This window comes from Malania oleifera, chromosome 8 (assembly GCF_029873635.1).
Source record: "Malania oleifera isolate guangnan ecotype guangnan chromosome 8, ASM2987363v1, whole genome shotgun sequence".
NCBI lineage: Eukaryota > Viridiplantae > Streptophyta > Magnoliopsida > Santalales > Ximeniaceae > Malania > Malania oleifera.
Window position 1 is genome coordinate 6,541,289 of NC_080424.1, and position 144,179 is coordinate 6,685,467.

At 36.0% G+C, this 144,179-nt stretch overlaps 1 protein-coding gene across 6 annotated transcripts; it reads left to right on the plus strand.

The window, feature by feature from the left end:
* The first annotated feature begins 28,490 nt into the window (after window positions 1–28,490).
* On the plus strand, window positions 28,491–90,388 carry LOC131161665 (uncharacterized). Of its 6 annotated transcripts, XR_009138593.1 has the most exons (7): window positions 28,501–28,853; window positions 33,695–33,833; window positions 34,304–34,335; window positions 38,250–38,336; window positions 49,401–49,538; window positions 81,456–81,524; window positions 90,143–90,388. XR_009138593.1 is itself a non-coding variant. In XM_058117584.1 (6 exons), exons 1-5 carry the CDS (start codon window positions 28,611–28,613, stop codon window positions 49,533–49,535), a joined length of 636 nt encoding a protein of 211 aa, XP_057973567.1. In that variant the 5' UTR covers window positions 28,491–28,610; the 3' UTR covers window positions 49,536–49,538; window positions 55,565–56,034. The 6 variants fall into 6 exon arrangements, 5 of the variants coding, with proteins under 5 accessions (XP_057973567.1, XP_057973565.1, XP_057973563.1 ...); XM_058117584.1 differs by lacking the exons at window positions 81,456–81,524; window positions 90,143–90,388 and adding an exon at window positions 55,565–56,034 and having other exon boundaries at window positions 28,491–28,853; XM_058117580.1 differs by lacking the exon at window positions 81,456–81,524 and having other exon boundaries at window positions 28,507–28,853.
* Window positions 90,389–144,179: the final 53,791 nt, after the last annotated feature.

A 144,179-nucleotide genomic window follows, 5' to 3' on the forward strand; every position in this document is an offset into this window, starting at 1 on the left:
TGTCGTGTTTGTGATTGTGCGCATTTGGGTACAAATCTGCTTTACGTGAAAGCACTTTTATATTGTACCATTTGATTGTATATCTGAGTGATTCCTGGCGTGGCCTGAGGGGGCGGTAATCTAGCCCGGTTAGGATTGGTGTAAAGGTTGAGGTCAGCCCTATGCTAATTGACCTGGTTTGTATAGGTGCCGCTCCACCCATTTAAGTGAGCAAGTTATTATGGTAATCCTTGTGCTAGTTAGCCAAGGCGGGGACGTAGGCAGTTGGCCGAACCTCGATAACATATCTGTGTGTCACCCTCTCTTTACTGCTTTCTGGTGCTTGCGTGATTGATTAAACTGCTTTATTTAATTTCTGATATATTTATATTACTTGTACTAGATTGACCATAGGGTTGTGAACATACTACTGTTATGAGGAATACCTAGGGATTAAATTTTAAAAATACCTATTCACCCCCCCCCCCCTCTTGGGATCACGGTAAAGCTAACAGTTGCTTAACGTATTAGGGCAGAGAGAAGCTACTTGTATGGGCGGGTAATCTTCCCTATTCTTGGGAACTTCTGCTAATAAACCTTTGTGTGAATATGTGTGTATACAAGGTAAACTATCCATTTGAGGGATTACTGAGTAAGATAAGTGCCCTGATATGCTTTAGTTGTAGCTATAGGTTGCATAAGGTATCAGAGCAGAGGGGTGCTACTTGTATAGGCGGGTAATCACCCCGAACCTTAGGAACTCTCATTAGTAAAATATGCTGCATGTGTGTGAGTAGGGACAATGAATGTTTTCATAACTGTGATAAATTTATAAATGATGATTATATTTTGTACACTTAACCTCATGATACACACAGGAACTAATCTATTCCGACTTACTGAAATATGTCTCACCCAATATGAAATTTTATCTTTTTCAGGATCTCCGTGTAATCGAACTCAGTGAGCTCGGTGCTGGTGTAGCATTTTTTAGAGAGAGAAGGTATAGACTTTTGATGTATAATTTTTGGGTTTGTTTAAGTTTTATGATATGTATATATATATATATATATATATATATATATATATATATATGTTTTTGAATACTGGTTGTTTAGATAATACCTTTTGAGATTATATAGGTATAGATACTCTGGTATAATATGGAGGAATTGTTATTATTTCCACTGCATAATTGATGTTAGAATATCATATGCAAGTAAATGGAACACGTGGCACCCAGACTCCACTTGGCGGGTTCGGGGCTTCACAAGGTGGTATCAGAGACATATTTCAAATAACACTCCGGACCATAGTTTCGGGTTCAAGGCATTATAGTCGCCATTCGTCGCAGCCCCTCGCCCCTCGTTGTTCACAGACCGTCGCAGCCCCTTGCCCTTCGAAATGCAGATCCGACGGCACAAAACCCATCGCCACCCCGCGAAGCTCTTAATCCCCCAAAATCTCCCAAACTCCCTCACCTCCACGAGAAGCTCCGACGCCTTCGACACCACCTATGACAACCTCAACCATTCATCCACCACCGCAGCCTCCATTTGCATCGAAACCTCTCTCTCCACCCTCCGCAACTCCTTGCCCCAACTGCCCCTCATCTTCGATTTAGATTTGCTCTGCCACCAACAACTTGCCAAGTAAGTTTGTTTTGATCTTGAAATAACATTCATGTGTTTATATATATATATACCTCAGCTTTGATTAATCTTCTTGGGTCCAAAATGCTCCTTGGGATCATGAGTGATGCTTTGATATATATATATATACAACTTTTAATGTGTGGCTCCATGGGTTTCAATAATAAATGCAGTTTTGTTTAAATTATTTTTTTAGTACAAAAAATCATCTAAAATTTGAAATATGCTTCTCTCTATGTTTGAGACTTTAATTTTTTTATTGGACAACATCTAATACGAAAATTTATTAGAAAGAAGGAAATTTAAAGAACAATAGTCCACCCTTTTTTCTTAAGATTGTCCTAATTAAAGAAAATAATTCACCTTTGATGGGGTTGGAGATGGCCAATAGTTTAGTGAGGAACTTCTTTTCAATTTGTAAGTCCGATTATTTTTTGTTTCAGTATCATTGTATTGAATTTTCACTACGAAAATTATAGAAGAAGAATGTGGCCAATTAATATCGTCAAACTCACACTCTTTCGGGCAGTATAAGTGAAGAATTTCAATTAAAATAATTGCCACATGGCATTCTATGCCCTAGGATTTTTTGGATAAGGAGAGGTTCCAATTTGATTGAGGGATTCACCTGCATAAGTCGTGCATTTCTTTAACTGCAAATAAGTTGAAAAATACATTGGAAAAGTGCTTCAAGAGTTGTATTTGCTACCCGAACATCTTTTTAAAACAACACAATGGAGCCTTCCCCAATCATAATATGTCTTTGATAGAAAAGGATGCCTTTCCCACCGAAATTTTTTTTTGAAACAAAAGATAATTATGGAGCTTTTTTTGAATATGTAAAAATGAAATAACAAAAAGTTATGTCCTTAATAGCCCCCACCCAAAAAAAAAAGAGTAAAAGTAACTGTATAATTTCAACAAGTGAAATAATTATGGAGCTTTTTTTTAATGGAATCAGATGGATAAGATTTATGGCTAACCTTTTTCTCTTTGCTTTAAAAACTATATAATTGTACAAGTTTACCAAAACTTCAAAAATTTTGTAGAAATTTCGATAGTAGACAAGTATGAAATGAAGGTAGCCAAATACTGTAAATATTCAAATATGAAGAAGAGACATAATAGAATTTAAAATCATCAAAGAAGTGGCATTAGAAAACAAAAGACAGTAATATTGAGAAAGATATATTACAAAATAGTGTAACTCAAAATTTGATTGACTATAAAATTGAAACCTTAAAATTTTTTCAGCAATTCTTTACAACCAAACAAAGAATTCCAAGAGAAAATACAAACAAGATCAACGAAATAAGAAAGAAACCCACAATTGGAAGCTATGGATGCCAATCCATTTGCGGAGCACACACACACTTTTAATTAAACTAATTAAAAACAAAGTCAAGAAGTCAAGAATTGTCAATCCATATAAGGTTAGAATGTAACGACCCAACCCTTTATACAGACCCAGGTGTCACTCACTCATACATAATACCTGTACCTGTTCCAAATACATAGACAACACGCCCTAAACAGGGACATACAGGTGTAACTCATACATAATAATAATGTAAATGTTGCGAAAAAACATAAACATTCATTGGGATTTCTACTAGACTTATACTAAAGCTTACTAATGCATCCACAATTTACATAAATTCGGACTTAGAATAAATCTTATTATTACAACCCTCCAAAAAGGAACTTCATCTAAGTTTAATACAAGATTCAAATGCTTACGTAAGCTAAACCAAAAATAACCTCCTCAATCCCTTTAGCTACTAGGACCGACATACTGATGGACTTGAAAACAAAGGTTGTATAATAGGGTGAGACACCTCTCAGTAAGGAAGAAAGTGTTACAACAGTGTGTGACTGCATATATGCACATTTTCATACCAACTTATACATTTGAAACACTTGTTTATAATACTGTATCATATAACATATATCTGCACATCAAGTACTTAAATCATGCATATGATTATTAAAACACCTCCAGCTTGGTATGACAAGTTGCATGTTTACCCCGTGGCACGGGTTGTGCACTGATTGCCTCTGACAGTGTCATGTTCGTGCAGACAAAGCCAAGCATCTTTATAGTCCGACTGCCCCCTGGTTTATTTTTACCAGTAGCTTACTAACTCCTCGCAGGTCGACCATCTAATATACTCATACTGATTTTAAACATGTATGGTTGCACTGCCAGCATCGGTACCTATCCCTAGGAGTTTATTTCAACCCTCGAACTGGAGTATCTTTCAACTCCTTTTTCTGAAGTTTCTTTCAACTTCTTTTTCTGAAGTTTCTTTCAAATTCTTTTGGTCACAAGTTGTGGTTTCAGTATCATATATACAATTTATAACAAAATATAGTAATCTGTGCAATTCCAGTATTTTCACAAGTTCAGATAATCACATTGGGTTCAAACTGGTGCTTTTCCACTCAGTTTACCCCTTTTTCGTTTACTGATATAGCTCGGTGTATCACCGGCCTCTATTTTCCACATACTCAATATAAAAAAATTGGAACTCTATTCCCATAATCAACATCAATAGTATAGAAATTCATACATTTCCATTTCAACATATATCACACGAGTTTAGTCCAAAAATCCGCCAAATGATAAAATTCAATAAACATCATTTAAATGAAAAAGTAAAGGATTTAAGCATCTCCTAATACAATATAAGTGCAAATAAAGGATTTTCGTAAAATTTGGAGATCATACGCCAAAATCCTCGTTTCCACGAAGAATCGTAAACTCGTAAAACCGGCATTTCTTCTTGGTAGAATTTAACAAATAAGTAGTTAAATCATACATATAAATATAAACTAGCTATTTAGCAGTTTAGTTTTCCAAAAATGTTGTTGTAATTAATTTCCCCTTACCTTAAACTCAAAACGAAACTTCGTACGAATACGGTCCAAATCGACAACCCGGGATCCTCAAAACCTAAAAACCACAGAATATAATCTTACTATATTTTCTACTACTATCCAAATATCCAATCAAAACAAAAATCCAATCCTTACCTCAATTTTTTGGGAAAACCCAAAAATCTTTGAAACTATGATCCGATCCACTAAAATTGTAGAGTTTCCTCTTCTGAACCACGCAATACCCTCCGTTTTTGGAAACGGATGACGAACAATGAAGAATCTTAGAGAGAGAGAGAGAGAGAGAGAGAGAGAGGAATTTCGTTGGTAGAGAGAGAGAGAGAGAGAGAGAGAGAGAGAGAGAGAGAGTTTGGAAGCAAACTTAGCTTCTAAACAACTAAAATGGATATTTATAGGGCCTTTGACCAAGTCCAACTCGTCAACGAGGCGACTTCTTCGTCGACGAATCCACCACATAACTCGTCGACGAGGCCATCCCTTCGTCACCGAGTTCAAGTTCCGGATATTTCTCTAATCCGCTCGGTATTTGCTCGTCAACGAGGCTCTGAAATTTCGTCGACGAGGATCTAAAGAACTTCGTCGACAAACGTGACCCTTCGTCGACGAACCCAGCTTATACATGTTTGGGTCTCTACATAGAAGACTTTATGAGGCAATTGCAATTGTAACAATATAATGTAAAAAGTTTAGACAAATGAAAAAAAAAATACAGCTTTGTAGTTTTTAGTTTGATTAGCAAACATTGAAAACAGAAACACATATTTTATGCCTTTTATTTTTGTTTAGTAATAGAGAGATTGGATGCTTTATAATTAATTCAAAGTCTTTTCGCTATATTATCAAATCTAGTCAGAAACACAAAACAACGCACTATTACAAAATAATAATAATATAAATATATATAAAAAATAAAAGATCAAGAAGAATTAAAAACAAATATCTATGCCCATCTAACCCACTCCTTTAAGCTTGGTCAAACTCCCAGTCAGAGCCACAACAAAAGCACTTTAAGAAGTAAGATGTGCTAAACTAATAAAACAAACATCTATGTCCATCTAAACAATGCAAATGTAGGCAAGGATCCTCTCTGCTAGCTTGGCACTTGAAGGATGAGAGAAACCTTGGTTGAAATTAATAGCTAGGTTAAAATATGTTCTAAAATCTAAATGAAACCAAAGAAAAATGAATGTACTCCATACAAAATTTGTTGATCAACAAATTTTGTGAATTGCAATCTTTTGTGACTTGCAGGTTTGGGAAATGTTTTATTTACAGACAGCATGTTACTGAAAATTTTTTAAATTCCAACACTTCCTTAACCTCCTCCCAATCACACAACATGGAAACCTATCCAACCAACCAACAAAGCAACCTAAAATTAGGCAAAGAAAAATTTTGAAGACCATACCCCCAAATAAATCTTCCAAACACTATAACCTAGAAGTAATACAGGAGCCCCTCAACTCCTTAACTAAAAAACTAACAACATTAAACTCTCAACTTAAGACCCAATTAGGGAAACGAAGATCAAAAGCATACATTAAATCTAGTCAAAATAAAGATCTAAATCCATAATAAGTAGGTCCATTGATTTAGAAGAAAACCACCACGCACATTTGCTGTCAAGACACCAAGCAAATAGAAAGACTCAAAAACTTAGAGAGATTTTCCACCCTATTGTAAAGTGGCACATTTAGTATTTCAATCCACAATTTGAGCCCGAGGTTAACACTAGGCACTCTTAATCTTTGAAATGTATATCCCAAATGCTTCCCAAAAAGAAACCTATAAGTTTTATTTCCATTCACAAAATTACATGATGAGAAACTCAAAATAAGCTCGCAAACTGTCCTAAATTTGTATGTATATGTATAAATTACAAGGGAAATTTTGCACCAGGTGCCGGAGGGTAAAAGTGGGCAGGATATTTTTGTTTGGAAGCCTACCCCTGACGGTAATTTTTCTACAAAAACGGCTTGAGAGGCAGTGAGGAGCAGAAGTGACAATTTTGTGTGGAATGACTGATTTTAGCATTCTTTATTACCCAGAAGAATCTCAATGTGTTTATGGAGAGCCTGATTTAGATGCTTGGCTATAGATGATAGAATTCAGGCAAAAGAATATCGATGGCTTCGGCTTGTGATTGCTGCATTCAAAGAAGTCAGGAAAACATTGATCATATTCTTTCTTTAGGTGAGGTGACTTCAGAGGTTTGGCGTCGGGCTAGTGTGGCATTGGGGGTTCCTTTCCAAAGATCCCTTCCTTAAAAAAACAAAATGGCAAATTGGTTCCACTATGCTCAAAAATTGTTTATTAAAGGTATTTTAATCGGGCTGATTCCGTGTTTGATTACGTGGTAGCTTTGGAATCGAAGATGTAAAGTGAGAATGGAAGGAGTTTATCAAAGTGCAGGTCAGATGTGGAGAAGTGTTCGATTCTGGGTTAGTTTTATTGCTAAAAGTAGCAATCCTTTTCAAAAATTAAAGAAGTCGGACATTAAGATTTTGAATGAGTTTCAAATTAAGCATCAGAGAGTTTGCGACAGGCCTAAAAAAATTGTTTCGTGGGCTAAACCTCCAATAGGGTGGATAAAACTTAATTGTGATGGTAGTTATAGTGTAATAACCCAAAAAAAAAAATGTAGAATTATAATATAATGGTCATTTAGTTAGTATCAAAACAAAAGTGTTTCTTTGTTAGGATCCTTGATTTCATGTTTGATGCCTAAGAAATACCTTGTCTAAGTGAGTGCTCAGAGACCATTGCGGCTCAGTCGCTCCCTGGAGGTCGGCCTGATCAAAATAGAATTTCATAGGATAAAATAGGGTAGACACTATTTGTATACATAAATAAGTACATAAAATAATGTTTTGACTAATATAATTTTTAGAAATATATGATACAATAATACTAATATAGGTATCCTATGCGGGGCCCACATGAGTCTCGAAGCCTTGTGGGGGTCCACATGAGTCTCGAAGCCTTGTGGGGGTCCACATGAGTCTCGAAGTTGTGTCGGCTTAATAAAACCGTGTGAGGACTATTGGAGTTACGTAGGACCTACTTAGGTCTCGAAGTTATGTGGGGCTCACATGAGTTTTTGAAATTCGAATTTAATCCTTTAAAAAAAATACTAAAACATGGCTTAAAAATAAAAATAATAATAATAATAATAATAATTTTTAAAAATAATTAAAAAATAATTAATTAAGTAATTAATTAAATAGGAGTGGTGGCAAACACTCCCACATGACCTCCATCCTCATCCCATACTCAACTCATACCTAGCCCATCCCTTACCCATTTTTTAATTTTAAAAAAATTATAATTTCACCCATCTCCCCACACTTTTACAAATTTCATTTCTTCTCCAAAATTTTCCTATAAATAGGAAGCTCTCAACCTTCATTTTTCACAAAAATTTTCAAAGGAAGAGAATGATTAGTGAGTGAAAGAATTAGTGGTGGAGAAATAATTTTTGAGTAAGTTCTCACTCACACACTCTTTCCGATCTCATTTCTGAGAGATAGTCATTGTGTTCGTAGCGCAAGGTAAAAGAAGAGGTAAGTAAATTAGATTATGTTAGATTTTCATTTAAAATTTATACCCGAGTTTATTTGTAAGTAAATTTCGTTTATGTTACTTAGTTTCATAAAATTTCCCTGAGTTTATTTTTACGCATATTTAATTATACCAGTTTTAATTTTAATATTCTTACATTTATTTTTGGGTTAAGAAATATTTTAATCCACTCGGGTAATTTTCAGCATTTCTTTCTATTAAAAAATAAATAAATAAATATTTTTAACACAAAAATTGTGTGGCATGAGTTTATTTCTACGTTGCATGTATTTATGAAAATATGAATAAAGATGAGATTTTCACGCTATTATTTTAAATTGTCTAAATTATAATAAGATGATTTTAAAATCTCTTATGGCAATAAAAGTTCAAAGTTACAGATGTTCGGTACCGCAGCTTAAAGTTTAAATGAATCAGAGTGCACCCATATTATTTACAGAGTGGTTATTTATGTTAGTGGATTTCTCCTGAGTGCACACCTGGTTCCGGATAAGGACTTAATAAGAAAAATCTTACTTAATGTTCACGTACGTTGATTTAGTTTGGTCGGCCAGCCAGTTAAGTCCAGTCTTCGGACCGCACAACCCACTTATGGCGGTAAACATGACTTACGGCTAATAAGTCTAAGGGTGGTTTTTATAATATATGTTTATACATATTTAATTACGTGCATAGAGTTATTGATGATTTGAAGGAAAAATATATGTTTATGAGAAAATGGTCATTCTTGTACCTAAATGACGATCTAAAGGAAACGTATATGGAAATATATATATATATATATATATATATGTAAATAATTATATATTTTTACAGTTTTAAAGTTAAAAGTTTAATTTAACAGTTATAATATATGATTATAAAATTTTATTATTATAGTTGATGAAAAAAGTTTTATGCAAAAAATTTTAAATTTACATTTATTTTAAAAATAGTTTTGAAATTATAGTATTAAATATTGTTTTACAAAATTTTAAAAGCTCATTTTGGTCACACACTAATAATAATCTTATTTACTTACTAAGTGTCATCTCACCCCAATCATATTTTTACATTTCATATAACTCTGAAGGACATATCGGAAATTAGACATAGCAAGCATGCATGTGGGAATAGAATAAAAAAATAAAGCTTGATTAGAAATATTAGTATGATGTCAGATATTTATACTTATGTAATTTTTCTTCTTTTGAAATAAATGATTGTAATATGGATAATTAGCACTCTGATTTAATAATAATTGAGTTTATTTACTTCCGTTGTAAATCAATGGTAAAAAGTAAATATCTCAGACCCTTCAGGGTTTGAGTATTACATTTGGTATCAGAACAATAGGTTATAGGTTCTGTAGACTTTAAGAAATAATTTTACCAAAGCATAGGATATAGGTTCTGCATACATATATAGATTTTACCAAAACTTAGGCATAAAACATGATTTGGGTAGGATTGGATAGTTTAGAATCTTTACTTTAGTTTGTTATATTATTATACGTTAATAATAGATTTATGATTTCTTTACTTTAGTTTGTTATATTATTATACGTTAATAATAGATTTATGATTTTAAAATAACATTTGATCATTGTTTAAGAATGGATCCTAAAGATAGTAGCATTGGAGGAAATGAGATTAACGTGAAGACTCTCAAGGACAGGTAATAATCATAAATTCTCTAAGAAAAATGGTAGTATTATTGAAGACACGTTAATTAATTTAAATATATTATTTATGTTTGTAGAAACACGTACCCATATTGATGATTCATAATTAATTGTCAGATGCATTAATAATTTAAAATTTATATATATATATAAATATAATAATATAATAATATCTGAGATTTATTTATTTTCACTGTTATTATTTTCACTAAATATAACACATTAGATCCTATTGAGTTTAGAAATGCTACATATACAAATAGATATGAACAAACGGTCTATTATGAAATCTAAATTTACCCAAAATTTCTTTGCATGTATAAGTTGGATATGAATATATATTTTTACGGTACATATTCAATTATCAACAAAACATTCAAGCTTAATTTAGGAATATATATTTTGACAAAATATTTAATTTTAATTTTGTATTAGTTTCTAAGGAATTAAATATAATTTAAATATTACTTATTATATTTAAATTCAAAAAATATATATATATCCCTTAGCATGTGCAAGTTAAATATGCATATGTATTTTTTTTTTCCATTGCATATTCAATTTCCATCAATTATCCAAGTTTGATTTAGGGGTACAAATTTTGACGAAATCTTTAATTTTGTATAAATTTATAAAAGTTAATACAACATAAATTTTTCTAGATTAAAAAAAAACTTTATATAGTAAAAATTTCATTAATGAAAGCAATATAAAAATTAACTAATTTCCTTCAAATAACTAACCAATGTCAAATCATCAATCAGCCAAACATGCCCAACATATATTTGATCTAATATAATAATAATAATAATAATAATAATAATAATGGAATATATATATATATATATATATATATATATAAGAGGGTACTCTTGCAGTTAAAAAAAAAAAAAGCCTCATGGATGGAAATCATCGGTTATAGCTCACTTACCCCAAGAGCAAGACCAGAGCATGAGACCACTTGGGCATAGTAGGGACTCGAACCCGCGATCACATGAATGCATGACTGGTTCCTTACCACTAGGCCACACACCCAAGTGGTGACCTAAGGATGAAATTTATTATAGTTAAAGTATTAATAAAGATGTAGAAATATAAAAAGAACCTTGAGTCCCCAAATTTTGCAATACGTGTCGCTCACTCAATTTCTACGACATATATCACTCTCCCTCGATTTTTGAAAAATGCGTCACTCAAGGCACACGTCGCTCTTTCTCGATTTTTGCGACACACATCGTTCTCCCTCGATTTGTGCAAAACATGTGCTCGATATCTGTGACATGCGTCACTCTCTCTCGATTCTCGTGACACACGTCGTTCTCCCTCTATTTGTGCAAAACGCGTTGCTCGATATCTATGACACGCGTCGCTCTCCCTCGATTCTTGCAGCACACGTCACTCTCTCTCGATTTCCACAACACGCTGTCATTCCCTTATAAAAAGGGTCTGCCCTTCTCGAACTCTAAGCATCACAACTTTCTATCATCTTGAATAATCACATTTTGATTTACAGTGATTAGCTCTTCCCAACTTGTCTCTTAGTTGTCTCATTACTCGAAAATGTTATCAAATCACCCAACTCCCCAAGTTGCCGAGAGCAGCACTAGATCGATGATCCAAAGATGGAAATCTAGTAAGGCATAGTTGGAGATTTCAGAGGAGGCCTTCCACAACAGTCAAGGAGAACTCCCTTCTGTGGAGCGGACTATCTTGCTTGCAGCACAACTCCGACGATATGGTCCAATCGAACCGAGAAATATACACTTTTGGTTTGAGAGCCATAGGCATAGACGGGGATCAGTTGGAGAAGCCACTATCTCAGCTAATGCCTCATCAATTCTCCATCTTACCTCCTTTGCCACTACCGCCCCGAGCAGTGCCCCTGCCATTCTTCCAACCACTTGTATCCTCATCCCTATCGACAATATTCCGCCTATGAAACTTACAACTAATATCACACCAATGAGTCATACTCCTTACAATGGCAATATCGCAGTCACCACACTAAGGGTTTCGGATAATGTTGGCCTACTCCACCATTGCAAAGAGATCCAATACGCATTGAGACTCATATACGGGCCACTAATGACTCGTTATGATCATCCCCACCAAATGCCACAAAGGGAAGAGGGTAGCTCTTCCTCTCTCGCCAAAAAAACGAGCGTTCTTTCCCTTTTTCCGACCCAAGCCGACGACATTACAAGAGGTTAATTCTGCTAAGAAAGAACCCAGGTAGTTAGCAGTGACACCGCTAGCACTTCAATAGATGTTGACGTTGATCTAAGGCTCTAAAGGCCAGATTTTGTTTCATTTTTATACATATATTTTTAATTTATAGGACATCTATAATATATATATATATATATATATATATATGTCGCGACGTCCCAGGAAGCGCGTGTGCCCCGGGCGGTGAAATAAAAAATGTGTTTTAATTTTCAAGAAAAATAAGGAATGTCGGAGTCGCCACTAACCTTTAGTACGGTTAGAACACAAGATTACTACCCCGTTAGGGGTAGAATCGGTCTACATTACCAGAGTTGGGGACGGGAGTTCGGTTACGCGAGGGGAAGGTACGAGCACCCCCTACGCGCCCGTTCTTACGATAATTAATTTGAAATTATCCCTAAGTTAATCTAATAAGTCTCTAAATTAATCCTTTTTGTGAATTTATAAATACCTATGAAAAATAAATAAATAAATAAATATATACATATATTCCCTCAGAGCTTAGGGTACATGAGGCCCAAAGGCTCATACCCCCTGCAATAAAATCATAGGGATAAAATCGAAAATAATTTACAAAATACACTTCCAAATTTTGAAAATTTTCTAGGGTTTTTCTAAGTATTAAAATACTAGTTGGAAGGTTTTTGGAACTAAAAAAATATTTTTAAGTTTCAAAGTATTTTCCTTACCTTCTTCTATTTTTCTGATTTTTTTTTATTTTTTTTCATATTTTTACTGTATTTTGAAATAATAAATCAAAAATATTTTTTAGAATTTTCTCCTAATTTTCTATTTTTTATTATTTTCTGTATTTTACAAAAATTTCAAATAGCTAATAACAAAAAATAATATACTACTTAAAATATAAATCATAACACGTAAATATTATATATCATAATAGTCAAATTTTTAATGATAAAACCCCAAGTATTAATAATCAAACCCTAATGATATACTCTAGAATGGAAATAATCAAACCATAAAAATTATGTACTTTTTATAAACATGTAAGGAGATAGAATGAGATTATGGACAATAATTCACATCATGAATCTATAAAATATGCACAAACTCTAAAATATTAATATACCTTAATATGGAAATGTTGTACATAAATATGGAAAATAAATCAAATTCTCCCAAACCATATAAAAGCCAAAGAAGTAATATACATTTTATGGAAACCCTTAAGATCAATATTCAATGGTATGGAATTCTTAAAATTAGTACACAATAACAGTACAGGGACAGATTAAATAAAACACTACTCAAAACCCTAATAACGTAAAATAGTCAAAACCCTAAACTAAAACAATAATCAAAACCTTAAAAGATAATATCATGAAAATAATGTAAATAATCAAGAATCATGAACATGCCTAAATGTTACAATCCTAAACAATAATACACAAAATCCCTAAATATCCTATAAACAATAAATATGATAAATATCCTAAATATATCAAAAGCCTAAATAATGTCTACACAATAAAACAAACACCCCAAATAATATGTAACAATAAAAATAAGTATATTACAATGAAAACAACGATAATACAAGTACTTTAAACAAATATACAACAATAGCTATGAAAAAAATAAATAAATAAATAAAATAAAAATTAAATGATATAATCCAAAACCTACGACAATAATATTGAGTAATATACACAATAAAGGCAATGAAACTTTAAACCTAAATTTTAAATATTACAACACTACCAATAACAACCAAAATAATAACATTAGATATGTGTATGTAAAACCCGAATAAAAATTCTTACACAAGGGAAGAAAATCCTGAAAAAATTGATGTCAGATATACCTACATAAATATTATCATAAAAAGAAGAAAAGCCCCACAATAAAAGAATAGACTCAATTAGCATTTTCCATGCATAAACAAAAATAATTAAAATTTGAATATGAACAAAAATCCTACAATAAGAAGAATAAGATTAATTAGTATTTTCCATGCATAAACAAAAATAATTAAATTTTGAATGTGAAAAAAAATCCTGCCATAAGAAGAATAAAATTAATTAGTATTTACCATTTAAAAATTAAAACAATATTACTATATTAATTATCTAACAGGTATAGTTTTAACAAATAAAACAAAATAAACACATAATAAGAAAACTTAAATAAATAAAAGTATACACAGCATGTAAAAAAAAAAATAATAATAATAATAATAAAAAAACTAAAAGACTTAAACTTTATGTCATAAATTGCAAAACTGAATCCATATATATATATATTCACGAGTGTGTGTGTGCAGTTACAGCAGAGGGGGCAGGAAACTGGGTAAGGGATTTGCAGAGATGCTCACCGGAGGGTTGCTGGTGTTGTAGCAGTGGAGTTGCCGATGCTGGGGGTCTTGCCGGGAGCAAGGGTGGCCGGCGTTGCAGCGGTGGCCGGAGGCTGCGAGGATGATGGCTGGAGGTGCGGGTGAGTTGTGGAGCTGAGGATGATGGTTCTTTTGGTGTGGGGGCTGGCCGTGGCTGCTGGAGAGGCCGGAGACAGCCTCGGCTGGAGCTGGAGCTGGAGCTGGTGCTGGTGACCGCCGCCACTGGCAGCGTGAAGAGAGTCTGCTGTATTCTCGGGACAGAGGCGTGCTGCTGGAGACGTCTCAGGTGGCTGTGAGATGGCCGGAGACAGCCGTGGCTGCAAGGGCTGTGGAGTGGTGGCCGGAGGTGCTTGGCTGGTTCAGTGAGGAACAAGGGGAGAGTGGAGAGGATGGATCGCCGGGGGCTGGGTGTGCGAGAGAGAGTAATGAAAGATGAAGGAGATGGTGGCGAGGGAGATGAGAGGCGAGAGTTTCTTTTTTTCTTAGTTTTTGGCTCCGACCGTCTCTTCTGGCTGTGTGTGCGCTGCCCCCTTATATAAAAACTTTTAGCAACCCTAACCCATCTCTTTTCCTTTTTTGGTTTTTTGTATTTTATGGTATTTTTTCTTTTTGGAAACAATATATATGAGTATAACTACTTATTATGGTAATAAGGAAATAATAATAATAATAATAATAATAATAATAATAAGGTAAAAATAATAATAATAATAATAATAATAATAAGGTAAAAATAATAATAATAATAATAATAATAATAGTAATAATAATAATAAAGTGAATATAGAAATAAAAAAAATAGCAAAGATAATAAAAATAATAATAATAATAGTAATATAATAATAATAACAATAGCAAGATAATAAAGCGATAATAATAATATTTAAAAATAATAATAACAATAATAATAAAAATAATAGCAAAATAATAATAATATTAAAAAATATTAATAATAATAATATTGGGCCTCGATAAAAAATGGGGTGTCTACAATATATATATATAATTATCCTTTTCCACATCTTCTAAATTTCTTTTCCATTTCAACCCCTATTAGACTGACGATTCACACTTCAATTCCCAAAATAAATACTTTGCCAAATTAACCCTCAATCTATTCTAAGACTTAGTCAAATCGTTAATCAATTTACTCTTTCAAATAGTGCAACCAATTGTATAGTACTCATTATAATTTTAATAAATTTCGAGGACGAAATTTTTATAAGGAGAGGATGATGTAATAACTTAGAAAAAAAAATGTAGAATTATAATAATGGTCTTTAGTTAGTATCAAAACAAAAGTTTTTCTTTGTTAGGATCCTTGATTCCATGTTTGCTACCTAAGAAAGACCTTGTCTAAGCAAGTGCTCAGAGACCATTGCGACTCAGTCGCTCCCTGGAGGTCGGTCTAGTCAAAATGGAATCTCATAGGATAAAACAGGGTAGACACTGTTTGTATACATAAATAAGTACATAAAATAATGTTTTGACTGATATAATTTGTATAAATATGTGATAAAATAATAATAATAATAATAATAATAATAATAATAATAATATAGGTATCATATGCGGGGCCCACATGAGTCTCGAAGCCGTGTGGGGGTCCATATGAGTCTCGAAGTTGTGTCGGCTTAATAAAACCGTGTGAGGACTGTTGGAGTTACGTAGGACCCACTTAGGTCTCGAAGTTGTGTAGGGCCCACATGAGTTTTCTAAATTCGAATTTAATCCTTTAAAAAAAATACTAAAACATGGCTTAATAATAATAATAATAATAATAATAATAATAATAATAATAATAATAATAATAATTTTTAAAAATAATTAAAAAATAATTAATTAATTAATTAATTAAAAATTAATTAAATGAGAGTGGTGGCAAATACTTCCACATGGCCTCCATCCTCATCCCATACTCAACCCATACCTAACCCATTCCTTACCCATTTTTTAATTTTAAAAAAATTATAATTTCACCTATCTCCCCATACTTTTATAAATTTCATTTCTTCTCCAAAATTTTCCTATAAATAGAAAACTCTCAACCTTCATTTTTCACAAAAATTTTCAAAGGAAGAGAATGATTAGTGAGTGAAAGAATTAGTGGTGGAGAAAGAATATTTGAGTAAGTTCTCACTTACACACTCTTTTCGATCTCATTTCTGAGAGATAGTCATTATGTTCGTAGCGTAAAGTAAAAGAAGAGGTAAGTAAATTAGATTATGTTAGATTTTCATTTAAAATTTATACCCAAATTTATTTGTAAGTAAATTTCGTTTGTGTTACTTAGTTTCGTAAAATTCTCCTGAATTTATTTTTACGCATATTTAATTATACCAGTTTTAATTTTACTATTCTTGCATTTATTTTTGAGTTAAGAAATATTCTAATCCACTCGGGTAATTTTCAGCATTTCTTTCTATTCAAAAACAAATAAATAAATATTTTTAACACAAAAATTGTGTGGCATGAGTTTATTTTTACGTTACGTGTATTTATGAAAATATGAATAAAGATGAGATTTTCACGCTATTATTTTAAATTGTATAAATTATAATAAGATGATTTTAAAATCTCTTATGGCAACGAAAGTTCAAAGTTACAGATGTTCGGTACCACAGCTTAAAGTTTAAATGAATCAGAGTGCACCCATATTATTTACAGAGTGGTTATTTATGTTAGTGGATTTCTCCTGAGTGCACACCTGGTTCCGGATAAGGACTTAATAAGAAAAATCTTACTTAATGTTTACGTACGTTGATTTAGTCTGGTCGGCCAGCCAGTTAAGTCCAATTTTCGGACCGCACAACCCAGTTATGGGGGTAAACATGACTTACGACTAATAGGCCTAAGGGTGGTTTTTACAATATATGTTTATACATATTTAATTATGTGTATAGAGTTATTGATGATTTGAAGGAAAAGTATATGTTTATGAGAAAATGGTCATTCTTGTGCCTAAATGACGATCTAAAGGAAACGTATAAGGAAAAGTATATATATGTAAATAATTAAATATTTTTATAGTTTTAAAGTTAAAAACTTAATTTATCAGTTATAATATATGATTATAAAATTTTACTGTAATAGTTGATGACAAAAGTTTTATGCAAAAATTTTTAAATTTACATTTATTTTAGAAGTAGTTTTGAAATTATAGTATTAAATATTGTTTTACAAAATTTTAAAAACTCATTTTGGTCACACACTAATAATAATCTTATTTACTAACTGAGTGTTGTCTCACCCCAATCATATTTTTATATTTCAGATAATTCTGAAGGACATATCGGAAATCAGGCATAGCAAGCATGTGGGTGGGAATAGAATAGAAAAATAAAGCTTGATTAGAAATATTAATATGATGCCAGATATTTATACTTATGTAATTTTTCTTCTTTTGAAATAAATGATTGTAATATGGATAATTAGCGCTCTGGTTTAATAATAATTGAGTTTATTTACTTCCGCTGTAAATCAATGGTAAAAAGTAAATATCCCAAACCCTTCGGGGTTGGGGTATTACATGTAGGGGCAATCCTGGTACTTCAAGAGGTGGAAGAATTATTCGAGATTGACATGACATGGTAAAAGCAATTTTTTCAAGTTATTTTGGCAATGGTACAAATAATAGTGTGGAATTAAAAGCAATCAGAGAAGGAATTCGTTTGTGCAAACGTTTGCATTATTTTAATGTGATTATTGAAAGTGATTCGCGAATTGTAATTGATTGGTTTCGGAAAGGTAAATGTTCTTTGTGGTATCTTTGGAAATTTTGGGAGGAGCTTATGGTGGAGCTAAAAGGAGTGAACGTCATGATGAGACATCAATATAGGGAAGACAATAGTGCGGCTGATTTTCTTGCTAAAGAAGGAAAAATGAGAAATAATGTAATTTACGAAGAACAACACATTCTACCATGTTATCTGAAAGGTATTCTTAGGATGGATAGGTGGGGTATCGTTTCTGTTTGTCATTAATTCAACTCTAAAGTTTCGTTTGGTATATTTTGTTTTGAGTTTGGTTGTGTTTATGTTTTTTATCTTCTTTGCTAGTTTTGTTTAGTTTTTTTGTCCTAGTTTGGTTGGTTGCCGGTGTTGGTTTTTCTGTAATTTCGCTTTTATTTTATGTTGTAACCACGGTGTTCCTCCACCAAAAGTGAGGGTATATTAATAAATAAATGGAGGTGCCACCCTCTTTAAAAAAAAAAAAAATGCATGTGTATGTATGTGTATATATATTTGTGTTTATGTATGTATGTATGTATGTGTGTGTGTGTGTATATATTTAAAAAGATCATAGTGTTTCAAAGCTTACTTTTTTTTTTTTCGTACCACTTATAAGATGTAGTCATAAATTGAATTAATTAATTAAGCCTTTCGTTGGGCTGCCTAGTCCCTTCACTAAAAATGGTTAAAAAAAATCAGGTTTGGAGCATATCTTTATGAAAAGTGTCCTTTTACAGACACAATGCTGCCAAAGTTTTTATAAACTTCTATAATTTTGGAAAACATAATCTTATGGACTTTCATGCATATCATTGTCTTTATTTTTGAGTCCTAAGGTTGTTTTGAGCACATTGAACATCTATATGATGCAAAAATCTTTTGAATTGCATGCTTTATGACGTACAAGTTTGGGTAATGTTCTATTTATAGACGGCATGCTGCCGAAAATTTGTTAAATTTTTTCCAAAATAATCAAAGTCATCTACCATATTTTTGAAAATGACTATAGTGTGCTGAATATTAAAACATTTTTGAAAGGATAAGTGAAATTTAAATGAATTTTGAACTTCATTTTTAAATTTACTTTTGCATATTCTAAGTGAATATTCTATCAATCATGGACTCATTTGTATTATATGATTATTATAGTTGTTTTTGAGTCCTAAAGAAGCCATGTAAACCATGAACATCACATTCTATTTATACATAAAATTATATTCTGATATAAATTGTTTGTGGGATGCATGCAATTTTTACATTATTTAATGCTTATTATATGAAACTCTTGTGCACTCATAAAATTCATTACTGGTTGGATTATTGTGAACAGTTTAGTGTAAACACCTAGGTTTGGAACATATCTCTATGAAAAATATCTTATTTACAGGTGAAATGCTGCCAAAATTTTTCTAAACTAATAAAACTTAGCTATTTAAAATTGTATCATTTTTTAAACTCTGTTCGAATGTCCAATTATTTTGCTATTAAATCATTGATACTTTTAGTATGTATACATATATGGTCAAAAATCGTATACTAATTTTTTTTTTTTTTTTTTATAATTCTTAATTTGTAGGGTTTGCGGCTGGCACAACATCAACATGATGTCATGCACTACAGTCGGATGCAACTTTTGAGTTTTTTGTATTTTTTTTTGTTATCTGAACATATGGGATTTGTGTATTTCAATTTGAATTTGTATAATGTATTTGTATTTGTATTTGAATTAGAAATTTGAATAATTTATTAATCTTTTTAATAATTATGGTTTAATGTTATGTATGCGAAAATGTAGTTATAGATTTTTACAGGAATTAATTATTAAAAAAATATTAATTTTAAATTATTAGTAACAGTTTTAAAATCGTCACTAATAATTGTCTGTAAGTATTAGTGAAGGATCAAAACTATTACTAATACTATACTATTAGTGACGAATATCAAAATTCGTCACTAATACTACACTATTAGTGACGACTTTCATCCTTCACTAAAGCTCAAGTATTAATGACAATTTTAAATTTATCACTAATGCTCTACTATTAGTAATGGTTTTGATCCTTCACTAAAGCCCAAATATTAGTGACGGTTTTAAATTCATCACTAATACTCTACTACTAGTAACAATTTTGAAAATTCGTCACTAATACTATACTATTAGTGACAGTTTTGAAATTCGTCACTGATACCCTACTATTAATGACATTTTTAAGCCCAGCCAATGTAAAATTTATAGTGATGGTATTAGAGGTTTAGTGACGGCTAAAATTCGTCACTAATATTATATTATTAGTGACGCTTTTAAAATTCGTCAGTAATAATTATTAGTAACCGCAGTTATGACGACTAATTCAAAACCGTCATTAATACTTATAAAACGGTCACTAATACTATTAGTGACGGTTTTCTGATTATTAGTACCGGTTTTGATCCTTCATTAATAACCTTATTTTTGGTAGTGACGGTGCTCTATTGAACCGCGATACTAATTATGTTTGTGGTGTTCTGTTGAGCCGCGATATTGATTATGTTTATGGCACTCTGTTGAGCCGCGATACTGATTATGTTTATGGTACTCTGTTGAGCCGCAATATTGATTATGTTTATGGTGCTCTGTTGAGCTGCAATACTAAATATGTTTATGGTGCTCTGTTGAGCCGCAATACTGAATATGTTCATGGTGCTCTGTTGAGCCAGGAAAATGTGTGCTCTTGATTGTACAGGAATGAGTTACAGATTGTAAATGCTTATGCTCAATATAGAAAACACTTATATGTAGATTTATGTAAACAGAGGAATTCAGTAAACCAAAGCATGATTTGAGAAGGAAATATGAGTTGAAAATATAAAGGTGTGAGTACAGTTTTACATGATTTGTCAGATAAAGTTAATTATTTAATGAATGTGCTTAGGATACACTAAAAACTCATCTACTACACACTGATAATAATTTATTCCGTCTTACTGAAAAGTGTCTCACCCCATCATGATCTAATATTTTTCAGATGCTATAAAGAGTATAACAGAAATCAGAGTGCGCAGTGGAAGCGTGGGTGTGATAGAAGGTTTTATTTAGAGTTGTTATCAATTTAATTGTGTTGTAATGAGTTTAGAATTTTAAGGATGTTAATTGTGTCATATGAGAATATTGTTTTTATAAGATGATAGTTAGTACTCTGATAATTTTGCAATTGAGGTCTTCCGCTGTTTATATCAGTGAATATTATAATATGAAGTAATTATGTTATTACAGGTGATATTAGAGAAATTGAACGAAATTTTACGGGTCGTTACAGTTGGTATCAAAGATTTATTTAGAATAATACTTTGGACCCTACTTTCGGGTTCGGGGCATTACAATGATCCCAATTCCTTGAAATAAAATAATAATAAAAGTTTAGGAGACCCAATATATATAAAATACTTTTTTTTTCTATGCTATTTAAGTTTAAGTAAAATATACCCCTTGAAATTCAATAAAAGAAATATAAACTTATTTAAGTTTAAAAATTTGCATAAACCTCTTCTGAGGTTTGACAAAAGTGCGAAAAATTTCTCCAATATATGGCGAAAAATAAATTAAAAAATATATATAATTTTTTTTAAAAGAAAAAATTAAACATTGTATAAAGGTTGTGAGACTTTTAAAATTTTGTAAGAAATTTGCACTTTATGAAAAATTAAAAAGTAAAAAAAAATATTTACAAGTAATCAGGCCTTGAAACTCTAGAAAAGTTTGGTATCATTTTGTAGTAAAGATGTCTTAAACCCTTTCAGTCTTGAACCCTTATGGGAGGCATATGCCAAACATGATGATTCGCCGTTATTTAAGAAGCTTGTTAGAAGTAAGGCTGAAGATCTGATGACGCAATGGGACAAGGGTGAATAGTTCCAATGCTTAGAAGCTTATAATTTTTGGAGAGACCAAGGGGTGAGTTCCTTGGCACAAGATGATTTGGAAGTATGAGTGTGCTCCCAAGCACTCATTTGTACTTTGGCTTGCTGCTAAAGGGAAACTGCTAACTATTGATAAAATCAGCAGGAATGGGATTGACAAAACCTGTGTGGTTTGTGGTTTGTGGTTTGTGGTTTGTAGACGAAAACTCTTGATCATCTGTTTTTCAAAGGCAGATTATCTTGCACATTCTGGAACTCTATTAGAAATTGGCTGGGCTTGACTAGAGCCATGTCTACGGTGAAAGCTAGTTTGAAATGGTTGAGTAAGGAAGCCAAAGGCACATGTGTACAGGCAGTTGCTAACTTGTGTGGCCATTACAGTATATAGCTTGTGGCATTTTCGTAACAAAAGGAGATTTGAAGGATGTGTCACTCTTCCGAAAGCTATTGTAAAAGTGATCCAACCCATACTTTTAGAATAGTTTATGACAAATTCCCTTTCTTATGCATTTGAGTTGTAGTTAATTGTGACTACTAGACCCTGGGAATGCTTAGGTTTTGATGCATTTGGGAGTCTTTATTGATGGCCTATGTTGCCTTTTAGTTGTATATGCCCTTATCCGGTTGTGTGTAAGCTTCGAGTTCCTCTCCTGGGTATGCTCAGAGTGTTTGTACATATCCAAGTAATCTATGTAATTATAATTTTTAGATCAAAAAAGAAAAGCCTTAAAATTGGAGTTTTTTTTCCTATTTTAATATTATTTTATAATAAAATATTAAATAATACTTCATTTGGGAAAAATTTTTCCATTTTGAGGCTTATGTAATCTTGCAGCTTAGTCTAGCGAGATTTGTTTAGTTATGAGATTTGCAAGGAAAATGAACCATGAGCTGACGCGTGGCAAGCTGGGAAGCAAATCTCGTAGGACCAAGTTGCGAGATTTGTAGGGGAAATAAACCGTGAGTTGAAAGATTAAAAAATAAAATAATATTTATATAACTTTTTTTAAAAATTAATATGAAAAAATGAAAAAAATAAATTTATAATTCTATAATTATAAATATTTTTCATAATTACCTTCTTCCATATGTAAAGTAAGGGCCAAAAATCTAAAATATTTTTTTTTAAAAAAGGACGTTTTCCAACTTTTCTATATTTTGAATAATTTTAAAACAATGTGACATTTTTGTAAATATTTGAAAATTTAAAAATAAAAAATAAAACTATTTTTACAAGTGAATAGTGATACTTCTTTTTTAAAACTGTAGTTCAGTTTTTTTAAATAAAAAATTAGCTACATTTTGTCACGCTATAGAATATTTGTCACTCTAGCAAATAAAAAGTGAATATATCTATCCAATTCTATTAGCTATTTTAAAAATTTATGAGTTTTTGTTTCAGTTTCAAGGCAAGTCTTGATTATTGGATTTTAATATGCTCCATTTTTAAAGTTATTTACTAACTCGACATTTTGCAAGTCGTGTGCTTTGATATATTTTTCGAAGTAATGTTTCTCAATTTTAAAACAAGTGAAGTGATAATTCATTGTAAATTTTATGTTTACCATTTAATTTGTTTTTAATACTATTCTAAAAAAAATAGAAGTGAATGTTTGATTTTAAGGTTTTCCTCAGTTTATATATTTTTTTATTAGAGTAGAATTGCATGTATGATAGGAGGATTAAAATAGTGACAATAATTTTTTGAGATATTGCATCATGATGACTATTTCTTTGATAATGAATAGATTTCAAATACATTGTTGCATGAATTCGGGTTGTGAAATACGAGATCAAATAGCTGAAGCGACAATCTATGAACTCATAAAGTACTGTATCATTGAAGTCTCGCATAGGGTATCTTGCGGTCACCCGCAATACATATTGATTTGGATCAATATGCAAATATTTATATATCTCCGTATACAATTTATTTAATTTAGTCTTATGATCAATTCGAATTGGTCAAACCAACTTAGTGCTATAACTAACATCTTCTACTCTCGTGATAATTCCCCCCCCCCCCCTCACCCCTACACAACAACACTGTCACCGAAATACTACTTGAGCTTCCTGCCATTTAAATTGACCCTCAGGAAATAATAAAGACCTACAAAAAACAAAATTGCATATATAAGCGCATGTCATAACACCTATTTTCATTCATGCTAAGTTAATCAACTATAATCATGACTCCATTCATTATACAGCAATCTTTTAAAATAAAGTTCAGCATGCGACATTCGTTAATCATTCGACACATGGTTTATACACTTTGATTATTTTGGAAAAAATCTTATAAAAAATTTGGCAACATGCTGTCTATAAATAGAACATTTTTCCATCCTGCATATCACAAACCATGCACCAGATATCTTAAGAGTTTCTACAGCATGCAATTCACAAGTCACTACATCAGCCATGCAGGTGGCATTCAGTTCAATCAGCATGCACTCCTAATCAACTACCAGCATGCATTTCACAATACTACATCAGTCATACAGTTGGTGTTCCAAATTAATCATGCAAAAATAGTATATTCAAAAACATTTAAGAAGTCAAACTACTGTGTGCATGAACATGCTCATCAATAAATAAATTGTGTTACTATTTAGGGAATTAACATATTTGTTTTGACAAAATTATTGTAACGTAAAACAAATTTAGTTTAAAAATTAGTTGAATCATATAAGCAAATCACCAAACTGCCCCTTTTCCGCATTCCCTAAAAAAATGTTTTTGAGTACATGTAAATATGCTTTTAACAATATTTAGTTTTTATCCATGCTTGCACTGAGTAGCACTTAGAAAGTTCTATGATGTTAGCTTTGGTGTATTCCCAAGAAGGGGGGGGGGGTGAATTGGGTATTTAAAATACTTCTTCCTAAGTTAAACCAGATTAGCAGTATTGTGTAACTTAGGATCTATCTATGCAATTAAAAACCCAATCATTCACAATAAAACATACACGTGCAATAAATAAATTGCGAAAATATAAAGAACACACACGATATGTTATTAGGATTTGGCCAATACTGCCCACGTCCCCGCCTTGGCTCACCAGCACAAGGATTCCACTATGGCTCACTTAACGGGTGGAGCGGCACTGGTTACAACCAGGTCAATTAGTGGGGCTGACCTCAACCTATAATCACACCTTACTAGGATGGTGAACCTAACTTTCCTAACTAGGTTTAAGCCAATCCGGGGCTATTCCATAGGGCTAGTCTCCCTCTTCAAGCCCACGCCTGGAATACAACAATCAATATAATTTGGCGTACAAATAAATGTTTTTTAACTAAGCAGACTATGTACCGATTCAACATAGTATAATCAATGCACACCAATCATGTAAGATTTATAAGCTCAGTGATGTATGTGTGCTATCAACACTTAGTAAGATGTACACTTAGTAAGATGTATAATCTCAAATATGCGAAGAGTGTTCTAACAAGATGATCTTTTAAAGCAAAGTATATCAAATCTCAATATCAGATTAGTGTTTCAAAGATGCTAGTAATAATATTCAAACGAACCCAAAAATATTTTCTCAAATGTATCTATCACAAGAGTTGTTTGAAATCAAGCTTTGTAAAATATTTGCACATAAAAATATAAGTTTAATGAATCTTGCAATCCAAATGTAAAGACTCACTTAGCTGTAGGAATTTTTCCCAACCAAAGATTTATTGACAAAATCAAGGGGAAACATTTTTTGCTCAACCCTCCAATAAAAATCACAATCACAAATGCAAGTGAGGATATCTAACAATTTAGGATGATGAATTAAACACTTACAATGTAATTTTTCTCAAAGGAATGAAGGTATTTGAGTGTTATGGACTTAGTACAAGAGAATAAGATTTGGAAATTTTCAGAGGATTTCTCCTAATCACTTTGCTAATTCTCTGTTAATCCTTGCAAATGAGTGTGTATATATAGACAAGGGCAAATTATGACCGTTGGGGAACACATAGGGTATTCTTAAATTTGTTTAAAAATTTTTAGAAAAATTAACCCTATTTAAACCTTCTTAACCACAGTGAAAAATAAAATAACCCGAGAGTTTCAGGGGCCCGATCCAAGGTTCGGTCGCCCGAATAGAGACAATGAAAAAAGTTACTTTTGAAGGTTTGGGTGCCAAAGTCAACCTTCGGTTGGTTGAATGAGGTGATTCCTCAAAAAGTATGCATTTCGGGTGCCCCGTCTGAAGTTTGGTTAACCAAACTCACAAGTTGGGTCGCCCAAGGCTATTTTGAACACTAAGGTTCGAGCACCCGGGTTAGTGGAAACTGACCTGAAACACGTTCGGTCAAGCATGGAAGATGTGAACATTTTGGTTCAGTTTGCCGAACATAAGTCAACTTGTTGACCTGTCCATGGTTCGATCACCTAAGGTGTTTTGAACACCAAGGGTTCGGTTGCCCGATCACTCACAAATTTTCCTATTAATTCCATTTACACTTCAATTTATTCCTACTAAGGTCTATGAGGACGCCGAAAAAATCTGGCGTTGGTCGACGGGTGATCCCTAACGCCAATCTACGGTCTTGAACTTATAAGATCCTATCATGCATGATATACAGATTATTATACACCATTTCCTATATTACTATTACAGACTCGAATTAAGCATAATATAAATTACAATGAATAACTATTCTAGGTCTTTGTTTTCTTTAAGTCTTTATGTGTCATTAACTGATTTCATCAACATGAACCTACACACAAACTTGGCAAACATTAAATACCAAAAGTATTTGTCATTATCAAAATCAGGTATGACCTATAAGGTCAACATATGAAATGGATATATTGCTTGAAAAAGTTCTCATCAAGTGTTAGTCAATATTCTCTTATTAACTGTATATTAGTTATTAATTTTTGTTAATGATATTTTATTTAAATTAGGTGTTTTAATTATTATTTTCTACTTAATATAATTCACATTATTACTTTCTAATTAACAACAATACATATCATATAGTATTAACATATGATTGTGAATTTTTTTAGTAATATTTCAGCAGTTTTAATTATTATTTTTATAGTTAATATAATTCATATTGTTATTTTTTAATTAAAAAATATATATTATGATGCATATGTTTTAAATTTGTGTTAATATTGGTACTATTATTTATATTAAATCCCAAAATTATTAAATGGTATTTTTATTTAAATTAGGTTTTTTAATTATTATTTTCTACTTAATATAATTCACATGATTACTTTCTAATTAACAATAATACATATCATATAGTAAATTAACATATGATTGTGATTTTTTTTAATAATATTTTAGCAGTTTTAATTATTATTTTTATAGTTAATATAATTCATATTGTTATTTTTTATTTAAAAATAATATATTATGATGCATATATTTTAAATTTGTATTAATATTGGTACTATTATTTATATTAAATCCCAAAATGATTAAATGGTAGTATTGTCAAAGAATTTCAACATATATACTGCGAAAAAAAAAAAAAAACAAATCTAAGCTACACATTAACATGCCCAAATAACAAGCTAAAATTTTGACAAGCTGAATAATAATTAGACATTTTATACTTATTGAACAAGTATGGGTTCGTTTTAAGAAATTAGAATGTAAATTAAAAGCATGAAGATAGAATGCAAAATCAGAAAAAATGGACAACAATAATATATACAAATAAATACAAACTCCAAACTCACAATGTCAATCCAAACTATAATTCATTTTAAATTAAAATCCAATCAATAATTTTTTTTTTCAAATACCAAATTTAAAACACTAGATTACAACATACTTATTAATTAAATTACACATAACACATATAACAAATGAAAGGAAGTAAAATACTAACCAAATAACCCTAACCTCAAATTTGGGCGTTTCCAAACAATGCATTCAATCAGCAAATTGAAGATGCTACATACTAATTTATGAGCCACACTAACCATTTTATTAATCAATCTAACAATTGATTCAATAAAAAATATAAATTTGAATTAAAAAACAAATGAGTTTAGGGTTTCAAAATGAAGTACCCCATCTCTCCCTTTTATATCTTCCTCCTCAACGTTTACGAGCAACGAAAAGCAACGGTCACCTGCCAATCGTTCGACCTTTGCCCTCTGCCCTCTGCTCTGCAACAGTCTCCTTTTCTTTGGTCTCTCTACTCTCTGTTTGTGCAAAAAATTTAAGGAGAAAGGACATTTGAAGGGCTGACGCAAATATCGTAGGACCAAGCTGCGAGATTTGCCACGTATCAACTCATAGTTTATTTTCCCTGCAAATTTCGCAGTTTGGTCTTGCACAAATCTAGCAGTTTGGTTGTGCAAGATTTACTTGCCAACTTGTTACGCATTAGCTCACGGTTTATTTCTCCTATAAATCTTACTGGACCAAGCTGCGAGATTACGTAAGTCTCACCGAACGAAGTATTATTTAATATTTTATCCGTATTTATTTAATATTTTATTATAAAATAATATTAAAATAGGAAAAAACTACTTGAAATTGACTTGTTTGCGACTTCATCCGCAAGTGATGTAGTTGATCAGAATAGTTTCAAGTTTGAAGTTGAGAGTTGATAGGCAATTGAACGGAAGGGGCGAGGAGGAAAACGAAGATGAAATTAACGTGGAAGAACACAAACAAAAAGCGGTCTTTGGCTTCCATTTCTCAATTCCCAAATCTCCCTTTCGAGCAACACGCTGATCGCATTGCACAAGGTGATGCCGTTACAGGGGAGCTCAAGGTGGATGAACCGATTGCCCACCACTCCAAAACCCTAGCTTCTGATGCGCCTTTGGAGCCCCTTGACGCCCAACTGGCCGAAACCTTTCGAGCAGAGGGCGAAAAGCTAGCTGAGGTACTCGAAAATCTCCAATTCTTTTTCTTTTTCATTTTTTTTTTCAAAGAATAATGTTTTGTTTTTCGGTTTTAACGGCAGCTGTTTTGCTCTATGCCTGTCTTGTGTTAAACGTATGATATGAGAATGTTCTGAAGTGGGTGTGTATGAAATCCTACTGTTATTACCGCCCAAATCAAATCAATTCGAATTTTTTGTTAAATCCATGTTGTGTGGGATTCTTAGATCCTGTGTATTTGTCTGTCTATTTATGCGTGTGTTAATGGAATTTTGGATGAATTTTGTTAATAGGATTTTGTATTGAAGAAAATTCATGGAACATGAATGCTCGAAGTTGGAGATCATGTATTTAGGGGTGAAGAAGCATCACTTTGGAATGTTGTCTCTTATCAATCTTCTGTTGGAAAAATTTAGCTTTGATTTATCTTGTCACATGATAATAATAAAATTACCATAATGAGAATATATATAAATTAAAAGAAGACTCTAGCGAGCCTATGAGCCATGATAGGGTCGCTGTGCTAAAGTCAGTTTACCTTCATTCAGGTTTTGATGGCTTGCTCAAGGTTATCGTCATGCTGAGAGGGAACCGGCCGAGTAGCACAATAGCCCAATGAATGTTGCCATATATAGGGAACTACATAAATTATTAAGAAGAATTTAAGATATATACAATCTTATGTATCACTACTCTTAGGAGAAAATATCTCATTGATTTTCAACTATGGCTATATAGACACCAAATATTAAGAAGTTGCACGAATATTAAATTACATAATTAACACAATAACAAATATTAAATTACAATGGCAACAAATATTAGGAAGTTGCACAAATATTAAGTTATACAGGAAATAAACTAATTATTATTTTTGGAACCATCCCATAAAGTTGTGATTTGATTTTTGTAACTGCAAACAATAATAATTGAGTTAATAATTTTTTTAGCGATTAATAATAAATAAATGAATTAATTTATCGAATAATAAATCTGAAATAATAAATGAATTTATTTGTTAAATAATAATTATTGAAATATTTTTTTTATTAAAATATTCAACATCTTCTATGGTAATACTTAGGGAAGTGTTTTATTGCTTTTCCAAGAGATATATTGGGTGAAAATTATTGGAAACTAGAAGGTTTTGGTGGCGTGGCTGAAGTTCACAGTGGAAATTTTTACCGATCTGTCTTAAATTAATTAATTTTACAAATAATAAATCTGAAATAATGAATGAATTTATCTATTGAATAATAATTATTGAAATATTTTTAGTTAAAATATTCAACATTTTCTCTGGTTAAGACTTAGGGAAGTGTTTTATTGCTTTTCCCAGAGATATATTGGGTGAAAATTATTAGAAAAATAAATGGTTTTGGTGGTGTGACTAAAGTTCACAGTGGAAATTCTTGCTCCAATATGTCTTTTATAAGGACTTGGCAAATAATGGAATGAATAATTTTCTGCCCGGAAGGATTTGGGCTCCATGAAGTCGGTACATGGTTGCTCTTCTTGTTTAGATGGAAGCTTTAAATATATGCCTGTTGCAAGCTGTGAATTTTTATTAGTGGAAATTGCAGTCTTCCAATGAGGTCCAATATTTGCAAGAAGCAGTGGAGTAGGCGGATCATCTCCCATTCACAATGTAAAGTAGCAAGCAGAGTATGGCCTCATGCTTTTGTTATTAGCTGGGTATTGCCTTGGGCAATGAGACATTTTGTAGAGATAGAGCTAGGTATAAGCATAGGAGGAGCATTGATATGATTTTGTGATTATTTTTTGTTTTTTATTTGTTGGTGTGATCGGAAGGAAAATAATGGAAGCATCATGATCCAGCTCATGTATCTCAATTCATGGGTCAATTGCATCCCAGATCAATGAGGGTTGGGATCCAAGTTGCCAAAGTGGTGACCCAGATTTGTTATCCGTTCAAATAAAAAAAATCATATTAATATATTTAAAAATTTGAGAAAATCAAACTGTAAAAAAAAAAAAATCATAGATGAAGAATATGTTAAGAAACCAGCATAATTTGCTGTAAAGCTTTTGTAAGAATTCATCATAACATTTTTGCAGAAAAGAGAGAGTATAGCAGATCAACTGCATGAATAGTTGCACCAAATCTGCACTAGCATCTTTGAAGGTACTTGAATGGTAGAGAGACAAGTTATTCAAAGGTGCTCAAATGGTGATTGAGGTCTGCTATGACCTATGCAAGATGAACTGCATCTAAATATAGAGGAAGGCTTCTGGCTGTGATGATGGACTGTGAGGAGAGAGAGATTTGCATGATTCTGACTTCAACAAAACGTTTTTTTTGTTTTGTTTTGTTTTGTTTTTTAAACCAGCAGTAGAAGGAAAGCTAACAGTCCTACCTGAGTGCAGGAGAGCTATAGACAGTTCTATTGAGTTCAACGAAAAGTTTTAATTTTTTTTACTGATAAAAATATTTGTTTTTGAAAATTATACAATATTGCATTGTAGCTGGTAATTATGATCCAATTTCGGCAATACTGTTTTGTTTATTACAAAGCTCAACAAATTTGTTTACTTAAGAGCTTGTTATTTTCATTAAAAATTAGTTCATTAATTTGCATTAAAAGAAATAAATTGATTTAGAAGTTAATTTTTTATTCATTTACAATTTATATATTTTATTTGATTAAGGATAATAGTGATGTAGTTATGTTGCTGTTTCTCTTGTTTGAAAAAATTGTAAAATGTAAATGTTAGCTGTAAGCAATCTGATGGTGTATTGACTGAGCAACCCAAATAGTTGCTTCAGTTGTACCACGATCTGTGTACAAATAAGCATCCCCCCCCCCCCCCCCGGGGCGCGGGTGGGCGCAACTGCATACTCTTAACTGGCATATCCCATTCACGTATCTGTACCACGACCTGAAAGACACCAGGTTCCAGGTTACTGTGATTGCAATCGTGGTCAATAAAATCAATAGCCAGCTTGCACATTTACAATATGCCAACCATTCATCCAAAAAATGCATAGTTTTTAGCTAGCAGTCTACATCTTTGCTAGCTGCCAATTTTTTATTAGTATAGTATTGTATTAAATTACAAAGAGATCCCAATGGTCAGTCTCTCATGTACATAAAAAAAGAAAAAAAAAATAAGTAAAAGGAACTAGAAATTTTCTCAAAATGAATCCAGATTTTTGCAAATATCTCACACTCATTTCACTATAAGTGCATGGTGGCAATCCAAAAAGATATGATGTTCTGCAAAGAGTTTTCTTTTCCATCAAAGGCCCTCGCATTTCTGCCCTTCCAAACCAATCCAAAAGCCAAAGGGGGATCAGGGATGATGTTCCAAAGATCCCTGTTCTTTCTTCTACAAACTGAGCTTTGCCAAGCTTTTATTTCTTTGTCGACATCTTCAGCAACTACCTAATGGAATCCTTCCATAACAAGGCTGATGAGTTTCTGGTCATTGATGTATTTAGCTGCACTTTTCTGTGCGATGAGTGCAATGAAGGCTGCATTAATATTGGTTTCAAATTTTCTGGTGGCATGGAATTCCTGAAACCTGATAAACCTCCCATCATGTTTCCTTCCTCGGGGGCTTCCTGCTTCTTCTACCTGAGCTGAAATCTGACCTTCAGAAGAAATTGCAAGGATTGTGAAGTAAAACAGTGCACACATCTGATGAGCCTCCTTTAGGATGGTGGGGTTAAAGGCAGAGGAGAAGTCAGAGCAGTATGGAATATGGATTCATACAGAAACAAGGGAATTCACGGTTAAATTCTATTATTCCTTCCTTCACAAAAATGAGAGGTAGAAGGAAAAACTGGGTTTGCTTGGAAAGCCCTTTAGAGTTTAAAGCCCTGATTCAAAGTTTCCTTTTCTTGTCTGGAAACAGTTTGGGAGAGAATACTCGTCCCAGAATAATTTAGAAACGAGAGGGCTGTATGTGGTGAATGGATGTTTCAAAAACAGATGGTCCAGGAGTGTTCCAGTAAGTGCGTCTGATCGGCTAAGGCCGTTGACAGCTTAGCCAACAAGTCCTCTTCACCAACATTCTTTCCCTCCTCAGACCTGTCCTCTTCATTCCAGTGGATCCTGTTGTTGTTGTTGTTATTCTCTTTCCTTAGGTTTTTTTTTTTTAAAGGCTGAGGCCGTTGATAGTTTAGCCAAGAAGTCCTCTTCACCAACATTCTTTCCCTCCTCAGGCCTGTCATCTTCATTCCAGTGGATCCTGTTGTTGTTGTTGTTATTCTCTTTCCTTAGGGTTTTTATTTATTTTTTAAAAAAAAACTCCTTGAACTTATTATCTTATTTCCCTTTTTTACTCCTCGTAAGCAGATGGTTTTCTTGCTTGTTTTTTTCTCTTTTCCATTAAATCATCATTTATGAAAAAAAAAAAAAAAAAGGTTTTATTAAGCTTTAGTTGTTTAGATAGTTGAATTGCTGCTGGAAAACTTAGTCTGTAATTCTTTTTTAATATTTCTGTTATTAAGGTGGTGACACCTATATGAATTGGATATCCTGCTGCAGGAAAGTGCTGTGTTGTTGCATGCACCACCATCATTTTGTCAGAGATATAAGCATAGATTGAACAGCACGACCACTACCTTAATTACATTATGTTGTGTGTTTGTCTTATAGGAGCCTGTATAATTGCTTTACAATCTGAATAACCAAATCCTCAGCTAAATCTTTGATGGCACTGTATAACATGCTTAAAAAATTTAAAGTTCCTGAATTTGAAGTTGCTGTAGTGAGCATTTTTCATTACGTGTGTTAGTTCAACTAATCTGTTGGAGTTAACCACCTCAATCTCCCCGATTTGGTTTTTATCTCATAGAGCGATTGTGTTTTTGTAGGGTGGAAAGTACCGCGAAGCACTTGCGAAATGGGAAGCTGCTCTTAATTTGATGCCTGAAAAGGCAGTCTTACATGAACAAAAGGCTCAAGTTTTACTTGAAATTGGAGATGCATGGAATGCTTTGAAGGCAGCAACTCGTGTGCCCCAGTTCTTACCTACTTCTCTAATTTTGGATCTCTTTGTTTAATCATGTTCCTAATTTTCATAGAATAATGAACTGCATTGTTTATTACTCTTTCATTGAACTAGCTTCTTGTAATGAATGTTTTCTTGCATGAGACCTCCGAACTTGTTATCCCTTCTTTTTTGTACTTTGCTTCTGGCTTCATTTCTCTAAAGCACCCATGTTTTTGCATACTAAGAATTTAATCATGTTTGATTTTCTTATAAATAACAGTCCTGATTGTCAGTTTTGCTTTCATGCCTTTGAAATTTTTTTCTCTTATTTTGCTTCCACTCTCATTTCTCAAAAGCATCCATATTTTTGTATTTAAAAAAGATTTTTTTTTTCCTTGTTCTGTAATTTTTTTTTAAAAGGTTTCATATTATCCTGCAAAGTTCAAGTTTAGTGGTTAATTATATTCCTAGTTCTTTTTTCCCTTTTCAGGAGCTACTGAATTGGAACCATCATGGGCTGAGGTTTGTTCATACACTCTTTGACAGTGTTTCTAACTTGAAGCTACAATTTATCATTACGATATGTTGAGTAGATCATTTGTACCCCTATCATTTACCCACGTTTTCAAATAGTTTGCTAACTTTGGCCATTTAAAAATGTTAGCTCAGATGAATCAAGCTTATAATGACCCGATTGATTCCATGCCGTGAAGTGCATGTTTAGAAAACTGGCTTCATGTGTTACTGTTCTCCGACCTCGGTACTTGAATGCTTAAAGCAATACAAATTTATTTGTCTATAAAAAGAAAAAAATGTTGAAGAATGGAAAGGAGTCTGGTAAGCATATCACAGTAAGATAAGCAATTCAGCGGTTTTAGTTATATATATATATATATATATATATATATATATATATATATATAATTTTAGTGATTTTAGGAATTCTAGTTATTTTGTGTGTGTTTGATATTTTGGTAATTTTGAGGGTATTTAAGTCAGTTAGTGTTTAGTGTTTCTCATTTGCCTTTAAGTATAGGTTTATGCATGCATTGAAAGTTTTGGATTTAATTATTAAGAATTTGCATTCAATCTCTATCATCTCTCCTCTCCCGCTCTTGTTCTCTAATGTAGTAAGTTGAGATCTCTCCTTTCTTCCTCCTCTCTCTGCCCTACTATGCCCTTATTCTTTCTCCCTTCTTCCCTTCTCTTTTTCTCCATTGCGCTACAATAAGAGAAACCCAAGCGCAACAGAGAGGAGGATTTTTTTTTTTTTTTTTCCATAAAAAGAATGAAGGCAAGTTACAGAATAACAAAAAAAATGTTATGGGAATAGCACAAGCAAAACATTTGGCATCAAGGATGAACAAAAGTAGAAAGGAAAGCAGGCTGCGGGAATATGACTTCCATTTAGCTTAGAAGTTACATATCTAAATATGTTAACAGCATAAATCAAGAAAAATTGTACACAAGTTATGGTGAATGATAATAGTCTTTATAATGAGCTGCAAGTATTTCTTTGGTCAACCAGATGTCTCGTTTACCATTGGAATAACTAGTTTGTTCCCTTCTGGTGTTTTAGGAATCTAATTCTCTGTTTGTACATTATTAAAGGAAGACTAAACCCACTGTTGAAATTCATTATTCAAAATATTGATGTTAATATGATTTTACAACTAGTTTCCTTTGTTGTTTTAGGAATCTTTCTCTTTCTACATTACTAAGGAGAATATTAAACACACTGTTGAAATTCATTATTCAAAATATTGTAAATTTGTAATATTAATATGATTTTTATGAATGGTAATATGAAAATGCCTTCTAATATATATTAAGCGAGATTGGAGGTCTTTTTTGCTTTGATACTTCAATGTATTTTTTGTGCTTTTAATTTCTTTTCTCTGGATTTGTCCAGAATTTTGATGGGAGATGTCTTATTCTTCTCTTTGTAAATTCTTGAGCAATAGTTGTAAGAATTTTACAATTCATGATTTGATTCATACAATTCATGTCAATTCCACATAAAAATGATTTGAATCTTACTAGCGAATCTGAAATCAACTGATTTTCTGTTGAATCTATCAATTCACCCTGTGAATCTAGTGATTCAAGTCAAATTTATCAATTCACACGATTCTAGACCTATCATATCCTGACAGGCCTGACTGATTTAAAACCTCCTTTTTTTTAATTGCTATATATATATATATATATATATATATATATTTTACACGATTAGCTTCAATTCCTTGTCTAAGTTTTTTGTGCTAAAGAAGAGGAGAAATAGCACTTTAGCTCTTATGTTACTTTGACAAAACCGTTCTTCACTCTTGGGGTATAGGTGCAGGACACACATTGGTTAAGGTGTTACTCACGATTTGTTAAGTTGTTAAATTCAAAAGTTGTTTTTTTTTTTAGTATTTATTCAATTATTATCATTTTTAAAGTTAATTATTTTTTTCTTTTTAATTCAAGAAAGAATATGCATGAAATGTTTTTTTTAATTGTTCATAAACACCAAAAGTTAAGTTCTTTTAATATTTTTTCTCAATTCCTTCCCTTAAACAGCATTATGTTCCTTTTTTCAATTAATATTTTTTGACTCATTCCTTTACTTTTCATTTGTTTAGGGAAAGCATACATATGAAATGTGATTTCTTTCATTGTCAAAATGTAAATGTGTTGTACTGTTTTGCTTCTTTTTTGTAATCAATATATGTATGTAAATTTAGAATTGATTTTGGCAATTTGTACTAAATCTTACTATTTGATTCGATTCTTGATTCACAATTCCTAAAATTGGAATTTCAATTCATGATTCAAATCTCGATTCGACAACTATGAATTCTTCTATTTATAATGAAATCTCTTCTTTTGCTATAATATATATATAGTTGTACCCACACACACAACATTAGTTGTTATCTACATGTTTTATTCTGACTTGTCAAATTTTGTTGATTTAACCAAATGTATGTAGCAAAACTTAATGTATAGTTCTTAAAGGTCAGATGAAAAATAGTTTTCTAAGAAACAAATGTACATCTTCTAATTACATGCGAGTATCGTGCTGTTCCTGCTCTATCATTGATCTGACATATGAAATGTCCTGCCATATGTAAAACATATGGGTTGTCCATAGTATTAATGATCAGTGCATGACAGCCATTTCAGTCACCACATAATGATATCAGTGGCTTCTTTGAGACCTTTATGGGGCAATATCTTGAAGGCCCCCCATTCACAACCATATCAGCTGCTGCAATCCAGTACATACCATAGCCATAACAGGCCTCATGCTGCTAAATTGGCTGCAAATGTCTAAAATGGGGTTTTTGAGCCCAATATTTGCATTTTTCACTATTTTTCCTGTATTAAACCCTAGAAACTCAATTTTAAGTTGACTTGTTTTAAATAGTAGTCAATTTTAAAATTTTCATTTTTAGTTTAATTTATTTTATATTAGATTTGTATTTCTTTGATGACTAGGCTTAAAAAAAATCCAATTTTCTCTTATTAAATCAAATATATATATTTTTATTGTGAGTTATATTTTTAAAATATTTTTCTTACACTTGTTTGGAGAGAAAAAGAAGCATTCTATAGCCATGAATAATGCATTTTGTGCTTATATGAATATAAACATTCGATATTTTATGTTTAGCTAGATTTTTTATTTCTTACTTTAAATTCCTTTTATAGTTGATAAAGTAAGGAAAAGTATTAAATAGAGGCCTTTTTTTATTTTTTATTTTTTTTCACTAGTAGCAGCTAAAGAAACCAAGATAACTTTCAATAATTTTCTGCGTTATATTAAGATTGATTAAACTTTACTAAAGATCTTTTAAAACATTAGTATGTTGGACTTTGGGATCAAAACACGTAAATCTATATGTTTTTAACGTGTTTGTTAATGCAAAAAATAAATTCATGGATTGGTATCTGTTGTGCTTTACATAAATCTGCAAAGGCTGCGACTGTTACTGTTATGCCTGCTATCACTAATTTTCAAATCATGGTTTTCACATTATTTTTTAAAATGTTTTTTTACTTACGTCAAGTTTTAATCCCTTTTCATAATTTCAACATGCATAAATCACCTTTGATCCTTTGCTTTGTCAAATTTATCTTTTAGGAAGCAAGCCCTTCACACTTACTTCCTAACAGATGAATTCTCCATGCAATTTGTGATAAAAGTAGCACAGTATTATACCTTTTGAGTTCATCTTCAGTAAGTGCATCCAAGAGTTGTATGATAGAACCTGAACTGCTTGGCGCCTCCTGTATCAAATGATCATTTTAGCCATAAATTTTCACAATATCATATAACTATGTTCAACTTTTTGTTTCTTAAGCAATTTAGCAGACTTCTCTAAGCTAATTCATTATGCTTCTGTCAGAAGTGATTCTATGCTTCTCATGATATCTATTGCTTTCAGGCATGGGTTACCCTTGGTAGAGCACAACTGAACTTTGGGGAGCCAGACAGTGCTATTGGAAGCTTTGACAGAGCATTAGCTATCAAGGTAAAACGTCAAGAAATGCTTGCCTTTTGTTTGAGCAACGGTACCATAACTGAACAGATAATTTGCAACTGCAATATGGGCAAAAGCACATTTCCTTTTGTAAAGTCAACCAAATAATATGGTTTGAACCGTAGTTACTCCAAAACACTAACACCCTAGCAAACCACAAATTGGTGTGAACACTCCAAAACATGATACATTTTTGTTTAGAAATGCTATATTGAACAATCTGAAGTTTAAAAATTCAATCTTTTTCACACTACATTTTCTTTATTACTTAAAGTCTGTAAGTTTTTGGGATCTAGTGGCGAAGAGGGTGTCTAAGTGTTTGGATTGGGTGGAAAGTTGCATTATTTTCCCTAGGGGACCACATTACTCTTATCCAGGCTTGCTTGCCAGTATTCCTCTTTATATTTGTCTATTTTAGAATTCCAGTGGGGATAGCTAGTAAGCTTGAGAAGATTATGAGAGATTTCCTTTAGTCTGGGATTGGGGATAAGAGGAATTGTCTGGTTAATTGGGAGATTGCATGTAGGTCCTAAGTTGGATTGGTGTTTGGGTCTTAGTAAGTTGGTGTCTAAAAATACTGCTCTTTTAGCTAAATGGTTATGACAGATTCCCTTTGAGAAGTCCTCTCTCTGGCATAAAGTCATTAATGGTAAATTTGGCTTGCATGTGTGAGATGCTAATTTAGGAATTAGATGTTCTTCAAAAGGCCCGTGAAGGTATACCGCTCTTTATTCCTCACACTGTTTTCCTTTTTATAGAAAGTAGATATATTAAGAGAGACTACAATGTAGGCAAGGAGATGAAATCCTTAAAAGAAAATAAACAAAAATAATTGAAAATAAAAATAAAAATACACAAAAAATTAATCTAGAAAACCCCTTTTTAAATCCTTCCCATCATAATTTACCCAATACTTCAAATTTGCTAATTCTCACTAACCCTTCTTAGCCTTAGGTTTTCCTCCATCTATCCAAATTTTGTTTCTTCCATCATATGACATGTAAACCCAATTCATCCAACAAGTGTCCAATTTCTTTTCATCCATACCATCATTTTCAAAAATACTATTACCTCAATCCTTCCAATGGATGAGGTTGTACATACGTGAAACCCTCAAGCATATCAGATGCATCAGAAACATAACCTTGCTATTCTTGAGTCTTGTCCAAGAGAAAATCCCCACCACAATGAAAACCACTGATGTTAAGACTATCATTATTTGAATAATTCCCTCAACTCTTTTTTGACCTTGCAATTACTCATCCCCTCACCAGTCCCACCCTTCTGAACAAGTGGTTTTTACAATGTGCTTAAATTCCCTCTTGCACCCCTCAGAATTTCAGAACTTCTCTTGTTATCTCAGCAGAAGTAACTTGCTTTTCTTCAAACTTTTTTATCATTTCAGCTCCCATCTGCTCTGTATTCCGACGTATGTAAACCTTTTGACCCCAGAAATTGTCAGAATTTCTTAAACAAAGAAATTTTATTAGAGAGGGCAGAATGTACAAGAAGAATAAAACAAAAAACCACCAAGTCTTAAGTCCCACAAGGTAGGGTCAGCTGTATGAATCCTTTTCTGCCAATTTACATTATCATGGACAATTTCCTCCAACAAATTCAGGGCTATTGAATCCTTAATATCTCATTCCAAGTTATTTTAAGTCTATCCCTGTGCCTTCTACTGCCCCTCACAGTGACTTGCCCACTCCTCCTCACTGGTGCACTACTTGGCCTATGTTGTAAATATCCAAACAATCTCAGTTGTCCCTCCCTTATCTTATCTTCTTTAGGAGTTATACCTAACTTACCTCAAGTGTGTTCATTTTTTAGTTTTTATATTTTTGAAAAAAAGAACAAAAAAAAGGGGAAAAACAGGGAGAACAAAATCCTCCCTTTACATCAAAAGTAAATAATTACAAGTTTCACAGCCTAAGCCCAAAACCAAACTCAATGCAAAAGAGCCAACTGGTCCACTGCATGTCTTCCAAAGAGATGTGGCAAAAAAAATCATTTGCCGACACCCACAATGAAGAAAGATAAGTCACTCTACTCCAAAGCAAGTTAATAGACATAGCTGCTCCTTTGAAAATTCTAGCATTCCTTTCCCTCCAAACACTCTAAATTATAGCCATTATAGAACCTCACCATAAAGCTTTCCTATCCTTTCCTTTACTAAAACCTCTAAATGTGATGGTGCGAAATGCCTTCAATGTGGACAGACAAACCCAATTCTCACCAAATATACCAAACAATTTGTTCCAAATAGCCAACATGTAAGAACAACGAAGAAACGAATGTGCAAAAGTCCAAAATTGTTTGAAACAAGAGTCATGACTTTTTATAGAACCCCTTTTTAACCACTTCAGGTCTTTTCTGATACTAGAATCTCTTGTCCCACTAAAAGAACAGAATCATCAACCAAAACTCCAGATTTGTTTGAAACAAGAGTATCCTTTGTTGCCTCTTTTTCTCTAAACCTCATAGTACTGTTGCTTCTTTCGAAGGAAAATGGAAAACCCTATTAGCCATCATGAGTCTGCTTTGAAAATGAGCATTGTGCAGCACAGTGTGTACCTGGAATCTGCTTGGAAGACTGCATATTGAGTGTCTTTGCTGCCTGCACCAGTAAATGGGAGAACGAAATGCAGGCATCTCTTGAACTCCCTCAATTTGGCCTCCAACTGATCTTTGCTGCTCTGCTCCGCTTGTAAACGTTCTCTTTTTAATCCATCAGTCCCACCCTAACATCCCTGGTGGTTTGAAACACCACCAGAAGAATCCTCTTGGGCCTTATTTGAGATCTGAGCAGCTTGTTGAACATTTGCACTGGCTTCTTGGGCCTGTCATCATTATTTAAATAATGGGCCTGTTCAAATGAATGGCCATCTGAGATGATCAATTTGAGAAGAAACCTCTTTTGTTTCCAAAGAATGGCCTGAATCATTTTTACCATGGCTATGGGCCTGTTCGATGAATTGGCTTGACATAGTCAAGAAAGAAACTCCCCATTTTCAATTTCCTTGCCCAGGTTCAAGATGAGAATCAAGCTTGGCCCAATAATTTTGCCTCATCTTCCCCAGTGCAACCCTAGCCACCTCTGCTAGCTCTGCAGATCCTCTCAAAACCCTAGGTACCTTGACTGTATGGACATTCATCTCCAATTGAACAGCCCAGTTTTTGGAAACAAAACCTCAGGTTCCTTCCATTGCAACTCAATCCCACGCTGAATCCATATTTGGACACGAGCTCTACGGTCTTCACTTTCATCATTCTTCCTTTCTGTCACCACTTAACTCCATGATCTGGGATCTGAAAAACTTGCTTCACCTTTGTCTCCAAATTCAGGATGCAGTTCCTCAGCTAGCTTGCAGAAATAATTGGCAAAACTTCAACACCCACCACCTTTAGAGCCTTCAGGAACAAACACCAAAAACTTCTTACCTTTCAACCATAGTCCTAACTCCATAAACTTCTTCACCTTCATCCACCTGATCGAAAACAGCATGTTTCCTCTATGAACACTTCGAGAACCACTTCCATCCGACCAAAAATTGATACACCATCAGCAAACCAAATGACATTGCCTTTCTGGATTCTTGTCCACCTATTATGAGAAATACTGTTTTCGAACACGAACAAAAAAGGGATCTAACCCACCTTTTCCAAAGGTCTTTCCTTCAATCTGATTTGAATGATTTTGCATCATCTACTTTTGTCAAGGCTATAGATCAGTCTGAGAGGAAAGTTATGCTAAGAGAGAGAAATAGCACTTCCCATTTCAATATGCTTTATCTTGTCGGTTCGCACTAATTTGGTCTTGTGTAATGGTTCCCAAATTCTTTTTTGGAAAGACATCTGGGTGGGTAGTATTGCTTCTTCAAATTCTTTTCCTTTTCTTTACTGCTTGAGTTTAGGGCATAATGAGGTTGTTTCCTCTTTTCTGATTTCTAATGGTGATTCATTTTCTTGGGACTTCCATTTCTGTAGAACTCTTAATGATAGGGAGGTGGAGGTGTTTTCTTCCTTGTCGATGTTATAGAGAATTGTGGTCCTTCCTTTAGGGCAGTCATTTTTGGTTCTAAGATTCTTTGGGGGTTATTCTTGCAATTTTTTTTTGAATATTTGAATAATCCTAATATTTCCTTTTCACTACATAAAATTATTTGGAAGGCCAAATTTCTTTCAAAGATCAAATTTGGTTGGTTGTTCTTGATAGAGCTAATGCTGTTGCAGAATAGGAGACTCCAAGTCACTTCCACCTGATGTTTTTTCACTATGTCTTGATAGTTTTGAAACAGCATCTCATTTGTTCCTGCATTGGGGTCTTTTGCTTTGAATATATGGAATAAGCTTTTTGGTCTTTCAGAAGTTGGGTTTGTCCGGAGTTAGTGGAGGATCTGCTAATCATTCCATTTTCTGGTTTTCGTAATAGGAATGATGCACGTGCTCTCTGGACTTGTACATCTTTCTTAGTTTTGTGGGGTTTATGGTTGGAGCAGAATGCTCATATATTTATGGGGGGGGGGGGGGGGGATAGATATGGGAGATGATTCATTATTTTGCCTCGCTTTTCTGTGCTTGTCTGGTTGCTTTAAAGGAGTGAGGTTTTCTGATTTTCAACAGGATTCACTTGCTTTGTTAGTTTGGTGTCATCTCTTGTTTTACTGTTTTCCTTTTTTCCTTTTTTTCTTTTTCTTCCTTTTGTTGAGGAGGACTTCTTTTTCTCCTTTTTGTACGTCCTATTCTAATGAATTCATCTTCTTTTGCTTTCACAAAAAACAGGAATTAGTGCTTTGTCATTCCATTTTTAGTCATTATTAATCTATTTCGCAAAAGAAAATAATTTCTATTTGAAACACCTCTTCACCATGTATCTATATTAGTATAACCCCAACATTTTAAATTTTAGAGAATGTGTCATACATTGATCCCATTCCCATTTCACAAACTAGAAAGCTCCATTGGTCCACAAAATTTTTTTAGAATAAAAAATTTATTAAAGACAATAGACTAAAACCTAAAAGAGGACAAGAGATGCTTAAGAAAGAAGGAAAGAAAACAACAAAATAAAACAAAGAATCTATTTAAAAAATTTGTTAAGAAATCCCCTCTTTAAACCCTTTGCATCATAATTCACCAAACACTGCACATATGCTAATTCTTGCCAATCCTCCTCCATCTTTCTTTTAGCTCCATCTACGAAAACTTGTTGTCTCCAAGATTAGACAACCATTAGGCCATCTTATCCATCAATTGTTGAGCTTCAAAGTCCTTCACATTTATCTTCTCCACAAGAGTAGGCAAAATCCCATCCTTACACCAGTGCTCTTTATCCATTCCATCATTCTCAAAAATAGAAACACCTTCCAAACCTTAAAGAGAGGAAAGTATAGCAAGCGCGCACAAGCCCAATGCTGACCAGCAACTATTGCCCAATTGGGGCCACGCCCAATTAAGTGCAGCCCGTCTCCCTCAGTAACCATAGTTATCATAATGAACGAGTGCAGGATATGCCTTCGCCTCCTATAACAGCCTGCGATGTGATACAAGGGCTAAGCTGATCCCAGATATCATACAATGGAGGAGGTTAGTGCAATCAAACCTTTGCATCTCTAACCTCCAAAAGCCTCCTTTTGATACCACTTAAGCATTGGAGGGTTTTTTAGGAGCCTAGCTATGGTCACGCTTGTGTTCACTTCTGCAAGAACCCCAAATTCTAGGGGGCTCACATCCAATAGGTTCTAGAATCATTCATTGACCATTGGTGCTAGGATCCTTGTCCAGCCTAGGCAATTTTTTTTAATGCAATCTGCAGAAACTATAACTGAAAAAACCATGGCACTATCACAACCCCATTGGGTAAGAAGGGTAAAGAAGATTTAGAGGATGGTCTAGAGCACGTTTTTGTGTTCTCTTGTCTTGACGATCCTTTTAGCAAGGGGACTAGGGTTTTGGGCTCCCTTGGGGCACGCTCTTCTCATTTAGCAACAGTTCCAAGCCATGCAAGATCAGATGATATTGTCGGTAGAGAATGCCCAAGTGAAACGCGATTTGCTAAATCAAGGAGGAGCTGCTTGCAATGTCTATTGAGTCGCTACCTCATAGAAGGGTTAAATCTCTAGAGACCCGGAGGAGTTTAGTTATCCCCAGCTAGGCACAACAAAGGCTAGTCAAATGGCCTATGTTAGGACCAAGGAGGATGGAAGCGAGCTGGTGTATCTGATTTCGTGGGGGAGATAATGGAGGAATGTTGCCTATGGGATTTCAGGTGCCTCATAGAAACCTATGATGGCACCGTAGACCCCTAGAGACATTCCATGCTATAATAGTTATGCACAAGGATCCAAATGCCATCCTGTGTCAAGCTTTTGCGACTACTTTGAAGAAAGCTACTTGGATGTGATGTTTAGGCTTGAAACTAGGGTCTATATCCACTTTCAAAGATTTTAGTGCCCAATTCATGGGGCATTTTGAGAGCATGCGTGCAAAAAATGTCATTAAGCCTCATGGAGATTCACCAAAAGCTCGAAGAATTCCTGAGGGATTGTCTTAACTCTTAAGCGCTTCAATTTTAAGGCGCTCAAAATCCCAAACTTGGAACAAGGAGTGGTGAGCACCGATTTGATGTACGACTTGAACTCCTCCAACTTCAATCTTTGCACTTTCAAAGAAGCTACAAAAGACTCTACTTGAATTGTTAAGGAGGTTAGAGGGGTACTGCAATGCATAAGAGGTTGAGCAAACTTGGAAGGAGATGGAGCGCAAGAAAGAGGAAGAGAGGAAGGAGTGTGTAGAAGAACCCCAAAAATCGGCCCAAAAAAGGAAATTAAAAGATGTCAACCAATCACTTAGGAGAGACCAAACCCTGAGAAGAGTTTTGAACATTTCACTCCCCTAAACCCCACTCGGGGCCAAATCCTTGTGCACATTCGTAATGAGCCAAAAGTATGCTGACCGAGGGCAACAAAATTGGGAATTCAAAGGGGATGCCTGAATAAGTATTGCCAAATTAATGCCAAACGCCTACCAGAACTAAGAGCATGATACATAGAGGATTGTAGCTCCTTAGATACGTGATTGAGGCTTTTGTTAGAGATAGGTTTTTGGCCTATAGAGCATTGAAATGACTCAAGAGATGGCGGGTGGAGAGGATTGCATGACATGCATCATCCATGTGATATTTGGAGGCCTGGAGATGAGATCTCAGCTCAAAAGGCTAGAGCATGGGGACCACTTCGTCGAGTAAAAACTAAGAAGAAGAGGATGGGTCTTGTCAAGGTCATGCTAGTCATTTCTTTTCTAAATAAAGACCTTTGAGACCTGCAACAACGTCAAGATTATGCCTTGATGATTATAATCACCATTGCCAATTACGATGTGAGCAGTCTTACTTGACATCTAGAGCTCGGAAGATATATTTTATTGTGAAGCAAATGAAGATAGCCCTAAATGGCAAGGCTGGTGAAGACCCTATGGGTGGGTTTTGTAGGCAAAAACCATGCCACTCCAAGAGACAATAGTGCTGCTAGTTTCATGGGCACCCCCAAAGCCTCCTGTGGTGGAGATTCCCTCAATTTGTTACACAATCTCTAGGAGATTGTCCTTTAATTAAATAAGGGTTGTCAACCTGTAAAATTCTTGGCCTCAAATTGGGTGGGGAACTCCAAGGGGATCATGTCATGGCACATAGGTGTTGTTCCCCCTCCTTGAAAGGGAAAACAACCCAAGATGAGATGATGACCTTGGAGGAGCTCCAAGCCCCACCTCAAGGGCCAAGATTCAATCCAATGAGGCTTTGGGGGAAGTTCTTCTTGAAGAAGCGATCCCAAAGACAACAATTTAAGTAGGGACGTTAAAACATGTGAGAGCTACTGGTTAGCTTCTTGCAAAGTATTGTAGATGTTTTCTTGTGGACCACTAAGCAAATGCCTTGGATAAACTTAGGGATCATTACTCGTCACCTTATCGACAATGGAAAACAATTCAATAGTTAAGCATATGTACACGGTACACCTTGAGTTATCCCCAGTCAATGAAGCTAAGGTGAACAATTGGACCATTCTCCATTTGATGAAAATCATAATAGAAGGGGATAGGGAAAGTAGGTAGACAAGCTCCAAATGATACTATGTTCATATGGGACCACTTGTCGCACTGTGACAAGAGAAAACCCGATCAATCTTACCTTTGGCATTAAAGTTGTGGTCCTAATAAATATTGGATTATCATCCCAATCGATCCAACCATACAATCCAGATACCAACAAAGTAAACCTAAGAGCAACTCTAAATCTCCTAAAAAAAATCAAGAGATGGCTTCAATTTGATTCATAGCCTACCAGTAGAAAGCAACTCAGTATGCCACCAAGAGGTCAGAAATAATACTTATTTTGTATCTCTTTTTTTTTTTATTTTTTATAATATATTCCTAAGTTTCCCTTTAATCTTGTGTGTGTTGGCAAGATTACAAAATCTGTGAATTATTCAGCAACATTCTTTTATCATTCTATTGTCATTTAGGATTTGAAGATAAGGAAGACAAATTGTGGAGGACATGAGGCTAGTGGAGTTGGACTTTACTACTTTTGAGTCACTATCTCCTTCACTATCTGCACTACTACTATCACCAAACCCTCTCCAAATCCATTGTTGCTCTGGTCATCCTTCATCAAACAAGTTAAAACAACTAATTCCTACAAGAGTTCTATATCTAGTCTTCAATGTTAGTTGTCAATTAGGAAAGTGCCATCATGTTCCAATTGCTTCCCTAGTCCATTAATGACATTATGCCCTTTCATGTTAGTCCATGTTTGGGGTCTTAGCCAAGTTGTATCAAAGTTTGATTTTCATATTTTATGACTTTTGTAGATGGCTATTCAGGGATGACTTAGCTTTATTTAATAAAGGATCATATTGAATCATTTCATATCTTTTCTGTGTTTTGTTCTAAAATAAAGACTCAATTTGATATACCTATTCACTTAGTATCCAATTTACTACCTATATGTCTAAGTCTTTTGGTTGATTCTTGAGTCATCTTATGCCTACACTCCACAACCAAATGAAGTTGTAAAGAGACTCTTACCCTACTTTATCAAATGAATGTCCTTAAAAGTGTTTTGGAGTGATGTTCATCCTCTATTCTCTTCCTAAATCCTCCTTTATTTTCTTTACCTCCTCATGTAACTGGGTGTGTGTCGTTTGTTTCATCAATTAACTCTAGGGGTGAATAAGTTGGATCTTTGTGCTATTTTTCTAGTCTACTTAGTACTCAAAATGGATATCGCTGTTATAGTCCTACATTTCATCATTTTTTATGTTACCTTCTTCAAGTCTACAACATGCCATTCTAAGACTTCTAGAGTTCGGCTTATTATTAATCCAGCCATCCACCTGCATCTTAATCTAGTTTGAGTCCTTCTTGTCACCTCACCTCGATCATCCTAATTTGCTAGTGTATACACAACGACGACTTAGAGGAGAGCTTCCTCCAGCTTATGCTATTACGCCTTTGGTGATCCCATTTCCCAAGATGTTGATCTTTCTATTGCTGTTTGGAAAGGCAAATGCACATGCACTCAACATCCAATCTCTAATTTCGTTTGTTATGATTTCTTGTCACCCTTGTATTACTATTTTGTTAGTACTTTATCTTATGTTACTCTTCCTATATCTATTTTGGAAGCCATATCCCATTCTGTACGGAGGACTACAATGGTTGAAGAGATGCATGCATTATAGGATAAAGACATTTACGAACTAGTGCCTCTCCTCCTTGTGAGTCTTTGGTTGATTGTTACTGAGTTTATACTGTGAAAGTCAATCCTGATGATTGTAGGATTCTTCTTGTTGTGTATGTATATGATATCATGATTACTAGTCATGATGATCAAGGTATGTAGAGCCTGAAGAATTTTCTACACGCTAAATTTTAGACCAAATATATAGGGTTGTTGGAATACTTCTTAGGGTATAACAGTATCCAGATCTTGTATGAGACTTCTTTGTAATTGGGAAGATTGTTATACACATTTTAGATGAGATTGGGCTATTTGGAACGAAACCTTTTGATACACCCATGGATCCTACAAAAAATTATTGCCAGGCATGGAGTTATTTGTCAGCTGGTCTTGGATGATACTAGAGACTTGTTGAAACGTTAAACTATCTCATAGTCTTAACTAGATATATCTTTTGCAACAAGTGTTGTGAATTCTTTGGGAACTAGTTAGTAGGATGCAGTCATTCATATTTTGAAATACATGTGCACCTGAGAGAAGTCTCTTATATCAAGACTGGGGTCACACTTATGTTCATGGATATGCGGATGCATATTGGGCTAGATCACCTCTCAACAAAAGATCCACAGCTGAGTAGTGTATTTTTGTTGGTGGGGTAACTTGGTATCCTAGAAGAGTAAGAAACAAACTGTGGTGGCCTGGCCAAGTGTTGAGTGAAGATATTGAGCCATCAGCCACATTATATGTGGCTAAAGAAACATGTTGGTAGAATTTGGTTTTCCGTATTCTTGGCTTATGAAGTTGATGTGTAAAGATCCAGCTACTATTTGTAATGCCTTCAACCCATTCTTCCACGAGGGACAAAAAACATTGAACTTGATTGTTACTTTGTTTGGGAGAAACTTGTGCAAAAGCTAGGTACAACCTCTCATGTAAAGTTTGAATTCCAACTTGTTTATTTATTCGTTGATATCTTAGGAATGCATGTGTTAAATTCATTTGTAACAAACTAGGAGCATATGATATCTATACTCCAACTTGAGGGAGAGTGTTACTCATTACTTTAAGCTAAGTAATGCATGAGTAAGGGTATCATGATTATTATTATGTACTTGACATTTATGAGGGAGGGACCTGTCACTCTTATTTGGTCTTCGAATTAAAATGATGATTTTTACATAAATCATTTGGTATTTGATCTTTTTGAGTTCCTTCATTTGATATTTGATCATTTTAATTTACTGTTGTAGCTTTTGAGACCCACCTATCTTTTTTACATTTTTTTTTTCCTGAAAAAAATTCATCATTGCATGCAGCCTGATTCTAAGGAGGCTCAAGATGACAGACAGACTGCATTGCATCTGGTAAAGAAGCGAAAGCAGCTCCACTTGTCAGGATTGAGTGATGCTAAAAATCGTTATGTGGTTGGTGAAAACTCTGAATGCTCTTAAAAGGTATGTGGGAGGCAAACATTCAGCATTGGTTTTCAGTTTAATGTATGAGCTTTTGTTCTATTTGCTGAAATGGGAAGGGCGAGAAATGTTGCAATCTTAATTTCTCAGCAGCTAAGGGTGATTTGGTATCACTATTGAAAATTATGAAAAACGAAAACTATAAATGAAAACTAAAAAGTAGAAATTGAAACTAAAAACTAGAAATTTGTGTGGTTAATATTTCCAAAATAAAACAAATTAATTACCTAATTAAACGTCATTAAATCAAATAATAATTTAAAAAATTGATTGAAATAATAAAAATGAAAAAGATTACAAATTAAAAAATATTATAATAAATAATGGCAATTAATTATAACTATTTTACTTATTATTATATTAAAACTCACTTTTTAGTGTTCCAAGAAAAATCCTTTTATATAGGACAATTGAAAATTGGTAAAAATATATTTTGAATGGAAACAAAAATTTAGAAAATTTATGGCTTTTTTATTTTAATTATATTTTAAATTCACTTGGTCATTTTACTTTAAATTTTTATTGAAAAGTGTGCATACAACAACTTAATCTGCAAAAGGCAGTTCGGGATATTGAAGTGTTGTGGCAATAAGGCTGCCACGACAACTCAAAATCATAAAATATGATTTTCAGTTTTTTCTACAAAAACTAAAAACCAACATAAACAAAATGATAATGACGTAAACAACGAGGTTATTTTATTTATTTATTTTTCCTTTGCTGGTGTATTGCAATGAAAACAAAAAAATTGAAAACAAAAAATGATAAATTATCAGGTAAAGGGTTACCTCAGGCTTACCTTGACCAAGATCTTCTATCTCTTGAAGATCAGATAAAATCCATGGGTAGCCAGTAAATATCATTCCTCCAAATCCGTAATTGCTGTATATATGTTGTCTGTGAGATTCTACTGTAATTTTTAACTACAAGTGTGGCCCGATGCAGTGCATTCCTTGTTTTGTTGATCAGGTGAATGAGTAAACATTGCGGTCTCCTTTTGTTTCATGGCCAACAACAGAGACAAGTTTGTTAGTTGTCTTTACATTTTTAGGAAAATCATACGCAAGGAAAGGTTGTAATTTTATCTTTCTAGAGCCTGAAATTACCTACCTAATGGTGGATTGCAAGCAAAGCAATAATACTGTTCATTCGGAGTGGTGGGTCTCTGATCACCTGAAATCTTCAACTTGATCTTTCTTTCCCAGAAATGATATTGACATGTGTTATCATGTCAGAGTCTTTGAAGAAACATTGAAAACCATATTACAAATGATTGCCAAATCTATCTGGAATGATACCTTTGAACTTTTTTCATTGACCTTCCTCCACAGCCTACTATCATTAACAGAGTCTTGAGGCACAACTTGCTGTGAGTGGAGAAGTGGAAATCCATATATGTAGGATGGTAAGGGACACAGAAAGAAAAGGAGAACTAATGGAGTGAAAGAGACAGAAGTAGAAGAAGAAGAAGAAAGAAGATGGTAAGAGGAAGTAGAAATTGATGCCTGGATAGAACAGAAACAGAATAGAGGGAATTAGAGAGGGAGGAAGAGAGATCTCGAATTCTCAATTCAAATTTGATAACTGTCTAATACAACACAAACAAAGAACTTATACATCTAACATTATTACTAAAAATAATTAAAATACAAAAAAATAATTAAAAATAAAAAAATACCCCGAAATTAACTGAATTTCTAAAATAACTAAAACTTCCCAAATTAAAATAAAAAAATTATTCTCTAATCCATTGATAATTCTCCAATAAAAACTTCCCCTGTTTGAGAAAACTTGATTTCAAGGACTGAAATAGCATACTAGCAAGAACTGCATGAGTGGAAAAAAGTTGAACACAAAGGAAAACGAAGAAGTAGCACAGACTGCATCACATTGTCAGAGAATATGTAAAAGATCCCTTGACAGCAAGTAGCATAGAAGGCTCCAATGTCCTTTGATAAATTAACTAGTCTTATGAACAAGAAAAGTAAGAAATCAATTTAATTTCCAAATCTATTAGCAACTCTAGAAAATATGCCTTCAGTCCATATTCTAGAAAGATTGAAAATGTTCCACTAGAATTGGTTAAAGAGATGGAGGGAAAAAGATGGAGGCACATATTCACTAATTGGAGAGAAATCATCTCAAAGGGGATTTTCAACAGTAAGATCCATGATTAGAGGCTTGTCAAACAAATCAATGTTTTAAAAGGCAAAGGTGTAAGAATCACGCACCCAAAATGCATGAGCCTCAACCAAAAAGGCTCTAAAGGCATGCTTTTTGTACAAATGCGTAAGCCCCAGCATGTAATGCATTAACCTTTTTGGGATTTGGTATTTTATATTGAGCCTGAAGGTGTTTTAGGCATGCCTTGCCTTGAGGTGAGCTTTGATTGAGTGTTTTGAAACATCGCAACAAACTTAGAAGCAACTATTTGTTGCTCAATATTTGGGTTACAAATGAAAAATTAAGAATGAAGATTTGGTCATTGACAAACATTGATGTAGGTCAAGAAGCGGGTATTTGGATGGATCATTTCAACCCCATTTTGGAGGCCTATGTCGAAGAATAGGGTTAATGGTTTATTGGGTCTTAACCAAATGTGCTTTTAGTTAGTTTAGTAATGTGTGAAAGCCATGTTATAGGCAGCAGTTATTGACTTTGAATTGAAGTGAACCCGAGATTCCCCCTTGTACCTCCTCTCTCCTCTCTTCCTTTCCTTCCTCTCTTCAGTTTCTTTTAATCTCTTTCATGGCTGCAATTCATGCTCTCTACATCACACATCTCTCCTAGTATTTGGCAACTCATCTTGAAGTTCCTTACAAATCTCAACAACCAAGTTCGGTGACAAGTCAAGGTCCATCTCTGGCCTAGATGCACCTGGGGTCACTAAAATCGAGTCCAAGCCCCTATATTGATAAGACGATTGATGACTCATGTCCACTAAAGAATAAAAATATTGTTCACTAATAACATGCAAATCATTTTTATGCAGTCAAGAGACTCAGTATGCAACTATTTTCATTAGCACTAGTAATATTTGATTGTTTGTCCCTGACAATTTGAGTTTTATCTTGAACATCTTAGGTGGGATTACATCTTGATCACTTAGAAATTGATCTAGGCTAATGAAACTTTTTAACATTAGAAGTGGTGTTATGGGCTGGGTAGCTGAACCTGGAGAAATCTCTCAGTTTCCAAAGCCATGTGGTAAGCCTCAAATAGAGTACTGGGATGCTTTTAAGTTTTTCAAAATGATATGCTTTCCAGAGAGCAGGGAGGTTTTGCAGCCCCCTTTCTTGAGGGTTTTTTTTTGTACGAGAGTAAGGGACTTAGACCTAGTAGCCTAGTCACTAGTCTTTAAAAAATTCTTTCCAATGTCTTATCTAAGAGGCTGTTTTGAGGGGTACAAATTTCAGATGTTGTGCTGGTGGCTAATGAGGTGGGAGAGGATATGAGGAGATGTAGGAGGGGGATAATCTTTTAGCTGGATTTGAGAAAGCTTATGATATGGTGAATTGGGTTTTTTCCTTTTTTTTGTTTGTGGATAGATTGATGGTTAGGAATGTAATTGGGGCTGTGTGGTGGAAGTAAATTAGACTTGAGCCCAATAAATTTGTCAATTATTGTCAATAGTCAACCTAGGGAGTGGTTCAGGCCTCCTGGGGCTTAGGCAAGGGTATCCATTGTCTCTGTTTTTTTTGTTTACCCTGGTGGTGAATGCTTTGAGCAGGACACTCCTGTATGCACAGGATTTGAGGGTGATTAGAAGTCTTTCAGTTGGGAGGGGGGAGATGGAGGTGTCTCATGGCACTATATTGTTCCTTGAGAATAATATTGTTAAATTCCATTAGGCTATTATTTTGTTGAATTTTTTTAAAAAAATATCCTGATTAAAAATCAACTTGTCCAAGAGCAGGGTGATAGACATTGATTCAGAATACATGACTTTAGAGGGATTTAAGGCCTGGGCCGGTTGCATTTCCTTTGAATGGGTGCTTTCCTAACTTTGCCTCCTTCTTGGTGGCAAATTGAACTCTTGTGGCTTTCTGGGACACCCAATGATAAAGAAGGTCAATAGGAGGTTTGATGAGTGGAAGAGGGCAAATCTAACTCTGTGGAATGTTGGTTTTTCTATCGCCAACATTCCTATTTATTGCTTTTTTCTGTTTAGAGTGCCCACAAGTGTTGCTTGAGTTCTTGAGAGGTTGATGCATTATTTTCTTTGGTTGGGATGCGGGGAGAATAAAAGAGATCACCTTGTTAGTTGAGTGATAGTTAGAAGACCTAAATTTAAAGGGGAGTTGGGGCTCAGTAATGTGGTTTCTAAAACATCTCTCCAATTGGTAAATGGTTGTGGAGGTCCTCCTTAGAGGTTATCTCCCTATGGCACAAGGTGATAGAAGTAAATATGAGATTGATCAAAATGGGTGTGATCTTAGAGGAAGTGGCATTATTTCTCATGCAAGTCCTCGGTAGTTCATTTCCAAGGTTGCTCGTCTGTTTTTTCCCCTCACCCATTTCAAAGTGGGTAATGGCAAGAGAGTTCGGTTTTGGGAGCATGTTTGGGTGGGTGAGGGCTTAATGGAGTCAATGGTGCCTCATTTTTTCAAGCTTTCTTCTCTTCACAATGCACCAATCAACTCTTTCTTTTCTTTTTGAGGAGGGTTCTCTTTGTTGGGATTTTTCAATTTTTAAAGAATCTCAATTAAAGAAAGGTCGATGAGCTCACCACCTTGCTTATTGCCCTAAGAGTTAAGAGGGTTTTCGAGGGTGACTCATAAGGTCTCTTCTCTTCCAAATTTTCCTTCACCTCTTACAACCTCCTTCCCCAATTTCTTTCCTTGGAGCCACATCATTTAGAAGGCAAACACACCTTTTAAGGTTCAGACTTTCATTTGGACTGTCACTTCCAATAGGATTAGCATTCATGATGTGTTGCAGATTAGAAGACCTCCTGATATTTGTCTTGTGAGTTCAATGAAATGGATGTTCCTCTTCATTCATTGCCGGCCAACTAACCATCTTTAGAATGCTCATGTCTTTTGTTTTGGCGAAGCTTGTGTTGCACCTTAGATTGTGGGGGATTTCTTGCTACTGAAGTATTTTCGTTTTTGAAAGAGCAAAGTATGGAAGAGCTTTATGGCACTGTGCAGTTTTTGCTATCCTGTGGACCCTTTGGATAGAGAGGAATGCAAGAACCTTCGAGGATCATTCAATCTCTCCTAGCTTGTTATGGGATAGAGTAGTGTTCTTGGCTTCTTTATGTGTCCTTTCATTCAGCTTTTATTTTTGGGGGGTTCTTGCTGTCAGACCTTCACCTTCTGCATGGTTTTAATGCATCTCTTCCTTTGCTTTTAGGAGAATATTTCATTCTCTTCTCTTTGTATCTTGTTCTGTTTTTTTGTTGCTCAAGAATGCACAGTTGGTCCACTAATTGCTACCTGTAGGAGTGTGGGGCATATTTCTCTCTTAAAATATGTCTCATTTGAGTCATTTCTGACCCATAAGGTAACAAATGGTTCTCCAAGATAATTTTTTACCCTTTTAAATTTTTGCCAATATTGCTTTTACCAGACCAAGATGTTTGTAGATACTCTGAATGGTCACAAGTCCATACCAATTAAAATAATTCTCCATGTCATCCAAGCAATCTAAGAAAAAAAGGTGGACTTGAACAACTATTGAAATCAGGATACCTAGGTTTTATCAATTGTTGAGAATTGCCAACTCGGTGGGACTAAATATGTGCAATTGACTCACCATCTTTTTTATAAATGGAAATGTGGACCAATGCAAATTCAAAAAGTATCAATTAGATACATAAACACTAAATCAAATTTTGTAGAGGCCAAGCAGCATTGTAAGTCCATGCAATGTAATCAAGCAGGCTGTATATGCTGATTTTATAATCTTAAGAGATTCTTCAAATATTTCTCTTCAATTTTTCCTAGATGTTCCCAAAAGAAAAACTCCACTGATAAAGCTGAAATTGGGTGCTGGCAGTACAGGTTCTCTCCATTGGCAAGGGTTCTCCAGTGATGGTCCTCTGGATGCTGGTGGATTGAGGGTGGTGAGTCTACTGGTTGTGACTGTGTGTCAAGAAAAGACCAAAATTTCAGGATTTTGAAGGGGTTATCAGCCATAAAAACTTCAGGTGGCATGTGGGGCCACACATTTTGTCAGACGGAGGAAAATTTTGGGGGCGGGACTTATTGAAGGTATGTATTTTCAATGGTAATGGTGGTGTCACAAAATGTTCCAAAAAGTGGGGTTCAAAAATGAGTGGCACTATAATTTTCTGAAAAATTTTGCAGCGTTGCAATGTCTGGGGCTCATCCAATTTCTGATCCTCGAAAGTTTCGTATGATTTGTAGTTGTATATACTTACAAATATGGAAATTGAACCAAAATAACCATAATTCATTCTGGTCTGTGGCAACAATGCCAGCAGCAACAAGAGTGGGTATGGAAGGATTTTTTATCCCTGTATGCTTCGTATGACTTGCAGTACTTGCAGTTTGGTTTATCTCTGTAGGTCAGATCAGATCAGATGACCAACAGCTGCCTTCTACTAGGTACTTCCTTTGCCTTTTGATGGAAGGACTTCTTTAGTGTAAGGAAGTAATATAACTAAAACAAGACAAGAACCTAATTTAAAAGAGAGAGAACTTAACAACTGCATAGCCAAGTATACATCCGATAAATGCATGGCTACGTTGGCTCTAGGTGAGTGATACATTGAGAATGAAGAGTACAGCAGCTACATCTGCACCAAATTAGGTTGCCAAGGAGCATTTTTGAGTATCCTTGTATATACACTCCTTCTATGAAACATTCTATTCTTTTTTTCTCTCCCTTCCTTTTTTTTTTTTTTTTTTTCTGTTGGAATTCTGCTACTGTTTATGGACAATCTAGTTGGTTCGCCTGCTCTCTGATTCCAGCCAGAAAGGAGTGCTGTGTTGCAGAATCCATGTTCTCATGTCATCTGGTAATTGGTTTCCCACACTTTAGTTATTGTTACATCAGTCTGATATGTTTTTGTTACATATGCATCTTCCATTTATTTCTTCTCGAGTGCTTTCAAATGTAATGCAATCACACCATATTGAGGGATGGTGTTGAGGTCTTCCACTCCCTGAAGCCAATCTGGGTGTCCTTGGTGTCTATCTCCACTGATCTTAAATCTCATTTTTACCTCGCAGAGTCAATTCACTTGCCATGTGGTCTACAATGTGGTTTCTTGCACGATAGACGTGGCACACACTGGATCATTCATCTTAATTGGCTTCATGCTTCTAATGCCAGCATTTTGTTGTTCAGTTCCTTTTTAAAATCAGCTTTTCTCCTATTAAAAAAGTATGCAATAGACTTGCTTAAAGTTCTCTGGTTAATCACTATACCTCTGGATTACAACACAACAACAACAATAAAACCAAGCCTTAGTCCCACTAGGTGGGGTCAGCTATATGAATCCTTTTCCGCCAATTTATACGATCATGGACCATTTCTTTTGATAGATTCAAGGATATTAAATCCTTACTCACTATCCCCTTCGAAATTATTTTAGGTCTACCCCTACCCCTTCTATTGCCCCCCATAGTAACTAAGTCACTCTTCCTCACAGGTGCACTATGTGGCCCATGTTGCAAGTGTCCATACCATATGAGTCGTCCTTCCTTTATCTTATCTTCTATAGGAGTTACACCTAACTTACCACGAATATGTTCATTCTTTAATTGATTTTTCAATGTTATACCACTCATCCATCTAAGCATTATCATCTCGGTAACTTTTACTTTTTAGATATTATGTTTCTTCATCGCCCAACATTCCGATCCATATAATATAGCTGGTCTAATAACTGTCCTATAAAACTTCTCTTTCAATTTTAAGAGTATTCTACGATCGCAGAGCACACTTGAAACACTTCTTCACTTTACCCAACTTGCTTTAACTCTATGCATTACATCGTCAATTTCTCGTTCAGCGTGTATAATAGATCCAAGGTATTGAAATCTACAAATGCTATTTATTTTTTTCATCATCAAGTTTAATTTTGTCTCCAATATTCCTCCTATCATTACTAAAATTACATTTCATATATTTTGTCTTATTTCTACTTATCCTAAAGCCTATAGATTCCAAAGATTCTCTCCATAATTCTAATTCAGTGTCTACTCTGTCCCTAGTTTCGTCAATTAATACAATATCATCTGCAAACATCATACATCATGGAACCTCTTTTTGAATACTCTTAGTCAATTGGTCCATTACTAAAGCAAAAAGATAAGGACTCAAAGCCGATCCTTGATGTACACCTATGGTGATTGAAAATTCTCTAGTTTTTCCATCTATAGTCCTTACACTAGTCATTACTCCATCGTACATATCCTTATTGTCATTGATATACCTACTACATACACCCTTTGTTTTTTTCTAAAACCCACCATAGAACTCCCATAGGTATTCTATCATATGCTTTCTCAAGGTCAATAAATATCATATGCAAGTCTCTCTTCTTTTCCCTAAACTTTTCCATTAATTTTCTTAAAAGATAAATAGCTTCTGTGGTAGATCTTCCAGGCATAAAATCAAATTGATTTTCTGAGACCTTCGTTTTTAACCTTAATCTTTGTTCAACTACCCTTTCCCATAGTTTCATCGTATGACTCATAAGTTTAATTCCACGATAGTTATTACAATTTTGAATATTTCCTTTATTTTTGTATATAGGTATTAAAGTGTTTTTCCTCTATCCATCTGACATTTTCTTAGTTTTTACAATTGTATTAAATAAATTAGTTAACCATATAATTCCGTTATCACCTAATCATTTCCAAACTTCAATTGAGATGTTATTTGGTCCCATAGCTTTCCCATTTTTCATCTTTTTTAGTGCAAATTTAATTTCGTTAACTCTAATTTTGTGAATAAATCTCATATTTTTAGTCTTTTCCTCATTTGACTATTCTAAATTTAAGTCTTCTATTTGGTTTTCATTAAACAACTTACTAAAGTAATTTTGCCATCTTTCTTTAATGTCTTCGTTCTTAACCAAGACAATATCATTTTCACTTTTTATACATTTTACATTTTCTAAGTCTTTACTCTTCGTTTCTCTAGCTTTAGCAAGTTTAAATATATCTCTCTTCCCTTCTTTTGTACCTAATCTATCATACAAACTATTAAATGATCTATATTTAGCTTCACTAACAGTCTTTTTTGCATCTTTTCTTGCCTCCTTATATGTTTCAAAGTTATCTCTGTTTCTACATTTTTGCCACGTTTTATATCAAATTCTTTTTGTCTTTATGATTTTTTGTACATCTTTATCCACCGTCAACTCTCTTTGCTATTCGAGAATCTTCCCCTTGATTCGTCTAAAATCTCTTTTGTTATTTTTTTAATAGAGTTAGCTAATTTATTTCACAGAGTATTTGTATCTATCCCATCCTCTATGGTCCAATCCCCATCTTTGATCATTTTATCTTTAAATTTATTTATATTTTCTCCTTTTAGGTTCCACCATCTAGTTCTCTTACACTGGTTTAATTTATCCTTCTTTTTTCATTTTTTAATACTTATATCTAATACTAAGACTCTATGTTGTATGGTTAGGCTTTCATCTGGAATAACTTTACAATTCTTGCATGATAAATGATCTACCCTCCTAGTAAAAAAAAAAAAAAAAATCTTTTTGACTTCTATTTTGTCAACTTTTAAAGGTTATTAAGTGTTCTCTCTTCTTAAAACAAGTATTCATTATACTAAAATCATATGACATAGCGAAGTCTAAGATCATTTCCCATACTCATTTTTGTCTCCATATCCATATCCTCTATGTATCATCTCAGAATTTTTATTTTCTCTTCCAACGTGTCCATTCAGATCTCCTCCTATAAATATTTTTTTAGTCCCTAGTATGCCTTGTTTTACTATCCATATCTTTCCAAAATTGTCTCTTAAGATTTTCTGCTAAGCTGACCGTTGTCTAAATTTGTTTCAGTTTCTTCTGAATCAACTTTTTCTTGATAAAAAACTGTAATCATTGTTTCAATTAAGCAGAAACTCAATTGCTTGAGCTTATCGTGTTGATCACCATAAATATTACAATTCATACTCAGAATTGATGGAAATTATTTGTGGTTGATCAAATAGCTGAAGAATATTAATATTGGTTAATGACTGAAGATGAATCTTCCACATTTTTTAGCATGATAGCTACCACCAGTTGGTTCCTTTTTATCCTGGATTCGATTGAAAGCCCTAAACTTCCGCAGAATACTAGATGAGCAATGGTGCTGGGGGGATACTAAATCTGATTGGATGGGTTACTATTAAGACCACTTCTGTAAAACTTTCCTCCCTCCTTATGGAAATGATTTTCCTGTCAATTCAAGAATCTATTCAAATGCTGAAACTTGGGAATTCAGAGGTTGAGCAATATAAACTGGCGTTAAAGTCCTTGTTTCTGCTGTTAACCATTGAGATTTGTTAGCCATAGAAGATAAAACTTTTCACCAAGGTCAGGCTTGCTTAAATGGGACGTAGACTGTAATTACTAGTGTATTTTGCTGTGCAGCTTGTGAGAGCAGGAAGCATTTACTTTATGAAATGTGGGTATTCAGCTAGACTCTGGAAGAATTTGTGTTTGCCATCAGAATGTTTAGTTTTATCTCATTCTATGTCGAGTAAAGAGGACTTTATTCTAAATCATTCTCTATACTTTTTATAAATTTTCATCTTTTTTTTTTTTTTTTTTCGAATAAATGTTTTATGAACCAAAGATATAACCTTATTTTCATTATTCTAATGATACAATGGGCACGAGGATTTTAGTTACTCTCGAACCCGCTCTCTTCTCGAGGAGAGCAAGGATTCTCTCTACAGTAGGGGGTGCAGAGGATTATTGTGTAAACAATGGGCCGTACTAATGATGTCAAATCTGTTTATAATAATGTATACACTAATCCAAATAAGTATGTAAAAGACAAACTAAATAGTTATGCTGGATCCAAAAAATCCCTCAAATTCTTTTGGAACTTTAAAAAAGAAAAAACAGAAAAGAGAAAGAAATATTGTTAATAGTTAGAATTGAACTCTCTAATTATGTGCACCATTAATCAAAATTGTTGAATATTTAATGTAATCAATCTCCTCAAGACATCAATATTGATCCAAAATTCATTTGAAAGGCAACAAGTTAATGATAATAATTAGAACTTGGCACGGTTGAAAGCAGCTGATTGTTAAGATGTTAACATTAGTACGATTAATTATGTCTTGGGATATTCTGAATTCCTCTAACATGAATAGGAAATTTGAGAGTTATTAATCATTTCTTGGCTAGTAGCATTATGTTCCTGTATCGAATATGTATATTAGGGAGATTTTTGGCTTATGAGTGTACAGGCTCCAATTATCTGAGCTGCCTTTTATGAGACAAAAATTATTGAGCTGAGTGAGTCAAAGTAGATAATGCAGTGAGTTGAGTTCAAACTGTTACAATTATTTGAAAATTTATATTTTGCAAACTCTAAAATATTTGGTACCCTTCTAAACGTTTTAAAATATACAGCATAACTATTTGATAAGAAATTGCTCATTATGAAAAGTAATCACAGATAACAAAAAATTATAAGTGAAGGGTCGAAGCAGCCTAATTTGGGGCGACAAAATTAGTCATGTTTTAAGGTATGTTTAAGGCTTTTATGCATATATTGTGGATCCATAAATCCACCTAAATAAAAAAATTGTAGATATCTGGAATTGGCCTTAAAAATTTATACGACTGTTTAAAAGTTTGTTGATCTAGAATAATATGGCCATGGTTATCATATGATAAACATTAATTTGTAGTCTTATTTTGTAGTATTATACCTAGACTGTTGCACCCAATTTTTATACCATTTGAACGAAAAATTTATTTGGTAAAGATAAATTTAAACTAGAAACAATGTGTTCTATTATTCTTCAGTTATTTGGAGGCCAAAATGGTTTCCATTCATAATTTGCGCAAATAAGATGTCAAATAATTTACCGTGATGATTAAAACTATACTATGTACTCTCTGACCATTTTTGCCTTCATGAAATGGATGCTTACTTTGTTGTTTCAAACTGGTTATATTATTGAAAGAGAAGGGGGGGAAAAAAAAAAGATGAAAGGAAAGAAAGGGAAATGAAGGGGTTCTGTTTTTGATAAAAAAAAAAAAAGTTATTGATTAATTTGAGTAGCATGCTTCTTTTAAACCAGTCAAGTCCAATACAAAAATATGATTTTTAGAATTACTTTCATTCAATTTTTCACCCTACTATAGAATGAAAAGAATGTATACCCCATTTTCATCCTGCTAATTAGAATTGAAAATGTATCATAAAATTTTTTGTGTGTGTGTGAGAGAGAGAGAGAGAGAGAGTAACAAAGGTGGAGCATTCGATGATTGTTGTTTGAAGACAACAATTGTAAGACTATAAATGATATAGATGAGTTGCAAAATTACTAGATAAACACACGTAAAGCAATATGTTTTTTTTTTTTTTTCCCAACCTATCTATTTAGGATAATTAGCTATTAATATCAACTCATTAATGAAACTGATCCTTTGCACTATGCTTTGAGCAACCAATTTTAATGAATTACAGCTAAACTCTCTATTTTGAATGACTGGAAGGTTTGTGAGAGAGGTTCTCTCAGGTTAAAATTCATAAATATTTGCACAATCAAATGTTAATATTTTTTTTTATCAAGATGAGTAAAATTCTACTTCTGTATATATTATTTTCTGTGGTCACTACTGGGCACTTTTCTTCAGGAAAAGAATGCTAGTCTCTGTTGCTTCAAATTCGTTGCTGTAATTTGGAAGAAAAAGGATGAAAAAGAATGGAAAAGGTATTAAGAGGGGAATGAAAGAATTGGCATTTTCCTTTTTCTTCTCTGCCAAACAAAAAAACTAAATGAAAGAAAAACATTGTTAAATAAATTCGAGTGGCATATTCTTTCTTGGTATTCATGTTAGTCAAATTAGAAGAAATGGTTTTTAGAATTTTCACTTTGCTTGCCCAGTTCTTGACCAAGAAGGGACTTTTTAGGTACCCACATTTTCATGTGCTATATATATATATATATATAGAGAGAGAGAGAGAGAGAGAGAGAGAGAGAGAGAGAGAGAGAGAGAGAGATTGTACCCACGTTTTTGAGAAGACAAAGGGAAAAAGTAACAATGTTGGAGCATGATTGGAATCAATGATTATTGTTTGAAGATAATAACAAGAAGATTAGAAATATTATAGATATGTTGTAAAATCATTAGATAAATACATGTAAAGCAATTTTTTTTTCTAACCTATGTAATTTAGATAATTAGCGAAATCAACTCATTATAAAACTGATCCTTTGCACTATACTTGGATAAACCAACTATAATGACTCATAATTGAACTCTCTATTTTGAATAATTGGAAGGTTTATGGGAGAGGTTCTCTCTGGTTAAAATTCATAAATATTTGCACAGTTAAATGTTAAGCTTTTTTATCAAGATGATTAAAATTCTACTTATGTTATTCGTTATAATCTGTGGTCACTTTATCTTGCTAATCTCTTGTTTCAAGCTAGTTGGTATTGTTTGGAAGAAAAGAGATAAAAAAGAAAGGACAAGAGGTGAAAGGGAAATGAAGAAATTTGTATTTTGTTTTTCCAGCTAGTTGGTTTGTTGAATGAATAAAATTACATGAAAAAAAAAATGTTATGAATTAATTTGAGTGGCATGCTTATTGTTATTCATGTTTGTCCAAATAGAGGAAATGATTTTGAGTTTTTACTTTCCTTTCCCAATTCTTCAACACATCAATTGACTTTTCTACTTTTTCTTCCAAGTGTAGGATAACCTCAATGGGTTGTTGGGTTTTTTTTTTTTTTTTTTAAACTGAGGCCCTCCATCACCCTTATGGGAATGGTTAGTTCATAATTATTCCTCTTACTAAAGGATGCTTACCTAGTTAACGCTTAAATCCAACTCTATCCAAACTTTTTTGGTTCACTCCCAACCTACTCTACTTGACTATTGTTGAGCAGTTTTGGATATCAAGTGGACCTCCTAAGAAAGTATTTTTAGTGTGACCAATTTTTCCTCATTTGCAATTAGTTTTGCTACAATACCAAGGAAGAAAATTTTTCCCACATTTTTGTATGCTATTCTTGGGAGGGAGGGAGGGACCCCAACCTTCCCTACTCGTTCGACTATTGTTGAGTAGTTTTGGATATCAAGTCGACCTCCTCATAAGGTAATTATAGTGTGACCAATTTCCCGTTATTTGCAATTAGTTTCACTACAATATTAAGGAAGAAAATTTTACTGACATGTTGACTTTGGTGCAATCCCAAGAGGGGAGGAGGTGAATTGGAGATTTAAAAATTTCTTCTTAGGTCAACTAGTCTAACAACAATATTACACAACCTAGGAGCAGTTTAAGTAGGTATGATACTGCAAATATGATATATATTAATCAATTTCAGTATATACAACACAATTCCAGTATCTCTCAATCACATTCAATAACATGTCAATCAGATATGCATTATATTTAGCAAGAAAACTAAATCAAGCACAACGCAGAATATAATGTAGGAAAAGTAAAAGTGACACCGAATATAATATCAGGGTTTGGCCAATTCTGCCTACGTCTTTGTCTTGGTTACAAGCACAAGGATTCCATTGTGTCTCACTTAACAGATAGAGTAACACCTAATACAACACCTTACTAGGATGATGCACCTAACTTTCCTAATTGGGTCAAAGCCAATCCGAGACTTTTCACAGGGCAAGTCTCCCTCTTCATGCTTATGTCTGGAATTCAATTAATCAGCTCAAATTTGGTGTACAAATAAAGTGCTTCTACACAAGCAGATAAGTACCACAATATAGTCCAGATAAATAGGCACACACAGATGATAGAATTTATGCTCAGTGCAAATGAAGTGTGCTAACACTCAATTTGATGTAGATATACAATCAACCTTAGAGTGTATTTTCAAACAATCTTTGAAACAAATATCAATATTAATCAATCACAACAGGTTTCAAAGAGTTCCAACAAGAGTATTCAAAATATTTCAGAAATGATTTTCTCAAAATATTTACTCAAGAGATATTTGAAAAATCAGTAAGCTTGTGAAAAAGATTTTACATAATAAAAAACACACAAGCTTGATGAGTTTTGCAACAATGATGTAAAGACTCACTAGTTACAAAGGTTTTCCCACACAAAGATTTATTAGTTAAATCGGGGGAAAAATCTTGGCTAAAATTCTCAATAAAAATAATCAATCAATCTAGAACAAGAAGAGTCTAAGCAAATGGAATCACTTATGAGCACTCTTGGAAAGTTTAATTTATCAAATGAATGACAAAGGACAAGTGTATGAATGCAGTAACCGGGAAAAAAAAATAAAATTAAAAAAAAATAAAAATAAAAATAAAATAATAAAATAAAATAAATTAATTAAATTAACAAGTAATAAGTAAGTTATTATGATATATATGTAATATATATATAAGTTAAAGGTATATATATATATATATATATATATATATATATATATATATATATATATATAATTGTGTAAGCTTCTCCAGGAAGTTTGCTTTGATTTTGGTGTGTTCTCTCTCTCTCCCTCTCTCTTCGATTCTGGGCCAATTTTACGCCGGATCAACAAACCAAAGCTACCACGACGCTCCTGATGAAGTTCTCTACAAATTTGTCAGAGCGGATCATTGGAGAAAGCAATTTGGAAATCATCATTAAGTTGAGGTAAGACTTTTTAAGTCAAATTTGAAGTTATGACAGTTAAGAAAAATATTATACACGTTGAAATATTAAAGTTTAATACTGAGAGTTTTCGTTTCCAGGGGCGTTGATTGGGAATGTTGGGAATTATCTCTAAGTTGAGGTAAGACTTTTTAAGTTAAATTTGACTTTGTGGCTGTTATAGAAAATGTTGTATGTACGAAAATACTGAAATTTAAAACTAGAAATTTTCGGTTTCAGAGTATTGGTTAGGAAATCTTACGGGGGTTAGACTAAATTGTTTTAGGGGCTTTCTCAGAGGAGGTCTTCGGGGACCGTACTACCTTTCTGGTGTGCAGGATCCTCATAGAGGCAAGCACAGAGCATACTCGGCGCCATGATACGATCGTTGCAAGGAACCCATTACAGTTTCGTTAAACCAGAGGTTAGCCTGACGCCACTCCTCAGTGACTTGGCAGGTTACGGGTATCCACTGTAAAGATATCCCTCGTAACATCATATAGACATTACAAGTCCATAGAAGTAAGAGAACAGAAGTCCTTCGGGCAATTAGCCTTCAGGGGAAAGGAGAAGATTAGAAAGCCATGGAAGGAAACAAACACTAGCTCTGTATTAACTCAACTTGCTCTGATTGATCTCAAACTAGCTCTGCCTTACATAAGGGAAGGCAGTCCCTTTTTATAGAGGTCTGAGACCCCGAAAACTTACATGATACGCAAACAACGAGAGTGACATAAAGCAGACTCGACTGAGACATAAAGTTGGACGATGACATAACACAAAGCCGGTGAAGACTTTGTAGCATCGACTGGCAACTTTGTCAAAGGACTCAACAACTGACAACTGACATAAAGAAAGGTGACAGCACATGGGCGGCTGCATTTGTGCGGGAGTGACCCACCACCTTTAATTATGTAAGACTTATTGACACATCAAGCCAACAAACTTGGACTCTAAGCAAACTTACATCGCACACAGACATAGGACGGCCCACCATTGTGGACTTTAACACAATAATACATAAAGTGGTTACGGACGTGGCCCGTCATTTTGGACTTCTGCATGATGGAGAGAGATTCAGGTTGACGTAGTCTTCATCCGTTATCTGTCCATGGATCGGATGGTAGAACGTCATTTTCTTGTATGGGTTGTCTTCATCATCTGTGTCCATCGGATCATCTGGAGGATCTGGAGGCTTTGGAGCAGGAATCTCGTCAGGAATGAGGACGACGAGCTCGGAACAGGACTTCAGGTCATTCAATTCACAGAGGTGGTTCAGCAATGAGAACTTGTATCTTGGCCAGGTAGAAAGGTTGTACAGGGTATCCCATTCATAAGCTTGATTCTGGGACCATAACAGCTTTCTGGTAGGATTGTAGAAATACGGTCGATGGAGTATGAAAATACTGTGTACGGCTTCTGCTTCCGCATGGTCCATCTTCCATAAGTTGTAGTTTCCCATGAGAGCTGTTAGCTTCTTTCTCCATGTAGATAGTGGATCGAACAATTGGAGGAAGGTCCAGAATAGTGATTTCTGGTTAGCTGGATCATGAAGATCGGTATACGTCTCCTGTAGCGGGATGAATACAGCATGTAACTGCAAAACAGAAATATACCAGAGATACCATAATACATATGTATGGAAGGCTGATGGTTTGATGACGTATGGGTTAAGAAATGGGTAGGCTGGAAATGTCTGATGATGACCAATGTTCTTAGCATAGTGGTAATGGGAGATTTTGGCACAGAATTTGATTCTTTCTGGATCAGTGAGGTCAGGTTCCATATCTGGAGGGAAATGGATATGGGTCGAGGCACTAAGGTAGAGGATATCAGGAGGAGAGGTTGAGGACGAAGCCATGAGTATCAGTGGTATGGCTTTATGGCTGGTAATGAGGGAGGCTGTTTTCCTGGGGCGAGATAGCATGTCTGCAAGAACATTGTGGTCGCCTTTTATATGCTTCACAGCGAAGTCATATCGGGAAAACCAGTCTTTCAATCTGAGTATCTGCGGATCAGGGAGAATCTTATTGTGGAATTCAAGCATCTTCGGAAAGGATGAGTTGTCCATTTCGACAGTGAAGTGCTTTGATCTGACATAAAAGTCAAACTTTTGGATTCCATTTTTCACCGCAATTATCTCCTTGAATACAGTGTGATAATGTTTCTGTGATTCTTTGAATTCTCCGCTTGCATGTCCACAGTAGGCTCTTCTGTTGTCCTTATCTTCAAGTAGCAGTGCACCCCAATAATGATCACTTGCGTCTGACTGGAGGATGAGATTGCCGGTAGATGGAATAGTCAGAGGCGGTGGATCCTTTGCAGCTTTTTTCAAATGTTTGATAGCACTTGTCTCATCAGGGCCCCATGGTGGAGGCTTCTTTTTCAACAGCTGCGACAGGGAGCTGGTGTGATGGCTTGCGTGCGGGATGAAGTCTCTGACATAATTAATTATGCCAAGAAATTGTTGGATTTCCTTGACAGAAAGATTATTATCTGGAAACTTCAATAATTGCTTTGCGAGATGTGGACCTGGGCAGATAGTACCGTGGGAAATTTTCATCCCCAAGAAATCAATTTCCTTTTGTCCAATCACGCTTTTCTTTTCTGATAACATGATCCCGTACTGTGATGCCAACTGGTGAAAATGTTCAAGAAGCTGATGATGTTCTGCATGACTTTTTGAAAACAATAAAATATCATCGATGTATATCAAGGTACTATGCAGAATAGGATTGAAGATCCTAGTCATCGCTTTTTGAAACAGTGACGGCGCGATCTTTAAACCGAAGGGTAAAACTGTCCATTGGAATTGTTCATTCGGTATACAGAACGCTGTCTTGTATCTGTCATCTGGATGAATACCGAGTTGCCAAAATGCACCTTTAAAATCGAACTTTGAAAATATCTGTGCTTCAGCAAGATGGATGAACTGTGTTCTTGCTTTTGGAATAGGGAACTTGTCATCCCTGATGAACACGTTCAGAGGCTTGTAATCAATAACCAATCTCTTTTTTCCTCTGATCTTTTCTGATCTTTTTTCAACATAGAATGCTTGACATGCCCAAGAGGAATTAGTTGGTTCGATGAGACCTTGTCTTAATAAAGAATAACATTCTTCTCTGGCGAGCTTAAGGTCTGAAGGAGACATTCCCGGATGTGTAGCTTTAGTAGGACTAACATCTTCATTAAGCTTGAAGGGAATGTGGATAAAGAAGTCTGGGTTTTTCCAAAGAGGATGATCATGAATAAACTGATCATGGCTTTCAGCACATAACTTCAGGAGTTTGTTTTGGATGGACTGGAAATCTGGACAAGAATATGAAAGAGAATAAATCTTGTTTGTCTGGGTGAAAGGCTTGAATTCTCTTTTGTAGTTAATTCCAGTGGGAAGAATCCTTAATGATTTCGAAAGACAATAAACATCCCATCCTAAAAGAACATCCTTTTGAGGGAGTGGACTACCGATTACCTGAGTCCAAATGATGCAATTAGGAAGGAGTTTAATCCCAATTTTGTTTTTGGAAATCAAAGAGGTTGTGAAGATTTGATCATTGGCTGCTCTGAAAAACTGAGTGTGGGAAGACCAACAGTCTGGAGGTAAGACTTTAGGGTTGATCATGGTCTTATGAGATCCTGTATCAATGAAGGCAACAACAGGAATAGGTTTACCATGTTTTTCAGGAAGGAGTTGAATCTGGACATGAGGGCTTATCTGAGGATTCTGAGAAAATAGAACAGGCTGGACTGGTTGGATCTGAAGAGATTCATCTGTCTGATAATCATGGTCTGAATCAGATGTTTCTGAATCAGTGAGGACGAGAACTGTGTCTTCTGTCATCTCTTCTTGCTCTGAAAGAATAGATTCTGCGTCTGCATCTAATTCTTCATTTTGTAACTGTTGAGCAAGCTTTGCAGACTTTGTCCTGTTCTTTGGGCACTGTTTTGCATAGTGTCCTTTTCTCTTGCAAATGAAGCAGCGAGGAGATTTGTCATATCCTCTTCTGTTCTTTTTCTTGAAGAATCTAAATCTTTTCTTCTTTCTATGATCTTTCTTTGAAAGTCTGTCAGAACCGTAGTCTTTGAAATGCTTCTTCTTCTTGGGACTACAGATGCAATTCTTCTCTTTGCATTTGATCTGTAGATAGGGCTTTTTGCATTGCTTCGTGAATTTATGGTTCGGCTTGATCATCTTTGAGAATAGTTGATGAGTGTCACACAACTTCTCAAGAGCAGTAAGTGCCAGCTGATGAATTTCTCCAAGAGAGATTTCTTTGAGAGGCCGAGAGAGTGAAGCGATCTTTCTCTGTAAGTCTGGCTGGATATCTTCTGGTAATGAATTAATATAGACTTGTCTAAGATTATCATCATGAAATCCACCAAGAAGATAATACCGTTTAGACATTCTTTGATAATGAAAATCAAGATCCTTCTTCTTTAGAGAGCAACATCTCATCTCAAAATATTCTTGACGAACAACATTGGCGTGAATGTCTGGATCACCAACAAATTCTCTGTAGAGTGTTCCCAATGCAAAGGAGGGAATCTGGGAATTAATGAACGTAACTTGTCTGAATTCACCAAGACTTTGGAACCAATCTCTTAGTGTACCAGTAAATCTGGATGTAAATTCAACAAGAATTGATTGTAATGTGTTCCCGGGCTTTGAGAGTTGGAGATCAATCCATGCACCAAATTCACCAATTCTGTCTCTCCATTTGGTTGGAGGTAATCCGTCAAAAGAGAACCATGAGTTATTGTTTGAATGATGAGGAGCCGATTGAGGAGGAGCCGAGGTGGCTTCCGAGGGTTCTTCCACAATAGGGACTGTGGTATCGGACTCGTCATGGAATTCATGAGATCTGGACGATCCTGGTTCTGTGGGAGATGCCATCATCATGGTGGTGAGATCAGTGATCTCTTGATCTGTTGATGAGGATGATGTTTCAGTCTCAGTGGAAACATCACTGTTTTCTTCAATAAGTATTTCAGGAATTGGGTCAGCAAGGAAGGATGGAGATTGATCAGGTGAAACAAATGGGCTTTTGAGTTTCTGATCAACATGTTCAGGTGGTTGATGAATAGGTTCAGGAGGCAAAGGTGTTGCTGGGATTTGAGATCTGCGAGCAACAGGGGCTGCTGGAATAAGGGAATGTTTTCTCAGGATTTCAGCAGTAGATTTGAAGTGTTTGGAATAATCAGGCTGTCTGTAAGATGGTGTTGGTGGTGATTGAGGAATGAAGGAATATGATGGAGCATATGGAAATGCTTTTGGTGTGTAGGTTGGTGTTGGAGGAGTTGGACGATATTCTCGTTCAATCTGTGAGACTTCTTCTCTGAGTCTTCTGATTTCTTCTTCTTTGGCACTGAATAGTGATCCAAAGTATCCTTCAGAGATGAAATGTCTGAGTTCAGAACTAAGAACATCGATTCTTCTTTTAAGATCATCATATAATGCTTCAATTCTGGAATCAAGGGTATCAAATCGTTGATTGATCTGAGCGCCATGGTTGATGAGTCTGTCAACTTTGTTGTCAATGGCATTCAGCGTCGTGTTCTGTGTTCTAGCATTCTGGGTTTGCCAGTTCAGAACTTGTTCAGCTTGTGATGGAAGTTTCCTTGATCCGTCTGGTTGAACTTCAGAGGGTTGGATGAATGGTCTAGAATGGAGGTTAGAGTCATATGATCTGGGTTCCAAAGGTGGAAACTGTTTGTCATATGGAGAAGCCATGAAACAAGGTATTGGCTGGGTTTCAGGAGGTATGGAAACTGGAGTTTGGTAGGGTTCAGGTTGAGGTTCTTCAGGAGGAAGGAGACCTTCTTCTCGAAGAATTTCAAGGGCTCTATCGTAGATCCATAAAGGTTTTGGTTTTGGATCTGGGCGTCGGATGCCTATCCATGGGCTGGATGGGTCATCGGGTTTTCTGTAGGGAGAAAACGGTTTGCAGGATGGTTTAGTTTCTCTTTGTTGTTTTTGGCGGCATGAGCAGTCTGGATCGCACATGGATGGGTCAACATCCCATATGAAGTGACCTTCAATCTTATCTGTGTAGATAGGAGATCCGTCTGCTTCAACATGACTGACTGGAATGTCATCCTCGAAAGTAACAGGCTTGATCATTAGTGACTGAAACACCGGAGGTGTACTAGATGATGCCGTGTCTTTCGGGTTGAAAACTGTCTTTACCGTACCATCTGGTAGTCTTTGGAATTTTGGATCTGAAAGATGGATCGGTGAGGACTGTTGATGAAGCTGCTCATAGCTGGAGATCCATTCAAGAGGAATGAGATCTTTCAGTTCTTCTCTAGGGATTTGCCGTGGGATTTGCAGAATGGTTAGAACGTCGTCTTCTCGTTCCGCAGTGATCAGGATGGTATCTTCAGACTGTCCTGGTAAAGGAAGATCAACGGCGTGATCTTGGAGTCTGTAGATCAGTTGATGATGCAGAGTAGCCATGTAGGCTGATGAGACTTGTGGAGCGCCAGTGATTTGCAGTTGAACCTTCATACAGTTCCTCAGGTTCTTGTCTCTGAGAGGAATGTTGAAGTTGGGAAAGAAAGTAAGACACACGCTACCAGCTTGGAGAGTGGTTAGCGAGGTACCGATTGCTGCATGTTCATACTGCGTATACGTCGTATTCAGCAAAGTGATTTTGGCGGTGACCGGAAGACCTTTTCTGCCATGGAGTGTCAGAAGGAGTCTGACAGCACCAAAGTGAAGATGCGTGTAGCCTTCACGAATCCACTGGTTGATGAGATCTTGATCGAGCTCAAGATCGACATACTGTTCTTTAGTTGTGGCTGGAATCAGGCACTTGTCAAGAGCGGTTGTCTGTACAAACTCTTTGACTTGTGGTCGGTTGTGAGAAATAAGCAAAGTATGGACTTGATTAGCTAGAGACTTTTTTCTTCTAAAAATATTGTAAGGATTTACAAGAGGGAGAGAAGTTTCCTGTATCTGTGCAGAGTCAGGAATGTACGAGTATTCTACTAGGTTTGTAATCTTGGAAGAAGTGGTTTTCTTGATAGTGGAAGGTAGAGAGATGGAAGAAGAGAGTCGAGCAGGAGTAATTTCTGAGCTTTGTGAATGAGATTCCATGGATAATCGATTTTCCCCTTTCAGCTACTTGCTCCTTAGTACTTCTATAATTTACTTCTATGGCCTAAACTTTTCCCTGGACTCCAGGCAAGGACATGGCTACTCTGCATCATCAACTGATCTACAGACTCCAAGATCACGCCGTTGATCTTCCTTTACCAGGACAGTCTGAAGATACCATCCTGATCACTGCGGAACGAGAAGACGACGTTCTAACCATTCTGCAGATCCCACGGCAAATCCCTAGAGAAGAACTGAAAGATCTCATTCCTCTTGAATGGATCTCCAGCTATGAGCAGCTTCATCAACAGTCCTCACCGATCCATCTTTCAGATCCAAAATTCCAAAGACTACCAGATGGTACGGTAAAGACAGTTTTCAACCCGAAAGACACGGCATCATCTAGTACACCTCCGGTGTTTCAGTCACTAATGATCAAGCCTGTTACTTTCGAGGATGACATTCCAGTCAGTCATGTTGAAGCAGACGGATCTCCTATCTACACAGATAAGATTGAAGGTCACTTCATATGGGATGTTGACCCATCCATGTGCGATCCAGACTGCTCATGCCGCCAAAAACAACAAAGAGAAACTAAACCATCCTGCAAACCGTTTTCTCCCTACAGAAAACCCGATGACCCATCCAGCCCATGGATAGGCATCCGACGCCCAGATCCAAAACCAAAACCTTTATGGATCTACGATAGAGCCCTTGAAATTCTTCGAGAAGAAGGTCTCCTTCCTCCTGAAGAACCTCAACTTGAACCCTACCAAACTCCAGTTTCCATACCTCCTGAAACCCAGCCAATACCTTGTTTCATGGCTTCTCCATATGACAAACAGTTTCCACCTTTGGAACCCAGATCATATGACTCTAACCTCCATTCTAGACCATTCATCCAACCCTCTGAAGTTCAACCAGACGGATCAAGGAAACTTCCATCACAAGCTGAACAAGTTCTGAACTGGCAAACCCAGAATGCTAGAACACAGAACACGACGCTGAATGCCATTGACAACAAAGTTGACAGACTCATCAACCATGGCGCTCAGATCAATCAACGATTTGATACCCTTGATTCCAGAATTGAAGCATTATATGATGATATTAAAAGAAGAATCGATGTTCTTAGTTCTGAACTCAGACATTTCATCTCTGAAGGATACTTTGGATCACTATTCAGTGCCAAAGAAGAAGAAATCAGAAGACTCAGAGAAGAAGTCTCACAGATTGAACGAGAATATCGTCCAACTCCTCCAACACCAACCTACACACCAAAAGCATTTCCATATGCTCCATCATATTCCTTCATTCCTCAATCACCACCAACACCATCTTACAGACAGCCTGATTATTCCAAACACTTCAAATCTACTGCTGAAATCCTGAGAAAACATTCCCTTATTCCAGCAGCCCCTGTTGCTCGCAGATCTCAAATCCCAGCAACACCTTTGCCTCCTGAACCTATTCATCAACCACCTGAACATGTTGATCAGAAACTTAAAAGCCCATTTGTTTCACCTGATCAATCTCCATCCTTCCTTGCTGACCCAATTCCTGAAATACTTATTGAAGAAAACAGTGATGTTTCCACTGAGACTGAAACATCATCCTCATCAACAGATCAAGAGATCACTGATCTCACCACCATGATGATGGCATCTCCCACAGAACCAGGATCGTCCAGATCTCATGAATTCCATGACGAGTCCGATACCACAGTCCCTATTGTGGAAGAACCCTCGGAAGCCACCTCGGCTCCTCCTCAATCGGCTCCTCATCATTCAAACAATAACTCATGGTTCTCTTTTGACGGATTACCTCCAACCAAATGGAGAGACAGAATTGGTGAATTTGGTGCATGGATTGATCTCCAACTCTCAAAGCCCGGGAACACATTACAATCAATTCTTGTTGAATTTACATCCAGATTTACTGGTACACTAAGAGATTGGTTCCAAAGTCTTGGTGAATTCAGACAAGTTACGTTCATTAATTCCCAGATTCCCTCCTTTGCATTGGGAACACTCTACAGAGAATTTGTTGGTGATCCAGACATTCACGCCAATGTTGTTCGTCAAGAATATTTTGAGATGAGATGTTGCTCTCTAAAGAAGAAGGATCTTGATTTTCATTATCAAAGAATGTCTAAACGGTATTATCTTCTTGGTGGATTTCATGATGATAATCTTAGACAAGTCTATATTAATTCATTACCAGAAGATATCCAGCCAGACTTACAGAGAAAGATCGCTTCACTCTCTCGGCCTCTCAAAGAAATCTCTCTTGGAGAAATTCATCAGCTGGCACTTACTGCTCTTGAGAAGTTGTGTGACACTCATCAACTATTCTCAAAGATGATCAAGCAGAACCATAAATTCACGAAGCAATGCAAAAAGCCCTATCTACAGATCAAATGCAAAGAGAAGAATTGCATCTGTAGTCCCAAGAAGAAGAAGCATTTCAAAGACTACGGTTCTGACAGACTTTCAAAGAAAGATCATAGAAAGAAGAAAAGATTTAGATTCTTCAAGAAAAAGAACAGAAGAGGATATGACAAATCTCCTCGCTGCTTCATTTGCAAGAGAAAAGGACACTATGCAAAACAGTGCCCAAAGAACAGGACAAAGTCTGCAAAGCTTGCTCAACAGTTACAAAATGAAGAATTAGATGCAGACGCAGAATCTATTCTTTCAGAGCAAGAAGAGATGACAGAAGACACAGTTCTCGTCCTCACTGATTCAGAAACATCTGATTCAGACCATGATTATCAGACAGATGAATCTCTTCAGATCCAACCAGTCCAGCCTGTTCTATTTTCTCAGAATCCTCAGATAAGCCCTCATGTCCAGATTCAACTCCTTCCTGAAAAACATGGTAAACCTATTCCTGTTGTTGCCTTCATTGATACAGGATCTCATAAGACCATGATCAACCCTAAAGTCTTACCTCCAGACTGTTGGTCTTCCCACACTCAGTTTTTCAGAGCAGCCAATGATCAAATCTTCACAACCTCTTTGATTTCCAAAAACAAAATTGGGATTAAACTCCTTCCTAATTGCATCATTTGGACTCAGGTAATCGGTAGTCTACTCCCTCAAAAGGATGTTCTTTTAGGATGGGATGTTTATTGTCTTTCGAAATCATTAAGGATTCTTCCCACTGGAATTAACTACAAAAGAGAATTCAAGCCTTTCACCCAGACAAACAAGATTTATTCTCTTTCATATTCCTGTCCAGATTTCCAGTCCATCCAAAACAAACTCCTGAAGTTATGTGCTGAAAGCCATGATCAGTTTATTCATGATCATCCTCTTTGGAAAAACCCAGACTTCTTTATCCACATTCCCTTCAAGCTTAATGAAGATGTTAGTCCTACTAAAGCTACACATCCGGGAATGTCTCCTTCAGACCTTAAGCTCGCCAGAGAAGAATGTTATTCTTTATTAAGACAAGGTCTCATCGAACCAACTAATTCCTCTTGGGCATGTCAAGCATTCTATGTTGAAAAAAGATCAGAAAAGATCAGAGGAAAAAAGAGATTGGTTATTGATTACAAGCCTCTGAACGTGTTCATCAGGGATGACAAGTTCCCTATTCCAAAAGCAAGAACACAGTTCATCCATCTTGCTGAAGCACAGATATTTTCAAAGTTCGATTTTAAAGGTGCATTTTGGCAACTCGGTATTCATCCAGATGACAGATACAAGACAGCGTTCTGTATACCGAATGAACAATTCCAATGGACAGTTTTACCCTTCGGTTTAAAGATCGCGCCGTCACTGTTTCAAAAAGCGATGACTAGGATCTTCAATCCTATTCTGCATAGTACCTTGATATACATCGATGATATTTTATTGTTTTCAAAAAGTCATGCAGAACATCATCAGCTTCTTGAACATTTTCACCAGTTGGCATCACAGTACGGGATCATGTTATCAGAAAAGAAAAGCGTGATTGGACAAAAGGAAATTGATTTCTTGGGGATGAAAATTTCCCACGGTACTATCTGCCCAGGTCCACATCTCGCAGAGCAATTATTGAAGTTTCCAGATAATAATCTTTCTGTCAAGGAAATCCAACAATTTCTTGGCATAATTAATTATGTCAGAGACTTCATCCCGCACGCAAGCCATCACACCAGCTCCCTGTCGCAGCTGTTGAAAAAGAAGCCTCCACCATGGGGCCCTGATGAGACAAGTGCTATCAAACATTTGAAAAAAGCTGCAAAGGATCCACCGCCTCTGACTATTCCATCTACCGGCAATCTCATCCTCCAGTCAGACGCAAGTGATCATTATTGGGGTGCACTGCTACTTGAAGATAAGGACAACAGAAGAGCCTACTGTGGACATGCAAGCGGAGAATTCAAAGAATCACAGAAACATTATCACACTGTATTCAAGGAGATAATTGCGGTGAAAAATGGAATCCAAAAGTTTGACTTTTATGTCAGATCAAAGCACTTCACTGTCGAAATGGACAACTCATCCTTTCCGAAGATGCTTGAATTCCACAATAAGATTCTCCCTGATCCGCAGATACTCAGATTGAAAGACTGGTTTTCCCGATATGACTTCGCTGTGAAGCATATAAAAGGCGACCACAATGTTCTTGCAGACATGCTATCTCGCCCCAGGAAAACAGCCTCCCTCATTACCAGCCATAAAGCCATACCACTGATACTCATGGCTTCGTCCTCAACCTCTCCTCCTGATATCCTCTACCTTAGTGCCTCGACCCATATCCATTTCCCTCCAGATATGGAACCTGACCTCACTGATCTAGAAAGAATCAAATTCTGTGCCAAAATCTCCCATTACCACTATGCTAAGAACATTGGTCATCATCAGACCTTTCCAGCCTACCCATTTCTTAACCCATACGTCATCAAACCATCAGCCTTCCATACACATGTATTATGGTATCTCTGGTATATTTCTGTTTTGCAGGTACATGCTGTATTCATCCCGCTACAGGAGACGTATACCCATCTTCATGATCCAGCTAACCAGAAATCACTATTCTGGACCTTCCTCCAATTGTTCGATCCACTATCTACATGGAGAAAGAAGCTAACAGCTCTCATGGGAAACTACAACTTATGGAAGATGGACCATGCGGAAGCAGAAGCCGTACACAGTATTTTCATACTCCATCGACCGTATTTCTACAATCCTACCAGAAAGCTGTTATGGTCCCAGAATCAAGCTTATGAATGGGATACCCTGTACAACCTTTCTACCTGGCCAAGATACAAGTTCTCACTGCTGAACCACCTCTGTGAATTGAATGACCTGAAGTCCTGCTCCGAGCTCGTCGTCCTCATTCCTGACGAGATTCCTGCTCCAAAGCCTCCAGATCCTCCAGATGATCCGATGGACACAGATGATGAAGACAACCCATACAAGAAAATGACGTTCTACCATCCGATCCATGGACAGATAACGGATGAAGACTACGTCAACCTGAATCTCTCTCCATCATGCAGAAGTCCAAAATGACGGGCCACGTCCGTAACCACTTTATGTATTATTGTGTTAAAGTCCACAATGGTGGGCCGTCCTATGTCTGTGTGCGATGTAAGTTTGCTTAGAGTCCAAGTTTGTTGGCTTGATGTGTCAATAAGTCTTACATAATTAAAGGTGGTGGGTCACTCCCGCACAAATGCAGCCGCCCATGTGCTGTCACCTTTCTTTATGTCAGTTGTCAGTTGTTGAGTCCTTTGACAAAGTTGCCAGTCGATGCCACAAAGTCTTCACCGGCTTTGCGTTATGTCATCGTCCAACTTTATGTCTCAGTCGAGTCTGCTTTATGTCACTCTCGTTGTTTGCGTATCATGTAAGTTTTCGGGGTCTCAGACCTCTATAAAAAGGGACTGCCTTCCCTTATGTAAGGCAGAGCTAGTTTGAGATCAATCAGAGCAAGTTGAGTTAATACAGAGCTAGTGTTTGTTTCCTTCCATGGCTTTCTAATCTTCTCCTTTCCCCTGAAGGCTAATTGCCCGAAGGACTTCTGTTCTCTTACTTCTATGGACTTGTAATGTCTATATGATGTTACGAGGGATATCTTTACAGTGGATACCCGTAACCTGCCAAGTCACTGAGGAGTGGCATCAGGCTAACCTCTGGTTTAACGAAACTGTAATGGGTTCCTTGCAACGATCGTATCATGGCGCCGAGTATGCTCTGTGCTTGCCTCTATGTGGATATGTTTGCCGGCGTACGAGCCGTGCTATGTGGATGAGATTTGCCAGCGTATGGGTTGTGCTATGTGATTTGCCGGCGTACGGGCCGATGATTTTCATGATATATGTATATATGAAAAATAATATGAATGATTTGATAATTAATGATATGAGTTATCCAGGTATCACGATTTTAGTATATGTATATGATATTAGAACCTGGTTGGCTTGGTCTAGGCTAACACTTGCACGGTACCGTATCTATGTGTCCATGGTTTTTGTGATCATGATATTTGTGTTAACGCCATTGTACGGAGTGGTGTGAGATTGGATGGTCGATGTGGTTATTTTCAAGAAGCGTGCTGTTATCGCCCCTAGTGTACGGACCAGTTTGGGTAGACCCATCAGACCTACAAACTACTGTTTGACTTGGCAGTGGTCGGTCAACCATTGTCAAGTCCCGCCTTCGGGCCACACAACCCAGTCATGTGTGGGTAATACATGACAACAGCCAATTAACCTACCAGGATTGTTTTATATTATTATTATGATATGAGATGAGATATGCTTATGAAATGTAGTATGTTCTTCCATGTTTTGATATACATATGTTTTCCTAGATTTGATAAATAGTACTGAATATGATATGTATGATATATGTAGAACACGGTACACTCATGTTGTCACATACTAGTATTAGTTTATTTCCCTTATTGAGAGGTGTCTCACCCATAAATCTTATTAACTTTTCAAGAGCCCCGGATAAGAGAGCAGGAAAAGTCCCGCTGATATAGTACGGTCTATCTGTCCTTTTTGAAGGGTAAGTTTTGTAGGGACAGTTAGATTTTGTGGGAAATGTCCATAAGTTTTATTTTTGCGATGTATATATGAAAATACAGTGATTGTAGTAACTCTGGTATATTGTGGTATATGGTATTGAGATGTACATGTTTGTATATTTTCTGCTGCTAGGGCTTTTGCTTTATGTTCTAATATATCCTTGGTGCCCACGAGCTCAGGTGGATTGTGACCTACTGAGCTGGAATATGGGATATGTGATATTGATATTATATAAAAAAAAAATGTGAAAAAATAAGCAGGTCGTGATAGTATGGGTTTTGGATTTGATAAATATGCACTCAAAAAATCAGAGGATTTTTACACTAATCCAAATGCTAATTTTGTGTTAATTGTGCAAATAAACCCACATATATATATATATATATATATATATATATATATATATATAGAGCCAAAATTATAACCGTTGGGGACACTCAGGGAATTATTAAAATTATTTTAAATGTGTTTAAGAAATTAACCTTGTTTAATCCCAATTAAGCATGGTAAAAATTTGACCAATCCGAGAGTTTCGGTTGACCGAGCCATTGGTTTGGTTGCTCGAATAGATACATGAAAAAAAAGTGATTTATGAAGTTTGGGTGCCTAATCAAGGGTTTGGTCTGCTAACCAAGGGGATTTTTCAATTTGTTCGAGGTTCGGTCACCTGGTCTCAAGTTCGGTTTGCCGAACTTGCACATTCGGTCGTCCGGGGATATTTTGAATGTAAAGTTCGGGCGCTCGAGTTGTTAGAAAAAGTTAGGGTTTGAGTTCGGTCAACTGTGGTCACTTAGCTCATTCTGAGTTCGGTCGCCCGAAGGCAGGTCAACTTTTTAACCAGTCAACAATTTGGTCGATCGAGGCAATTTGACTTGCCTGGTTCGATCGCCCAAAGTCCTTATGATTTTAAACTTAAGGTCTATACTTTAAATCATAAGTTACCCCTGATTGCATAGTTGATAGTGGGGATTTTCTTAAGTGCTTGTGCAAGGACTTAGAGTTTCTCTAAGGTCTTTGAGCTAACCCTAAAAATCCGGCATCAGTCGACCGAAGGATGATCCCTAAGGTCAATCTATGGTCTTGAGCATTTAGTCCTATCATGCATGTGATGCAGTTATTACAAAACCATATTATATTACAGAACAAACAAAAAATGAATGCAAATACAATATCAAATAGGTCTTCATTCTTTTGCTTTTTCAGATGCCATATATATGAAGCATGATCTTTGCTGTCCGTATGACCTCCTTGAGCTTCTAGCATCAATGCATGCTAAGGATGAATCTGTTTAAGAAGCTCAGTGCACAGGTGAGAAATATTGGTCTTGTCATAATCAAAACGGGATCATTGTAGAGACTTGAAGAATTATAGTAATTAAATAATAAAAGAAAATAAATGAAAAGAAAAATTTCAAAAGGGACTCATAGGGTCTCGTCGACGAATGCAGGGCGCTCATCGACGAGCATACTTGAGCTCGTTGATGGGGACACGTGTCTCGTCGACGAGAATTTACCGAGAAGGGGTTTAGCAGAGCCTGAAGCTCGTCGACGAGAGATTTAAGTTCATTGATGAACTCCCTTCATGGACTCGTCGACGAGGTGATGTGTCTTGTCGACGAATCCGCAGTTTATAAATAGGTCTAACTCGAGTTTTCAGCGAGAAATTCATGCAACCTGCTTTCTCTCTCTCTCTAGAATACGTTTATCTCCCCTTCTCTCTACAATTACGACTTTGTTTTTTGCCGGTTTGACGATCGGAAGCCTCTATGCTACTCTTGGGAAGATTCTCTTCAAGTCTGTTAGAGTAGATTGTTTGTTAGACCAACTTGGGTACTATCCCAAAATTAGGGTAAGTTAATTATTTGAATATTTTCAGTATTATCAAACTTATTTGAGTTTAAATTCTGTGTTGTATAAGAATATACTGGTGTTTTGTGGAGTAAAATTGAGGTATTGTGTTTTCAGGATTAGGGTGTTTTTTGGGACCCTGCGAATGTGTTGAGGACCCCAGCAAGTATATTTCCATAAATTCAGGTAAATTATAGTTTAGAAATGATGAATATGTGAAGTTGGGGAAATGTAAATGTTATTGCTATTATGGTTAATTCAGTGGTTTGGTTGGGAATTATATGGGTGTTATTTCAAGGAGTTAGAAATTATGAATGCTGCATACATGAAATTATGAGCAGTATTTAGAGCTAGATAGTCAGGTAAGGGGAATACATGTTATGCCAGCCTTATTAGACGTTTTATCAGTATGATATAGTATTTGATTAGAATATATGTATAGAAGCATGATTGTACAGTATTTTACAGAATGATTATACAGTGTTTTTATTTACCATGATTATATAGAAATATATAGAACCATGATTATACAGAATATAGAACCATGATATACAAAAATACAGATTATACAAAATATAGAGTCATGACATACAGAATATAAAATTACAGTTACAAAATTACAGAATATATAGATATACAAATATACAGTTATTATAGCGTCATGACTATACAATTTATACAGGATCATGGTTAATACAGAAATACAGAATCATGGTAAAATAGTTAGATTTATATATAAATATTATTATACAGTATTAGACCCCGATGGAATACAATAGTTTATAGAGCACAGTACCGTTGCGTTACAGTATAGACAATGCAATCATACGTCTCAAATAGAGTATGATACAACCAATTGTGCCCTTGTGTAGAGTTGTTAGCTCCTTGGCGTCCGGACCAGGTGGAGCGGGCCTTTCGTGCTATAGGAATCCAGATATGCATGCAGTTAGGCTAGCATTGGAGGGCCAACTAGTGTTTAGCCCGCTTTCGGGCGCACAACCCAATCATGAGGGGATAAGTCATGACATATAGCCATCTAAGGGGGAAATATACAGATATATTGTTTTATATAGTACACATTGAAAGTAGAGATTACGTATTATAGATAGAAGTACTTTTGAATAAAAAACTCAAAAATTTCCATATTCTATATGATATAAGCATGTGTTATTATACAGATGTTTTCTTGGTATATATCGTATACAAAATTAGTTAAATGATATGTTGCCAACTAACTCATATGCCACACACTGGTGATAACATGTTTCTCCTTACTAAGAGGTGTCTCACCGCATAATTATTAAACATTTCAAGTAATTTAGAGAGGCGTGCAGGGCCAGCTCAGAGGTAGAGTTGGTGTAGAGTTAGTGTAGTTTTTGGGGTGAGTTTTGGGCTGGTCTATGAAGCCCATAGTATTTTGGGAAATGTTATGTATATGTGTGTGTATGTGCACAGTTAGGTATATAGTACTCTGGTATTGTATTTTGGTATTTTTTAGATATGTATGTACTTCTGCTACTTAAGTGTTGTATGAAATGCACAGAATACCACGATCCCACTTCGGGCCGTGATGACGTCAGTTATAATCATTTAAGGTTTTGGAGCCCATTTATTAATATAGAAAAGGAAAAAAATGGATGGAAATTTCAGGTTGTTACAATTTAGTATCAGAGCCTAAGTTACTAGGTTCTGTAGACTATAGAGTGTAGCGGAAACAATACCGGAGTATAGGAATGGATCAAGAATTTAGTGAGTCAATTTTGGGGGAAAGAAGATAAGTATTTGGGATTTTATTTAGTGATCGGGAAGTAAAATTACCGTTGTGGTTTCTGTGTCTTTCTTGGGGTAACGATTTCAGGAAAGCCATAGTAAACTATGGTCGAGTTGTGTTTCTCAGTTACTGGACCGAATTTTAAATTAAGAGTAAGAACGATAGATTAATTGGTGATATGAGATTTTAAGTGGATGAATATGTTAGTTATGTTATACAGACAGGGTCCTTAGATTATGTTTATTTTCTTTTTCAGGATGGACCCTGGAGGGAGTAGCGCTCATGCTAGTGGGGCTGATGGGGTAGACCCCTCTGGTGCAGGTGGTGGGAATTCAGACGCAGTCTTACGTAGTGTGGCTCAGCAAGTTATGGTTGAGATTGTACGTAGCTCTAGAGAACAGGGAGGACCATAGATAGAGTGAGACTGTACTATTGAAAAGTTTACGAAGATGAATCCTCCGGCCTTTTTAAGGGGAGCCGATCCTACAATGGTTGAAAATTAGATGCAGGAGATCGAGAAAATATTGACAGTTCTCCATTACACCGATGAACAGAGGGTTTTTTATGCTGCCTATAAGCTTATAGGTGAGGTTGAGAGGTGGTGGACTGCTACGAGGTTACTGGAGGAATAGAGGCAGGTACCAGTAGCTATGACCTAGTTCTGATTTAAAGAAATCTTCTTTGATCGTTATTTTCCCGCCATCGGCAAGGAGGCGAAGGTAGCAGAATTTCTGGGATTGACTCGGCGGAATCTTACAGTCCAGCAGTATGCAGCGAAGTTTATTGAGCTGTCGCGCTTCGCCCCTTATATTGTTCCAGATGAGGTGAAAAATGTTAGAATGTTTGAGAGGGGTTTGAGAAGACATATTTATAAACAAGCGGTGGTTTTAAAGCTGCAGGACTTCTCTAAGTTGGTTGATAGGGCGACTATGGCATAGGAGAGCAAGCCGAAAGATGCAAGAGCACCGAGGTAGAGGGATGTGGGGACCTTGAGTCAAAGAAAGAGGCCTACATCTTCGGGATTTCAGGCGAGCTCTAGATGAGACCATTGGAGGGGAGATAGGTATGGGAGAGTTCAGTGACAAGAGGGAGGAGATCGCTGGTATTAGGGTGAGCAGGCATACCATATTTGCTCCACTTGTGGTAGGAGGTGTACAGGAGCATGCTGGTTGGGAAGTAATGTTTACTATAGTTGTGGTAGACCTGGACACATAGCACGGGAGTGTTAGTGGTCACTGAACAGAGCACTAGTCCCTACATAGATCTAGAGACATAATTAGGTACCTAGGGGTGGCGGCCAACAGAGGAATGTAGCCTCGGTGAGGGTTTATGTGCTGACATCGGGAGATGCAGAGATTGCTGCAGACGTCGTGACAGGTACTTTTACTGCTTTATCATATGAAGTTGTGGTTTTGTTTGACACAGGTGCCACTCATTCATTTGTATCGTCGGGTTATGCTAAATTATCTGGGATTGAGACACAACTATTAGATGTAGAGTTGTTTGTTGCCACACTGACTGGATCTGCAGTGAGATGTAGGAAGATACTTAGGAATTTTTCAGTGGCCATTTAGGGGAAAGTACTTCCAACTAATCTTGTGATACTAGACCTGCAAGGGTTTGACGTATTATTGGGTATGATTGGTTGGTAGCTAATCATGCCAGTATTGACTACCATTAGAAAGAAGTGATTTTTAGATCCTCGGAAGAGCAGGAATTCAAGATTCGTGGGATTGCGTGTGCACGCCCCACCGCAGTTAGTATCACCTTTACAATTGAGGAGGCTGCTTCAGGACAGTTGTCAGGGATTCGTAACTTATGTAAAGGAGAGGCCAAAGGGAGAATTAAAGCTTACTGATATTTCAGTGGTTAGAGAATTTTCAGATGTTTTCCCAGAGGAGTTACCTGGCTTACCACCTGATTTGAGAGATAGAATTTGTAATTGATATTCTTCTAGGGATGACACCAATATCTAAAGTGCCTTATAGGATGACTCGAGCAGAATTAAAAGAGTTAAAAAATCAGTTGTAGGAGCAGTTAGCAAAAGGTTTCATCAAGCCCAGCATGTTGCCTTGGGGAACACCGGTCTTATTTGTAAAGAAGAAGGATGAGACCGTGAGGATATGCATTGATTACAGAGAAATAAACAAAGTGACGATAAAGAATAAATATCCTCTTCGCAGAATTGATGATTTATTTAATCAGCTCCAGGGGACTTAAGTCTACTCCAAGATTGATCTTCGGTCAGGTTATCAACAAGTGAAAGTTAAAGCAGAGGACGTTCCGAAGATGGTTTTCAAGACCCATTTTGGGTATTACGAGTTTCTCGTTATGCCGTTTGGCCTGACGAATGCATCAACAACGTTTATGGACCTAAGGAATCATGTGTTTCATCAGTATCTGGACTAGTTCATTGTGGTATTTATAGATGATATACTGGTCTATTCAAAGAGTTTTGAGAAACATGAACATCATTTGAGGTTGTTGTTGCAGGTATTGAGGGAAAGAAAGTTGTACGTGAAATTCAAGAAATGTGAATTCTGGCTGAGGCAGGTCATTTTTCTAGGGCATGTGATATCCGAGAATGGTATAACAGTTGACCTAGGCAAGATAAAGGCAATGGCAGATTGGGCGAGGTCGAGAAATGTTCAAGAAATCAAGAGTTTTCTAGGACTAGCAGGGTATTACCGGCGCTTTGTGGATAGGTTTTCCAGACTGTCAGGTCCCTTGACACGACTCACGAGAAAGAATGTGAGGTTTGAATGGTCTAATGAATGTGAGTAGAGTTTTCAGGAGTTGAAATAAAGGCTGGTTATTGCCCTGGTGTTGACTATTCCATCAAGAGAGGATGTATTTGTTATTTACAGTGATGCGTCTCAAAGGGGGCTTGGGTGTGTGTTGATGCAGCACAAAAGAGTTATTACTTATGCATCCAAGCAACTTAAAGAATATAAGAAGAACTATCTTGTGTATGATTTAGAGCTAGTTGTAGTGGTGTATGCCCTCAAGATTTGGATACACTATCTTTATGGAGGGAAATGTGAAATCTTCATAAACCACAAAAGTTTGAAATATTTCTTCACTCAGAAATAACTGAATATGAGGCAAAGAAGATGATTGGAACTCATTAAAGATTATGACTGCATTATTAGCTATTACTTAGGAAAAGCAAATGTGGTAACTGATACACTGAGCCGAAAGTCAGTGGGAGCAGTATTGTCAGTAGTGGAGATTCAGCACCCTATCCAGATGGATTTGGAGAGGTTAGGCTTGGAGCTAATAGAGGGTGATCACCAGACATTCATTGCCAACCTAATGGTTCGGCCTGCTTTGCAAGAAAGAATTAAAGTCGCCTAGAGGAGTGATTCAGAATTAGCAGAACTGATGGATAAAGTACAGGATGGACAGGAGGAAGAGTTCAGTATCTCAGATGACGGAGTTTTGAGGTTTTGTGTCAGACTATGTGTTCCTGCAGACGCCAAGATCAGAAGGACGATCTTAGAAGAGGCTCATAGATCCCTTTACACCGTATATCCGGGTAGCACAAAAATATATTGGGATCTACGGGAATCCTTCTAGTGGAGCGGCATGAAGAAGGAGATTGTTGAATTCATGAAACAGTGTTTGACGTGCCAGCAGATAAAGGCTGAGCACCAAAGACCGGCAGGGCAGATGCAGTCACTTTACATCCATGAGTAGAAATGAGATCATGTTTCCATGGACTTCGTGTCAAGGCTACCGCCAGTGCGGCGGGGACAAAACACTATATGGATGGTCGTAGATCAGCTGACGAAGACCGCTCACTTTATCCCTATCAAAGTCAACTATTCTATGGGTAGACTGGTAGAGTTATACATTTAGGAGATAGTGCGCTCTCATGGTATGCCAGTATCAATAGTCTCAGATTGAGACCCCCAATTCACTTCACGATTTTGGAGGAGCTTTCAGGAGGCTATAGGGTCACAATTAGCATTCAGCACCACTTTTCATCCTCAGATAGATAGGCAGACAAAGAGGACGATCCAAATACTTGAGGATATGCTACGAGCGTGCATGCTAGATGTCGGGGGTAGTTGGACCCAGTATGACACCATATGAGCCTTTATACGGTAGGAGGTGCCATTCTCTATTATACTAGGATGAAGTGGGAGAAAGACGAGTATTGGGACCAGAGTTGGTATAGTAGGCATACGATAAAGTCCGACTTATTAAAGACAGAATCAGTGTAGCTCAGAGTCGGCAGAAAAGTTACGTGGATACTCGTCGCTGGGAATTAGAGTTTAATGTGGGAGATCGGGTATTTTTGAAGGTAGCTTCACTGAGAGGAGTTATGAGATTTGGGAAGATTGGTAAGTTGAGCCCTAGGTATATTGGCTCATTGGAGATACTTGAAAGAGTGGGGTCAGTTGCCTATAGGCTAACTCTACCACCAATTCTGTCTAGAATACACGACGTATTTCATGTTTCCATGCTGAGGAAAAACATCCCAGACCTATCCCACGTGATTAGTTATATAGAGATAGAGCTTAGAGATTCATTGGCATATGAAGAAGCACCAGTGACATCCTAAATTGGAAGGAACAAGAATTGCATACCAAGAAAATTCAGTTAGTAGAAGTCTTGTGGAGGAATTATGTCAAAGATGAAGCTTCATGGGAGCTTGAGGAGGGAATTAGATAGAAATACCCACACTTGTTTAGTGGGATACAGTAATAGTTAGTATGGCTCAGATAATGACAGTTTTATTTTAATTAGTGATGAATGTATAGTTGTATTTTAGATTATAGGGTAGGTAGTGTTCTGGTTTTGGGAGAAAATTTTCTTTTATGAGTATAATTGTAATCTCTCAGAACTGCTTTTGTAACTACAGTATTCTTCCGCCATAAGTGAGAGTAATTAATAAAATAAGTAGCTCGTTTTCCTCCATGGATGGTGTTCGATACAGATAGAAAAATTCGAGGAAGAAATTTTATGAGGATGGGCGAACATAGAGACCCGAAAAATTATAGTAATTAAATAATAAAAGAAAAGAAAGGAAAATTTCAAAAGGGACTCACAGGGTCTCGTCGAAGAACACAGGGCGCTCGTCGACAAGCATACTTCTTAAACTTGTCGACAGGGACACGTGTCTCGTCGATGAGAATTTACTGGGAGGGGGTTTAGCAGTGCCTGAAGTTCATCGATGAGGGCTTTAAGTTCGTTGATGAACTCCCTTCATGAACTCATTGACGAGGTGATGTGTCTCATCGACGAATCTGCAGTTTATAAATAGGCCTAACTCGGTTTTCTAGTCAGAAATTCATGCAGCTCCCTTTCTCTCTCTCTAGAACACTTTTCTCTCTCCTTCTCTCTACGATTTCAATCTCGTTTTTCGTCGGTTCGATGATTGGAAGCCACCACACTACTCTTGGGAAGATTCTCTTCAGGTATGCTAGAGTAGATTGTTGGTTAGGCCAACTTGAGTATCATCCCAAAATCAGGGTAAGTTGATTATTTGGGAATTTTCAGTATTACCAAGCTTATTTGAGTTTAGATTCTGTGTTGTATGAGAATATACCGGTGTTTTGTGGAGTAAAATTGGGGTATTGTGTTTTCAGGATTAGGGTGTTTTTTGGGACCCTGCGAATATGGGTTGAGGACCCCAGCAGGTATATTTCCATAAATTCAGGTAAATTATAGTTTAGAAATGATGAATATGTGGAGTTCGGGAAATGTGAATGTTATAGTTATTACGGTTAATTCAGTGGTTTGATTGGGAGTTATATGGTTGTTATTTCAGGGAGTTAGAAATTATGAATGTTGCATGCATGAAATTATGAGTAGTATTTAGAGTTAGATAATCAGGTAAGGGGAATACATGTTATGCCAGCCTTATTAGACGTTTTATCAGTATGATATAATATTTGATCAGAACATATGTATAAAGTTTATTAAATTGCGTGGCTTGAGAAATACTAGAATATTATAGAATATGTTATATAGTTTTATAGAAGCATGATTATATAGCCTACAGAATTATGAAATACAGCGTATACAATTTTATATATAGAATTATATAGAAATACAACTTATATAATTATATAGTATTTTACAGAATCATGCTTATACAGTATTTTATAGAATTATGATTTCGTAGTAAATCTCAGAGCATGATTGTACAGTATTTTACAGAATGATTATACAATGTTTTTATTTACCATGATTATACAGAAATATACAAAACCATGATTATACAGAATATAGAACCATGATATACAGAATATAGAATCGTGATATACAACAATACATATTATATAGAATATAGAGTCATGACATACAAAATACAGAATTACAGTTACAGAATTACAGAATATATAGATATACTGTTATTATAGCGTCATGGCTATACAATTTATACAGGATCATGGTTAATACAGAAATACATAGTCATGTTAAAATAGTTAGATTTATATAGAAATATTATTATACAGTATTAGAACCCGATGGAATACAACAGTTTATAGAGCATGGTACTGTTGTGTTATAGTATAGATAGTGCAACCATACGTCTCAAATAGAGTATGGTACAGCCGATTGTGCCATTATGTAAAGTTGTTAGCTCCCTGGCATCTGGATCAGGTGGAGCAGGCCTTTCGTGCTATAGGCATCCAAATATGCATACAGTTAGGCTAGTACTGGAGGGCCAATCAGTGTTTAGGCCCGCCTTTGGGCTGCACAACCTAGTCATGAGGGGGTAAGTCATGACATATAGCCATCAAGGGGGGAAATTTATAGATATATAGCTATGTATAGTACACACAGAAAGTAGAAATTATGTATTATAGATAGAAATACTTTTAAATAGAAAACTCATAAATTTCCATATCCTATATGATACAAGCATGCGTTATTATACAAATGTTTTTTTTTATATATATTGTATACAACATTAGTTAAATGATATGTTGCCAACTAACTCATATGCCACATACTGGTGATAACATGTTTCTCATTACTGAGAGGTGTCTCACCCCAAAATTATTAAACATTTCAGGTAATTCAGAGAGAGGCGTGCAGGGCCGGCTCAGAGGTAGAGTTGGTGTAGCGTCGGTGTAGTTTTTGGGGTAAGTTTTGGGTTGGTCTGTGGAACCCACAGTATTTTGGGAAATGTTATGTATATGTGTGTATGTTTACAACTAGGTATATAGTACTTTGGTATTTTATTTTGGTATTTGTTGGATATGTATGTACTTCTGCTACTTAGGTGTTATATGAAATGCACAGGATACCATGGTTCCACTTTGGGTCGTGATAACGTCAGTTATGTTCATGTAAGGTTTTAGAGCCCATTTATTAGTATAGAGAAGGAAAAAAATTGGATGGAAATTTCAGGTCGTTACAATTAGACTCATAGAGTCAACATTTTCCCCCTTTTTGATGATGACAAAAACAATTTGTAAAAGTGGGCAAAGCCTAATAGACTCCCCCTAAGTATATACACAGAGTTTAAATTTGAAGTACAAACATATGACAAATGAAGACCAACTAACACAAATTATGCATTCAATTCTTAGTTGTCAATAAAGCTCAATTCTGATATGTATTTAGATATATTTAGCCTTCCCAATTTTGCATTAGACATTTCTCCCCCTTTTTGACATCAGCAAGAGGGGGCTAAAGTAGGAAAGTAAACACAAGACATAGTCAATTAAGTGAATGATTTAATTTTGGGAAGAACATTTTTAGAAATTTTGGCAACATGTCGTTTGAAAATAGAGCGTTTTCCAAAAATTAAACCAAATACCTGATTGATTCCAAGTATGCACATCATTCAAATCAATCATGCAAGATATTCAATATGGTCCAAGACAATTCATGAGATGATTCAAATGCATCTAGTATTCATGATCAAGTTAGAACCAACATCTCAAAATATGCAAAAGAACATGAATAAAGTAAAAAAAACAAAAAAACAGAGCCGTGGTATTTTTAAATAAGTTGTTCCCCCTTTCAATTTGAGTACAGGCCAAAATGAAATGAACTACATATACTAGCCAAGAATAAATTTTCCAAGCAGTATAAACAGTTATTTTTAGATTCCTTGGACCAACTATACTGAATGTTTATATATTTATCACCTGATTAGTATAGTCAACCCAAAATGCTACAAATGCATCACAAATAGATATTAAGGCGAACTATAGCACATAACCAAGAACAATTCATATCTAAATATAAAGTCATAAAAGCTGGATATGATGTTTAGGGTTACAGAAAAGCCTCAATATACAAGAAATAAATCTGTATGATGCATAAGAGTCCTTCATGCTTTTTCTAAGTATGGATCTCAGCTCCCCTATATATATTTTCATGCATGCCTTTTCTGATCAACGATGAGATATAGTAATCTATTCTTTTGATTCACTCATCCTTTCAATTTTTCATATGCATTAAATCATGGTCAATTTGGTACATGGTTTTGTTTTAGGAAAATTTTATAAAATTTCAGTAGCATGCCGTCTGTAAATAGGACATTTCTTATATAAACATGCACCAAAAACTTGATAGATTCAAGAAGTCAAGGCAAAATAATCTACATCATGCAGATATCATCCAGTTCAAGCATACGAGAGCGTATAAACACTACTATCATTCAATACTCAATACACTACATACGCCATGCAAGAGACTTTCAACACAAGCATGCTTTCAGTAGACAAGAGCATTAATCCATATGTAATTAAACTATCCAACAAATATATATAAAGTAATATGGATAGTGTGTTTTAGTGTTGTACACATATGAACATATAGGCACAATATGATATAAGATTACGAGAGCATTTCAATTTAATAGACACAAAGGATAAATGTTCCCCCTGAGTTATGCTTTTTTATTGTCTTATGCCTTTTTTCTTTAAAGAAAAAATTTTAGCCAAGTATACAAAATTTTTCAATGATTAAAACTTAGCCAAGAGTGCTTTGGTTTAGAGGACCAAAAAGTCACATGTAATACTTCTTCAGGGTCATAAGCCAACATATGCCTCTTTACTTATGAACTTCAATATATGATAGAGGCCCAAGTTCAAATGGCTTTCAAATTTAACTACTCGTGCGCAGGTTTCTTTTGGACTATGACTTTTCTTTAAATTTGAAACTTAGAGCAATTAATTTAGCCATTTAACTTTACTAAAGATATGAAGCTCTAAAAATTTGACTTGAAGGATTGAGAGCTTGTGAAGCAAATTTAGATAAATACTCTTATCAATTTAAGTTTTTGTTAGGTTCAGAAGAGTATTTAGGAGAAACAGGACAATATATATGATAAGTAAGCTAAAGTGCATGTCTTTATAGTTTTGGCAAAGAGCATTTCTAAGTATATGAATTTTTTGAACAACGCTCTTTGGTGATGGGAAAGTATCCTTTAGATATGATCACAATTTTGGAGCAAGGATATGAACCAATAAGAGGATGAATCTTTACCTGATGTGATTGTGCTATGGTAAAGATTTCCTATGGAGGAGATAAGCTAAAATTAGAGGATTTTTACATTTAAAGTTCAAAGAAAATATCTTGATTTGACAATAAAACTTTAATTCTTTAGTGAATGCCCCTAATTTTGATTTCAAGAGGGATGTCTATTAATAAGTACCAAATGAATAAGGAGTTATGATCAATAGTACTACAGAGATGACAAAAATTTTATTAGGCTTTTAAGGCTCCAAGATGAGTTTAGGATTACATGATGCTTAAAATATTATTCATTTCCTAAAGCTTAGTCTTACACAATGGATTGAGTGTGTTTAACATAAGATTTATACATTCAAGCATGGATTAAGCATTAAGAATTTTATACCAAGCAAGGATGCTTTTGTCCATTGGGAAGTGAATTTTAATTAAGCTATAGCCAATGATTTCATATTTTAACTAATGAATATGCATTAAGTTCATATTGGTTATATACTTGGATTTGCATATTGACTTGATTCTCAAATGATCTTAGTATACCAAAGGTGGAATGAATATGCTAAGATTTGACATTTTAGGGATGAACCACTTCGTAGGCCAATAGACATAACTCCCCCTAAACTTAGAACCTAAGGAAAGCATTTATGTAATTCCAACTGGAATATGTTCCTCCTTAAGTTCTAATGAGTTTGCTTTCTTGACAACCCATATCATTTTTCTATCTTTGAGTCTTGATGGGTTAAGACTAGGTGGTACTTTGACTCTCCAGACCTGTTTGCATTTTACACCTTTCCTTTTAAATGGGCAATCAAATTTTATGTGCCCCTTCTTTTTACATAGGACGCATGTGGTGTGAGTATACAGACTAGAGGAGGTACCAACATAGTGTTTTGATGCTCTTACAAAGTACCCAATGTATAGGTTCTTTCTTTTCTTATTTTCAATCCCATTATAACATATACCTTCTTTGTCTAAGGTCATCTTTTGTGAGCCTAGAAGCTTGTCAAAATTTTCTTTACCCCTAGTAAATGTATGAATGATTTTGGCTTGGTCCTCAATTTTTATTTTAGGCCTTGAGTTTTTGAATCTTTCAAGCCTTTGCAAACACCTTGTAATTTTATGAATTCATTGGTTATTGTGTTTGCTTTACACTTAAGTTCTGAAATGAGAATATCCCTTTTATTTTCACTTGAAATTTGAAATCTTAAGGCATTCAGCTCTTTTTCTAATTTTTCATTCTTTTTTATTAAATTTTTTATTCTGAAATCATTTTCCCTTTCAACAAAAACTTTTGACTCACATTCTTTTAAAGATGCCTCATACTTGTTTTTCATTGCAATATATCTTTTGTTAGTTATGACAATAGACTTATGAATTCTAACATATTCAATTTGCAATTCTTCATAAGTAGGCATGCTCTCACTATCAGAACTATCACATGATTCAGTATCAGATGCATCATTAGATTTATCACATGAATCATTACCAGGATTATTTGATAAAGTATAAGGCGACGATACCTCATCGTCGATTAAAGCTATAAAACACCGTTTTTCTCCTTCAAAATCCTTTGAGCTTGAGTCATAAGAAGTGATAGCCTTTTCTTGCTTAATTACTTCATATTTCTTTTCAAGATCCTCCTATATCTCTTTAGCACTATTACATACCATAACTTCATAAAGAATGTTAGAATCTAAGGCATGCAACAAGGTGTTCATAGCATCAAAATTTATTTGCATTAAGTTCCTATCATTATCATTTAGCTCAATTTTAGACTTGGGAACATCAACACAATCAATGACTTTCATTGGTATACTATCTCCCTGGGCAATAACTTTTCAAAACCTCCGATTCAAGGCTTTAACAAATATAGTCATTCTAAATTTCCATACGATGATATTTTCACCGCAAAACACTAAATGCACCAACACGAGCCATCATGATCTTTTTACAAACTAATGATTAAGTCTAGGTAACAAGACTCTGATACCAATTGTTGACTTTGGTGCAATCCTAAGAGGGGGTGAATTAGAGATTTAAAAATTTCTTCCTTGGCCAACCAGTCTACAATAGTATTACGTGACTTAGGGGCAGCCTAAGAATGTATGATGCTGCAAATATGATATATATTAATCAATTTCAGTATATGCAACACAATTCCAATATCTTTCAATCACATTCAATAACGTGTCAATCAGATATGCATAATATTCAGTAAGAAAACTAAATCAAGCATAACGCATAATACAATGCAGGAAAAGTAAAAGTGACACCGAATATGATATCGGGGTTCGATCAATACTGCCTACATCCCTACCTTAGCTGACAAGCACAAGGATTCCACTACGACTCACTTAATGGGTGGAGCGGCACTTAATACAACACCTTACTAGAATGGTGCACATAACTTTCCTAATCAAGTCAAAGCCAATCCGAGACTTTTCACAGGGCAAGTCTCCCTCTCCACGCCTACACTTGGAATACAATTAATCAGCTCAAATTTGGCGTACAAATAAAGCGCTTCTACACAAGCAGATATGTACCACAATATAGTCCAGATAAATATGCACACATAGATGATAGAATTTATGCTCGGTGCAAATGAAGTATGCTAACACAGAATCTGATGTAAATGTACAATCAAGTCCTAGAATGTATTTTCAAACAATCTTTGAAACAAAGTAACAATATTAATCAATGACAATAGGTTTCAAAGAGTTCCAATAAAAGTATTCAAAATATCTCAGAAATGATTTTCTCAAAATATTTGCTCAAGAGATATTTGAAAAATCAGTAAGCTTGTGAAAAAGATTTTGCACAATCAAAAACACACAAGCTTGGTGAGTTTTGCAACAATGATGTAAAGACTCACTAGTTACAAAGGTTTTTCCACACAAAGATTTATTAGTTAAATCGGGGGAAAAACCTTGGCTAAAACTCTCAATAAAAACAATTAATCAATCTAGAACAAGGAGAGTTTAAGCAAATGGAATCACTTAAGAACACTCTTGGAAAGTTTGATTTATCAAAGGAATGACAAAGGAAGAGTGTATGGGTTTTGGATTTGATAAATATGCACTCAAAAAGTTAGAGGATTTTTAGGCTAATCCAAATGCTAATCTTGTGTTAATTGTGCAAATGAACCCATATATATATATAGAAGACCAAAATTATAACTGTTGAGGACACTCAGGGAATTATTAAAATTGTTTTAAATGTGTTTAAGAAATTAACCTTTTTTAACCCCAATTAACTGTGGTAAAATTTTGGCTAACTTGAGAGTTTCGGTCGACCGAGCCATAGGTTCAGTCGCCCGAATAGACACATGAGAAAAAGTGATTTTTGAAGTTCGGGTGCCTGATCAAGAGTTCGGTCTGCTGACCAAGGTGATTTTCCAATATGTCTGAGGTTCAATTAGCTTGTCCCAAGTTTGGTTTTCCAAACTTGCACATTTGGTTGCCCGGGGATATTTTGAATGCGAAGTTCAGGCGCTTGAGTTGTTGAAAAAAGTTAGGGTTTGAGTTCAGTCGACCGTGGACACTCAGTTTATTCTGAGTTCGGTCGCCCGAAGGCAGGTCAACTTTTTGACTAATCAACAATTTGGTCGACTGAGGCAATTTGACTTGCCTGGTTCGATCGCCCGAAGTTCTTATGATTTTAAACCTAAGGTCCATACTTTAAATCATAAGTTATCCTTGATTGCATAGTTGATAGTGGGGATTTTCCTAAGTGTTTGTGCAAGGACCTAGGGTCTCTTTAAGGTATTTGAGTTAACCCTAAAAGTTCGGCTTCGGTCGACCGAAGGATGATCCCTAAGGTCAATATATGGTCTTGATCAGTCCTATCATGCATATGATGCTGTTATTACAGATCATATTATATTACAGACAAGCAAAAAATGAATGCAAATACAATATCAAATAGGTCTTCATTCTTTCGCTTATTCAGATGTCATATATATGAAGCATGATCTTTGCTGTCCGTATTGGCTCCTTGAGTTCCTACTATTAGTGCATGCTAAGGATGAACCTGTTCAAGAAGCTCAGTGCACAGGTAAGAAACATTGGTTTTGTCATAATCAAAACGGGATCAGACTCATAGAATCAACACGACATTTTCGTATGCTATGCTTAGGAGGGAGGGAGGGATTGTTCGACTATTTCTGAGTAGTTTTGGATATTAAGTGGACCTCCTTAAAAGGTAATATTAGTGTGACCAATTTTCCCTCATTTGCAATTAGTTTCACTACAATACCGAAAGAGGGAGGGATTGTTCGATTGTTGTTGAGCAATTTTGGATATTTAGTGGACCTTTAGAGAAGGTAATTTTAGTGTGACCAATTTCCCATCATTTGCAATTAGTTTCGCTACATTACCTGGGAGGGAGACGGGGAGGGAGGGATTGTTTGATTGTTGATGAGCTATTTTAGATCAAGTGGACCTCCTCAGAAGGTAATTTTAGTGTGACCAATTTGAAAAAGAACTTGCTCACCATGCTGACAGCCTTTTCCAGGTTCGGCCTCGTACATACCATGTGACATACATCAGACACCCCACTGCACTAACATAGGGGACCTTCGACATGTTATGAACCTCCTTGTCCATCTTTGGCCACTAGGCAATAGACAACCTAAAATGACTCGACAACGATGTGCTCACCGATATAGCATTAGCCATGCTAAACCTCTCTGTTGATGTTCGTTCAACTTGAACATGCGTAGCGAAAGCACAACATTAACAACCTAATGCAAGCACTTGAGGATGAAATATACACAAGACGCAATCAAAGAATAATAAGAAGAAGAAGAAGCAAAAACACAACTGGAACACACAAGATTTACATGGTTTGGAAATAGCCTACGTCCATAGGAGTAGACTTTCATTTTCACCATGATCAATGTCAAAAATTACAAATTGAAGCTTACTTGAAGCTTACACCAATGATTACGGGTCAAAACTGTGTAATTGGGCATCTTCACCCGGGCTTTACGGTTTATATTTTTAATTAAATGTCCAAAATTGTCTAATATTTTAATGAAGTGCCAAAAATATCATTCTTGAACTTTATTGCACTATTTATGAAGTTTTGATAATTTTTTGTCGTAGGAAAATTCCCGGGAACCAAAACCGACACCTATTTGTATTTCGTGCATAACTTTTCTATCTGAGCTCCGATTGAGACGATTCAAATTCATGAAGAAAGAGGAAAGGATCATCTACAACTTTCATGTTTTGAGTTTTTTGAGATACAGGCTCCAGAAGGGTCAGATTTGCGATAAACAGAAAATGAAAAAAATGAAAAAAATCAAGTTGCCGGGTCAACCCTTTCCAAACGGGTCGGGTCAGTGCTATCCGAGTCTAGGGCACCCAATGCCTCCTTTAAATCTCCTTCTCTTCCTCTCCTTGTGCAGGCAGCCCCGTGGGGGTTCTCCTCTCCTCTCCTCTTCCTTTTCTTCTTCTTCTTCTTCTTCATTAGTTGGCTTTGTTTTTTTTTTTTTCATCTTGTTCTCTTCTCTTCCCTTTACTTTCTCTCCCTCAAACTCTCCTCTCCCCCCTTGCTCTTCCTCTCCCTCTAGTTCTCATCCCAGCTTCTCTGTACCAGCCTCTTCTCCAGCTGGATCTGTTGCTGCAGCCAAGCAACCCGAGCACAACTCCACACAGCCAGGACAACCGCAGTAGACTTCTCTTCCAGCAGCTGAGCACCCAAGTTCCTGTTCCACTCCAGCGGCAGCAGCAGGTCCTCTGCAACTTGCTGCAATTTTCCAGCAGTTAGAACCAGCCTCTCGGCCAGTCTTCAGCACAGCTGTTCCTCCAAACAGCAGCCACCACAGCAGCCACCACACCAGTAGCAGTAGCAACCTGAGAACCAGCTGCTATGGCTTTTTCTCTTCCTCCTTTTATTGCAATTGAATGTGTCTTGTTTTTAAATTATTTAGTTAGTTAAATAGAGTTTTTGAAAATTTGTTTGAGTGATTATTAAGTACTTTTACTTTATTTTATTTTATTGATGTTTAGTTCTTGTTTATTTGAGATTTCTCAATTAATATTGTCATTAGATTGGTAGAGTTTAGTTTAGCTTCTTTCAATTATTTATTTATCGTTCTTTTAAATTAAATTTTGTTTTACTTCTAGCCAAATAATAATTAAAAAAAAAAGAGTTTTTGTTTGAAGTTGTTTTTCCAAAATTTAGTCTTTTTATTGAATCTTGGGTTAGTTAGGGTCGGGTTGATTAAAGTTTGAGTTTTTATTGTGTTTCGTTGTCATTTAAGCGTCGAACTTTTGTTTATGTCTGTGTTTAGATTGCGACTCTTGATTCAATATCTTAAATTTGTTGAAGGTTCAATTTTAGTGTGTGCGTTTGAATCTGATCGAGTTTCCTTGCCTGTGTGTTTTTAATTATGAGTACCAATTTTCCATCTTTAATCAACGCATGTTCTGATGTTTCCTTGAGTAGATTAGCATTAGTGTTCTTCAATTCACTGCATTTTAGTTTAGGACTTTAAATTACATGTCATTTAATTCAAAGTGGAACTTAACAATCATGAAAACCCGAATCTGAACTGAATTCAGTACTTTTTTAATTTTGATTGGAAGAACATAAAATCTAAGATTAAAACGCATTCCCTGAGGAGACGATCTAGCCCTTGGGTTTAATATTACACGACAGAACTCCTATACTTGGGATAGCTTCCGAGCTGCTCATTTTTCGAGTGAGTCAAGTTTTTGGCGCCGTTGCCGGGGAATGTCGTTCTTAGTCTCAAATTTACGTTTTTCCCGTCATTTTTATTAGTTTTAAGAAAAAAAAAACAGAAAACAAAAAAAGAAAAAAAAATTGAGTTTTGGAAAATGGCTGCACCTCCACCGCGCACGATAATGGACTTTTTGCAGCTTGAATATGCCACTGCATCCTCTTCTACTGTTTTGCCTTATGATGAGTTTAATTTCATGATGCAGTGCGGGAGGACGTCTTTACTACCCGAGTTCTACGGGTCGGAATCTGAGTGCCCCTACCAGCACTTAGCAGAGTTTGAATTAACCTGTAACATATTTTTCTCTCATGCTAAAACTGACGAATCTACTAGACTGAATTTATTTCTTGCTACTTTGCAGGATAGGGCACTGATTTGGTTTCATTCTATGAGACCTCATTCTATCACTAATTGGTCTGATATGGAGCGTGAATTCCTGCATGCGTTTTGTCCCTTACAGAGAACTCAATTTTTGTAGGAACAGATTCTTAATTTTGTGCAGCAGGATGATGAGATATTTGGGGCTTGCTGGAAACGATTCAAGGATCTGCTAAGTACTTGGCCACATCACGGGTTTGACTTATGGAGGTTAGCTGATTATTTTTATACTGCTCTTACCCCTGATTGCAAGTGTTTTGTCCAGACTATGTCTAATGGAGAGCCCGTCAGCGAGGATCCAAATCAGGTATTATCATTCTTTGATTACTTAGCTGACAATGTCCCACAGTGCAACACATGATACACTCAGGCACCCATGACTGCACACCCTATCAGCACAATTAGTGGTGGTGATGCATATGAACCACCAAACTGCCCAAACAACCCTCCGTCTCAATATCAGCCACAACAGATCTCTCCGACCTGTACGTCATCAGACCTTTTCGAGGATAGCATAACACAGATGGCGAACATGCTCCAACAATTCATGCAAACTCAAGTCGATCATAATAATGAATTGCGGGATACCATTAATGCGATAAGCACGCAATTGGACATCTTAGAAAATGAAGAATTGCCCGTGGAACCTCAGCCTAGTCCTTAAGAGTACCAGCAGCCACACCAACAAATACACGATGTTTCTCTTGAGACAGCAGAGGCCACCACTACTTCGAGAAGCGAGAAAGAATTTTCCCAACCTGAGATGCTCATCGTCGAACAACCAGTTGTCCCAACACTAGAAGTCATGGCTGAACTAGAAGAGGTCAAAGAAAAATCAGAGGAAACGGGGTCACAAGCGGAGCATTTAGTTGATGATGAGACTGATACTCATACGGAGTACCAACTTGTGGTACCTCATACTTCGAGTTTAGAAATCGTAAAATCGTCACTCCTGCCTGAATCAGATGTTAAGGAGCCTAATATGGAGGCAGACTCTTGCAGTGGTATGATGATATGTACACCCGATAAAGAGGGTGACCAGTCTGGTGAGCATGTAATTTTTAAAGAACCAAGTAAAACCTTTAATGTTAATGCTTCTGAAGAACTGCAGGTAATTATTCCGATCACTTTCTCTCAACCGTTAGTTCGTAAAGAAGCAAATTTCCTGGAAATGATGTTAAATAAAGACCCATTCTTGTCAACACAAGAGGGTCGACCTGCACACAAATTGTTTGGTATTTTGACACGCATTAATTCATTTGAGGTTGATTTTCGTGCAGGTATGACGACTGATCGATTGTGGCGGCTTAAATTTGGAGAACCGTCGGTGCAATTTATAGACTTGCGGCCACCAGACGAAATTCCTCCAGAGCCTCCGCCAAGACAATTGTGATGTTTTTCTTTTCCTTCTTTTCCTTTTATTTTATCTTATTTTATTTTTAGTTAGTTTTTAGATCTATTTTCTCGTAGTTCGATCTTTATTTTCCATTATTTCACCACTCAGGTACGCCTTACTTTTCCCGTGCACAGTATTTTCTATTTCCCCTATGCTTTCACATTGAGGACAATGTTCCACTTTAATTGGGGGGGGGATGAGCATTCGCATGTGACACTGTGCACGTACATGTACTGGGTTTTAAAAACAAAAAAATCAAAAAAAAAATCAAAAAAAAAAAATCAAATAAAGAGAGAAAGAAAGGAGGAGCACTGAGGAATTACACTGCACTATGTCATGCTTAACACTTTGTATACCCTTCGCATACTTGCATATAACTTATGAATGACACACTTGAGTCAATCATGCGTAGTTTCTCTCTATATGATCTTATGACTCCATGAAGAATTAATTGGTAGTACATTCGTGTTAATTTGACTATATAATTTCCTGTATTTACATGGCATCTCACGAGACTAAATAAACATATTCACGTGATTCATTGCACTCAGGGTTTCCTGTGAGCACTGAGAGAACACCCATGGAGACTATGACACCTTGTGAGATATCCTTGAGCTATTTATCGTTCTTTTGAGCGTTAATATCAAATCAGAGTTCATAGAACTCAATTCTCTTTTTCTGGATGATTCCTTTGTACACTAGTCTATGTTTTGATTTGCTAGCCTAGAGGTGATACCTAGTGGGGAGATAGAAACCTAGGTCTTGTAGCCTACTCAAGATGTGAAGGCTGAGCCACCCCTAGAGATAGACTTATTGAACTCCTATTCGAGCTCAATTCCCATTGATGGTATGAAGATTACAAAAGAAGTGTTAATATTGTCCTTATTGCTCAAGAAAAGACAGAAAATAAAGAATGGGCAGAAAAAAGAATAAGCAATACACATGCGCATGAAATGAAATGTCAATGCCGGCCCAAATACATATCACAAAGAATCAAGGACACGACATATTTTCCACGTATGAAGATTCTTCAACTGATTAATGCCTCAGATGCATTCACGACAAGTTTGTGAATGAGTTGATTTAGGGTGGTCTCAGTTGGATATGACGAGTAGGTGAGAAGATGCTAGGGTGAAGGACCCGACACCTCATAGATAGGCTAGAACCTTTCCAGACTAGTCCACTCCATATACTTAGCGTTGTTCCTTTTAATATATGAGATGTTTGATCGCGACACTCCTCCTCACATATGATGAGTGAACCCATTTTCTTTGAGTGTTCTTGAGGGTATACCAGTTAGGCCGAGTCAAAGCGACCGTTCTGTAGGTGTCCACTGGCGTCCTAGGTGTGCTGAGTCACACACATCACACACACCTCGAGAGTTTACTGTTTATACTCGAACTTATATGATTGCATTAACTCTGAATGTGCCTCTGATTAACTTTATGTGAGTATACTGCTCTCAAATCACATATTAACGATTTTGAGTCGTGTGCATTGAATATGAACAAGCCCGTGTGAAATTCAGTAGTATTCTTGTATTTGAAGTGGTATAATTATGTCGCATGTGCATTGATTTCATGATTACTGGAGTATGTAGTTGTAGATACCACCCTGAGATTTATTCACGTCATTTGTTAGAGACTAGCAAAACGTTAGTTAGGGGGTGTGATTACGGGTCAAAACTGTGTAATTGGGCATCTTAACCCAAACTTTACGGTTTATATTTTTAATTAAATGTCCAAAATTGTCTAATATTTTAATAAAGTGCCAAAATCATCATTCTTGAAATTTATTGCACTATTTATGAAGTTTTGGTAATTTTTTGTTGCAAGAAAATTCCCGGGAACCAAAACCAACACCTATTCGTATTTCGCACATAACTTTTTCGTCTGAGCTCCGATTGAGACGATTCAAATTTCTGGACAAAGAGGAAAGGATCATCTACAACTTTCATTGTTTTGAGTTTTTTGAGATACAGGCTCCAGAAGGGTCAGATTTGCGATGAACAGAGAATGAAAAAAATGAAAAAAATCAAGTTGCCGGGTCAACCCTTTCCAAACGGGTCGGGTCAGTGCTATCCGGGTCTAGGGCACCCAATGCCTCCTTTAAATCTCCTTCTCTTCCTCTCCTTGCGCAGGCAGCCCCGTGGGGGTTCTCCTCTCCTCTCCTCTTCCTTTTCTTCTTCTTTTTCTTCTTCTTCTTTAGTTGGCTTTGTTTTTTTTTTTTTTCATCTTGTTCTCTTCTCTTCCCTTTACTTTCTCTCCCTCAAACTCTCCTCTCCCCCCTGCTCTTCCTCTCCCTCTGGTTCTCATCCCAGCTTCTCTGTACCAGCCTCTTCTCCAGCCGGATATGTTGCTGCAGCCAAGCAACCCAAGCACAACTCCACACAACCAGGACAACCGCAACAAACTTCTCTTCCAGCAGCCGAGCACCCAAGTCCCTGTTCCACTCTAGCGGTAGCGGCAGGTCCTCTGCAACTTGCTGCAATTTTCCAGCAGCTAGAACCAGCCTCTCGGCCAGTCTTCAGCACAGCTGTTCCTCCAAACAGCAGCCACCACAGCAGCCACCACACCAGTAGCAGTAGCAACCTGAGAACCAGCTGCTATGGCTTTTTCTCTTCCTCCTTTTATTGCAATTGAATGTGTCTTGTTTTTAAATTATTTAGTTAGTTAAATAGAGTTTTTGAAAATTTGTTTGAGTGATTATTAAGTACTTTTACTTTATTTTATTTTATTGATGTTTAGTTCTTGTTTATTTGAGATTTCTCAATTAATATTGTCATTAGATTGGTAGAGTTTAGTTTAGCTTCTTTCAATTATTTATTTATCGTTCTTTTAAATTAAATTTTGTTTTACTTCTAGCCAAATAATAATTAAAAAAAAAAAGAGTTTTTGTTTGAAGTTGTTTTTCCAAAATTTAGTCTTTTTATTGAATCTTGGGTTAGTTAGGGTCAGGTTGATTAAAGTTTGAGTTTTTATTGTGTTTCGTTGTCATTTAAGCGTCGAACTTTTGTTTATGTCTGTGTTTAGATTGCGACTCTTGATTCAATATCTTAAATTTGTTGAAGGTTCAATTTTAGTGTGTGCGTTTGAATCTGATCGAGTTTCCTTGCCTGTGTGTTTTTAATTTTGAGAACCAATTTTCCATCTTTAATCAACGCATGTTCTGATGTTTCCTTGAGTAGATTAGCATTAGTGTTCTTCAATTCACTGCATTTTAGTTTAGGACTTTAAATTACATGTCATTGAATTCAAAGTGGAACTCAACAATCTTGAAAACCCGAATCTGAACTGAGTTCAGTACCTTTTTAATTTTGATTGGAAGAACGTAAAATCTGAGATTAAAACGCATTCCCTGAGGAGACGATCTAGCCCTTGGGCTTAATATTACACGACATAATTCCTATACTTGGGATAGCTTCCGAGCTGCTCATTTTTCGAGTGAGTCAACCAAGCTTAAATCTTTCTAGAGTTACATAATGATGTTTATATAACCATCTAATGCCTATAGAAGAGTTCTAGTAAAACTAAACTACATCTATAGTGATCCCCCAGAGATAAAGCCTCCAGATAAGCCCTACAAGCCCTTGAATTCAAAATACGTGAACTTCGTCGATGGAATCAGTAAACTATTTAGGCCAAACAGTCGACTATTTGGTGCTAAGAAAATACTCCTGCATATTGCCTAAAACCATCAACTATTTGGCTCAATCAGTCGACGGTTAGCCCTAGTGCTGCATACTCCTCTCATACAATTGTCCATCGCTTCACGTAACTTTATCTGATACATGTGTCCGCTCTAAATATAAGCCACATCTCCAATAATATCTACCTTGGTGAATATTCACCACCTTGGAAATCTGAAAGCACAACCACTATTCCTCCCGGGCCTGTAGTTTGTGTCCCGCCTCCTCTCTAACACCTAAAGATGTAAACCAAGTACAAGCCACACTTGAACTTGATCGCGGTAACAGGAACTCAACCTAGCTAAACATCCAACTCCTTGAACTATCCTTTAAACCACAATGCTACCTTGGCAGCCTCTACCTCTACCAAGAACTTCGATCAAATTGTAACCAGCACACCCTGAGAGTGTATCTCAGACTTCCAACAATTAGGTCTTCCCATACCGCACCTTGTTGTGAGCCTCTTGTCTTCCAAGTCCTCTATGTAGCTTCCATCTACGAACCTCACAACTGACGTAACCCTCTGTTGCTCGCCAAAGCACCCAACTGCACTGGTGTAAGAAACCTTTGACACAACCCGAGCATCACCAAACGTATTCGAGTGCTAAGCGGTAGATTGTTTACTTAGATTTGCTAACGGTGTACCAGTGACCAGTTTTACACTAACTATGCTAAAACTCACCAACACTTGAACCCAAAAACCACCCTGAGATAACCACAATCTTCATGTAGTTTTGTCCATATAGCTGCCCTAAGATAACAACAATCTCCTCGCAGCTATAAAGTTACCCTGAGATAATCTCAATCTCCCTCTAACCTTGCGAATCTCCAACCCAAGAACACTTTTCACAGCACTCAAAACCTTCACATCAACTTCCATTCTTAACAGAGTCCCCGACTAATTTACCTCAGTCGGAACCTTTCTAGCAATCGGCATGTCACTCACATAAAACAACAGAATACAAGCCCACTTGCAGCCTATCTCCCTCTCCCCCTTTGGGAGCACCACCAACCCCCTTGTTTTATTTTTTATATAGTAGCTTCATCTCCTCCACTATGACACCTATCCACCTACCCTTCTTTTGGTCATGCACTGCCTCCTAAAAGGTAGTAGGATCTTTCCTGTGAATAATGGTTGCATAATACAGATAACATCTAGGCGGTGGCCTGATAGTTCCTCTAAGCCCATTGTGATCCCGCTGGTCTCCCGAGCTCGAACTCCCTGCATTATGACCAACGTCATCTCTGCCTTGAGTCTGAAACTCCACCAGCATCACAATCTCCTTTCTACTCTAGTTTATCCTATGATACTGCAAGTCTTCTAAGTTAGAACTCCCTACACTCTGCCCTAAGTCTCCAACTCCATCTCCATAACATGCTCATTGCTACTACTGTAGCTTTTTGGCACTCGTTTCTCTTCATCTACTTGAGTACGATGTCCTATGACTTTAACACCTTGAGTCATGTCTCCATCAATCGCCACCCTGTTTGCCATTAGATTACCTAGTTTGAACCCATCTTTCTTATATACCAGAAAGATGCACTGTTTAGACATAACACCAAGCCTAGATCCCACCTCACTAGAAATGTGTAGAGCTAGACCTCCAAAGTCTACCACATAATCAGTCCAAGCCTCTCCTGCAACTCTCCCATCTAGTGATACCTTTGGCTATCGATTGACTGAGAAACATGTCATACTTGCTGAGTTCACCAAGAAGTCCCTTGCAAGCCTTGGATACACCATGCTCTATTCACAAAACTCCTTGAACATCAGCGTACTCAGCAACAATATCTGACCTGAGGAACTAACTCCCACTTTGGTACTCCACCTCAGCCACAAGTTACACCTGGAAAATGACTTCAAATTACGCCGCATGAGATACCCCCATACCTTTCGTGATAACCTCACGAAATACCCATGTCCAACTCGTGATGTTTCCCTCATTGGTCCCCAAACATCCACACCAATGTAGTTAAGAATACCCATCATTTTGTGTGTGGTTACATTAGACAAAACAATATTTACTGACTTAGAACTCTCATCTGTAGCTTCACCTACAACTGTGTTACCCAACAGTGCATAGAAATTTCCTGTTATCCAGTGTCCCTTTATCACCATCAATATTCCATCACACACCATCATTGTGCCGCCTTTGGACTTGTAACTATACCTATCACAATCTAAAGCACCCAATAATATCACTTTCTTTCATAGATTGGGTACATGCCTTACCCCACATGACGTCCTTACCATACCATCACACATATTGATCCTGATATCCCCCATTCCGATAACTTTGCAAACTGCACCGTTTCCCATCAAAACGAAACCAGGCCTCACCAATTTGTAAGTGGTGAACCAGGCTTTGTTGGAAGTCCTGTGAAAAGAACATCCCATGTCTAGGATCCAAGAACTCGTGAGGCATTCTGAACCTGATGAAATAGTAAGCATCTCACCATCATTGCTCCATGAGTCCCCTTCTTCAACTACATTTGTAGATTTTGAAAAACGCTTAGACATATATCGGCTTTCCAGTTTTCACCAATCTAATGCTAGAGAATCCTCATCCATGATGTGATACAACACGTCATCGACCAAACATAACCTGATTATGGAAATCGCCTTTGCTTCAGGCTCCTTCCAACTTGCGTCATTTATGTCGTTTGACTTATTTTTGTAAAACGCCTTTACCATCCCTTGTTGCACTAGTAGATCTTTCACCCTTCGTTTCCAAAGCATGAAATTACCAGTTCCATCGAACTTGTTTACATCAAACTAACTAAAGAAACCCCAACCATCATAGAACCAATAGCTCTTATACCACTTGTTGATGTTCATTCAACTTGAACACGCGCAGCAGAAGCACACAATCACACACGAATCAATCAACAACCTAATGCCAGCACTCGACGATGAAGTATACTCAAGAAGCAATCAAAGAAAAAGAAGAAGAAGAAGAAGAAGAAGAAAAAAACACAAGTAGAACACACAAGATTTACGTGGTTTGACAATAGCCTACGCCCACGGGAGCAGCACTTCAATTTTCACTATAATCAATATCAAAGCTTATGCCAAGCTTAAACCTTTCTAGAGTTACATAATGTTGTTTATATAACCATCTAATGTCTATAGAAGAGTTCTAGTAAAACTAAACTACATCTATAGTGATCCCCCTGAGATAAAACCTCCAGCTAAACCCAATCTACAAGCCTCTAAATTCAAAATACGTGAACTGCGCCGACGGAATTAGCCGACTGTTTAGGCCAAACAATCTACTGTTTGGTGCTAAGAAACTCCTCCTGCGTACTGCCTGAAATCGTCCATAATTTGGCTCAATCATTCAACAGTTTGCCCTAGTGCTGCATACTCTTCTCATGCAATTGTCCCTCACTTCACGTAGCTTTCTACGGTACATATGATCTTCTCAGAATAGGAGCCACATCTCCAACAATACTCTCCAGCACCTTTTCCACATAGCCGCCCTGAGATAACCATAGTCTCCCTACAACTCTATCCCTTCAAATCCTCATGCCAAGTATCCTCTTGGCTACACCCAAGCCTTTCAAGTCGAACTATTTTTCTAACCGATTCTTCAACTGATTTACCTCAGTCATGTCTTTAGCAGCAATCATCATGTCATCAGCATAAAATAACAAAAATATGAGAGACACGTCCTCAAGACTACTCACATAGAAGCAACAAGTGTACTCACACCTCCTGTAGCCAATACGGGTCATATAGGCATCAAACGTTTTGTGTCATTGCCTCGAAGACTGCTTCAGCCTATAAAGTGACTTCTTTAGTTTACAAACTAAGTGCTTCTGTCCAGGTTAGCCAAACCCTTTTGGTCATGTCATTTAAATCAGCTCCTCTAGATCACCATGGCGGAACATTGTCTTTACGTTCATCTGCTCCAGATGCATGTCATATTGCGGCACCAGTTCCAACACTACCCTAATGGAAGTGTGTCTGACCACAAAGGAGAAGATTTCAGCATAATCAACTCCCTTCCTTTGCAAGTATCCCTTTGTTAAAAGTAAGACTTGTACTTCTTTCTTTCTTTTTTTGAAACCGCTTCTTTCTTCCTCTACACCCACTTGCATCCAATTGCCTTTTTCCTAGTTAGAATCTCCACTAAGTCTCATGTCTGGCTCTTATGCAGTGATTCCATCTCCTCCACCATAGCACCTATCCAACTACCTTTCTCTTATCTATGCACTGCCTTTTAAAAGGTAGTAGGATCCTTGTTGCTAGTGATAAGCACATAAGACACCAGATCGCCAAAATTGTACCTAGGGGGTGGCATGATGATGTGTTTGGATCTGTCTACAGCTATACTGTGACGCGGCTGTTGATCATACGAGCTAGAACTCCTTATTTTCTGAATAATGTCATCTGCACCCTAAGTTTTTACTCCACCTACACCGCTGGCTGATCTCTTAAGCTAGAACTCCCTACATTTTTGCCACGAGTTTCCAACTCCACCTGAAACACATGCTTGTTACTGCTACGATTTTCTGACCTCTGTTTCTCTTCTTCTTCCTGAGTACGCCACAATTTGGCTTTCTCATAAAAAACTATGTCTCTACTGATCACCACTTTATTTGCCACTGGATCCCACAACTTGAACCCTTTCACACCTTTCTAAGATCCCAAAAAGATGCACTATCTAGACTTCGCCTCAAGTTTTGATCTCTCCTCACCAGGAATATGCACATAGGCTGAACACTCAAATACTCTCAATCCAAAGTAGTCTACCTTGTTACCTATCTACACCTTCTCAGCAACTTTCCCATCTTGTGATGCCCTTGGTGATCTATTTACCAAGAAACAAGTCATACTAACTGCTTTAGCCCAGAAATTCATAGCGAGCCCAACATTCAACTTGAGACATCGAGCCCTTTCAACTAGAGTTTGGTTCATCCTTTTCACTAAACCATTTTGTTGTGGTTTCCGGTGTACTGTAAAATGTCTCCTTATGCCATGTTACTCTCATAACTCTCTGAAACTTGAGCTCGTGTACTCAGTTCCATTGTTTGTCCTAAGAAACTTAATCTTTCTCTCGGTCTGATTTTCCACCTCATCTTTCCATATTTTAAACTTGGCAAACATCGCCAACTTATGCCGTATGAAGTACACCTAAACCTTCTGTGAGTAATCATCGATGAAGTACACTTTTCCCCCTCCTGATGCCACTTTCATCAGTTACCAAACGTCCGAATAAATGTAGTCCAGTATTCCCTCCGTATTGTGCGTGACTGTCATGAACTGAACACTATTTTGCTTCCCAAGCACATAGTACTTGAATAAATATAGCTTACAAGATTTGACCCCCTTCAAAATATTTCTCTTGTGAAGTTCCTTTATTTCATGTTCACCCATATGCCCTAAACGCATATGCTATAAAACAGTATTGTTAGACTCAGACTCTGCGGCTGCAGCCTCACCTACAACTATAGTACCTAGTAGTGTGTATATATTCCACAGTACTCTCTTCCCTTTCATCACGATCCGAATGCCCTTGCTCACCTTCATTACCCCACCTCCAGACTTGTAATTAAACCCATTACAATCCAAGGTGCCTAACAAAACTAAATACTTCCTCGACTTGGTATGTGCCTAACATCACATAACATCCTCACCACACCATTATAAATCTTGATTCTGATATTCCCCATCTTGACAACTTTGCTTACAACATCGTTTCCCATTAGATTGGAACCATAACTCACCAAATTGTACGTAGTAAACCAGTCTTTGTTGGGTGTTATATGATAAGAACATGCCAAGTCCAAAATTCAAGAATCTGCGAACTCATCCGACCCAAATGAAGCTGTTGTGTAAAACCCCCAAATACGCATAGTGGAATATATGTTTGTATGTAAAAAATCAAACACACAATGTAGCGCTTAATGGTGAAAATACAGAACAATCCACAACCACAGCAAATTAATGAAAGCGATAATAATCACAAAGACACAAGGAATTACATGGTTCGGCAATGCCGACATCCATGGGAGCAAATGACAAGGATTTACTATCTTCTTGTGTAATATACAAGAGCAATACAAGAACCCTATGAACAATACTCTCGTCTACCAGTACTTTAAATACATCAGATATGACATATATATATATATATATATATATATATATAGAGAGAGAGAGAGAGAGAGAGTTCCCAGAGGTTTTCCCTCTAAGCCCCACCATATTAACATTCCCTTTCAAAATTTGAAATCTGTGCTAGGTGTCCCGAGTCGTCGAACCAAACCTTCGACGACTTAGGCCAAACTGTCAATGGTTAGAGCCCTACTGTCGATGGTTTCCTTTGCTACTGCTTGATTTCCTTCATGCTTTCCCTTTATGTATGCTATCCACTCAGTATGTGAGCCACAATTCACAACAATCTCCACCTTGGCAAACATAGGCCCTTTAGGAGAAATCGAAAACATGAACCCATTGGTCCACCTTGAACTTAGGACGTTAGGTTGGGGCCACCTCCCGTATAGCAACTAGAGACAAACACCAAGTCCAAGCAACGCTGCTTGAACTTTCTGATAACAACTTCGGCTTCTGTATCAAGCTCAATTCAGTTGTAGAGGCAACAACATGAGATTGCGCCCTAGGCTTCCAACAAGGCCTTCCCATAATAGTAAACACAAAAACTACTACAAGCCTTATATCACCAAAGCCCCCCGCATAATCTTCAACAAATCTCATAACTAGCGGTCCACTTTGTTGCTTGCTGAAACAACCCATTGCACCATCATAGGGGACCTTTGACATATCCTAGACATCACAGTTTATCCTTAGGTACCGATCGATAGACATTTCACGAAGATTCCCCATAGAACCCCTCTGAGATGACAAACAAAGTCTCCTTGCGGTTCCATCCTCAATGCCACCCTGATATAATACCAATCTCCCTGCACCCTTGTTCACAAAACCACTTTAAGATAACACTAATCTCCATGCAACTCTATCTATGCGAATCTTCAAACTAAGGCCCTTCTTGGCCACACCTAACACATTCATGTCAATACCTTTCAATAGAGTTCCCAACTAATTAGCCTCGGTCAAAGCCTTCCCAGCCAATAACATGTCATTCACACACAACAAATACACCACTCCCTTGCATCCTGATCACCCTCTTCCACACTGGAAGTCTCACCAACTCCCATGCTTGGTTCTTATGCAATACCTCCATTTCCTCCACCATAACACTCATCCATCTATTTTTTCCTTTTCTGTGCACGACAACTTGAAAAATAGCATGAACTTTGCTACTGGTCGCAAAGAATACATAAGACTTAAGAATGCCAAATTTATACCTGAGCGGTGATCTGATAGTGCACCTGGACCCACGTGATCCTACTGGTCTCCCAAGCTGAAATTCGCTACAATATGAACTATGTCATCTTTGCCATAAGTCTGTTGCTCCACTTGCATCACATGCTCATTTATACTGTGATACTATTGACTCGAAATAGAACTCCCTGCATTTATGCCCTGAGTATCTAACTCCAACTGAATTACATGTTTGCTGCTACCATAGTTTTCTAGTATTTATTTCTCTTCTTTTACCTAAGTATATTGCCCCATGGCTTTATCACCAAAAGTCATGTCCTCGATCATCCTTTTGTTTGCCATAGTATCACCCAGCTTGCACCCATATTTCTTATACCCCAGAAAGATGTAGTGTTCGGACATAACACCAAGCTTAGGTCCTCTATCACTAGAATAGTGTACCATTGGACATCCACTCACATATGAGTAGTCTACCTCAAAACTTGCCCATAATTCACCTAAAACTCTCCCATCTAGCGATACCTTTGGCGATCGATCACATAAGAAATGCGTCATACTCACTAACTTCACCAAGAAGTTCCCTGCAAGCCCTGTAAATAACATGCCTTTCTCACAAAACTCCTTGAACAAAGCCAGCGCACTCGGTCGCAATGTCTGACCTGAGGATCTCTCTCATGGTCTGGTTCTTCACCTCAACCACAAGTTAAACCTAGGAAACACATCAGGCTTGTGCCACATGAGATAAACCAAGACCTTTCGGGATACTCCCATGAAAAACATATGTCTGCCCTGTGATGCTATCCTCACCGGTCCCTAAACATCTGAATACATGTAGTCACCCATATGCCCTAACCGCATATGCCATAGAACATCTGACTCAGATTCTACAGCTACAACTCCACCTACAACAGCAATACCCTGAAGTACATAGATATTTCCTGCTACCTTTTCTTTTTTCATTACTATCGACTCGCCTTCACACACTTTCATTCCCCACTTTTAGACTTGTAACTAAATCCATTACAGTCTAAGTGTGCCCAATGAAACTACATTCTTCCTTAGACCCAGTACATGCCTTACACCACACATGATTCTTACTACACCATTATACATTTTGATTTTGACATTTCCAATACCAATTATTTTGCATGAAATATCATTTCCCATCAAAATGCAACCAGTATTAACTTACCTATAAACGGTGAACCATTTTCTATTTGCTATCATATGATAAGAGCATCCGGTATCTAGGACCCAAGAATCATCCGTGAGGCACTCCAAACCTGATAAAACACAGTATATCATCATCACTGCTTCCTGAGTCTCCTTCCACTACATTTACAGATTTTGACAGACCCTACTAATTTTCAGCATTCCCTTTCTTTCACTCCTGACATTCTGGTCTTATGTGCCCAATTTTACCACACCTAAAACACTTTATGTCCTTCCTCTTCCTGGACTACAACCAAGATCCGCTTTGGGACTTAAGTCTTTCACGTTCTTGGTTCCTTTTCACCACAAACCCTTCACCATGTGAAACTCCATCACTAGCCATTTTTCTTTGATGAAAACCGAGCAAAGCACTTGTCACCTCTTCCAAATTCAGAATTTCTTTGCCCCATGTAAGAGTTGTAACCAAGCTCTCATCTGGTTCAAAAATGTTGGAAATTCATGAAGAATGATTTCATCTTAGCCTTTCAAGAATTGTACTTAAATGAAAAATTCGAAAGAAGTCTGAATGTTACATTTATTGTTATCATCCCAAAAAAAAAAAAAGGCGGGGCCAAGAACATTGAAGATTTTAGAACTATCAACCTTATTGGCAATTTTTACAAAATTTTGGCAAAGGTTCTTTCCAACGGACTGAGGTTGGTGCTCCTATTAATAATTTCAAATAAATAGATGGCTTTCATTTCAGTTAGGCGGATCCTCGATGCAACCCTTATCGCAAATGAAAGCATTGACTTCTTGAGAAAGAAAAAATTTGATAGCTTTGTGTACAAGCTTGACTTGGAAAATGCCATTAACCATGTTAATTGGAATTGCCTTTGCAATATTTGGGCATCATGGGGCTTGGAGTAAAATGGATAAGATGGATAAAGTGGTGTATTTCTATTACCTTCTTCTCTATTTTGATCAACAGAGAGGCTTTCGACTTCTTCAAGAGTTTGAGGGGTCTTAATTAGACAAGGAGATCCCCTATCCCTGTTTCTCTTTATTATCACTATGAAGGCGCTCTCTAAAAAGTTTGTTGCAAGGAGTTAAGAAAAAGATGATAGAGGGAATCAAAATTCACCACCGATCACATTCTACAAACCTCTCACACCTTTTCATCGCCAATGACACTTTAATTTTCTATAGTAACTCCTCATCAGAGCTCAGGAATCTAAGGGCAATCTTGATTTGCTTCAAGGTGGCTACGGGTCTTAAAGTTAATTTGTCCAAAAGTCATATACATCCGATCGGTAAATTTGAGGATGTAGACTCCAAGGCATATCTTGAGTTGCACAACAAGTTTTTCCCCTCTCTCTACTTAGGCATCCCTTTGAATTCAAAGACAACATGTGGGAACATTTGGGACCCAATTCTAGAAAAAATGGAAAGAAAACTTGCTTCTTGGAAGTCAAATCTTCTATCCATGGGAGGCAAACTAATGTTGATTAATTCAGTCCTCTCCAATCTTCCTATTTACTACATGTCAATTTTCCCATTGCAAAAGAGGATCATTACTCGCATTGAAAACATGCAAAGAAATTTTCTATGGAAAGGAACAAGCGAGAGTTTTAAATATCCCCTTGTTAGATGGTGTTCAGTGACTCATCCCAAAATTAAGGGCAACCTTGGAATAAAAAATTTGGAGATCTTGAATAAAGCTCTCCTTGGAAAATGGATATGGATATTTTCTATAGAATACAATAGCCTATAGAAAATGGTGATTTGTTCTAAGTACGGAATTAGTACCCCCATTTGGTGCTATCCTAAGCATTCAAGAGCCTTTGGAGGGAGTCTTTGGTTGAATATACTCAAACTTAATTCAGAAGTATGGGAGCATATGAAGATTTTGGTTGGTGGCGGGAGTAAAACAAACTTTTGGACAAACAAATGGGCTACTAAGGACACCATCCAAAATCTTTACCTGATCCTTTTTGCTATGGCGACTCATCAAAAGGCTAAAATTGCAGAGGTCTTGCACTTCTCCAATATCATATCCTTCTAGGATTTGGTTCTTAATCGGCAATTCAGAGGAAAGGAAGTGAACCAAGCAGTAGGGCTTTTGAAGTTGATACATAAAGTTTCAATCAAAAGAGGCTTTTCTGATTCTTGCTCCCAAGATCTCAACAATTCTAAAAAAAATTTGGTTGTCAGTTTCTACAAAGCTCTTTCTCAAAAAAATTATTTCTGAAGCCTTAAACATGTTGCCAAGATTTAGAACATCCTTATCCCTTTAAAGGTTAGCATCTTCTATTGGTTGGAAATTAATAACAGAATTATAATAGTAGATAATTTACAAAAGAAAGGATGGAAGTTGGCCTCGATATGTGTTCTTTGCAAGAAGGATGGTGAGGATGTTAACCATCTGCTCCTTCATTGTCAGTTTATGATGAAGTTGTGGGCTTCCATTTGCTATAGTTTGCAACTTCATTTGGTCATTCCATTCAAGTTGAGCTCTTTTTCTGATTTATGGAATTCCACTAGTCTAAAACTATTCCTGAAGAGTCTCAGAGTAGCTATCATGGGTGTCATTTGTTAGGAGATTCGGAAAGAAAGAAATAGAATGATTTTCAAGGAGACTTTCCTTTTGACCTTCGAGGTCCTTTCTAGATGCTTCTATGGTATTTTTATATGGTCTATATCCTCCCCTCTTCTCATGAACTCGGATTGGGAAGAGTTTTAGTGCATCTTATCCAACTTAGGGGGGTTAATTTGAGGCTTTTTGAGTTTTAGTTTTTAACTCTTGTAGGTTGATTATGCTTTTGTTTCTCTCAGTCAGTGGAGGATTCTTTTGTCATTCTCAGTTGCTATCGGCTGCTATGTTCTAGAGTCGTCTCTGGCTAGCATTATTAGCTTGGCTTAGCTGTTTGCTTGATGTAGTCAAGTTGAGGATCTGGATAGGCTATGGGGAGTAGAAAATGCTTTCTTCTTCTACTTGTGTTTGAGCTGGCTGTTCTTCTCTACTGAAAGTGATATTCCACAATTTTCTTCTCAGTCATGGGGGATTGGCTTGCTTGTGGGCTGTAGCTGCGGTCCAAATTGCTACTATTTGAAAGTCTTGGATGGTTTTTCCTAGTTTCTCATTGCTTCGGCTGCTATTTTGAAGGGGTTGTCAGGTTCTTTTTCCTATCATTGGTTGTTGTTTTCCTCTTGTTTATGTTTTCTTTGGTCGTTTGGGTTGCTGGTTTGTTGATTGTGGCTCTACTTCTTTTTGTTTCGGCTGTCTCTCTTCAGCTTCATTTATTTTCTGTGTTGGAGAGACGATTGTTTCTCATGCTCCTGGCTTGAGTTTGTGTTCTTCTGTTGTTAAATATACAACATTTACCTCTCAAAAAAAAAAAAAAAAAAAGGACACACACACACAGACACACATGTAAAGCAATATTTTTTGCGAACTTGCTTGGATAATTTACAAATTAACTCATTAAAGAAATTGATCATTTGCACTACACTATAAGCAACCAACTACAATGACTCATAACTAAACTTTCTATTTTGGATTACTAGAATGTAAGTGAAAGGTTCTCTCAGGTTAAAATTCATAAATATTTGCACAATTGAATGTTGATTTTTTCTTTATATCATGATATATAGTAAAATTCTACTTATTTGCACATTATAGTTTCTGGTCACTAAGGGAGCCACCTTGTCTTCATGAAAAGGGTGCTAAGAAACTCTATGTTGTTTCAAATTTTTTGCTCTTTGGAAGAGAAGGGATGAAAAAGAAAGCACAAAGAGTGAAAGGGAAATGAAAGAATTTGTGTTTTTCTTTCTTCTCTTGGTTTGTTGACTGAAGAAAGTTAAGTGAAAGAAAAAAAATGTTATTAATTAATTTTAGTAGCATGCTTCTTGTTATTCGTGTTAGTCCAATTTGAAGAAATAAGTTTTCGAATTTGGCCAATTCTTCACCACAACATTGAAAGAAAGAACTTTTCATCCACATATTTTTACATTGTTCTTTTTCTCGTCCCTTCCTAACAAATCACAATAATAAAATTGTTAATCACAAGTCAAATTTTTTTTTATTTATGAACCCCATAAGGCATATATGGATACATCTCAATCGAAGCACCCCACAAGGTATATTAATCACAAGCCAATTTGTTTTTGTTTATGAACCCCAAAAGGCATACAAATACTTCATGCTCAATGGAAGTACCCCGCAAGGCATAAATATACATCATGCTCAATAGAAGTAATGGATGGTAAACACAAATGGCTTTTCTCTTGTAGATACATTATTACCAAAAAAAAATGTGGAGACAAGTAATAGTCTTTTCAAGAATCAATTATTTTCTAGACACAAAAAGCTCCAACATACTTTTCCCAAAAAAAAAAAAATAACCTTAAAGTGTTATCCCAAGAGGGGGGAGGGTGAATTGGATATTTCAAATTTTCTTCCTAGGTCAACTATCCAACATCAGTATTTCACAAACTTAGGGGCAATCTAAGCACGTATTGAAATAAACAGATAAATATATTTCAAATGAATTTAAAACAAGCAAGCACAATCTAAATAGTAGATAAAGTAAATATAACACCAGATGTGTTATTGAGGTTCGGCAACTAAGCCTACGTCCCCGCCTCAGCTTACAAGTTAGAGGATTCCACTAAGGTTCACTTAACGAGTGGAGCGACAATGTTTACAATATCATGTCAAATTACCAAGGCTGACTTCAACCTTTATAACCAATCCTTACGGGTTGGATTAACACCCCCTCAGGCCACGCTTGGAATACAACAGATAAGCAATGCAAATTTCTTGTACAATATGCGTGCTTCTCCAATAAGCAGATATGCACCAATACAATCAATATAACCAATTGCACTTCAAAATGATATGGATGTATAAGCTCAATGAAGTTTGAATATAATAACACTCAAGATAATGTCAATATATCTAGCAATATGTGTGAGTGTGTTATGAATAAATCTTTGAGTTAAGATATGAATGTATGTATTAATCACAAGTTGCAAACTCAGAAGATCTCAAGAACACAAGCAAATATCTCAAAGATAGTTTATCAAATAAGTGAGAGAGATATTTGGAACTAGCTTGTTGAAAAATATATTACAGAATGGCACAAAACAACAAGCCCTTGAATCTTGCAACCAAGATGCAAGACACGCAAGCTCTAGAGAGTTTTCCTCAAAGAAGATTTATGATTTAAATCACCAAGGAAAACTCAAGCTTACTCTCAATAAAAAAATATCAATCAAACAATTTGAAAGTGTAAGCTAATGTGAACAACCTCTAAAATATTCTTACCAAAGGAATTTTTGCAAGAACAAGTAAGAATACGATTTTTGGCTTGTAAGAGGTGAAAAGAGTATTTGGAGTTTCAAAGAATTTGTGCTAATTATATTTTCTAATCTTGTATTAATCCTTCCAAATGAAGTGGTATATATAGACATACACAAAATCATAACCGTTAGGCACGTCAAGGGTATTTTGAAAATTGTTTAATGATGTTTAATTAAAAATAACCCTATTTTACACGCGGTAAAAATGTCCAACCCAAGAGGTTCGGTTGCTCGAACAAACATAGTCAAAAAAGTTCACTTTCTGACTTCGGGTGCCCGAGTGAAGGTTTGGGTGGTTGGGCCAAGGCGATTTTTCGAACGCTCGAGGTTTGGCTGCTCGGTGGTCAGTTCGGTCTACCGAACTTCATACTTCGGTCGCCTGATATATATTTGAACTTTAGAGTTCGGGCATCTGGGGAAGGTAAAAAGTGACAGTTCATATGTTCGGTCAACCGTGAACAATGTGTTCATTTAAAGTTCGATCGCCCTGGGCTTGGTAAACTGTTGACCTTTCTACCTATTTGGTCGACTAAGGCATTTTTAACATGCTGAGTTCAGTCACCTGAAGCCCATTCAAAAATAAGGATAGGTCCTAATTTTTGCTTAAATTTCACCCCTACCTGCATAGATATGACTTGTGAGTTTAAGGAGATTTTTCACGTGGTGCTTGAAGACCTAAGGTCAGTCTATGGTCTTGAGAGTTAACCCCAAAAATCCAACATCAGTCGACCGAAGGTGGTCCCTAAGTTCAATCTATGGTCTGTAGCTTATGCAACTTATCATGCATGTAATGCAATTATTACAACCCATAATATTACAGACCAACAAATATAAATTGCAAATACAAATTGAAACTTGTAGTCTTCATTCCCTTTGCTTTTCCAAAAGCCATCAAGTGGTGTGATATCATTGAACTCTCTTATGGCATCAACAGTATCTTGTCATGGCGTGCGAAGAATAGTCCCGTAAAAACACTCAAGGCACTGATAAGATATAAAGTCATTTGTTATTATCAAAACGGGAAATGACCTATAAGGTCAACATAAAGGAAAATTATACTCCAATGGCTACCTTTGCTAAGCCCAACATACTTATGCATCCTTTCATAAGCTTACTAATCAAGATCCTTAGGTTTGCTGCATGGTGGCACCACCAAATTTGTCACATGCTTCAAAACTATATCCAACACATTTCCCCGTTGAGGAGGAATTTCATTTTTCCCATTGTGAAGAATAAAAATAAAGAGTAAGAAAGCTATGAGGGGAAACTTGATTTTCAAGACTTGGTGCTCTTGATTATATAGTGGGAAAAAAAAAAGGATGCAGAAGAGGGGGAAGGATTGAAGTCCTTCGCACAAGCTTGTCAAGTCAAGTTAGTAATTTCCTCTGCAACCAACGCTATTTTTCTTGAATTTACAATAAATTCTTATTTCACAACCATCTCTAGTGTGAAAAAAATCATACTAGGTATAAGATTCATTTTGTTCTTTCCTTTTCGTTCCTAATAATCCAATGCCACATGCTAGTAAAAGAAAACTAAATTATGTTCCTTTCTGCCCTAATTACTCATCACTAATGTGGCTTAATTGTTTTCCTAAATGAAAATTTAAGAAAATATTTTTGAAAGAGAGTTATTCATTGATGATTCAATTAGTTGTTTCTCTTAAACATCTTACAAATTTTGAAAAAGTACACAAAATATCATTGGGTAAGTTATAACAACTTTGATAGTTGTGATATAGATATAGGTATATATTTGTATGTATAAAGCAGTTTCATAGCAACGAAGATGGAAAGAAGTGATAAGGAAATGCTCTATATATGAATTGGGTAAAGAGAAAAGAAAAATTAATTAAGAAATGACAAGGCAAGAGGGTACGGAGTACCCCACAAGCTAGGCATATAAATCATTAGCCAAATTGTTTTTATTTATGAACCCCACAAGGCATATAGATACATCATGATCAATAGAAGTACCCCACACGGAATATAGATTCGTCATGCTCAATAGAAGTAATGGATGGTAAACACAAATGGCTTTTCTCTAGTAAATACATTAATCCCCCCCAAAAAAAAAAAAAAAAAAAAGTGGAGACAAGTAAAAGAGTTTTTAAGAATCTGCTAGACACAAAGAACTCCAACATACTTGACCCCATAAAAAAAAAGATTCTTAAAGGAAAAGTGTACACCAATGGCTACTTTTGCTAATGGTAAGGAAATGCTCAATATATGGATGAGTAAAAAGAAGAGAAGAATTAATTAAGAAATTGAAAAGCAAGAGGGTCCTCTGGGAGTCCACGGCCAGAGGCTGAACTGTGAGTAAATCTTCTGCATGCCTTCTGGGAAGCTAATTAAGTTCTGCAAAAAGCACAGACGGTTTGCTTTGTAGGAGAAGGAAAGAAAGTCGAAGGTGTTGGAATGATTGTTTTGGCATGTGCTATATAGCTTTTTCTAGAAATACTAAGACTGTTTGGTGAAAATAAGTGGAGGACATAATAATGTTGGTGAAAATAAGTGGAGTTTCTTTTAGTATACTAACTTATAATGCATAAGTTAATACTAGAATGCAGTGAATATTTGGTCAACTGTGTTGAAATATAATCGATTTTTAAATTGTCCAGTCGGATTGTCTCAAGTCGGAGGAATGACTTGTAACTCTAATTACCCCAAGATCACGGATTCGATTCTCTCTTGAGAGTTTATCCCGGTGAATTACCAGGACTGCATCAATGGGTGGACGGCTTTCACCCCTCTCAAGTTTGGTGCCGCGTCATAGTGTACAAAGTGATGCAATGGTGGCTGAAATCCTCAAGTTATAAAAAAAAAAAAAAAAATCAACTTTTAAATTTATATGAATCAAACTGAATAATTCTCACTAATTTGAAAATAACCCATCCTATCTTTGAAAATTTAAATTTTTAATAAATAATTAAATTAACTTACCCAATATTCAAACTAAGTAATTTCCACAAAGCAAATGATTAAAACTTGAAATAACTATTTTAACGAAAGTACATGCTTTCCAATAATTTGAAAAATAATCCTAATTTTTAAAATTAAATCACTAGAAAATTTTCCACCATGCACACAACACACACACCCGCATGCATAACCACATATATAATATACTCTATACTCATTTTCAAGCGTGCATGTTGCATGAACAAACATATGATCGCAACTTGGTGCTGCAAGATTTAAAGGTCCAGCAAATGAGAAGCTGACGCGTGGCACGGTGGCAGAGCAAGGTCCAGCGAGTGAGAAGCTGATGCGTGGCACGGTAGGAGAGCAAATCTCGCAGCATCATGCTGCGAGATTTAAGCGTCCTTATTTTCCTTTCTTTTTCTTTTTCTCAAATAAATCCTTCCAAAAAGGTAACATGAACATATTATATATATATATATATATATATATATATATATATATAGAAAGAAGAAAAAAATGTCAAAAAATTATGAAACACTAAAACTAGATTCAAAAATAAAAATAAAAAAATAAAATCAGTATTTTAAATAATATTTATAAAATTAATACAAGTTAAAATTTTAATCGAATTATACTCACCCCTAACCATGATGCAGTTTTACAATAAATAAATAAATCCCCCTTTTATCATCACTTATTATTATTATTTTTCTTTCATATATGCAAATTAGCATGTATAGAAAACGTGCACACAAACATATATATATAATAACCCACCAATGATGAATACAAATAAAAAAAAAATCTAAATGTTGTATTACTATTTTTTTTAGATCAAAAAATTAAACTTATTTCATTTACTCTAATGGAACAACCTACTTATAGATTACCATCTAAACAAAACTATTAATTCTATAATCAAAGGTTCATTTTATAGATTTAAAAAATATTTTTAGATTTTTAAAAATGATTATCTCTATATATATATATATATTATTTGAAAAAAAAAAGTCATTTAAAAATTATATTTACTATTTGTCAATTTGCATGTACAATAAGATTGTTCCTATATCACTTATTAAAAAGCAACTTTTGATATTAAATAATTTATATTCTATTAAAAATTTTATTTTTTATCTTTTGGGTTATATTAAGGATTATTTTTTTATTCAAGGATAAAAATGAGCATTTATTCGATTAAAATGTTAACTTGTATTAATTTTATAAATATTATTTAAAATACTGATTTTATTTTTTTATTTTTATTTTTGAATCTAGTTTTAGTGTTTTATAATTTTTTGACATTTTTTTTCTTCTGTCTATATATATATATAATATGTTAATGTTACCTTTTTGGAAGGATTTTATTTGAGAAAAAGAAAAAGAAAGGAAAATAAGGACGCTTAAATCTCGTAACAGGATGCTACGAGATTTGCTCTCCTATCGTGCCACGCGTCAGCTTCTCACTCGCTGGGCGTTTAAATCTTGCAGCTTGGTGTTGCGAGATTCGCTCTGCCACCGTGTCACGCGTCAGCTTCTCACTTGCTGGGCCTTTAAATCTCATAGCACCAAATTGCGAGATTACGTGAGCATCAGTTTGAGAAATTTTTTCTCAATAAGAGTATTATTTAATATTTTATTTATTTTTAATAATAAAATGGGAAAAAACTCTAATAATGTTGGTGAAAATAAATGGAATTTCTTTTCTCCAAATATTATTTTTCTATCCTTGAATTAGTATACTAACTTATAATGCATAAGTTAATACTAGAATGCAGTGAATATTTGGTGAACTGTGTTAAAATATAATCGATTTTTAAATTGTCGAGTTGGATTGTCTCAAGTGGTAAGGATGACTTGTAACTCTAATGACACCAAGATCACGGATTCGATTCCCTCTTAAGAGTTTATCCCGGTGAATCACCAGGGTTGCGCCAATGGGTGAACGGCTTTCAAACCCCTTGGGTTTAGTGCCGCGTCATAGTATACGAAGTAGCGCGATGGTGGCTGGAGTCCCCGAGTTATAAAAAAAAAAATCAACTTTTAAATTGATATGAATCAAATTGAATAATTCTCACTAATTTGAAAATAACTCGGCGTATCTTTGAAAATTTAATTTTTTAATAAATAATTAAATTAAATTACCCAATATTCAAACTAAGTAATTTCCACAAAGCAAATGATTAAAACTTGAAATAACTATTTTAACGAAAGTACATATTTTCCAATATATTGAAAAATAATCCTAATTTTTAAAATTAAATCACTAGAAAATTTTCCACCAAGCACACAACACACACACCCGCATGCATAACCACATATATAATATACTCATTTTCAAGTATGCACGTTGCATGAACAAACATATGATCGCCCACTCACACATGCACACAACACACACCCATGTGCAGAACCACATACATTCAATTCCATGCATGCATGCGCACATTTTTACATAAAAACCCATGCATACTTGTATTTTCATGCATAAACAAGCATATCACCCACACACATATGAATGTATGGAAAAAAAAACACACACACACACACGTCCAGCCGGGTCAGCTCAAGTGGTAAGGACAACTTGTGACTTTACTGACCCTAAGGTCATAGGATCGATTCCACTTTATTGAAAGTTTACGCCGGTGAACTATCAAGGGTGCAACAATTGGCGGGTGGCTTTCACCCTCCCAAGTTTGGTGCTGCACCACAGTACCCAAAATGGTGCGATGATGGCTCGAGTCCCTGAATTATCAAAAAAAAAACACACACACACACACACACACACACATATACCCTTAAATGCATATACATAACATACCCACACACACATGTTGTAGTGATTCCAAAAAAATTAAAAATTTAAATAAAAAAAATTTAAATTTAAATTTTAAAAATTAAATTATTATTATTAATTAAATTATATAATATAATATAAGTTAATATAGATATATAATGAGGAATTCAATTCCTTTACTGAGCAGCCCCTAGGAATTCAATTCCTTTACAGAAATGGGAAAGAGCCATGTAAAGTGAAATGTTATGAAATGTCAAAACTGAGAACATGAACAGATGAGAATTACAGAATAATGACAGAAAAAAATAATGTATTATGGTAGTATCATTATTTATGCTTGTTAAACATGTTACATTTAGGGGGGCAAACTCTTTGCCAGATGGCTTACTGAGAAAGGCGAGTGCCCTAACCTGATTGAAGAGGATAGGTATTTTCCTTCATCTATCAAAGAGGAAAAGATTGAAGAGTTCACTAACCTGACCTAGGGAAATATGATTGTCGGAGAATATACGGCCAAGTTTGTTGAATTGTCGCGTTTTACTCCGTTCCTGATTCTGAATGAGGTAAGGAAGGTCAGGAAATTTGAAAAAGGCCTCAGACGCATAATTTATGAACTGGTGGTGGGATTCTAGTTTAGAATTTCTCAAATTTGGTAGATAAGGCTTCGGCACTGGAGAAGAGCATCCAGAGCAGCACAGAGCTTGCAGAGCAGAAGAAGATGGTTGCACCATCTAGTTTACAGGCTAAGGTCAGTCAGGGATCAAAAAAGAAAGAGAAAGAAGCAGTCGGCTCGAGGCAGGAGGCAGGAGATCGATGTTATCTCAATTATCAGGATAGTTAGTCTTACCCCATATGCCAGACATGTAAGAAGAGGCATAGGGGTGAATGCTGATTTCGGACTCCTAACTATTTCAGGTGCGGTAAATCGGGGCATATTAAGAAGAATTGTCGGAAATCGTTACCTGTTGTACCTGCACAGAATCAGAATCAAGGAAAGCGGCCAATACCACTTGGCAGAGGTGGTTGAGCACGAGTTTACTCGTTGATCCAACCTGAGCTAGATAATGTCAAGGGCGCAGGTATGGGTTTATATTTAGGATAATTATAATTTAATTTAGGTATGGATGATTTGGAAGTTTATATGATGATGTTATCTAATTATGAATAATGTAGAAATTTAAATAATGATATGTACTGGATTGTGTGAGATGGGTAGTTGATAAATTTTAGAAATGTGAAAAATGATTGGGTAGCGAATTTCGAGGATGAAATAATTTTTAGGACGGGAGAATGTAGTGATTTCAAAAAAAATTAAAAAATAAAAAAAAATTTAAAAATTAAATTTATATTTATATTTAAAAAATTAAATTAATTAATTAATTATTATTAATTAAATTATTTAATATAATATAAGTTAATATAGATATATAATGTGGAATTCAATTCCTTTACTGAGCAGCCCCCAGCGTCTCTCCAATTCTCACATCACTCCTCTGTCTCTCTCCTTAATTTCTTGGCGGATATTCAGTCGATCGTAAAATAAAAGATATCGCTGGGTTCCTATCTCTGCCACTGACATTTCTACTAGAGCGGATTTGTTGTGGGAGCGGCATAGGCACCACTCTTGGGGAAAGATATATCTCCTTTATTTCCTTAATTTTTCCTTAGATCTTCTGCTGAATCGACAATCGGACACCACCACGAGATCCTAGTCTCGATCATTGGCATTTTGGCTGGAGTAAATTTTCAATTTGGGTTTCCTAGGCACTACTCCAAAGCGAGAGTGAGATTTGGGGAAATAAGTAAATTAGTTATATTTAAGAGTATAATTATTTATTTAGAATTTATGGGCCTAGGAAATGTTAAAATAGTATTTTATTTATGATTGATTTAATGGAACTAAAATTTTTTATTCAAGGTTCAGGTAAGCGCCGCAGGTATCTTTTCGGGGTTCTTATTGGCGTAATTCAAGAAACCATGTAAGGGGGAATATATATATATTAAACTAGATTTTTATGAATTAATTGGAAAATGAAATATGTTATGAATATACGTATATATGTTTTTGTATGGGTTTAAAATGCGAATCGTTTAAATTACGTTTTCTGAGCCTAGGGCTGTTTATTTAGATACGCATATGTGAAAATAAACTGATGTAAGTGAATGATATTTTCAGGATAACTATGTAAAAAAGGAAAGGTATATTTTTAGTATATAAATGTTAAATATAGGTTGGCTTATTTTACAAGAAATATATATATATATATATATATATATGAATTTTACGGCTAAATAGTGTGGCATGAGTAAAATAGAATTCTGTGTGGAATTATGTTATATGTATGAAATACAGGATATACAAGAAATGAACTAAGTATAAAAATGATATATGAAATATGCTGCATGTGAGTGTTAATGCAACCATGAAAAGAAAAACAGTCGAAAGATGCTGGACAAAAATAACTGAAAGATGCTGGGTAGCAGACTAACACGTTTCTATGTAGACTAACACAAAAACAATTGAAATATGTTGGGTAGCATATTAGCGCATTTCTATGTGGACTAACACAAAAACAGCTGAAAGATGTTGGGTAGCATATTAGCGCATTTTTATGTGGACTAACACAAAAACAGCTGAAAGATGTAGGGTATATTATGAAATGAAATGAAAATTAGAATGAAATGGAAATGAAATGTGAAATGTGAATGATGTAAAATGGGAAAGAGCCACATAAAGTGAAATATTATGAAATGTCAAAGCTAAGAACATGAACAAGTGAGAATTACAGAATAATGATAGACAAAATAATGTATTATGGTAGAATCATTATTTATGCTTATAGAACATGTTACATTTGGGCGTGGCAGCTCTTCGCCCGAGGGCTTGCTAAGAAAGGCGAGTGTCCTAGTTAGTATCAGGTGTAGCAGTAGACTGCATAACGTACTAGGGTAGAGGGAAACTACTTGTATGGGTGGGTAGTTTTTCCTATTCTCATAAGCCTTCACTCGTAAACCTTTGGATGAACTGTGTGAGTACAAGATTATTTCTTCACCTGGGGGCTTACTGAGTAAGGTGAGTGCCCTGATATGCTTCAGTTGTAACCTTTGGACTGCCTAAAGTATCAGAGTAGAGGGGTGCTACTTGTATGGGTGGGTAATCGCCCCTATCCTTAGGTTTTTCTTATGGGTAAAATATCTTACATTTGATTGATTAGGTTCAGAAAAAGATTTCAGATTTATGTTAAAGATCTGCAAATGTTGAATATTATGTTGATTATAATCTCATGTTGGCCACACGCTGATTTAATATATTGTTTCTTCCCTTATTGAGATGTGTCTTACTCGAATACAAATTTATCTTTTTCAGGACCTCCACGAGATCGAGCTTAGAGAGCTCGAGGTTATTACAACATTTTTGGGTTATAGAAAAAGGAAAGGTTATAATTTTGATGATATTTTTTATATGTAAATATTTTAAGATTTATGTTTTATGTTTTAAGTCTTTTAGGTTGTGAATGCTGGTTGATGAATGGTTATATTTTGGAGATGTAAATAGATGTAGAAACTCTGGTATTATTGGTCGAGGATTGTAGTTATTCTTTTCGCTATGTAATTTTTAATGGGATAACAGGTATAGGAAAATGGATTACGTGGCACCCGGGTCCCGCTAGGTGGGTTTGGGGCACCACAAAGCACTGTTATTCAAGTATAACACACTGGTCCAGGTTTATGGGTTCGGGGCGTTACACATGCACTTAAATACTCATATTTACATATAATATACATACACACACTATTTAAATACTTACGTGTAATGTATACACTCATATATATGTTATATACTAAAATACATACATACATATATATACATTCATATATACGTATATTGTTGTATAAATAGCATTACATAACGGAATAGTTTTTATATTTTGTTTGAAATCGTCGATGGCTTGCCTGTAACCATCAACGGTTTGGCTCGAGAATCCAGCGCAAATTCTCAAATTTTGAATAAAGGGACTTTAAGTTGGTTGGAGTTTGGAGGAAAAACCTCTTGGAACTTTATATATACGTTGTGTCTGAGTTATATAGAGTGTGGTTGATGTATTGTTTATGTCCTTTGGACAAGAAGAAAATGAAATTGTTGTTGTTTGCTCCCGTGGATGTAGGCATTGTTGAACCACGTAATTCTTTGTATATTTGTGTTGTTTCTATTGCCTTCATTACAATTATTGTGCTTGTCATTTCTATATTATTCACTGTTAAGTGATGCGGGTCAAACCGTGCTAGATTCTTTGATTGTGTGGCCAAACCGTTGACGGTTTCCCCTGCTGCATCCTAGCATCTTGAATTTCTACCATGTTTTCTTCTTTGTACATGAACTTCACTCCATATATGAGTCACATATCACAACAATCTCCACCTTGACGAATATACGCCCCTTAGGAGAAACTGAAAATATGAACTTGCTGCTCCACTTTGATCTTGGGATATTAGGTTGGGACCGTCTCCCTTCTAGGAATTGGAGACAAATACCAAGTTCAAGCCTGCCTTTAGAAGCTTTGACTTCTGCCATGAAACCCGATTTAGTCGTAGATGTACCAACTCGAGACTGTGCCCTAGGCTTCCAACAAGTAGGCCTTCCCACAACTGTAAACACAAAACCTGTTGTTAACCTTATATTATCAAAGCCCCCTGCATAGTCTGCATCAACATACCTCACAACTAAAGACTCACTATGTTACCTGTCAAAATACCCCATTGCACCAGCATAGGGGACCTTTGACATATCACAGAAACTTGATTTTCAAGACTTGTGCTCCTTAACAATTATCGAGTGAAGAAAAAAAAAGAAATGGATATGGAAGAGGTAGGGAAAAGGATCGGAGCCCTTCGCATAAACTTCTGATGTCAAGTTAGTAATTTCCTCTATAACCAACGCTATTTCTCTTGAATTTACGATAAATTTGTATTTCAAAACCATCTCTAGTGTGAAATATTCATATTTTGTGTAAGCTTCATTTCTTAGTTTTCTTTCTGTTTCATACAATCTCATGCCACGCGCTAGTAAAAAAAATAAACAAAAAAGATTGTTCCTTTATGCCCTAATTACTCATCACTTATGGTTCGTCTACCCAAACAAAAAAAAATTTAAAAATATTTTCGAAAATGAGTTATTCTTTCATAATTCAAGTTGTTCCTCTTAAACATATTATATGTTGGAATTGGTGTATTCCCAAGAAGAGGGGTGAATTGGGTATTTAAAATTTTTCTCCTAAGTTCAATTTAACCAGCAGTAGTAATACACAACATAGGGTCTTTCTAAAAAAATACCAATTGCGTATATAAATATAATATGTAAAAATTAAATCATGCACAACATTCACAATCTACTGAATATAACATACATGTGTAGGAATAAAAAGTACAGGAAATTAAAAGCAGACGCACGATTTGTTATCGAGGTTCGGCCAATACTGCCTACGTCCCCACCTCAAGCTCACATGCAAGCGAATTCCACTATGGCTCGCTTAACGGGTGGGGCGGCACCTAATACTATACCTTACCAGGATGGTGCACCTAGTTCTCTTAATCGGGTCTGAACCAATCCGGTGCTCTCCTAATTGGGTCTAAGCAAGTCCGGGACTATTCATACTGCTAGTCTCCCTCTTTCGATCATATGTCGGGAATACAACAAATATGAAAATTTACATACGAATAAATGCTTCTAATAAAAGCTTATTTGTAGCAATATGCACAATGAAATTAATGCACTCACAAATGATAGGATATAAGTTCAAGTGAGACTTCATTAACCAACATGTTACTCTCAAAAATATGTGTGTCAATATGTATATGTGGAAGTGAGATCTTCGATTTCAAAATAATGTATTCTCAATATGAGTATTCAAAGAATCTTTATAAGCCTATGCATATATCATCGTAGTATTTTTCAAATATCAAGCACTATAGATATTAGGGTTTAGGCTTGCTAAAAATTTTTTTGTCAAAGCACAAAGCAAGCTTATGAAACTTGCAATAAGGATGCAAGTTCTTAAGCCAATGAATAGTTTTCCCCAATACAATATCTATATGAAAAATACCATGGGAAAAACCAAAAACCTACTCTCAAAAATCAATACATAAGCAAATGCAAGTGCGAGAGAGTTCAAGCTTGTAAGATGAGTATGAAAAACTATTCTCTTTCGAAAACAAGTAGCTAGATGAGTATGAGAAAGAGATTTTAGCAATCCGTTTGATAAATATGGGAGTATGAAAGATTTTAGCCCAGTAAAATTTTTCAAAGAAAGTTGGCTAATCTAAAACCCTAATCTTCTACTAATTATGACAAATGAGGAGGTATATATAGAGTTGGGAAAAAATATAACCGTTAGGGACACGCTAGGTATTTTCGTAAGAGTTTAATTGAGTTTAATGAAAATTAACCCTGATTTACTATGGTAAAAATTTTACCAACCCCAGAGGTTCGGTCAACCATATTACTGTGTTCGTTCGACCAACGCAATTTTGAACTCGAAATATGGTCAGCCGTCTCAAGGCGATTTTCGAACCCTTCAAGGTTCGGTTGACCGAGATAGGTTCGTTTGACCATCTTCACAGGTTCGGTTGACCGTAGCCAAATGAACTAACAAATTGGTCGATCGAGTGTACGGGGTGTCAGGCACGTGGTGATTCGGTCGACCATAAGTGTCACGTTAATTTTGTGATGGTCAACCGAGCAAAGTCAATGTGTTGACTTTAGTTCGGTCGACCGAAGCTTCCATATATTTTTAGGTTCAGTCGATCGAGACCACTTAAAATATGCATTTAAGTCCTATTTTCGTCTCTATGCTTCATCCACCCAGCGTGACTAAGCATAAGGCCTTTTTTGGTTATATGGATTATGAGTCCTATAGTCATTCTAGGGCCTTTTGAGCGTATACATCCTATCATGCATGAAATGCAAATATTACAGTCCATTATTACAGATCCAAAAACTAAATGCAATTTCAACATGAAACAAATATCTTTAGTCTTCTTGCTTTTCACTCTATGGAGTACACCAAGTGTATGTGTATTATCCTTCTTGGCCTCTATTCTCCCTATCCCTTATGTTTCATCTCAATTATGGTCACGTACACATGCTAAATACACACATAAGTTCACTGTGTTTCGTCGGCATCAAAAATGGAGATCGGACTCACAAAGTCAACAATCTCCCCATTTTTTATGATGACAAACACGCATGAGCAAAATGGGTCTAGCATGAAAAGGCCCCCCCTAAGAATATGCATATTGTAAAAAAAAAATAAGCAATGTTGTAACGACCAGCTTAATTTTCATACATTTTTTTTTCCTTTTATAACAAAAACAATATAGTAAATCTAGCAAATCATAATCAACCTGAACCCGTGGGTACTAGGGATATATCAATAACACAACGCGGAATTCTAAGCAGCAGGAAACATAAAATCGTAAATAACTCATAAAACCATCTACTATGCCACCCATAACAATACCGGAGTGACTTTATCCATTATATTTACATATATAAACCACCCAAAAAAGTCCTAGGGTCATTTCTCACAAAAATCCATCTGATCCTATCACAAAATACATACCCTTCAATGAGGGCAGATCAACTGTAACTCTCTCAACGGGGTTGTTAGCCTAACAAGGCTTTCACATCTTATTTTGATGATAACAAATGAAGAAAAGGTTAATGACATTATGCGTTCAAGTAATGATGTTTTCAGGAATCTAAAAAAGCCAAACTCAACAAAGCTTAAAAAGATCACCAACAAGCTTAAAGGTGTATGTTGTGTCACGAAGTGATCAAACCAGGAAGCACAAAGACATCTGAAGATGAAATGAACCTAAAGCTTCAAGATGATCATGAAGTTTCAAAGAACAAGAAATGTTCATATTGTTAGGAAATCTTCATGTAAGTACCTTAAAGTTAAAATTGTCATTGTGAATGAAATGAGGCTCATTAGGGGATAAAGATGGACTTAGAGATTTTATTTTAATACCCCAGAAAATGTTTTTCAAAAGTAAGAAAGCAAAGAAATCAAATATCTTTGAAAAAGAAAGAAGGAAAGTGATTTTGTACTGTCCATGCGACTGAGGTTAAATCATCAGGCAACTGAAGATTTTTTGCTAAAGAAAATCAAATAGGCAGTGTATCTTCAGGCACCTGACTCTGTGTCTTCAGGCTTTTGAACCTACTTTAGGCTATTGAGGCTGCACTTTAGGCAACCGAAGTATGGCAACAGGCAGATTTTTCAAACTTCTCTTTTTCAAATTTAATTGACTTGCGCCCTAATATTTTTGGAAACTTTGGGGGCACTCCAAGTAAACTTGGGGAGCATGAGTGAAAGTGTTTTTGAAGCCTATATATACATGGTTTATGAGAAACAAAAACACCAAGCATTGAAAATTTTTTCAATATCTCTTTCACTCAAAGCTTCTTGCTATTTGTTTTAAAGCTCTATATTTGCTGCGAAATTTCTGAGAAATCTTTGAGCTTTTACAACTTCTCTGAAGTATCTAATTTAAGTTCTTGATCCTCATCAAAGAGAAGTAAACCGGTGATATTTATATTGAGCTTCTTACTTCATTCTTTTGATATTTTAAATTTGAAGTATATTAGTTCTAAATTGTTTGTACTAATCAGCTCTTTGTGTGAGCAAGTTCTTGTAAACAAGTATTTAATTTGAATCTTGTAGATTGACGATTCCAAGGGTTGTTTGGATCATTGGCTGAGCAAGGGAATATTGCTTAGAGAGGCAGGCTCTAGCCTAGTTAAGGAGTGACCGTACGAGGGGATATCGTTTGGAGAAGGCGCGCTCTAGCCTTAACCAAGGAGTGTTGTAAAGGGATTTGTTCAAAACTCACATTCACCACAGGGTTGAAAACATCAATAGCTGAAAGTTACATATATTATATTGATTGTGATTGGATGGTATAAAGATTTTTTTTATATTCCAAGAGTCTTAAATCTTGAATGATTTCATCAATCTAATAGTGTTGCAGTGAACTTATATTTGGTAAATAAATTGTGGTGTGTTGGTTTGGAAATTGTGATTAATTGTTTGATTGTTTTTACTTTCAAAGTGTGGTTGAAAACTGAATGTTTAATTGTGTTTAATTGTGTTGTAGATTGATTGTTCAAAAGAAATCAAGTTCTTGTTTGATTGATAAAATAAATAAACAAGTCAAAGAATTGGTTAAATATAAAAAGAAGTTAAGGACTTTAAAAGTACTAAAGAGAAAGTTCTAAAAAGTCAATTCACCCCCCCCCCCTCTTGGGAAGCTACTCCTAATTTCAGGGGCTTTATCCACTCTCCTATTCGGGACTCATGAAATGTTTATAACATTTGGGGTGAGACACCTCTCAATAAAGGAAATAAACTAATACTAGTGTGTGACAACATAAGTTTATTCATGTTATACATAAATCATGCGTAAACAAATATAGTAACTGTTGCATCATATCTGGGAAAGCATATATTATCATAGCATGGCAGAACATACTACATTATCATAAACATTATTCATCTTATTGAATAATAATAATAAGAAAACAACCCTAGTAGGTTAGCTGGTTGTTGTCATGTATTACCCCCACATGACTCGGTTGTGTAGCTCGAAGGTGGGACTTGACAATGGTTAGTCGACCACTGCAAAGTCAAAAGTACAATTTGTAAGTTCGATGGGTCTGCAAGACCTGGTCCGTACACCAGGGGTGTTCACACTTCTTAAAACCACATCGACTATCCGTCCTCACGCTACTTCGTACAGCAACATTAACACAATATAATGATGATCATGAACACATAGCAGGGGTACCGAGTAAGTGCTAGCCTAAACCAAGCCAACCAGGTTCTGATAAAATATAGCATATAATCAAACTGTGATACATGGATATTTCATACTAATATTTACTAAGTTAATATCATCACATCATTTTGCATATATATATATATATATATATATATATATATATATATATATACATCATGAAAATCATCGGCCCGTACGCCGGCATTTCATATTTTTACCATAGCTCAGCTCGTATGCCGGCAAATCATATCCATAGCTCAGCTTGTACACCGAAAAATCATATCCATAGCTCAGCCCATACGCCGATTTTTCATTATAAAAATTCATATCATTATCATATTCCTAAAAAACAGTTATTTATAACAAATTCTACTCATGCCACACAAAATGGGTATTTCGTATATTTCAAACATATCATCATTTTTAACAGTATTTTCCAACATAATACATAAATATATATAAATACATATATTTCCTTGAAACCAAATGTTATAAAATCATACTTATAATTTTCATAATCAACTAGCTTAGTTTATCCCCTTACCTGACTCCTGAGAAGCCCCTAAAATAAATAGTCTCGTACCCATAGGTTTATCCGTTCAACACCCTGAAAATGTCATTCCCCATAACTAAATTTCGGTATTTCTACGCATACTACGCTTTCTACAACTGTCGAAAAGTCAAATAGTGAGTAGAAATTCTTACCCTGAATCTAGGATGGATTCCGAACTAGCCCCACCAACGATCTACTCCAATAGATATGTAGATAACTTCCCCAGGAGTGTCGTGGTGGCTTCAAATTGTCAAACCGGTGAAAGATCGGCCCGAGATCTTATAGAGAAGTAAGGGGAGACAAAATGAGGAGTGAAAGAGAGATTCCCGCAGGGTTTTGACCATAAAATGAAGGTTTGGCCTATTCATACACTGGCCTTCGTCAACGAGCCACGTTATCTCGTCGATGAGGTCAAGAAGACAATTAATCGATGAAATTTTCCCTCATCGACGAAATTCAGAGATTCCTAAAACATCCTCTCAGTATTTTCTAGTTGACGAAGCGCACCCTTGTCGATGAGCCCAAAGTGCCATGTTCCGATGCTGCCTCTTTTACTATTTCTATTTTCCTCTCTCTTTATTATTATTAAAATATCATTATTCTTCGGGTCATTACAAATGCAATCTGGGAATATTAAGGAAAGAAGACATAAGACATTTCAAAATCATTTGCATCTAGTTTGGGCAGCAAATACAAGGCATTCATGCATTTTTCTCAAATAAAACCTCTCCCCCTTTTGGCATCAGAAAAAGGGTTAAGCTAAGGAAAATGGTTCATGGCTTGAAAACACGTCTTAGCTTGGGAATTGTAGTCCCCAAAAAAAATTCATTTTGCTTAAAAAGAGTTCTCCCTTATTTTTATTTTTATTTTTTTTAAAGACACTCGCGCTTTTTGATTACATATTGTGAATATCTAACACTACTTTTGATTTAAAACCATCAAGTATAGTAGTTGAGCACACAGACAAGAAAATAAGATATGTCACATGTAGAACTTTATCTTGCCAGATAAAAAGAATATATATATATATATATATATATATATATATATATATATATCTGTGTGTGTGTGTGTGTGTGTGTGTGTGTGTGTGTGTGTGTGTGTATAAGTATATGTATAGCCCCCTTATAATAATGTCAAAAGGTACTAGGGGTGTGCTTGCTAAAAGAGAGTTTCTTAAAATTAGGCAAGCAAAATTTTTCTGGTATCTCATTTGAGACACACAAAATATAATTAGAAAAGCATAATTTCAGTGATCCTAAAGGTTTAACTATCACATGCAGGATCATATGGAAAAATCAAAGTCTATGTAGCAAACATGACGATGGTTACACAAGATATTCAATGACAGTTCTATAGGGAAGCACACGCCACATTGAATTTCAATACACATCTAAGCTTAAGAATATTGGTGAGCACAAATAAGATAGAAAGTTTTAATTCAAGAGCTCCCCCTATTGAATTGAAATCTAGCTTAGATGGAGTGATCTGCTTATACTAGTTAAAGATTAAACTCATTTAACATTCCAAGTAGCATAATTGATTATCCTAGCTCCCCTAAGTAGTTGATGATTATATAAGGATGCAATTTGATATTCAATTAATTTTCACTCATCCTTTCAAAAATATTTTAACTTTCATTTTATCATAATCATCATTGTACATGGTTTTATTTTGGAAAAAATTTTCAAAATTTCGACAGCATGTCGTTTGTAAATTTGACATTTTCCCATAAAAAATGTACCCGAAAGGTTCAATCAAACAATTTATAATTCATTTTATGCATGCAAGAACCTATAATCTATTACCAGCATGTAATTCACATCCACTGCATCTGTTATGTAGGAAGCATTTTAAACTAAGCATGCAATCAGGTAGCAGTCAACAATATGTATAATTACACCATCCATTAGTGAGTATACATGGTAAAGAACAAAGAATATCATGTAGACATATATATATATATATATATATATATATATATATATAAGAAAATATCATGAGAGCATTTTAGTATAATAGTCATGAAGGATAAATGCTCCCCCTCAAGCAATAACTACCGATAAATGCAAATAACAGTGAATAACCCATCTACTAGCAGGAATCAAAATGGATAGTGGGTGAAAGTGCAGTGCAGTCAGTGAAAGAAAAGAAAAACAGAATAATGTAAACTGTTTATAGTTGCAGACCCTAAAGAAAACCATATAATAATAATAAAATCAATTTTTACACGATGCTCTCTCTATGCCTCTGCACCATCCCCATCATCATAATACTCTCCTCCATCTCAAGCAATGTCCATCTGCTCCTCATCTCCATCATGGTGCAACTCATGAATGCGATCATTCATCTTATTAAAATAACAGCCATGATCCTCTCTAGCTCCATGTACCTATGCTCTGAAGCAATTGAAAATTTTTTGAACTCATGCTGAAGAGCAATGTACTATGCACTAGATGAAGAGGCCATATTCCTCAACTCTCTGATATCCGTCTACAAGAAATGTGTGATCTAAGATTGGGACTCCCTATACTCAGCATATGAACCAGCAAACCCTGTGATGGCTGCCATCAAATCAGCATTTGTCGGCTATGCAGGTTGTGGTGGCACCTCCTGTGGTACTTCTCCCTGATCTGTCTGTCTCCTACCACCCGTAGGCATCCACATGTTACCAACCAGCTCATATCTCATCAGTCTCAAGGTAACCAAGGAGAATATGTCTGCGTTCCTCCTTCTCTTTAGCAAGGCATAGTTTTATCGGGTTACTTCCATCCTCTTGAACAATATGTTTAAAATCCCCCCATAAGGCATGATGATCCTACGGCCAACAGTCTTAGCGAGCATCCATATCATCATTAAACACGGCAAGTCAAGTTTCTTTCTAGTGAAAAGGCACCACATGACAAAAAAATCTAGAAAGGATACATGCACTCTAAACCCTGTCTTAGGCAGAATGTTATATGTAATTAAATGATGGACTACTTTGGCTTCTAAATTGAAGGACCTATAGTCTGGAGGGTGATTAGGGTTTGCATAAGGGACAGTCAAAACCAGGTTTGCGAATGTTTCAATACAGAACTCCTGCTCATTTATCCAGGAGGACACCGAATCAGGGCACTGAAAATCTCCCTGCCCAATATCAAGGGCATCAGACAGGTACTCATTGTCAAATCTGACATCAATCTCCAGAACTCAGGAGTAACATCCATTCTCATCATTACCTAGATTTGCATAAAACAATCTAACAAAAGTAGGATTTTGCCCACTAGGCTTACTGGTGATGAACGACTCCCTCCCCTGATGCCTAAACATGTCCATGACATTTCTAAAATGTTGTTCCATAAAGGTGAGATTGAGGATTTTACCTAATATGACCTCCTTGGGATGAAATTCCCTCATGTATCTGCTCTTTGCTTGCTCCGAGATGAACCATCTATCATGTGTGTAGGCCACCCCTTGAGCATCAACTCTTTGGTTTGCCTTGGCCATGGAGAAAGATGGAAGGAGTTTGAGGTAGGAATATGAGATTATAAGAAAGAGTGAAAAACAAAGGAAAAACAGAGTAAAGCTCTCAATTTTGAAATGAAAATGAGCCTTCAGTGCGACCAATATATAAAGGCCCACAAGGTTTAGTCAACCCAAGGGGGGTTCAGTCAATCGAAATGGTTCATCTTCCTCACAAAATGGTTTAGGACGATCGATCGTGGAGAAAAATGGTCGACCGAAACTAGATGTGACTTTTCAATTTCTAGGGATTGGTCGATCGAATGGTTTTTGTTCATGAAATGGATGGTCAACTGAGAGTCACTTGGTTTTATGATTGATCGGCTAGGGATAGACCGAAATTGGTTCGGTAAACCGAAATCATTGAGTATAAAATTTTACGGTCGACCGAACAAGTCAAAGTCAATGGCACAGTCACTCGAATTTGTCAGTCCACTCAGATATGGTCGACCGAACTCAGTTAACACTTCAATTTCGACCTGATTTTGACTTAATTCTTGCTTTAAAGGAACAACTAATGGCTTTTCAAGTAAGGTGGAATCTATTGATAGGATTTCTAAGCCGAACCACTTCCCAACCCATCGGTCATCACTACCTCATTATGGCTAATCCTATTATCCAAATAAGAGTAATTATTTAGATTCAATTAGAGCCCATCATTCCTCTTGTCCTATGGAATTAGCCACCATAATCACTCACATCATTTCCTTATCTAAACCTCTAGCACTCCTACATAAACAAGCAAAACAACTGTGCCTTTGATTTTACCAGACAAGCAATCTTTATGTGCATGTGATGGAGTTTGCTTATTTGTTCTATTTTCTCCAGATGAGGCATGAAAATTTTTATGAGTGTGGAATTTGAAAGTTGGACTTTTTTTGTAGAATTTCCTTCTTTTAGCTCTTAAGGGTTTGTTATGATTATTCTTTTTGTTGACTTTGGTGTATTCCCAAGAGGAGGGTGAATTAGGTAATTAAAATTTCCTAGGTTGATTTCAATTCCACAATCAGTAATTCCCAACCTAGGGTCTATCTAAGCACATACGAATACCCCAACAGAATGATACTGAGCAAATATATAAAACAGATGCAGTAGACTCAGTATTTTGAAATCAACATTCATATAACTATTCAAATATAAACATACATGTGCATCAATTAAATTGCAAAAATATAAAGAGTATAAGGAAAGCCAATGCAAGATATGTTATTGGGGTGCGGCCAACTGTGCCTACGTCCCCGCCTTTAGCTCGCAAGTCCGAGAATTTCACTAATGCTCACTTAACGGGTGGAGTGGCACCGGTTACAACCAAGTCAATTCAAGGGGCTGACCTCAACCAACACGCCTTACCAAGATGGCGCACCTAGCTTTCTTAATCGGGTCTACGCCAATCTAGGACTTTTACAGGCATGTCTCCCTCTTCCGACCACACATCAGGAATACAACATATGTAACAATTTGAGCACAATGGGCTTTTACAAATAAATGCTTCTAATACAAGCAGATGTATACCACTACACACAATCAACTAATGCACTCACATATGGAATGAAAATAAGCTCAGTGTGAGTATGGTGATTCTCTCAAACTAATCTTTGAATAAAGATATTTATGATAAGTGCACCTCAAAGATTAACCCTAATAAATTTTTTTCTCCAAAAAACTATATTTCAATAAAAAGGTGTAGGAGAACCTAGGGCTTTTCCCTTCAAATGATCTTTGCCAAAAATAATGATATATAATCCTTGATCTAAAACAAAGTATGCAATAAATATGTTCAAAGATCTTGAACCCTTATGTCGACACCCCAATTTTAACCAGGCCTTTCCGAGGAGACCTCATGTCAAAACCTTTCCACACTGGTTGTGGACCCCACATATTCTAGTAGGTCCCACATTAGTTGTGGACCCCACACACCCTTGTAGGTCCCACACTGCTTGTGGACCCCACACATTCTAGTAGGTCCCACATTGGTTGTGGACCCCACACACCCTTGTAGGTCCCACACTACTTGTGGACCCCACACATTCTTATAGGTCCCATGGTGTTCGTGGACCCCGCACATCCTTTTAGGTCCCACATGGCTTGTGGGCCCCACATATCTCAATTGGGCCCCACATGGTTTGTGGACCCCACTTCTCCTGGTACGCTAGCTCGGATTCCTACATCCGGTACACGTTACCCTCTTTGGTACACTAGCTCGGATTCCTACATCCGAAGCACGTTACCTCTTTTTGCATGCTTGTGCCTGCTGGCTCGGGTTCCTATAACCCTTAAACGGCTTGTGGACCCCACATCGCTTGTGGACCCCACATATCTCCATTGGGCCCCACATAGTTTGTGGGCCTCACTTATCCTGGTACGCTAGCTTGGATTCCTACATCCGATGCACGTTACCATCTTTGGTACGCTAGCTCGGATTCCTACATCCGGTGCACGTTACCCCCTTTGGTACGCTAGCTCGGATTCCTACATCCGATGCACGTTACCCGCTCTAGTACGCTAGCTCGGATTCCTACATTCGATGCACGTTACCTCTTTTGGCATGCTTGTGCCTGCTAGCTCGGGTCCCTATAACCCTTAAATGGCTTGTGGACCCCACACATCTTTTTAGGTCCCACATGGCTTGTGGGCCCCACATATCTCAAATTGGGCCCCACACGGTTTGTGGACCCACTTCTCCTGGTACGCTAGTTTGGATTCCTACATCCGATGCACGTTACCTCTTTTGGCACGCTTGCACCTGCTAGCTCGGGTTCCTATAACCCTCAAATGGCTCGTGGACCCCACATGGTGCGTGGGCCCCACATATCTTCATTGGGCCCCACATGTTTGGTGGGCCCCACCTCTCTTGGTACGCTAGCTCGGATCCACATATCCGATGCCTCGCTAGCTCGGATCCACATATCCGATGCCTTGCTAGCTCGGGTTCTTATAACCGTCAAACGGCTTGTGGACCCCACATGGTGCGTGGACCCCACACATTTTTTATGGGCTCCGCACAGCTTCTAGAACCTTATTATTATTATTATTATTATTATTATTATTATTATTATTATTATTATTATTATTATTAATTATTTTAATTTGTCAAATGCAAGCATATTTTGTCCCCCCATCATCATTCACCATATGTCATGTTTCTTCCCTTTATCATTCTTCCCATACTATATTCCATTCATAATTCTTCATCCCATACTTTGTTCCCTCCATCATCACTCACCACATGTCATGTTTCTTCCCTTTATCATTCTTCCCATACTATATTCCCTTCATAATTCTTCATCCCATACTTTGTTCCCTCCATCATCACTCACCATATGTCATGTTTCTTCCCTTTATCATTCTTCCCATGCTATATTCCCTTCATAATTCTTCATCCCATACTTTGTTCCCTCCATCATCACTCACCATATGTCATGTTTCTTCCCTTTATCATTCTTCCCATAATATATTCCCTTCATAATTTTTCATCCCATACTTTGTTCCCTCCATCATCACTCACCATATGTCATGTTTCTTCCCTTTATTATTCTTCCCATACTATATTCCCTTCATAATTCTTCATCCCATACTTTGTTCCCTCCATCATCACTCACCACATGTCATGTTTCTTCCTTTTATCATTCTTCCCATGCTAATTTCCCTTCATCATTCTTCCCCTCATACTTGGTTCCCCCCATCATGACTCCCCTATGTCTTCTTTCCTATGCTTGCCCTAAGCTAAGCCTATAAATAGCCCTCTCATTCCAAGCACAAGGAAGGGAGCTCTTAGTGGTGGTAAGGAGAAGATTTCAAATATTGAAGTTTTCTATCACGAGTTTGTGAAGTTAGTCTTTTTTTTAAAAAAAATCAAGAGGTCGACTAATTCCGTTTCCTATCGGTGTTGAGTCACCCCATTTGAAGAAGGCACCCCGTAGTGCCTCAAATCAGAGCTCAAGAACAACTCTCGGGAAAACGTTGTAGAGCGGTCCTAGTAGACTCATCAACAGGAAAAGAAGACCGGGGCAGAGGAAAACGAAAGAAGATCAAGCGATCGATTGATCCCTTTTCCTACCGGTACCTGGTCACTCCATTTGAAGAAGGTACTCCCTAGTGCCTCGAGTCGGAGCTCAAGAACAACCCTCGGGAAGGCGCTGTAGACTAACCCTTGCGGATTCACAGACAGGAGAAGAAGACTGAAGGAGAAAAAGACGATAGGTAAGACCAATGAACTTTCTCTTCCAATATTACATTTCCGTCCCCCTTTCCCTAATCGGCCTCTGTTGGTTTATTTGACTTTATTTCACTTTTCTTTACTTTAAATAGCTTCCTTTTAACTCATAAAAACAAAAAAACAAAAAAAAAATTTCATAAAAGACACAAAAATTCAGAAAAATTTTCAAAGAAAATTCAAAAATTTTTTAAAGCTTTGAAACTTATTTACCTTTGAAAATTTTTGAAGAAAATCCAAGAAAGTTTCTAACATGTTTGGCAAAGGTTAGATTTGTTTCCCTACATTCAAGATTTTCAAAAATACATTCTAAAGGCATATCTTTAAAACCATGACTTTCGTGATTATTGTCTAAAATTCTATTGTATTCGGAAGGACATTGGAAAATTCCGGAAAATCATTGGTCTCGACCAAGACCTTAAACTGGTTTTTCCCCCCCACACTGGTCAACGTTTGACCGGCTCACCATTCCCAAACTGGTTCACCCTAGTTTTCTCCATTTCGCTTGTATATTATTGTTGTATCCATAAAATTCACAAAAATCATGAAATTTTCAAAAATTCCAAAAGTATTTTCACATTTTGGTTTCAATTGATTTCATCTGTGTTATTTTGAAAGTTCGGGAAAAATATCAAAAATCATTTTCACACTTAGGAAAAATCACAAAAATATCTTTTTAGGCACAAGAAAAATTCATTCCAATCCCGAACCAATCTCAAAAACCTCCTGAAATAGTATTTTTGATACTTAAAAAAAAAAACCTATAGTTTTCAAAATCCTCGGGAGCGTATTTTGTATCCTATTTTCGATTTTCCTTCCCGATGATTGCAAACGAGAACATTGACTCTTCGGAGTACTAGATTGCCCCGGTTCTGAGGGAATACCTATATAGTATTTTCATTTTGTTTTTGACTTTTGAAAGGGAGTAATCTTTAAAGGCTTATTACATTTATTTCAGGAAAACTCTTTATTAATCTGGTACCATTCGTAAGAACGGGCGTGTAGGGGGTGCTAATACCTTCCCCTTGCGTAACCATACTCCCGAGCCTAACTTTGGTGACGCAGACCGATTCTACCCCTAACGGGGTAGCAATCAAGTGTTCTAACCACACTTCAAAAGGTTAGTGGCGACTCCACCACACATCGTTTTCCACGAAAATTCACATTTTCAAAATACACATTCATTTTTCCCAGTTCGCAAGCCGAACCCATTTTTAAACCAGAGATTGGTTCTCTGAGCCGGGTTCGGGACGTCGCGACACCTTAAAAATCTTCCCAACAATGATATTCAAATATTCTAACTCAAGGGAAACTAGGATTATAGCTAAAAATAATTTTTGCAATGAAGCACAATGAGCTTTTGGAAGTCTTTGCAATATATGTGTAGAGATCCACAAGCTGGCTATACGTTTTCTCCAAAGATATTTATCAATGAAATATATAGAGAAAATTTGAATTTACTCTCAAGATAATGATTTTAAAAAGAATGAGATATGAGAGTATAGGCAATATGATTTGTAAAAGATAAAATGCCCAAGATAAAAAAAATACTCTCTTGAAAATGATTTTTTGAATAAATAAAAAATAGAGGATGAAAAACTATCTTAGGAAGATGAAAATAAGATATTGACATTTTAGAGGATTTGTGACCGGTGCAAACTGTAAGTGCACAGTATCGTAGTTTTATAATATAATGATGTGTAGAGTATCGTCCTCAGGGATTGATGTCTTAATTTTACCAAGTACCGAAATTT

Excerpts from the sequence above, each read along its gene's own strand:
- LOC131161665 (XM_058117584.1), top strand. The coding sequence starts at position 28,611 with ATGAAATTAACGTGGAAGAACACAAACAAAAAGCGGTCTTTGGCTTCC. Across the intron at positions 34,336-38,249 it reads TGGAACCATCATGGGCTGAG|GCATGGGTTACCCTTGGTAG; the intron begins GTTTGTTCATAC and ends TATTGCTTTCAG. Across the intron at positions 38,337-49,400 it reads ACAGAGCATTAGCTATCAAG|CCTGATTCTAAGGAGGCTCA; the intron begins GTAAAACGTCAA and ends CATTGCATGCAG.